At 43.0% G+C, this 102,474-nt stretch overlaps 4 protein-coding genes across 9 annotated transcripts; 2 read left to right on the top strand and 2 right to left on the bottom strand.

Moving 5' to 3' along the window:
* Positions 1 to 11,630: 11,630 nt before the first annotated feature.
* On the bottom strand, positions 11,631 to 27,180 carry LMOD2 (leiomodin 2). Its single transcript, XM_083699282.1, has 3 exons — positions 26,335 to 27,180; positions 15,484 to 16,926; positions 11,631 to 12,060 (listed from the first exon to the last, which is right to left on the bottom strand). Exons 1-3 carry the CDS (start codon positions 26,605 to 26,607, stop codon positions 12,034 to 12,036), a joined length of 1,743 nt encoding a protein of 580 aa, XP_083555408.1. The 5' UTR covers positions 26,608 to 27,180; the 3' UTR covers positions 11,631 to 12,033.
* Positions 27,181 to 29,083: 1,903 nt separating this feature from the next.
* ASB15 (ankyrin repeat and SOCS box containing 15) lies at positions 29,084 to 56,307 on the bottom strand. 6 transcript variants are annotated; one of them, XR_014555357.1, is made up of 11 exons: positions 55,821 to 55,961; positions 53,243 to 53,386; positions 52,638 to 52,690; positions 51,901 to 52,032; positions 50,820 to 50,978; positions 47,314 to 47,559; positions 44,622 to 44,793; positions 41,153 to 41,723; positions 39,365 to 39,518; positions 37,357 to 37,647; positions 29,084 to 31,304 (listed from the first exon to the last, which is right to left on the bottom strand). XR_014555357.1 is itself a non-coding variant. In XM_083699277.1 (10 exons), exons 2-10 carry the CDS (start codon positions 53,362 to 53,364, stop codon positions 37,475 to 37,477), a joined length of 1,782 nt encoding a protein of 593 aa, XP_083555403.1. In that variant the 5' UTR covers positions 53,365 to 53,386; positions 55,952 to 56,302; the 3' UTR covers positions 37,052 to 37,474. The 6 variants fall into 6 exon arrangements, 4 of the variants coding, with proteins under 4 accessions (XP_083555403.1, XP_083555402.1, XP_083555405.1 ...); XR_014555358.1 differs by lacking the exon at positions 39,365 to 39,518; XM_083699277.1 differs by lacking the exon at positions 29,084 to 31,304 and having other exon boundaries at positions 37,052 to 37,647; positions 55,952 to 56,302.
* Positions 56,308 to 60,050: 3,743 nt separating this feature from the next.
* NDUFA5 (NADH:ubiquinone oxidoreductase subunit A5) lies at positions 60,051 to 64,660 on the top strand. The gene is made up of 5 exons (XM_083699555.1): positions 60,051 to 60,394; positions 61,583 to 61,627; positions 62,058 to 62,174; positions 63,321 to 63,386; positions 64,470 to 64,660. Exons 1-5 carry the CDS (start codon positions 60,374 to 60,376, stop codon positions 64,569 to 64,571), a joined length of 351 nt encoding a protein of 116 aa, XP_083555681.1. The 5' UTR covers positions 60,051 to 60,373; the 3' UTR covers positions 64,572 to 64,660.
* A 1,989-nt stretch (positions 64,661 to 66,649) lies between these two features.
* Positions 66,650 to 99,347, top strand: IQUB (IQ motif and ubiquitin domain containing; the record flags this gene model as incomplete). Its single annotated transcript, XM_083699651.1, has 15 exons — positions 66,650 to 66,684; positions 67,613 to 67,646; positions 67,940 to 68,208; positions 69,187 to 69,992; positions 71,630 to 71,764; positions 72,172 to 72,339; positions 72,440 to 72,615; positions 72,836 to 72,991; positions 74,742 to 74,952; positions 79,988 to 80,163; positions 88,135 to 88,305; positions 89,527 to 89,703; positions 91,552 to 91,800; positions 97,026 to 97,211; positions 99,005 to 99,347. 15 exons carry the CDS (start codon positions 66,650 to 66,652, stop codon positions 99,170 to 99,172), a joined length of 3,117 nt encoding a protein of 1,038 aa, XP_083555777.1. The 3' UTR covers positions 99,173 to 99,347.
* Positions 99,348 to 102,474: the final 3,127 nt, after the last annotated feature.

The following is a 102,474-nucleotide window of genomic DNA, read 5'->3' as shown; positions in this document are numbered from 1 at the left end:
AACAACAACACCAATAATAAAATTTTATTTATATCCCGCCCTCCCCAGCCGAAGCTGGGCTCAGAGTGGCTAACAACAGTAAAATAATACAGCATTCTAAAAACAATTCATTATAAAATCAGTTCAAATCAAATTGATGGGAACCATTGCGCAACCATGTCTCACAACAGATGAAACTGATCTGTAGAAAATGCAACTTGAAAAAAGAGACAATGCAAGTACAGTGGTACCTCAGGTTAAGAACTTAATTCGTTCCGGAGGTCTGTTCCTAACCTGAAACTGTTCTTAACCTGAAGCACCACTTTAGTTAATGGGGCCTCCCACTGCCGCTGTGCTGCCGGAGCCCGATTTCTGTTCTTATCCTAATGCAAAGTTCTTAAGCCGAGGTACTCTTTCTGGACTAGCAGAATCTGTAACCTGAAGCGTATGTAACCTGAAGCGTATGTAACCCGACGTACCACTGTATTTTTGCAAACTAAGATATATATATATCCCCCCAATAGTCAGCACTTTGGTGGTTCTTGAGATGACATGGGGGGGATGAAATAAGATCCCCTCTGCCTCCCCCCACAATGTAATTTCTATTACATTATTGAACAAATTGAAAATTTTGCCGGCGTACTCTTGAAATACAGCCAGCTTGTCTTAGCAGCTGCTATTTGATCGATGCAGCGCCACTCGTTGTCATACTTGCAGCATAGTCTAAGAACTGGATCCAGAATTTAGTAATCTTTCTGCATAATTCTCTGTGAGCAGCTGTGCTGTCATTTTAAGAGACTAGGAGTTCTTCCAAGAGACACAAGGGCAAACAGCTCTTCATATGCGACCTTCTGCTTTTATTATTTCTACAGAGGTTGGGGAGTTCTAATTTTGTAGTATCGATTTCATGCTGCTGGAAGGGGAAGAGGAAAACAAACTTTGCTCACCATTGTGATCTCTGTCGACCTGGATCCTTATTCTTGTGTCTAATGTCTGAATGGAAAAGTGGAAAGGGTAGGGGACCTGGGCATTTTCAGTCACCTCTGAGACTTAACATGTTCAATGGTGAACAGTCTGTACAAATGAAAAACTAATTTTTGTGAAGCTGAGGCTCCAATACTTTGGACACCTCATGAGAAGAGAAGACTCCCTGGAAAAGACCCTGATGTTGGGAAAGATGGAGGGCACAAGGAGAAGGGGACGACAGAGGATGAGATAGTTGGGCAGTGTTCTTGAAGCGACAAACATGAGTTTGACCAAACTGCGGGAGGCAGTGGAAGACAGGGGTGCCTGGCGTGCTCTGGTCCATGGGGTCACGAAGAGTCGGACACGACTAAACAACTAAACAACAACAATTTGGAGGGGCTGTTGAAATGCCTGGACCCTGGGCAGGTCCTTGGTTGTGTGTCATACCGGTTGCAATATCAAAACATCAGTAGCAAAGCCATAAAATATGAATTGAGACCGTGGTAAACAATTTGTGCTGTGTTCCTACTAGTCATGGGCAATTTCCTCAACAAAGACTACCTGCTTTTAGATTTAATGCTGGAGTACTAATAGTGATAGTCCAAAAGTTGTTGTTCTCCTTTTTAAAAATAAATTTTATTTTTGCATTTTCAATTTTACATAAACAAATGAATTAAACAGATAAACATATAAACCCTTCTGACTTGCCTCACACACACCCCATTGTCGATCATAATGTAATGATTCCCCCCTCTACATCTCTATCATAACTCTATTTTTATAAACCTTTGTCGATCCATAGTTCAAATTTTTGCTACAAGTTTTCTGCCAATCCTACCAATGTATGTAATTGTTCACAATAGCTTTTCAAACAAATTATAAACTTCCCTCATTCTCCTCTTCCTGGTTTCTAATTCCTCCTGTAAGTTTTGCCATTTCGGCATTGTTCATCAATTTTGTCTGCCACTCTTTTTCGGTTGGAGTTGTACAATCTTTCAATTTCTGGGCTAAGGGACTCTGCGCAGCCATGGCAGCGTACATAAATGGTTTCGTCTGGTCGTTCGGGATCTCTGACCCTATAGTGCCTAAAAGAAAAGCTTCTGGTTTCTTAGGAAAAGTTACTTTCAACATTTTTTTCTGTTCATTATATATCATTTCCCAGAGTTGTTGTTCTCTTATTAGTTGTTATCATCCATCTTTCTTGGGAGACAATGGAAGAGTAAAGTCAAACCATTGGAGAGTTTGGGGGTAAAGTCAAACCATTGGAGAGTTACAGCACCTGTAGAGATTGCTGTAGAGAGCCAGTGTGGTGTAGTGGTTAAGAGCGGTAGTCTCATAATCTGGGGAACCGGGTTCGTGTCTCCGCTCCTCCACATGCAGCTGCTGGGTGACCTTGGGCCAGTCACATTTCTTTGAAGTCTCTCAGCCCCACTCACCTCACAGAGTGTTTGTTGTGGGGGAGGAAGGGAAAGGAGAATGTTAGCCGCTTTGAGACTCCTTAAAGGGAGTGAAAGGCGGGATATCAAATCCAAACTCTTCTCTTCTTCTTCTTCTTCTACAGGAAAGACATGTTTTGTTGCAGCTGGGGCAGAGGAAGGTGTCCTGTTGTTCTGCTGCAGATACACAATTTCTTTTCTCAGTGCTCCTCCCAGCTGTCATTCTCCCTCCAATCACTGCTGTGGAGACAAAACCTGACTATCTGGTCAGGGGTGCCAGGTCAGGGGTGCCAAGCCCTTTTGCCCCATCCTATATTTTTGGTGTAGAGACTGTGCCCCCCTTAATGTCCGCAAAATGCAGAGGTGAAGTGTGGGGCCCACCACGGCACAACTCCAGTGGCCGGCTCCTTCTCCTCCGCCTCCTGCCATGGAGGGGAAGGAGAGTCGAAACAGCCTCCCACCAGTGGCGGCACCTGAAAGAGCGTCTCCACCACCATTATTCAGCCCTGACACTGAGGTCCAGCTCTGAGGGCCTTCTGGCGGTTCCCTCCCTGCAATAAGTGAGGTTACAGGGAACCAGGCAGAGGGCCTTTTCGGTAGTGGTGCCCGCCCTGTGGCATGCCCTCCCATGAGATGTGAAGGAAATAAACAACTATCTGACTTTTAGAAGACATATCTGAAGGCAGCCCTGTTTCGGGAAGTTTTTAATGTTTGATGTTTTATTGTGTTTCTCATATTCTGTTGGGAGCCGCCCAGAGTGGCTGGGGAAACCCAACCAGATGGGTGGGGTATAAATTTATTTATGTATTTATTTATGAGGAGGAGGAGCTGCCAGCCATTGGAGCCACATGGCTGCCATGTTCGGTTCTGACCCCGCTACCTCCCAAAGTCCTGACATCACGCGCACAATGTGGGTTCCCTCAATTGCCCTCGCCACAGGTGCCTCACTGTGGTTGTCTGAAAGGGTTTCCCACATGGTGGGGTTAATATTGCCATCCTTCAGGTCACATTTGCAGACGCCGAGTTGGTCTGCCAATGAGCCCACTGCCTGATGCCAGCTTCCTGTAGAACACAACCTTAGGGATCCAGCCATCTTCCATTCTGTGGGCATGACTAATCCTGGCCTTCTCCATTTAAAAGAAAGGTAGTCAGAAAGTTGCTTTGGGTCTTCTAGTTGATTTTTGAGTGTATTGCAGTAAATCAAGCATAGGCAAACTCTGGCCCTCCAAATATTTGGAACTACAATTCCCATCAACCGCAGCTAAGAGGACCAGTGGTCAGGGTTGATGGGATTTGTAGTCTCAAAACATCTGGAGGGCTGGAGTTTGCCTATGCCTGCAGTAAATAATCAAAATCTCTATTATTTAACTGCAGCAAAGACGAAAAAGCTTTCCTCATTTAAATTAGGTAGCTGAAAAAGAATAGGGGGGGCAGTTCTGTATTTTGTTTGAAAGGATTTATGAACTTGATTTTGCTACTGCTCACAAATTCTTGAGCTCAAAAGCATCCAGTTCCTTAATCCTTAGAATACGTCCACCCAGCATAGCTGTCAACATTTTCCTTTTTTAAGGGAAATTCCCTTATTCCGAATAGGATTCCTCACAAGAAAAAGGAAAAGTTGACATCTATGCCACCCAGCCAAGCCAACTGTTTTGCACCTATGTTTGCTTGGTGGACCTCAGGGATCTAGAAAGAAAGAGAGAAAAATCAATAGTGCCAAAGTAGACCCTGTTATCCTCCTCACCCCTGGTGTAAAGACCACATAGCTAAAATAAAATGTCATGTATCGTTGGTAATCTTTGGCCCTCTCTAGTCCCTCCGCACTCTGAGGAATATTTCTCTACTCTCTTAAAAAACAACAACCCACACAGCCACTTCCAGAAACTGCACAGATTGTTCAAAGTGCAGAAGGCTTTCAATATGTCCTCCACCTACGTCCCAGCATGACATTCCACAAATGTCAGACTTGAGGAAATTCAGTGGATGTTGTTTTCCTTCACGCTTTGGAGTTTAGAGAATATTTTTTCTTCCCCTACAGTTCAGGCTTTGCAGTGTACCCTGAAAATGTTTTGGCCTTTTCCTTGGTAGTGCTCAGATGATGAATAAAAAGTTCAGGCCGGGGAGTGGGGGTGGGAGAAGGCTTTGTGAAATTCACAGCAAATGAATTTTGTGTGTTGCAATTTTATCTAATTTATTGTCCTTGAGCTCTTTTGCAGTCAGTAGCATCTCCTCAGATGTGGCCAGCCCAACCATTACACAGAGTGAGCCAGTACAGCCTTTCTAGTCTTCCCTAAGCATGTCTACTTTCCTCAGGTGTAGGCAGTGTTTTTTTCCTTAAAAAATGTTTAGGGGAACTCTCATTCTGTCTGAGACTCAGGAAACACCATGACAGGAAAAGAGGTCGCTATTGGGGGTAGCAACGGAACTGACGATTCACCGTGCTAGAGAAGAAACTAATTTTTTTTATTTTTTAAGTTTTTCCTCCGATCAGATTCACAAAATGCTTAGGGGTATGCATACCCCTGTGTCCCTGTCTCCCCCCCCCCCCCCCGAAAAAAACACTGGGTGTAAGTGAGATTCAACTGCCTGTCTGGTCAGCTTCTGCCCATAGAAAGGGGAGGGCCATGTTTGGTCCTTTGCCTCAGGCAGCAAAATGTTCTGGGCACCCTTTCCTAAGGGGTTATGGTGTACCAGTGTAGTGAGCAAAATGAGAGCTGGCAAGACTGGCTTGAATCTCACCAGAGTTACTGTCTTTCAGCTTTGGCATACCCTTTGATTGTCCCAATTAAATTGGGACATCCCATTTTGGGGTGCGGTGCTCTCAGCGCAGTGCCCCAAAATGTGTGAGAGTGTGGAACCCAAAATGGCATGTGTGTGGCATGTGATTTATGCAGAAGCATGAGCAGGAATATATGCATCCTGATTTTCAGCCTCAACATGTTGGAGGGTCTGCTTTGGCCCCAAACATTCACAATATGTGTGTCATGTTTATGGTCTGTCTCATTCGGAAACATGCCTGGCGTGTAAAATCAAAACTCCTCTCCTGGGGTGTAGCTTCCTCCATACTTAAATGGGAACTCATTGGAGACTTAGTCTGGCCTATGGAGCAAATACAGTCATACCTTATGATATGATTGCTTCTGATACGAGAGCCAGTGTGGTGTAGTGGTTAAGAGTGGTAGTCTCATAATCTGGTGAACCAGGTTCGCATCCCCGCTCCTCCACATGCAGCTGCTGGGTGACCTTGGGCTACTCACACTTCTCTGAAGTCTCTCAGCCCCACTCACCTCACAGAGTGTTTGTTGTGGGGGAGGAAGGGAAAGGAGAATGTTAGCCACTTTGAGACTCCTTAAAGGGAGTGAAAGGCGGGATATCAAATCCAAACTCTTCTTCTTCTTCTTCTGGTTACGTGTTTTCAGGTTGCACACCGTGGCAAACCCGGAAGTACCGGAACGGGTTATTTCCAGGTTTCGCCGCTCGCACATGCGCAGAAGAGCTAAATCGCTTCACGTGCTTGCGCAGACACAGCGCTTCAGGATGCGAACACTGTGGGTTGAGAACGTGCCCTTGTCATGGATTACGTCCACAACCCGAGGTTCCACTGTACTAGCTGCTGTGCTGAGTTGTTAATCTGTCATTTACCAAGAATGACTACTCCTGAAGCTTTTCTGACTCATTATTTATTACGTATTCATTGCATTTATATTTCACTTTTTTCTCCAAGAAGGTGGCATACGTGGTTCTTCTCCCTCTTCAGATAATCCCCAGAACAACCCTGTGACATAGATAAGGCTAAGAGAGGCAGTGACTGGCCCAAAGTCCTCTAGTAAGCTTCATAGCCAGGTGGAGATTTGAACCCAAGACTCAGGTCCTAGCACAGCACTAATCACCACACCATACTGGTTTTAGAGCAGACCCTTTCCAAGATTTCCTCACACAGCAATATTAAAATGTGGACACTGTTCCTCTAATCCACAAGATGCTACAAAGCAAATAAATGATATCATCCTCACTTCCAGACCCTCCAAGTGTCCCTGTTTTCCAGGGACTGTCCTGGATTTACAGAAGCTGTCCTTCCTTTCATTGGATTTTTTTTTTTTTTTTAGGGTATGGAGTTATGTGACCCCCAAGCTAAGGAGACTATACAACTTTCAGAAGACATCTGAAGACAGCCCAGTATAAAAAGTTTTTTTAATGTTTTGTGTTTTATTATGTTTTTTATATATTGGAAGCTGCCCAGAGTGGCTGGGACAACCCAGTCAGATGGGCAGAGTATAAATAATAAAATTATTATTATGGAATAGGACACCCCTATTTTCGTTGGAGAAACGATGGAGGGTATGCACTTCTCAAATGCTTGCAAGAATTACCTCTGTAGTGGGAAGTGCTTTTGACATTAGTCTAAACCACTGAGCCTAGGGCTTGTCGATTGGAAGGTTGGTGGTTTGAATCCCCATGACAGGGTGAGCTCCCATTGCTCTGTCCCAGCTCCTGCCAACCTAGCAGTCAAAGTTCAAGTAGATAAATAGGTACCACTCTGGCGGGAAGGTAAACAGCATTTCCGTGCGCTGCTCCGGTTTGCCAGAAGCGGCTTAGTCATGCTGGCCACATGACCTGGAAGCTGTAAGCTCCCTCGGCCAGTAAAGCGAGATGAGCGCCGCAACCCCAGAGTCGTCAGCAACTGGACTTAACTGTCAGGGGTCCTTTACCTTTACTATAGATTTACTGAGGGACATCGTTGCTTCATTTCCTCAAGGGCTCTCACTGCAAGTGGCAGAGCCATAGTTACAGTACAGCTGGGATGATGGTTGGATCACATTCTCTGTAAGTCAAACGGCAAGTCCTAGGAAACTATTTCCCCTGTCCTCATGATGACTCAAGGGAATAGAATAGAACATGAAGCCAAGCTGGCATGCAGGCCCCAGGGAAAGTTTGCATAGCTCGCATTCTCAGTTTCCTGTGCAGTTCCGAGAGAGATCTTGTTGACACAACCCTCACCCTTGCTCTCCTCTTCACACAGCTTCTCCCCCCTTTTGGAAAGTATCATAATGACTGCTGGGAAACGATCCCTAACCATGCTTTTCCTGACAGAAAATGAAGTGTTTTCCCTTCCCCATCTCATGCAATTCCATTGGCAGAGAAACATGGAAGGATAACAGTTTCTGGGTCACACTCTTATGTTTTCTTCTCAGAGTTGTGTGATGTAGTGGCGGATGCTGTTTGGTTGCCACTTTTGAAGTGAGGTCGAACTGTCTGCCTGGTCAGTCTTAGCCTTTGCCTCAGGTAGCAAAATGTTTTAGGGAGCCCTCCAACAGTGTACATGTCTTTCAGTCAGAACTTGGTGAAACTCAGTTCCAGCAACAATCAGGTGGGCGCCATTGCTATTTTTAAGAGAAGGAGGTTCATGGTGAGTTCCAACACCTTTTTTTCTAGAAAAAGAGCATACAGTGGTACCTCGGGTTAAGAACTTCATTCGTTCTGGAGGTCCGTTCTTAACCTGAAACTGTTCTTAACCTGAGGTACCACTTTAGCTAATGGGGCCTCCCGCTGCCACCGCACGATTTCTGTTCTCATCCTGAAGCAAAGTTATTAACCCAAGGTACTCTTTCTGGGTTAGCAAAGCCTGTAACCTGAAGCGTCTGTAACCTGAAGTGTCTTTAACCCGAGGTACCACTGCAGAGTACATCAAATCCTGAGCTTTGTGTTTTTCCTGGAATGACAGCATTCTATGTTGTAGGGGTGATCACCTACTTCGCTGAGCTTTGTTCACCTGCGTAACCATTTTGAAATGTCCCTTATTGCTGCTGTGAGCTCAATCTGTTTTCTCTGGGATGGTTTTTTATCAGGTACAGAATGAATATCATGGTGTGATGCTTGTCGTTGGCATGGCATGTGCTGTAGCAGCTTTGATTAGCCTGAATGGGCAGGATCTGATTCTTTTTCCTTCGGAATCTGGATCATCCCAAGCAGCACGTAATTTGTCAACATCAAAAGAGCATCACCAATTAACCTGTTGCCCTCCATCTGGACTCCAGTTCCCACCAGCAGCTCCCCAACCAGTGGCCAGTGGTAAGCAAAGGTGAGAGTTGTCATCCAGCAACACCTAGAAGCTTATGGGGTCCTTCATGCCTGAAGAAGAAAGCCTTGGTACCTTCCTGGCAACATGAGACTATTTGATGCACACTCTATTATGGCAGCCAGAGAAAAAGTGGAAGTCTGGACAATACTAACTCAATCATGCCAGTTTCCCTGAGGGTTTCTCATTTTCTCTGGTTATTTTCTCTTACTGCCACAGCACCATTTATTTATTTATTTTGTTTCAGCAAAGACATCAGGCCTATAAGGTGGCTGTGGCTACCACCCAGGAGGACTTAGCGCCTGAGGACCCCAATCCTGCCACTCACCACCTGGCCCAGGGCGGGGCCTGATGGGCTCTATAAAGGACTGCTGCCGCCGCGCAGAAAGGGCTCCATTTTGTTTTGTTTTTGTTTAAATTACTGTTATTTTTTACCCATGTCATTTTAAACTGTGATATTAATGCTGTATTCTTAGTTTTAGATTTTGATTTATGTGGAAACTGTTTCCCAGTTGGTTGTGTATTTTTTTGATGTGGTTTATTTATTGTTTATGACTTTTGTAATTATGTAGATCTTGTTATGCTGTAAGCCGCCTTGAGCATTGTTTTTTTAACTGTGGAAAGGCGGCATACAAATGAAAAATGATGATGATGATGATGATGTGGCTCTGCACCATTTCTGTCTTCTTTGAGCTTCTGCGACCCACATAAATATATGAATCTGGCAGGTTTGCTCCAAGGATATCTGAGATGAGGGGTACACTTTGAGCAAATCATAGAATTGTAGAATTGAAAGGGACTAGCGGGGTCACGAAGAGTCGGACACCACTAAACGACTAAACAACAACAGCTCAACCCCATGCAATGCAGAAATCTCAACTAAAGCATCCACGACAGATGCTAAAAAAACCAGGGAAAAGTGTACTTAATTTCAAAAGGAACAATGTACTGCATTAGTATCTTCTGCCCACACTGAACTCTTTCTTCATACAACATAGGAAGCTGCCTTAAAGGTAAAGGAACCACTGATTGTTAGGTACAGTTGAGGAGGACTCTGGGGTTGCAGCGTTCTTCTCACTTTACTGGCTGAGGGAGCTGGCGTACAGCTTCCAGGTCATGTGGCCAGCATGACTAAGCCACTTCTGGTGAACCAGAGCAGCCCACGGAAACGCCATTTACCTTCCCGCCAGAGTGGTACCTATTTATCTACTTGCATTTTGACGTGCTTTCGAACTGCTACATTGGCAGGAGCAGGGACCAAACAACAGGAGCTCGCCCCATCGTGGGGATTTGAACCACCAGCCTTCTGATTGGCAAGCCCTAGGCTCTGTGGTTTAACCCACAGCACCACCCACACCCTTAGGAAGCTCCTTCATGCAGAGTCAAAACATTGATTCATCCAGCTCAACACCGTCTGCATTGACTCCAGGATTTCTATCAGGGGACATTCCCAGTGTTACGCAGAAATGCAAGGGATTAAACCTGGAGACCAGGTACTCTACCACTGAACTACAGCCCTTCCCCACTCAGAAACCCCACTGGGATGATAGTGAATTCAGCATGCGGAAGCCTCAGATAAACAATGAATAAAGAAATTATACTTTTTTTGGTGTAGGCTTGTGCAGACTTTTATGTTGTGCAGAACAGTGTGATTGCATACAGCAGAGTCCCATGCAGGTACTCTCATGTATGGTCAACTCCTAGGTAGTCCTAATGTGCAGGAACTTTGCATCATGTTGATCCATAGCTTTGTGGCAGAGTACATGCTTTGCGAGCAAAGGGTCCCTGGTTCAATCGCTTGAATCTCCAGCCCGGTTGGGAGAGGCCCCTGTGTGAAATCTGTATGGTGTCAGCTGTGGGGTGGTAGACTGGCAGGCCAAATGGGGGAGGCATGGTAGGACATTTTTGCCTTGCAAGCTGGAGGTTCTCCATGTTAGAATTCCTGCTCCATGATTGCAGTCATGGGATTGTTGTCTTTCACATGACGGTATATGTTTTGACTCCACAGAGTGGGAAGTGACGGAGACAGGATGTTTGTGTTACTGTGTTCCGTGAAGTGGGACTATTGTTTCTTTTTCTCTTTGCTGTCTGATGCTAGAGAGAGAGGGAGCCATGTTGCAGTGCTCCGTGTGTGTTTATATGTAAATAAAGTAGATTAGCCAAAATGCTGAGTTGCTCAGGTCTGTCACACAAGTTGCAACGACTCTGCAGATCCCGACAGACTGTGCCGGTGTCTGTTGGCATCGGTCGCTGTGATGTTCGGGCAGAAGAAAGCTATTGAAGCTCCCGAACGATTGACCAGGGGGGAGAGAACATGCCAGTCGGGCATGTGTCTCTGCCAGGGTCCTACTTGAGTGTAGGCTGAGCTCCTGACACTCCGTCCCTGGTGTAGAGAATAGTCTACACCCTCCCAACAGTCTCAATACATCATAGTTCCCTATGTTTCTCCTGCTTACATAGCACTGTCGAGGGGACAAATCTGAAGTACTGTTTTGGGGGGACATGTGGGGTACTCCCTGGTCCTGAATGGGTTAACAGTGCCCCTGAAGGACCAAGTGTGCAGCCTTGGACTCACAGCTGTCCATGGAGGCACAGGTCAATTCTGTGTCCAGGGCAGCTGTCTACCAGCTCCATCTGGTATGCAGGCTGAGACATACCTGCCCATGGACTGTCTCACCAGAGTGGTGCATGCTCTAGTTATCTCCCACTTGGACTACTGCAATGCGGTCTACATGGGGCTACCTTTGAAGGTGACTTGGAAACCACAACTAATCCAGAATGAGGCAGCTAGACTGGTGACTAGGAGCGGCCACTGGGTCCATATAACACTTGTCCTAAGGATCTTCACTGGCTCACAGTACAATTCAAAGTGTTGGTGCTGACCTTTAAAGCGCTAAATGGCCTCAGCCTGAAGGAACGTCTCCACCCCCATCATTCAGCCCAGACATTGAGATCTAGCTCCATGGGGTAGGCAACTCTCTTCAGTTGTATACCTTCTGCCTATATCTGCCACCACAAGAAGAGAATTTCTAGCTTTTTTCACAGGGTGATCATATCAAATGAGTCAATCCAAAATCTCAAGTATATCGAGAACCATCTCCTGCTATTCCCAGATGCTCCATATCCCAACATAACTTAGGTGACAAACTCATGGCACTCTGGGACAAAGACTGTTTTGTCACTTGAAAACCCAAACCTCCTTTATTGTAAATTCACGAGGCAGACATCAGAATTAAAATGCACAGGTCACTGAACAATTCCTTCTCTGTATAAAGAACATGTTCTGTGAAGTGGTACTTGGTATCAACAAGAACATCTAAAGAAACTACTTCTTCTTAGAAATCTCATCAGATAAAAAAAAATGTACGTTCCAATATTTACAAATGAAAATGCTGGCGCATCCTTCGAAGCGTTGCTTGATGGTTTAATCGGTCTCTGTTCATATTCAAATATAAGAGTGCACTCTTGAAGCCTTTTACATTAGTCTATAGAACCGCTGCAGAACAATTTGGTACCTTTCTCTTAACCATCATTAAACTCTCATCTCGGTCATTTCCATTCCTGTTTCTTTGTTTTTCATCGCAGTGCTTCTGGGATTTCCACCTAAAAAAAAGAGGGGGGAAATTTTGTTTTTCTGATTTAGAAATATTAACTGGAAGGAAAAGAATCAGGTGGTCTAACTAGGAAAAGAGTCAATATCTAATATATTGAATGGTTATGAGGTAGTAAAAATATTATCCATGATACTGGAGCACTGCTATTGTTTTTAATGTTTAATATTATCCATGATACTGGAGAACTGGTTATTGTTTTTAACAATTGTTTGACATTTTATTATGTCTTTATATGTGTTGAAATCCACTCAGAGTGCCTGGGGCAATCCAGCCAGATGGGTGGGGTATAAAGAAAAAATATTATTATTATTGGAACACATAAGGAGAAAATGGCTAACATGTGGCCTACAAAGCTATGTTATCTGGTACCTACTAGACCTACCAGATATTAACCAGGATTTGGTTTTGAAAAATCATTCCAGACAGATTTGTAAGGAAATCTCAAAATATTTTGTAAATTTCATATGCATGTTGGATTTCTTTGCCACATGCATTCTTATGAGATACAAGCCTACCATACATCTTTCTACTGAGGGCAACTTTCTAGAAGCACATTCATTATTTCAAACAGGCTGACAATGGCCTATCTGAGTGCATGTACACTATGCTCTGAAGCTTAGGGCATGGTTGGGGAGCCTTTGGCCTTCCAGATGTTCTTGGACTCCAACCCCCATTATCCTAGACCAGTGTTTGCCAAACTTGGGTCTCCAGGTGTTTTTTGGACTACAACTTCCATAATCCCTAGCCAGAAAGAGCAGGGGTCAGGGATGATGGGAAGTGAAGTACAAAAATATCTGGAGATCGAAGTTTGGGAAACCTTGTCCTAGGTCATTTGCTGGGTGGAGCTGATGGGAGTTGGAATCCAACAACTATGGTTCTATGATTCTGACATCTGGAGGACAATAGTTTCCCATCCTTGCCCTACCAATAAGTGATGACCAACTTTATGGAACCTGAGCATCTATGAGAAGGGTTTGCTCTTGCTCTCAGGCCCGTGGGTGGAGCCTCTGGGTGCCACTTATACAGCAGGTGGCCACAGATGACATAACGGGCATATTCCCATGTCCACTTACAGGATTCTCCTAAAAACTCACTCGTTAGTCTAAAAGCCTATTGTGGAAACAAAGCACAAGATAGGCATGAACTGAGTAAACTCTTCCTACCATACAGCTTGAGATGTTATGTAGACCTCTGGGACTGAGGGCCACTAGCATTTTTGAAACTGCAACAGCAGCTCACACTACCAATGCACAGTTCTCAAGCTCTGAGTTGGGTGGCCTTGTTTCCTACTTTATGAGAAGCGGTTCTCTGTTTGAAGGAGACTTCTATTTGAAGGGCTGCCCAGTTCAAAGATTTAGAAAAACCCTAAGAAAGGAGAAGAGGAGCATTGAAATTGCCCACAAACAGCTCATGGAAAGCAGATTGGGTGGACCTGCAGATCAACTGGTCACAGTCTTACAGAAATTATTTCTAAATTTACCTCTCTGTGTTAAATGGAATGTAAATTGAGTCACCGTTGGCTCATAGTTCCCCTCTTGGGGATTACGCATAATGACTGGAGAATGTACAAAATTCAGCAGAGATATGCAGATTCCCCAAAGCATGTTAGGCATTATGTCTATTGACCAGGAAATGTGCACAATTCCCTCTTCGTGGAAGGATTATGAACACATTCTGCACAATGGCCAGCTGTTATGCACATTAGCTGCTCAGCTTACATTCCTCTTAAAATATACAAATAATATGTACATGTATTTTTACGCAAAGCCCTATCCGTCTTCATTCCCCTTTTGTGATGCACAAGTGGTCACCTTGTGAAGGAAGGAGATCCCCTCCCAAAACCCAACTGTAAGATTTCATCTCTCTACTGGTCCGAAACCAGCCTGCTTTCTTTTCTTCACTGCTGACCCTAGACACCTGATTTGCTTCCACTTTGTTTTGTATTTTGAAGGTTCAATTCCTGGCATCTCCAAATAGTAGGTAAGTAGAGAACCTTGTCTGAAATGCTGGAGTACCCACTGTCGGTCAGAGTCAATAATACAGATTTAGATGGCCTGACTTGCAACTTCCGGTGTTGTTCTTATGAGAAGACTGGTCTTCGCACAATTGTTTCCTGTGTTTGCTTTTCAGGGATCTGCTTATACCACTACCACTATACTACACTACACGTTTTCAACCAGATTAACTGCCATGAAGTTCCTTCTACTCCTCAGACTCACTTAGGAATGGAAATTGGTTAAAACAATGAAGCAGGCCATTTTTTCCCCTAGCCAAAGCTCGCCAGAGCTCAGTTCTGGCACCTCTCAGCTGGGCGCCATTACCATTATAAGAGAACAAGGGAGGTGTTCACGGTGAGTTGCAGCACCTCTTTTTCTAGAAAAATAGCACTGCAAAGAAGCAAACTTTTAAAAGTGCTGAAGAAAATGTTATTTATTTGCAGCAGCACTCCAGTTACGTGATGCCCAACAGGGCCAGTTCCAAGTTTCGGGGGACCCTCAGGCAAAAAGGATATTACTTAAAGGGATGGGTTTTTTTTTTTTTTTAAAGCTTGGTCAGGCATTACTTCAATAAAAATATCCATACCTCACATCTTAATTCTCATGTGCATGTTATTTGAATAGATAACTGGGAATGGTTTTAACTGAGACACCATATATATATATATATATATATATATATATATATATATATATATACAAATTGACACAAATTAATGTGTTTTATTTCTTTTAATGCCGTTAGAAATTTTTCTTGAATATTATGCGGTGATCCCCTTACTTTACAGTTTAACTATAAAGGTGGGGCAGGGGGAATAAAGAAAACCTCATGCTACTTTCTAAACAAAATCTATGGCTGGATCTACACTAATCTGAAAAACACTATTAAAAACCCTATAAAAATATAGCTCTCGACACAATTTCTCATTGGTGAAGATCGTTGCCCTACACTACAGCTCCCTCTGGGGTCACATTTTTATATAGAGCCAGGGCTTTTTCGGCTGCGGCTCCAACCTGGTGGAACGCTCTGTCACAAGAGACAAGGGCCCTGCAGGACTTGATATCTTTCCGCAGGGCCTGCAAGACAGAGCTGTTCCACCTGGCCTTTGGTCAGGGCGCAGCCAGACTCCCTCCTTTGGCAATCTTTACAAAACTTTAGTTTATGGTTGCCATCAATTTTGATTTTAATTCATTTTTATAATGTTTTATAATGTTGTACTGTTTTAGTGTTGTTAGCCGCCCTGAGCCCGGCTTCGGCTGGGGAGGGCGGGATATAAATAAAATTTATTATTATTATTATTATTATTATTATTATTATTATTATTATGCATTTTTAACGTTGTAACTCACCAGCGTAGATTAGTCCTATCTTGTACCTGTGAGATGTGTTTCTATTTCGGAATGAAGACACTTACCCGCCTCAGCTGTTTCATGCTACTTGCACGAATTGCATCCATTAGATCACTATGAATGGATCTCACTGGAGTAGAAGGTCGTGTGGAGGGACGTGAGCCTTCCTCTGCCTTCTTGTCTGGGACTGATTTTAATGAATTTTTGATTTCCTTCAAGATCTCGTTCTCGTATTTTTTGCTCTTCTTGCCTTTCTTCTTTTTCTGCTTATTTTGTGGGGCCTTCTTGGCACTTTCCTGTTGTTTGATAACCTCTGCAATATTCCTAGTTGGTGCCTTCTTTTCGGGAGTTATTTGAGGTGGGGGAGGTGGGGGAGGTGGAGGGGGTGGTGGGGGAGGAGGAGATGGAGGCTGGTTTTTAACAGGAGGAACCTTCTTAGGAACCTTCGGAGAGGAACATGGCGAATTTCTTGGAGAAGAAGGGTGGATTTGAATAGATGAGACTTTCCTAGCAACCTTCGGAGAGGACCAAGGTGAACTTCGGGGAGATGAATAAGGCGAAGAACCAGGAGTTACTTTTTGCAAAGCTTTGGTCTTTGGATTGATGGCTCCATCCCCGCTGGCCTCTAGCTGTCTTTGCTCCTGTATCCTTTTCTGCCTTTGCTTATCCATGTTTCTTGTCAGGATGCTGGTCATGCTTATTCTTGGTCCTGCAAGCTCAAAGTGATACCCCAGTTTCACAATAGTCGTATTGTCCTTCAGGAGTTTGACAATGTCCATTTCAACCTGGCTGCCCATGATATGCCTTTGGTTGTGGAACCGCAATTCCGTCAAAACCTTGTTGTTCTGCAAAGCCCTCATGATAGCGAGGATTCCTTTGCCCGTGATGAAATTGGAATCCAGATTCAGATTCGAGATGTGCTGGTTCACTTTTAACATGCCGGCAATAGCCATCGCGGCGTTGTCGTCCGCATGAGTGTTGGCCAAGCTAAAGGTCTTGACCACAGTGTTGTTCTTGAGGGCCTGTGCAAAATGTGTCAGCATCTGTGGTGTGATGTTTTCAATGTTGTTTAAGTTGACTTCTGTGGTGTCGGGATCATTGTTCCTGACTTTTTCCAGGGCATCTTCAATCACCGTTGGATTTCCACATGGGTGCATGGCGCCCACCCTGCAGCCCACATCTTCAGTATTCTTTTCACTATGGCCATTGGTAACAATTTCATTTGCATTCTTGCTACTTTTTTTTAGTTTAATGCTGAGCGAACTTCTTCTTTTTTCGGTATCTGCAGCATTTTTACACGCTTCAGCAGGTTTCTTTTCTTCATCGTCGTCTGCAGCACTTTCTTCTTCAGCGTCGTCATCTTCTTCCTCCTCCTCCTCTTCCTCCTTTTCCTCCTCTTCTTCATCTTCTTCTGTGAATGCCTCTTCGGAAACTTCGCTGTTACTTTCCGTGAAATATTCTTCATTAATTTCTTCCGATCCATCTTCATCATCCTCCTGTTTAGAATCCTAAAAAAGAACGTAGGTTCAATGACTGTCAAAATAAAAACATACCTTATCATAAGGGTTCTCAGAGTTTTCTAGGGATACAACCCTGAGGCTTTCCCAGATGCTAAGTTTGTCAAGTAAACATAATGCACCATTATTTTTCATTCATTTCATGCGACCGAGGCATCATTCCTCATAAAAGTGGTTTTTTCATCAAAAAACATCTCATGTAATATCTCAGTACATTGTGGACTGTCTTGATTTGGAAAGTTATGGCTATGGACACCCATTTGAGAATGTCCACAGCATCACAATGGGCAAGAAATGCATGATCTAATATTATTGTTCCCCTGTGTTCAAGTAGGGCAGGCATGGCCAAACTTGGCTCTCCAGCTCTTTTGGGACTGGAGTTCCCATCATCCCTGACCACTGGTCCTGTTAGCTAGGGATGATGGGAGTTGTAGTCCCAAAACAGCTGGAGGGCCAAGTTTGGCCATGCCTGAAGTAGGGGAACAGTAATGTTGGGGGAAATGGGCATACATGAAAAACTGACATACACCAGGAAGGCCGAACTGGTTTTGCTGGCCAAAAGAAAACTCAGGGCACTTTCCTGAGTAGAAATAACTGTTGGCGTTTTGCAACTTTGACCTGTTGCAGGACCTTAGCCAGACCTTAGCAGAGTTCTCAAAAGCAATCAGTTGCAGGCAGGATGGATGAAGCAGGAACCAGTAACTTGTTACTTATAGGTGTGTTTATTACTTACAGCAGACTCTACAAGTTACTATGTACAGAACAGATACGCGGATCTTAACTAACTCTCTCTCACAAAACCAAACGACTCTTCGACTCCACACTGACCAAACACATACCAGTCAGTAGGTCATAAATCATTATGCCTGTGTGAGACCTTGACCAATGGTAGAGCTGTTTCCAGGCCTCTGTATCTCCAGGCAGAAATTACTTCTTTCTGCTCAGTCATCTTTGGCTGTCGGCCAACTCTTAATTGATTCTGTGTGAAGCTGTACAGAATTGCACGTAGTCAAAAAGCCAACAATAACATGCAAGTTCTGGTCTTGGGGATGGAGGGACAGATACACAGACAACACCGGCCTAATGGGTGTATCGGCTGGTAAATTGCAGTGCATGCAAGACTCAGGAGAGGATAGAGGACTAACACAAAAGAGCTGGACCATAAAGAAGGCTGATTGCCGATTGATGCTTTTGAATTATGATGCTGGAGGAGACTCTTGAGAGTCCCATGGACTGCAAGAAGATCAAACCTCTCCATTCTGAAGGAAATCAGCCCTGAGTGCTCACTGGAAGGACAGATTCTGAAGCTGAGGCTCCAATACTTTGGCCATCTCATGAGAAGAGAAATCTCCCTGGAAAAGACCCTGATGTTGGGAAAGATGGAGGGCACAAGGAGAAGGGGATGACAGAGGATGAGATGGTTGCATAGTGTTCTCGAAGCTAGCAGCATGAGTTTGACCAAACTGTGGGAGGCAGTGGAAGACAGGAGTGCCTGCCGTGCTCTGGTCCATGGGGTCACAAAGAGTCAGACATGACTAAACGACTAAACAACAACAACAACAACAAAAGAAGGAAATAGAGGTGGTCCATGAAGGGAGGCACTGATCCTTCCCTTTGCAATGATTGTGTTCCCATGAGCAGGCATGTTCATCTGTGTATTGTACCCATGCAACATTATCTTTAGGTTACAATTAATATGAGATGAATAAAACCTAAACTTTGGCAAGAAGTGCTTGTGTTAACACAAAGAAAGGTGATTCACCAAAAGACAGCTATTGGCTTGCAGGGCTGTTTTAAATTCTGGTCACCCTACAGTATGATGGGCCACAAGCTAAGAACAAATATTTCTTGGCCTGTTAAAAAACCCCCTCAAATATTCACCCCACCCTGCAAAAAACCAAATGAAAGTATGACCATCTCAGGGTCACACTGGGCTAAGCAAACGTTTGTTGAACGTGTGCTTAAAACTGGACAGCTGCATGGGTCTGCAATCTTTCTTGAGACCGTAGCATGCAAGTAGAGGTTTTTAACCTCTTCAGCATCACACTATTTTCATGCTATTTGCCCCACAGAGCTGCTATTTACAGTAAACAGCACCGCTGGGAGAAACACCAGCTCAGGGAGATGATTGTTTGGTTAGGAAACATCACAAGGAGGAAAAATTACGAATACACCCTTTTTTCTCTCCTGTTCTGAACCACCACAAAGAAGTGGCCAGTGCTATGCTACTTAGCCTCATTCCGTATTTTCTAAACTTTGTGGCCCATGCTACAGTTGCCAGCAATAGCTGCATTGCAATCAGTGACTGGGACTGAAATCACACGCTAGAAAGAATTGTGGGACCCTTGCCCCATTTGGACTGCACACAGAGGACTCCATTGCCGTCTCTCCTGGTATGCCCCACGGAGGACCTTAAGGTCCACAAATAACAACACCTTGGAGGTCCCAAGTCGCAAGGTGGTTGGATTGGTCTCAACTACTAGGACCAGGGCCTTTTCAGTACTGGCCCCGACTTGGTGGGATGCTCTGTCACAAGAGACTAGGGCCCTGCGGGACTTGACATCTTTCCACAGGGCCTGCAAGACAGAGCTGTTCCGCCTGGCCTTTGGTTTGGACTCTCAGTCTGACCCTTATGTTTCCCTCCCCTTATGGTTTTGATCTATGGGCTACTATTAAAATGAGTCTGCATTTTAAATTATATTTTAACCTGTATTTTAAATTGGTTTATTTTATTTTTTGATCTATGGGCTACTATTAAAATGAGTCTGCATTTTAAATTATATTTTAACTTGTATTTTAAATTGGTTTATTTTATTTTTTATTGTAATTTTACTGGTGTTAGCCGCCCTGAGCCCAGCTCTGGCCGGGGAGGGCGGGGTATAAATAAATTTTTATCATCATCATCATTTCTGACCTGTTGGCGGTGCATTTTGGAGGAACAGGAGTCCTATGTCATCCCTCCCTCTTTGCTTGATGCGGGTTATGCCTGTTGCAAACATGACAACAGTCAGAAACAGAGAGAGGAAGGACTGGATGAGATATGGCAGTATCATACAGACCCCCTTCATCCCTCCTAGCATCCATTCCACTACAGTGGTACCTCAGGTTAAGTACTTAATTCGTTCCAGATGTCTGTTCTTAACCTGAAACTGTTCTTAACCTGAAGCACCACTTTAGCTAATGGGGCCTCCCACTGCCGCCGCGCCGCCAGAGCACGATTTCTGTTCTCATCCTGAAGCAAAGTTCTTAACCTGAAGCACTATTTCTGGGTTAGCAGAGTCTGTAACCTGAAGCATATGTAACCTGAGGTACCACTGTACTTCTTTTGGTGCTTGGCTGAGTTGGGGAGAAACCAGAGCTCTGCTCAGTCCTTCTGGAATCTTCTGCACGTGGGGCCATTGCCTACTCTGCAAGTGGATTGTGCCATAAACGTTTGCAGCTAAAATTACAATAAGATAATTGTGCTTGAAACAGAGAGCGGTTTCAGAGAGATGTGCCAATCAGCCTCAACAAGTGTAGGCTGAAATTAAGTATAGCATTAACTGTGCTTGTACCGTCCCAGATCTAAACATAATGATCGTTGCTATTTGGGTATAATATACTGCGCTACACAGCTCTGAATCCTTGTTGCATCCCTATCTTTACTCTAGGTTACATTATTATTCATTCGCTATTTGTTACCTTCGGAGAAGCTGCATGGCAAAACTATAGTAATCCCTTGACTGCATACCAGCACCCTGGGCTGCAGAGTTTGGATACATTCCTCTAGCTGGGTTCTGATAAGCGCCAATCAAGGAGTGAGATAATTCCATGGCAGCCAACCGAATGATGCTGCTTTGCACTGGTGGAGAATGCGGCTGTATCAGTTCAGTGGTAAATATAGCCCTATAATCTGTATACTGCTAGGAATTTTATTCCCCTCCTTGGTTTGTTTTTCACCACGCTGCTCTACCAAAACAAGTGATTATGTTTCAAAAGAAGCAGAGGCACGTATGAGAAAAATGACTACCTCAAAGGAACTGTGTAGCTCGGCAGTTGTTGAAACACTCTCATATATAATTTTGTGAAATACCTTTCATTTAGTCTGGTCTTTGTAAATTACTTTGCCTACCAGGAAGGAAGGAACTCTCAGGTGGGTTGCTGAGAGAAGAAATGGAAGTTCCCAGCTGAGAGATGGGAAGGTCCACTCTTTTTTGTGTGAAAAAAGGGTTAAGATATATCCTTCATAGAAGGCTCTGTTTTTTATTTCTCTCCCTCCCTCCTATTTTCCTTCCTTCCTTCCTTCCTTGGTTTTCTTTTCTTCTCTATTTTTATTTAGATTAGTTTGGTCTTTATTGTATTCTATGTTGAAAACTTTCAACAAAAACTCAGATAAAGAAATAATAAGTTACTTTGCCTACCCAAGAAGGACTTTCCCCCACATGACTATTCATAACAGCCAGAATGATTTGGTAGATAGAATATGGGCCCAATACACATCCTTTTCAATAAATTAAAAGCAAATATAGATCAAATAGTTACTTGCTGTTTGCTCTGTGATGTTTTGATTGTGAGACATTTGTGTGTGTTTGACAAAGTCTTTGTAAATGTTGTGACAATGATTTATTCTTTTATAAATAAGCTTTCACTATATGAGGAGGGTGGATTTAAAACTCTCCTCAGCCCTGAACAGACTGGCAATTAAACTAATTCTTAGCTTTAATTGTGTAAAATGAGACTGATAGCCCAAACTTGAATTTGTTTTTCAAGCAACGCAGGATATTTTTAATTTGGAAAATATATTTTCATTTTGTGACTAGGATAATCCTTTAAAGACCATTATTGCCTGCTAATGTATGGTGACTGGGATCCAGTAAATACATAATGCTTCGAATCATAAACTACAGTTAAAGGATTAAGGCTGTGATTCTATATTTAATTCCTGGGAGCAAGCCCCACTGAACTCAGTAGGACTTAGATTTTAGTGTACATGTATAGGATTGCCCTGCAAAAATGAACCATTGGATTATGTAGTCCTTTTCCCAATGCTTCATGCACAAATTACACTCTTATCCTGAACAGTTTTGGTTCTTTCTGCTTCTCAGTTTTCCAATCTTAAATTCAGTCCTTACCTGTTTGTAGAAGTTAATAAATTTTATTTTAAAAAATATTCTCATGAAAATTATTCAGCATTTTAATGCGAACTTCTCCTAATAAACACATTTTTGAATGCAGTTTTGATGAATGCACACATTCTCGCAAGTGATTTCTCCTGATATAATGAATGTCATTTTCACAAATATATTAACCCTTATGGACATTTTTTACCTAATATATACATTTTTTGTAAACCATGGTTGATTGGAGAACTACATTGCATAGTTTGAAGTACAAATTTGGAAGGATGGCTGTTTCAGTTCTCATGGTGTTTTAGAAAGGGCAGATTTGATAAAAGATAGCTTGAAATGTGAACTGAATCGAATTCACCACCATACCTCATCCTGAATAAGCTTAACCGTTATGTAACATGAGTCAGGTTAAGATAACTAGCCTGGATAAGACAGAAGCTGGTTGGCATTAACCATGGCAAAGATGACCATGGAGAGATGGACAGGACGACTTCACATGAAGGATGGGGCATCTATACCCTTCAATAATGAGTGGTTGCTGTAAAGACCAACACAATAAAGGCCAAAGAGCTCTGAGTGTCCTGAAATTCTCTGGAGTTTCGGAAGCACATTGGTGTTGTGGCTGCTTTCAGAGGGGAGCCCCAGAAATCTCACTATACCTGTATACCTGAAGGAGCATCTCCACCTCCATCGTTCAGCCTGGACACTGAGGTCCAGCGCCGAGGGCCTTCTGGCGGTTCCCTCGCTGCGAGAAGTGAGGTTACAGGCAACCAGGCAGAGGGCCTTCTCGGTAGTGGCGCCTGCCCTGTGGAATGCCCTCCCATCAGATGTCAAGGAAATAAACAACTATTTTACTTTTAAAAGACAACTGAAGGTGGCTCTGTTTAGGGAAGTTTTTAATGTCTGACGCTGTATTGTTTTTAATGTGCAGTTGAAAGCCGCCCAGAGTGGCTGGGGAAACCCAGCCAGATGAGCAGGGAATAAATAATAAATTATTGTTATTGTTATTATTACTATGCACACTGATCTTGGGATCCTGTCTATTGATAGCAATGCAAATTATCCGCTCTGGGGTTATGTACACATTAGCAGCTTAAAATATGGCAAGGTTACCTCCCCCTTTGCATTTCAAGTTACATCAGCAACTCCTATTCCTGAAGCTGTAATTTGCGTGTGCGCAATGGCTGTCGCAAATGAGCTAGGCTAGGCTGAGAGCTGGCTCAAGGTCACCTAGCAAGTTTCATGGTTGAAGAGGGATTTAAACCCTGGTTTCCCAGCTCCTATGGGAAACCACAGAGCCTAGGACTTGCCAATCAGAAGGTCAGCGGTTCGAATCCCCGCGACGGAGTGAGCTCCCGTTGCTCGGTCCCTGCTCCTGCCAACCTAGCAGTTCAAAAGCACGTCAAAGTGCAAGTAGATAAATAGGTACCACTGCGGTGGGAAGGTAAACGACATTTCTGTGCGCTGCTCTGGTTCGCCAGATGTGCCTTAGTCATGCTGGCCACATGACCTGGAAGCTGTATGCCGGCTCCCTCGGCCAGTAAAGCAAGATGGGCATCGCAACCCCAGAGTCTGCCACAAATGGACCTAATGGTCAGGGGTCCCTTTACCCTTTAACTTTACCTTCCCAGATCCTAGTCCAACACTCTGCATGACACACTGTCATGCTTGTCTCAGATACACATGCCTCAGTTTAACTGTGAAGTCAATGTGGCTCGCATTTTCAAATCGGATGGAAGTTGGTTTGCAGGAAAATGCATCAAACCACAGCATTTCTCAAGAAATTGCAGGACATGTAAGGATCGTGGCTAATGTCATGTATATACAGCTTCAAATGCCAGGAGTGGGAGTGCACTGGAGCCAGGGTAATTTGTAATGTGTATACAACAAAGGCTGCTGTGCATCCTTCAGAAATCTGTATCGGCACAATCCTGTCACCGTTAGGCACTTTCAAGTTTTCATGTGTCAGTGGAAGTGTTTTGCATTTGCTTATTCCCCTCCCCTACTGCAATCAAAGGAACATAAAAGTACTCAAGTCTGTCTCAATCATTCCCATTATTTTCTGCCCAACCACAGGCTCCACCCTTCGCTCTCTACAGCAAAATGTCCTTGAAAGTCCCTTGAGATTTTAAATCTGTTTGTGATGGACTTTCTGTTGAATAGAATGAAGGGAAGAGGCGCACTATAGGAATGGAACTAGGTGGGGAGTTCAAGACAATGGCCAATGACTATAAAGAATTTTGTACCTGAAATGTGCTATTGAAACCTACAGTTTGAGCTATACATTTAAGCCCAATGAAAGAGTCAATTCCTCCTGGGATTTTGCCATCCCTTCCTCATATATAGACTGGTCACATTTTAAAATGATCGCTCATTGTAAGTTAGGTCCTGTTGAATGTAAATACTAAAAAAAGTTACTGGTTTTAACAGGCTTCCTCAACCTCGGCCCTCTAGATGTTTTGAGACTACAATTCCCATCACCCCTGACCATTGGTCTGGCTAGCTAGGGATCATGGGAGTTGTAGGCCAAAGAATATCTGGAGGGCTGAGGTTGAGGAAGCCTAGGTTTTAAGATAATGTTTTTGAATCGACTGAAGTTTTTTTTTTAAAGTTATCTTTCCTCCAACTGAAGGCAATGCAGCTGAGAACAATGATGTACAAAAAACACACACCTTGCAAACAACAAAGTAGCATATCATGCCGTGTCTTTTTTTAGTTTAGCCCTCACTTTGTTCTGCTCATTTTCTACAAGTCTGTATTGTGAAAAGCTGGAAAACATTTTAAAAATCGTGTTCCTGTTTATGGTATTAAGATATAGCATCTCAGAAGCCCTCAACCATTGTTAATATGTACATCAATTGACTCTCCTTCAACAAAAGTGAATTTTCAGTGACATTCTACAGGGATGAGGAACTGACGACCTTCCAGGTATTGTTGGAACACAACTCCCATCATCTTGACTATGCTGGACAGACTCCAGGAGGCCCTCAGCACAGTTTGGCCACTATCAGTGCCTCCACCACCACCACCCTTCATGTTGCCGCTGGACCTCCCAATTCCTTTTGTGGGGGCAGCTTCACCCTCCTCCTCTGCTCTATCCTGTCACCTCCCCTTCCTCTTGTTCACCTGTGACAATGGTGGTGACACCGGCAGATTTTCTGCCACCTCCTCAGCACCTGGGTTATTATTATATTTATTTAATACACTTGTATACTGCCTTATACCACCCCAAAGGTCCTTCTCTGAGCCTGCAATTCAGGCTAGAAGAATGTCTACCACTATTACTTCTAAAAAAGAGATAAAATGCTAAGTCCAGAATGCGGCAGCTAGACTGGTGACTGGGAGTGGCCGCCGGGATCACATAACACCGGTCCTGAGAGATCTGCATTGGCCCCTAGTACATTTCCGAGCATAATTCAAAGTGTTGGTGCTGAACTTTAAAGCCCTAAACGGCCTCGGTCCTATATACCTGAAGGAGCGTCTTCACACCCATCATTCAGCCCAGACACTGAGATCCAGCGACGAGGGCCTTCTGGCGGTTCCCTCATTGCGAGAATTGAGGTTACAGGGAAACAGACAGAGAGCCTTCTCGGTAGTAGCGCCCAGCCTGTGGAACGCCCTCCCTCCAGATGTGAAGGAAATAAGCAGCTATCTTAATTTTAGAAGACATCTGAAGGCAGCCCTGTTTAGGGAAGTTTTTAATATTTGATGCTGTATTGTTTTTAACACTCGATTGGGAGCCACCCAGAGTGGCTGGGGAAACTCAGCCAGATGGGCGGGGTATAAATAATAATAATAATAATAATAATAATAATTTTAAAAAATAAAGTTCTTCTAACCACTGTGGCAAACTGGTGGTGGTGTATTCACACCCAGAATGTCTGGTTCTGAGAAGAAGGGCACTCTTAGCCTTTACTCAGGCACAACGTGGAGGTGGAGAGTGATGCTACACTTGATCTTAGCCAAAAGAGTGATGGTAGGTGGCTTTCCAGCCACTGTGGATGGGAGCTCATCTTAATTCCCAAGCGTTGCCCACAGCACCACCACCTGGGCCTAGCAGTGAGGCAGGTTGGATCAATGAGGGGCCTTTGGCCAGTGCCCAACCTGGCTGTCTCCTGCTACCTGCCCTGATGCTGGCTGGAGAAGATAGGAGTTCTACATTTCTCCAATAAATACTGCCCCCATTCATCAATGAGTTAAGCAAGCATTGTGGGAGAAATACAGTTTGAACAAGAATAGAAAATGAGAAGAAGTATTTCTGGGAGACAGTTCAAAGCATTTTTGAGCCTACCTTTTCACACGCCCCCATTCTCTCTCTTTCCAGTAGTTTCCTGGTCTCCCTTTCCCAATAGGCCATTAGTGCCTCCCGGCTGAAAGTTCCCGTTGGCGTTTTCTCCGTGAGACTTTTTTGCCTGTGTCCCACTGGAAGGTTCCGGTCAGGCTCAATGTCCTCCAGCTCTCTCTCCAACTCCTTCAGCTCCTCATCGGTCAGAGAAGCCAGCAGCTCATCTTCATCTAGCTCCTCGTATTTACTAAGCTCTCGCCTGTAGCCAAAGGTAGACATGGTCCCTTCTGTCGTTAGGCTGGTGCAAATCTGAAACTGCAATGCGGCATTCACGAAAAGCTTGAATCGAGGTGTCTGTATCTGATTTGGCCAGCAACTGTTTCCCCCGAGTGGCTGCAGCACCCTTTAAAAAGTGTTCCTAGGGGATTGCGACAATGTGCGGAAGGATGAAAGCATGTTCTGTTTTAAGCATCAGACGTCAGACAGCAAGAGAGTCGAACAGAAGGAATGTCCCAACACCAGTGTCTGGTCGTCTCTTAAACACAGGGATTATTGACATACTGACCATGACCATATTTAGCGTAGCATGATACAAGGAAAATGTATATTCATCGACATACTTTGTGGCCAGGAGGATGGTAGGGGAAAAAACAGGGACACTTGCATAGACCTTGTGTTGACTCCACAACAGAGAGTGGATGAATAAAGAACATTTGACTTCTGTAGGATTAGTGTCCTTCCAAATGGGCACAAAATATTTTCACAGCTGTTCAGAAAAGCACCCCTTATTTTCATGGTTTTTAGGAGGGAGGTGGGCAGGAGAAGGAGCTGTAACTTTGTCAGGCTGGAGATTTGTTATCTCCAGGAATGTAACAAAGCCAGGATACACATTCCCAAGATTGTGGACTGTGCCGTTCAGCTTATGTTCTTCATGTTTTAAATAATTAGATAAGGAGGACAAAAATGAAACCCTTGCAATTAAAAACAAAACAAAACCTTGAACCCAGCTATAATAGTAGCTTTATTATCCCAAGGATTTCTCAAGGTATGAGGGCGAAACCAAAAACCTATTAGTCTCAGATTTTGATATTAGCCCCCAATATCCCATAGAGCAAAAAGCGCCATAATCATATAGGCCATTTTGTGGGGATGTTTGAGGAACTTGGTCTTTGCGAATTCCTATTCAAAACAATCAGATCCGTTCCTCTTGATCTAACATCTACCTGTCCACATTGTCTTGATGTTCTGAGGTGGTTTTCAGCCATTTATGCATACCAAAGCATCATTAAATACATATTTTGAGAGGAAGAACACATTTAAATGAGTATTTAAATATGTATTTTGAGAGGACCAACAAATAAATTACATATTGGTAGAGGTAGGTGTCTGTGTGTTGGGTGAATGTGTCTCCACCAGCTAAGCCATTCTCCTGCAGGCCCACATTAATGAATTGTGGCTTCAATCCGCAGGTGCAGAACTTCCTATTCCACCTATTAAACATGTGGTCAGGTGGAAGTGCTGCCAGAGCAAAAGACCATGTTTCATGGTGGGCATGGGCTGAGTCAACCCGGGATCCATTTGATCCGTAACCAGCCCTACAGCAACATCAAGGCCAATCCAGACCAAATTGCTGTGTCATCTCCATGTATAGCAGGGCAGCAAAAATTGGCAGTAGCACCACTGCTTTGTAAAGCCCTGCTGATTGGAAGCTGGGGTTTGGTTACTCCCTAATGCAGAAATGGAACTGGACTGTGAATAGATGCATGTGAAAGTACAGTGGTACCTCGGGTTAAGTACTTAATTCGTTCCAGAGGTCCGTTCTTAACCTGAAATTATTCTTACCCTGAAGCACCACTTTAGCTAATGGGGCCTCCTGCTGCCACCGCGCCGCCAGAGCACAATTTCTGTTCTCATCCTGAAGCAAAGTTCTTAACCCGAGGTACTATTTCTGGGTTAGCGGAGTCTGTAACCTGAAGCATATGTAACCTGAAGCGTATGTAACCCGAGATACCACTGTAAATAGATTTGTCATGTCATCTACCGTTTTGCAACTTTCAGCTACTTTGTGTTAGCAACTGTTAAGTATTGACACCATGTTCTATTATCAAAATAATTCACCGTGTGTGTGTGTGTGTGTGTGTGAGAGAGAGAGAGAGAGAGAGAGAGAGAGACAGAGACCGACCAACCAGAAGTTGCTGGACTACAGTTCCTATCAGTCCTGCCAGCAGGGGTTGCTGGGAGTTGAGATTCAACATCTGAAGACAACCATGTTGGCTAAGCCAAAGGTTTAGGAAATGACACTCATTGACACTATGTCTTTCACAGATGGTGTTTTTGAAATGGCAGGTTTTAGGCTGGAAAAGCTAGTTAGCATGGATTCTCAATACAGTTCCTCAAGTAAAAACATTTCTCTTTGGTATGGTACCTGAGAAAAGCTATGCACTATAAATCAAGAAAATTACTTTGTACGCAGTATCTTTTCAAATGAATTCTGTTGAGCATCTCAAGAGATACTACAATCCTAGAGGTGAGTTGCCAGGGTAGCACACATATATTCTTAATATATTAAAATATATTGCATTCTGCCTTGAAGCTTCTGGATTGGGCAGACCTAATATAAACATAAGGAATCACTGTCTGCCTCTGGATGCGGAAAGGAGCAGGGCATTGTGCATTTCCTTACTCCAGGAACTCTGTAGAAGTCCCAGAACACAGCCCTAGCTTCGCGCAAACACAAAATTCCACTCTTGTAGGCGATCTCACACCTGCCATTTAATTTCACCGATTATATCAATGCAGCGGGATAGATTTCTGGAGCAGCTGCTTGTGTTTTCCACCTTCAGAATGCCTGGATTTAGTTGATCAGAGCGCTACTGTCAAGGATTGGACCCAAGAGCATGAGAAAGAGGAGGAGGAATGGTGAAGATGACCACCCCATCTCCTGACGCTGCAGGAGAAGAGGAACACAGTGTTGCTTTACAGCAGGGGTTTGAGGGAAGTCAAAGCTCATAAACAGGCGAACAGAAGAGTTGGGAAGTGTTAGAAGAGGAGGGGAACTATGGCGGTCCAGTCAGTTGATGTGTTGCCACTGGAGAGTCTTTCTGATCCCCCTTCTCCCAGAACTCGGCGTTCGTTAAGAGCGCAGGGACAACGGAATCAGACATTTGACCATGAGTAGTCACCGTAAGGGCAGATGCTCCTGCTAGGAAGGAAGGAGGAGGATCCCAGTTTGGAGCAACGCCATGATTAGGGTAGACAGTGTTCTTTTGTCTCTCTCTGTTATGAATGAATAAACTCATTAAAAAGGACTTATCTTGTTTCTCTGTTTCTTACTGCCAACGGGAAGGAGTCGAATTCCTGAAGCCCTGACAGCTACACACCCTTGTCTATGTTCTTTTCTTTTACCATTAAACTCAGACCCTGGACCCTAAGGAGTAAATAGGCTCTGGTTCTTATTCTCCGCGCCACCGTGGTCAGGGAACTGCAGATAATTCAACTCAGTCAGAAGCTGCCACTGCAGCTGCTGATAAAGGATGCCAAGCGATGAGTACGTTTCAAAAACTCTGCTCTCTGTTCACAACAGCCTAGCTTTCCAGTCCGAGGTGCAAAGGCATACCCACCAAGTGTCCTGATTTCCCAAGGACGGTCCCAGAATTAAAAAGCCATCCCAGTATCTGATTTGATCTCGGAATGTCCCTATTTCCCCCACTTGTGCTGAGCTCAGGGTGGAGGATGAGTCGGTACTCGTCCTGAGCAGAGGAAGCAGCAGTGAAGGCTGCAAGGGAGACCCTGTTGCCTCTCCATGGCCGCTGCTGCTGGCCTCTTCCCTTGGGCATCTCATAGCAGCTGCTGGAGAGTGGGTGAGGTGTCAGGGGTGGGTGCAGGAGCCAGGCCCTGTGACCAGTAGGGCTTTGCAGGACTGGGGCCTTCAGAAGTTTGTTCTGAAGAGGCAAGGCGTGGCTGCACAGGTGAGGCCATTTGGTAACTCAATGCACCTCGGGGCAAGAGCCGGGAAGGGATATAAGGTCAGCATTTCCCTTCGGCTCTTTGCCACAGCAACACATTTCCTGCCTTGCTGCGTTTGGCTTCTTGATCCTGATCCTTGAACCTCGGCTTCTTGACTCCTTGCTTCTCGACCCTCGGACCCTAGACTTCATGACTCCCTGCTTCCTGACCCTTGGACCCCTGGCTTCTGGACTCTCATTCCTGCTCCCACCCCGCCACCTTGCCCCTGGTCCCAACGTCCTCAGCCGGGACTTCGATCGCCCAAAGACTGGACTGTGACAGGGGGAGAGGCTGCTGCCACTGAGGCCCAGCCCTGTGTGAATTGCCAGGTCTGAGGGACAGGCAGAGGGCAGGGCTGCCCTAGGAGGGAAGGAAGGGGCAGCAGAGTGAAGCGCAAGGAGTCTTGATTTTTTTTTTAAAATTAAAAAAGCATGATTTGTGCATCTGCATCTAGTTTTGCTCCTTTCTAAAATTCAATGTGTGTACTTTTTGTAAATCTACCAAGGAATAAAATTAAATTGGGATTAAGGGGTTTTTCTCAGGACGGTAGAGGGTGTGTGTGTGCTGTGTTTCATTGGTAGGGACACGGGTGGCGTTGTGGTCTAAACCACCGAGCCCCTTGGGTTTGCCGAGCGGAAGGTCAGTGGTTCGAATCCCTGCGACGTTGTTTTGTCCCAGCTCCTGCCAACCTAGCAGTTCGAAAGCGCGCCAGTGCAAGTAGACAAATATGGCGGGCAGGTAAATGGCGTTTCCATGCGCTCTGGTTTCTGTCACAGTGTCCCGTTGCTCTAGAAGCAGTTTAGTCCTGCTGGCCACATGACCCGGAAAGCTGCCTGTGGACAAACGCCGGCTCCCTCGGCCTGAAAGCGAGATGAGCGCCGCAACCCCAGAGTTGCCTTTGACTGGACTTAACTGTCCTGTCTCATTGGTGAAGGGTAGTGACACTTGCACTTCTTCTGATAGGAAATGCTCTGCGGAGGAGAGGGGCAAAAACGGGGAGGGTCAAGGAAGGTCAGTTACGGGGGACTGAGAAATGTCCCTATTTTCATCTGAGGAATGTTAGAAAGTATGCAAAGGGACACAGCTTTCTGCCTCTCCCAGCACACCTTGCTCATCCTTCATGTTTTCCTGCAAATCCCCAAAACCGTATCTCACATCCCACAAATCCGCTCCACTTCCCAGTGGGGAGGAGTTGCGGTGGACTGCGTGGCCACCCACTCCCCACCAGGGGTGGGGGACTTTGTCCCCCGTTGTCCGGGGGATCCCGGCCACGTCAGAGCCTGGCCAGTCAACCCGCTGGCTGGGGGAGGGCGTGGCTGGGGCCGTTTAAACGGAGGAGCGAGCCAGAGGACTTCCTCTTGGCTCGCTTCCTCAATCACCCGCCCTCCCTCCCTATTTTGCAGGTTAGGCAATGGCCTTGCTATGGACTTCGGTTGGTCGCCTTGGTTGTCTGAGGGGCCTGGTAGGAATTTTTCCACTTGGCAAATTGGCACTGGCCACTTGGTTTTCGCCTTAGCAATCGTCACAACTTTGTTAGGGTTGCAGTTAGGCATTGTTTGACCTTGTGTGGAGGAGGGGAGGTGTGGCCATCACCTGCCCCTTCATGCCTAAGGGTATTCCGTTAAAGGAATCTGGGGGTGTTGATCTAATCCAAAGCCTGGCTGGGTGGCTAAGGCCTTGACACAACCCCGATGGGAAGACCAGGGGGAGCTTGAGTTGGTTCGCATCGACAGGGCTCCCCCTACTGGCGGCTTACCCTTACTGGACTTCCTGCACAATGGGCAGGAGTCAGATAAAGTCAGGTCGAATCAATGCCTAAGCCAATACTGCTCACATTCTGTAATTCAATAAAGTTGTGGCCAAAATTTGCCCAATAACATAAACCTAATATCTGTGTCCTTGTGTGAGTTATTTCCAACGAGGGGATGGCTGCGGGGTCTCGACACGCAATCCCTGAAGCCCTAACAGTTGTGTGCTGCCACCTGAGCCCCCAGATAACCCACTGCAGTGACAAATAGTGCCACAAGGGAAGGTGTGAAAGGTTCCACGTGCCTCTCACATTCAACTTGTGTCAGCTAGACTTGTGCAGCTATGCAAACACCTTGTGTGTTATCACGCAGGTACTACAGCGATACATTTTTGGGAAACGAAGCCTCCCTAACGTTGCTGCATGTAAATCTGTGTTACAAAGTTGTTTCTTTAATGGGGGGGGGGGAGGCTGAAAAGGGTGAGAGAGGTCGAGACTTTCATACATCTAAGCGGTGGCTGACGGACAGACAGATGAGACCATTTGAAAACTGGGCATACTGTATTGTCCTTGAGAACGATGAGTCATCCCCTACATTTAACAGTGGTATCAGGGCAGCAACGCCAGGCAAAACATATTGCTGAAGGCATGTGAAGGAATAACTTTTCAGCTGAGTGTTTTTGCCAAATGGCCCTGTTGTTCAGGTTATCTGCCCTGATGGTATTGTAAACATGAAGTCAAGGTGGAAATCGTGTTCTTTTTCATTCTATCAGGGAGTGATAGAGCAAGGCAGAAACTGTTTGACAGTGGAACAATCTCCCTCAATAGGTTGTGGGTTCTCCTTCCTTGGAGGTTTTTCAGGCAGAGATTGGATGGCCATCTGTCATGGATGCTATAGTTGAGATTCCTGTGTGTTGGACTAGATGATCCTCCCAACTCTACAATTCTGTGATTCTACAGTAAGACATGAGTGAAATATTTCCCGTGCGGACTTTGCCTCTTCAAAGTGTCTAGCACTAGATGCAAAGTTCAAGCTAGGGCAAGCCCACCATTTGACATGGGCTAATTCAAGCACCAGATGACAAAATACCATGACAGGACAGCAAATTGGTTTATTCAGTGTTATGTATACAGTGGTACCTTGGGTTAATAACTTAATTTGTTCTGGAGGTCTGTTCTTAACCTGAAATTTCTTAACCTGAGGTGCCGCTTTAGCTAATGGGGCCTCCCACTGCCGCCACACCACCACCGCATGATTTCTGTTCTCATCCTGAAGCAAAGTTCTTAACCCAAGGTACTATTTCTGGGTTAGCAGAGTCTGTAACCTGAGGCGTCTGTAACCCGAGGTACCACTGTATTTTCATGTACAGTGGTACCTTGGTACTCGAACGGCTTGGCTCCTGAACAAATCAGCTCCCGAATACCGCAAACCCGGAAGTTAGTGTTCTGGGTTTGCGAACGTTTTTCAGAAGCTGAACGTGTGACACAACTTCCGTGGCTTCAGGAAGCTTCCGCAGCCAATTGGAAGCTGCACCTTGGTTTCTGAACAGTTTCGGGAGTCGAACGGACTCTCGGAGCAGATTAAGTTTGAGAACCAAGGTACCCGCTGTATATATTTACCCTTGCGGAAGAGGGTCACAATTTGGATTCTCTGCCTCAGGTATCAAAATGCCTTGATCAAACACTCTCACTATATTGTCTTTCTCCCTAAACTCAGTTCACTTTGCTCACTCACTTTTTATAGGGCATCTACATGATGTTGTTTTCAAATCATTGCCCTCCTTTATTTTTTGTTGCTTTCAACTTATCTTGGATTGCATAAAAGTCAACGTTTTGAAAATAACAGAACAATAGCAATTATCTCTACAGCTGTAGATCACCTTAAAATACACTTTACTGTATTCTTTTTTTAAAAAAAGGCGTGGCTTTGTTGAGTGCAGTGATATTTTATGCCAGTGAACCTATCTTTACCAGCATAACTTTATTATTGCTTTTTTGGCCAGGCACTATTTTGTCACCATGCTTAATTTTGAATCCGCCTTGTAATTAGAACAAATTAAAATGTTAATTTTTAAAAGACAGTATTTAAATAGGCACACGATATAAAAACTTTATGCAAAGAAGTGTATAGTACAGTGGTACCTCAGGTTAAGTACTTAATTTGTTCCGGAGGTCCGTTCTTAACCTGAAACTGTTCTTAACCTGAAGCACCACTTTAGCTAATGGGGCCTCCTGTTGCCGCCGCGCCGCCAGAGCACGATTTCTGTTCTTATCCTGAAGCAAAGTTCTTAACCTGAAGCACTATTTCTAGGTTAACGGAGTCTGTAACCTGAAGTGTATGCAACCTGAGGTACCACTGTACTATCTGCAGATTGATTTAACATTTTTAAACTATCGCCTTTCTGGCCACTGAGATTTTATCCATCTATTTATTTTTGCCCTGGAACACTTTCTGATATTTTACATGGTTTTACGTATAATGCTCTAAAATGCACATGATGGGAGTAATCTATTAAAGCAGAGATGGGTCTTATGTTGTTGAATTCCCATACCCATCAGCCCCAACTAGTGTGGCCAATGGACAGCAGTGATGGGGGCAGGAGTCAAACAATATCTGATGGGCTACATCCTCTATCTCTGTATCACGACTCTCTTACTGTGAAATCACAGTGAAAGGCTCTTGCCTGATAATGCACAGCAGAAGAAGCCTAGTGGGTGGTACCCTGTATTACTGCTGAATACTTCTGCGTGCTACCAAAATTCCCACCCTAAGAACATGCTAGGGTGTTATTTAAAGAAGAAATACCCAAATAATTCTCACTTGACTTGAATGTGTATTATTGTTCACATTCACACAGCCCCCTCCTACTGACCTATTTTCCTGGCAAACACTAATTACTCGTTTCTGTAATGTAACTTTTGAGTGTGGAAGTAGGATGCTGTAATTATATACCTTTCCATGCCAAGGCACTTAGCGGTGCAATCTTTCGCTCACAACCCCAGAAACACAGTTGTGCACTAAGAGAAGCTAATCCTGAGAGTCTGTGGGGACTCCCTTCCTTTGCAGTTTTGGCAACTGAAGGAGATGGCCAAAAGCAGCATGGCAGATCCTTAGTTAGAAAGGAGGCTTTGCATAAAGTAAAAACAATCAGACCTTTTAAGTGTCCCTATAAAGCGAGATGAGCGCCGCAACCCCAGAGTCGGCCCCGACTGGACCTAATGGTCAGGAGTCCCTTTACCTTTACCTTTACCTTACTTTCCAGGGACAGTCCCGGATTTACAGAAGCTGCCCCGGTTTCTGATTTGATCCTAGAATGTCCCTGTTTTCCTTAAAGGTAAAGGTACCCCTGACCATTAGGTCCAGTCACGGATGACTCTGGGGTTGTGGCGCTCATCTCGCTTTTCTGGCCAAGGGAGCCAACGTTTGTCCGCAGACAGCTTCCGGGTCATGTGGCCAGCATGACTAAGCCACTTCTGGCGAACCACAGAAAAGCCGTTTACCTTCCCACCAGAGCGGTGCCTATTTATTTACTTGCCCTTTGAGGTGCTTTCGAACTGCTAGGTTGGCAGGAGCAGGGACCGAGCAATGGGAGCTCACCCCATCACAGGGTTTCGAACTGCCAACCTTCTGATCAGCAAGCCCTAGGCTCTGTGGTTTAGACCACAGTGCTACCCACCCCTGTTTTCCTGAGGACGTCCTTATTTTCACTGGAGAAATGTTGGGAGGATATGGAGTTATGTGACACCCTGAGCCAAGGATATAAGTAACTATACAACCTTTAGAAAACATCTGAAGGCAGCCCTGTATAACTTTATTATGTTTTTATGTATGCTGAAAGCCGCCCAGAGTGGCTGGGACAATCCAGTCAGATGCACAGTGCAGAAATAATAAAATTGTCGTTGTTGTTGTTGTTGTTGTTGTTGTTGTTGTTGTTGTTGAGTAGGATGTCCCTATTTTCAGTGGAGAAATGTTGGAGGGTATGCTTTCACTTATTCCAGCCATGGATCTATGTGGTATTGTATGCCTGTCCTTCATCTCTTCTAACTTCTCATTTGACACTCTCAGTTTCCCTTAAGTTTACCCCCACCCCACAACACACAAATAATTCAGTGTTTGCCTCCAACAACCTTGGGGCCTAGTACTGTGGTCTTGTACCATAGCCATACCGTGTCTCTCTTCCTCCAAAATAGGCACAAGTCAGCAAGAGATTATGGCCACATGCCTCATAGGCGTAGCATTCAGCTAGGTTGCTACTGGCGCTGTCAACAGGGATAATTTAAGCACATACAAATTGGAGGGGACTAAAATAAAACACATCAGGCATGCTTTGTATGCCCCAACACAGATACTCCAGATATATCCAACATCTAGATTGAAATGGGCTGCTTTATTAATTCCCAGTTGTTGGTTTTTGTACCGGGGCCAGTTCTGTCAATTTTTATGGGGTGATCAGCTTTTGTATTATATGGATAACTTGCTGTTTTTCTTGCATCGTATCCTGCATTTTGTATACCCTTTTTTTCTTATAAGCTGCCTTGGATCTTTTTTGATAAAGGACTCAAATGACATTTAACAGCAAATTATTTGCATCTCGCCCATCAATAGCGAATCATTGTGCATTCGCATAAAAATAGTGAACTGTTATTAGTCAAATAGCTTGATCGCTATTTAGTTTTCTACATTAAATGCCGTGTTGCTCCCTTTTTCCTTTGGATGCTGTAATTGCCTTGTTTAAGAATTGAACATTTTATAGTGAGGTGTTCACAGGCGGATAAAGAAGTGGCAAAGCTAGGTCCAAAGGGATTCCACGTGAAGATCGTAAGAAGGGAGACTTCCAGTATCCTCCTAGACCCAAGAATCTTTGGTACAGATCATGCCTGAATATTGGTGTTTTCTTTTGTGTTTTATTTCTGGTTTGGATACCAAGTGTTAGATGTATTAATGCTTAGAGCTGGAGTGGAGTCCAAAGATCAGGTTCAATTTTTATTTTTAAAAAAGGAAATAAAATATAACTGCGTTGTAGGATGGATATGTGAAAATATACAGAATTTAATTGCAATATGTATTGAGAGGCAGTTATTTGTATCACAGGAAGAGCACAAATTTATATGGCTTCGTGGGGGAGAGGAAGGGAAGGAATGTTGGTGCCAAGCAATCACAAGTGAAACTAAGTTTGTGGAGTTTGTGCAAGAGTTCACACAATGCTATAAGGGATTAACACGTGACAGCAGCTCTCATGTTTTTGAAGAACGTATCTGAATTTAGTTTCACTTGCCTCAGACAACATGCAAGAAAGCTTCTGGATCCAAAGCCACAGTTCACCGTTCTGGCATCCTTATGGTTACTCCAAATTTAACTTCCAAGTAAATGTGTTAATGTCTGGATTCTGCAAATCACGGCAAATGTAGGTCCCTCCCATAAAGATCATACTCTTTGTAGAGGATATAGGCTTTAAGAACTGGCGGAACGGGAAGCCTGTTCATGGACCGCGGCTTCTGTGTCCCCTCCAATCCCATACATTTACGTATTTTCAGGCGGCACAAATGCTTTAGCGGGCGAGGATTCTCTGGAAGACGGAAATGAAACAAAAGAGGGAAATGCAGTGGAAAATATGTCCCATTAACTTAGTGACTATCTAGGAGGCAAGGGGAGGGTGATCAGTTCACACTACAAACAACTAGCATAGCACATAGCAAATACAATGCCAGGACAACCTAAAAAATACGTCTATTTAACAATATGTTCAGTATGTTTTTCCTTTAAAGGTCCGTATAGTTAAAGCCATGGTTTTCCCAGTAGTGATGTATGGAAGTGAGAGCTGGACCATAAAGAAGGCTGATCGCCGAAGAATGGATGCTTTTGAATTATGGTGCTGGAGGAGACTCTTGAGAGACCCATGGACTGCAAGAAGATCAAACCTATCCATTCTGAAGGAAATCAGCCCTGAGTGCTCACTGGAAGGACAGATCGTGAAGGTGAGGCTCCAATACTTTGGCCACCTCATAAGAAGACTCCCTGGAAAAGACCCGGATGTTGGGAAAGATGGAGGGCACAAGGAAAAGGAGACAACAGAGGACGAGATGGTTGGACAGTGTTCTCGAAGCTACAAACATGAGTCTGACCAAACTGTGGGAGGCAGTGAAAGACAGGAGTGCCTGGCATACTCTGGTCCATGGGGTCATGAAGAGTCGGAAACGACTAAACGACTAAACAACAACAACAACATGTTTTTCCTCTGCCCTCCCTGTCCCTTTCCCCTTGTGTGTTGTTTTTCTTTAAGATGATGAGCAATGCAGGCAGGGACTGCCTTGTTTTAACTGATTGTAATGTAAGCCACTGTGGGAGCCCTTTTTTGGCTGAAGAGTGGGGTGCAAATTCTCTAAATAAATAAATGTAATAAATACTGCTGTTTTTGCCACTAATACCCATTTCTTAGAATACATTATGTGCTGCTGTGACATAATGGCTTAGGGCATATGGCTTAGCGACTCTTTAATACCTTGCCCATTCATGCATGATACTATAAAAACTCATGATTATGCAGGTCAGGTGAAGCATAGAGCCGGAAAGGGGGGTTTGTCACCTAGTTCAACCCTCTGCAATGCAGGTATATATCAACACGCAATCTCCCATCCGATCTGAAACCATACCAGACCCTGCTTAGCTTTGCAGACATGCCAGCAGCTTTATCGCTGCACCACTAGGAAGAAAGCAAGCTTTTCTCGCGGCTCACTGCCTTTACCAATAGAGTTTCTAAAGGGCCATATTCAAATTAAACCACATTCACATATGGATTACCACTAGTGCACTGGGATTCCCACCCCACTCATCCCCCTCATGCGCCCTGTCTCAAATCTGCTCAAGGTTTTAGGGAAACTTAGCACTATGCTGAATGCAACCCATAATATTTCTTTTCTTTTCCACATCAGGGGTTACAAAGCAAGCTCTCTCCCTTGCTACATCCACTCTGACAATCCCACACATCGCAAGACTCATCCCTCCATCTGAGTTCTTATCTTTTTTTGCTGGGCAGAGTATTACTAGACTTCCCTCCACTATTCTCCTGATTCTTAACACATTTATATGGAAGTAAATCCTCTTTATTCTAAGTAAAAATGCTTAAAATCAGGGGATATATAATCCCTCGGAAATAAATGGGGCTATTGACAGAACGTATTCAAGTGCCCGAGATGCACACTTTTGGATCTGCGAAAAATGTGCTCAAGCTATTATTTACAGAATTCAACAACATGCATATTTCCAAGTCAGGACTGCACATTTACCTAATATCTGCTGGATCTCTGCCCATTCTTTCTGGGTCTCCAGGACAAACTTAAGTTTTGTGCAAAGGGGAACATAATCCATGTAATCTATCAAAATACGAACGATGGGTCCTACTAAATGTTTCATCCAAGGAACGGTGATAAAGTCACAGAACTGAAACGAAATATATCCAGTGTTATTTTTTAAATCTCCCAAGGTATATGTCCTTGCAATAAAACTGTGCAGAATTCACAAATATATCATGATAAAATACAATGCAATAATCCAAGAACTATGGCACTTTGCTTTAAGAGACTGAAGAGAATTGTAGATTCAGGTAGGTAGCCGTGTTGGTCTGAAGCAGTCAAAATAAATAAATAAAATATCCAGTAGCACCTTAGATGCCAACTAAGTTTGTTCTGGGTATGAGCTTCTGTGTGCACGCACACTTCATCAGATACACAGAGCATTCTTAAAAGATAAAAATGCCATCTTTAACTTCTACTATTCTGCGTGTCTTTGAGAGATATTGGGATGCTACATGCTGAAATGAAAACAGATACATTATTTGACATCTGTTTGTGTTTGCCCTGTGAGCAACCCAATCCACAAAGCTGTTAAACTAGTATTGCGTTTCATACTGATTAACAAGATTAATAAGATTTTCTTTAGCTGCACAGCACTGTTGTAGTAATGTTGATTTCTTATGACAAGAAAAGATGGCAGAGGTAAACAGATCTATCACTTGTTCATATATATTTCCCTTAATCTAGGAACTAATATAAGGTCAGCCAAACACAGGACAGACCTCTTTGCACCTAGCTGGTCTCTTCCAGCTTCCACTGGTACCACCTTAATATTATTTTACATTTGAGCTATTTTCTGTCTGGGATAGCTTTGTTGCCCACATAGCATTGCACATAATATTGGTGATGTTCCAGCAAAAGTTCTTATTAGCACCATGCGCCTATTGAATGTATATCATTTGTTCATGGAGTATTCCTTTTACCAATGGGTGATAAGATCAGGTTCCTATGAAGTCAGCGTCACTAAATCAGCTGGCTTGAATTTACGTACTCTGGCCTAAGTGATTTTAAAAAGCTAGACCAATGGGCCCATGTTATGTACACATCCCTAAGCATCCTTATCAGCTGAGGAAAGAACACAAAACATGTGCCAACATTTTCTTCCTACAATAGCCCTTAGCTAGCAGCATCAGCCTCACTCTATACTTGGACTTTGTTATCATGGCTAAAAATAGAGGAAGGGGTGATTATTCATAAAAATCTATACCCTTTGCTCCATTTTCCGTTGGAAGCAGGCACTCTAGTAATAATGAAATGCTTACGATCTTAACTATAACAGTAGCCAATATAAAACCCTAGATTTAAAATGTTAATTAAGAGTAAGGTAAAAGTAAAGGGACCCCTGACTGTTAGGTCCAGTCGTGACTGACTCTGGGGTTGCAGCGCTCATCTCGCTTTATTGGCCGAGGGAGCCGGCGTACAGCTTCCGGGTCATGTGGCCAGCGTGACTAAGCCACTTCTGGCAAACCAGAGCAGTGCACGGAAATGCCATTTACCTTCCCGCTGGAGCAGTACCTGTTAATCTACTTGCACTTTGATGTGCTTTCGAACTGCTAGGTTGGCAGGAGCAGGGACCGAGCAATGGGAGCTCGCCCCATCGCGGGGATTCGAACCGCCGACCTTCTGATCGGCAACTGATCTGCAAGTCCTAGGCTCTGTGGTTACCCCACAGCACCACCAGAGTAGTACAGAGCAGAATGGAAAATCCTGGAAGGTGCTTACTGGATTATCTTTAATGACACAAGATGTCCATCCCGGTAACACCTCTTCCTCCGGAGTTGACCATACAAAAGAATTTCCAAAGATGTCCCCATGCATGCAGTCAAAACACAGATCCACAAGGTATCCGTGATTCAGCAGCAGCCTTAGCATTACTTCATCATTCAAGGCGTACTGAATAGCGCTGGGGAAATGGGTGTCATTCACAAGGTTAAAGTAGCAGTTGACGTTTGCTCCGTAAGAAAGAAGCAACCTGACGATTTCATGGTTGCCAGCTCTCACGGCCACGAGGAGGCAGTTGAGAGGGTCTTTATTTGGGTCTGCGCCAGCTTGCAGTAATACTTCGGTGGACAGAATGTCGTTGTTGGAAACGGCAAAGTAAAGCGCCGTTTTCCTTTCGTCGTCGTAACTTTTAGAAATGTGCTCTGCCAGGGTGGCGTTGACATCAAAACCATTTTCAATGAGGAGTTCCAGGCACTGTGGATTTTGGCCATCGGCTGCTGAGTGCATGGGACTCTGCCCGCTTTTCCGGATTGCAGTTTGGGATGTCACGGGGATGAGGAATTTCAGGGCCCTAAGGGGAGAAAATGAACTTAACAGGGAATCTGAAAAACACAACAGGCTGCCACACTTTTTCTGCCATCAGGAAAGCAACCCTTGTTTCACTGCTGGAACAAGGTGTTGTGTACACTATTATTTTGCTACTTTTTCAGTTGTGGGCTTTATAGTATGTTCTGAGAACTAAAGTCCACTGTGTTAAAGTTATAATTACAGTGGTGCCTCGCAAGACGAAAATAATCCGTTCCGCGAGTCTCTTCGGCTAGCGGTTTTTTCGTCTTGCGAAGCAACCCTATTAGCAGCTTAGCGGATTAGCGCTATTAGCGGCTATTAAAGGCTTAGCGGCTTAGCGGCTAAAAGGCTATCAGCGGCTTAGAAAAGGGGGGGGAGTGAAAAAAATAGCAAGACTCGCAAGATGTTTTCGTCTTGCGAAGCAAGCCCATAGGGAAATTCGTCTTGCGAAGCGCATCGAAAAACGGAAAACCCTTTCGTCTAGCGGGTTTTTCGTCTTGCGAGGCATTCGTCTTGCGGGGCACCACTGTATATGTACAGCTTATCACTTGACTCTTTATGGGAGGACCTGTAACTCACTGAGGTCGTAAAGTTCAGTTCTAGCATTTCCACTTGAAAAGGTCTCAAGGTAGGAAAACACATTTACCTGAGGTTTGGACTTCTGCTGCTACCTGGAGCAAACAGAACAAGACTGGATGGACCCAGTGGTCTACCACACACACACAAATTGTTGGTTTCCACTTAATCTATGACATGGGTAGGCAAACTAAGGCCCAGGGGCCAGATTTGGCTAAGTCGCCTTCTAAATCCGGCCAGCAGACAGTCCAGGAATCAGCATGATTTTACATGAGTAGAATGTGTCCTTTTATTTAAAATGCATCTCTGGGTTATTTGTGGAGCCTGCCTGGTGTTTTTATATGAATAGAATGTGTGCTTTTATTTAAAATGCATCTCTGAGTTATTTGTGGGGCATAGGAATTCATTCATTCCCCCCCTCCCCCAAATATAGTCCGGCCCACCACAAAGTCTGAGGAACAGTGGACCGGCACCCTGCTGAAGAAGTTTGCTGACCCCCTGATCTATGAAATGGGGGTCTAGCCTACATAATCTTCACTGTGGCAGAGGTTCACTGTTGTTGTACTGAAAAAGTGCTCTGGTCTGAAAAGGGACCTTTACTGCATTTGGAAACTCTGTGTAGATAACAATATCAATGCATGACTGATGTGGTAGTACTAGGCATCTGTGACTGGAAATAGTTGTGCCCACACCTTTCCAACAGCACTGTGGATTTCTACATGATTTATTAGTACAAGGTCAGACCCTGCCAGTGTCCCTATTTTCCAGGGACAGTCCTGGATTTACAGTAGCTGTCCCAATTTCTGATTTGATCCCAGAATGTCCAGCTTTTCCTTAAAGGTAAAGGGCCATTAGGTCCAGTCATGACCGACTCTGGGGTTGCAGTGCTCATCTCGCTTTACTGGCCGAAGTACAGCTTCCGGGTCATGTGTGCAGCATGACTAAGCCGCTTCTGGCAAACCAGAGCAGTGCACGGAAACGCCATTTACCTTCCCACCAGAGCGGTATCTATTTATCTATGTGCACTTTGACGTGCTTCCGAACGGCTAGGTTGGCAGGAGCAGGGACTGAACAACGGGAGCTCACCCCGTCGTGGGGATTCGAACCGCCGACCTTCTGATCGGCAAGTCCTAGGCTCTGTGGTTTAACCCACAGCGCCACCCGTGTCTCAACTTTTCCTTAGGATGTCCCTATTTTCATTGGAGAAATGTTGGAGGGTAAGCAAGGTTGGGCAGCTTGTGACCAAGGCTCCTCTAGCAAATTTGTTTTTTTAAGTGGGGAGGGGGGAGGTAAATTTATAAGGAGAGCACAATAATTCTCAAATGCGCTGAGGCACACCAAGTTCACATCTTGTTATGTACTGTATCTACTTGTAACTTGCGGCCCTTAGAAAGTTAGCACAGTGTCTCTCAGTCTAAGCCTATTTTGCAAAGCAGTGGGAATAAAGTACAATAGGAGTACACTGTAACCAACCTGAGATAGGCCAGGAAACACATCTTATTAAAGAAAAGCAAGTGATTTTCAGTGAGTTCTATGCAGGGCTATTTTTTTAAATAGAAAAGATGTGCAGGAACCCACCATGACTGCCTCCCTTCTTCTCTTAGAATGGCAATGGTGCCCACCTGGGAGGTGCCAGAACTGAGCTCCGGTGAGCTCCAGCAGAAGAAAGTCTTGTTTCTATGCATGTTTACTTAGAATAAGGTAAAGGGACCCCAGACCATTAGGTCCAGTCACAGACGACTCTGGGGTTGCGGTGCTCATCTCGCTTTATTGGCCGAGGGAGCCGGCGTACAGCTTCCGGGTCATGTGGCCAGCATGACTAAGCCGCTTCTGGCAAACCAGAGCAGCACATGGAAACGCCGTTTACCTTCCCACCAGAGTGGTACCTATTTATCTACTTGCACTTTTGACGTGTTTTCGAACTGCTAGGTTGGCAGGAACAGGGACCAAACAACGGGAGTGCACCCCGTCGTGGGGATCCGAACCGCTGACCTTCTGATCAGCAAGTCCTAGGCTCTGTGGTTTAACCCACAGCGCCACCCGCGTCCCTTTACTTAGAATAGGTTTCTTAAAATAGAAGTCCCTTGTTCACTTGGGCTTATTTCCTGGGTAAATGGGCATAGGGATGCAGCCACAGACTTTAAGCTCATTTGGGCAGGACCCTGGCACCTTCTTTGGCTTATATTATATTGCTATGGTCTCACGGACATTGGTAGTGGCACATACGTACCAAAGTACTGTACAACTAAAATCCAAAACGAAAACATTTCTATTCTTTTCCACACAAATATATGTGAGCCAGGAGAGCGAATGGAAGAATACTCACAAATAATGCCCCTCGTACGCTGCTCTGTGTATAGGGAGCTGCCCTGCCTTATTAGGCAAATTACCATCTCCCCCATATTCCAACAGCAAAGTTATGCAGTCAGGATTGCCACCTCCAGCTGCTTCAAACAATATCGATGAGCCATCATCAGCTGTAGCATAAACATCGCCACCTAGCGGAGAAAGACAAACCAACCATTTAATTCAAAACAATATTACGGTAAGTAAATACTCACATTAAAAAGGGCAGCAATTTCTTCTCCTGTTTATTATTTTCTGAATTCCAAAACGGCCTCAGAGTAGAACAGAACATTTGAAGAGCTTAAAGAGATATGTTCTTCTTTAAGTGACAAACACTTGTGTTTTAAGGGTGAGCACCTTTTTTGTGTGTGCAGGATTTGACCACCACTTCTATGCTGACCCACACATCTCAGAGACTGATTTATTTGCAATTGTTATCGGTATACTTGGAATGGAATGACTACAACTCTTCCAATTTTATATAAGCTAAAAACTTAAATGCCTCTGTGGTGTGCCAGGGAGATAAAAATATTGTCTCTGTTGCAGGGACAAAAATCAACCATAAACAAAAATCAATGTTCGTTATCAAGGTGCTCTGTGATAGAATTGTCACATCAAACTTGGCAATTGCTCATTTGTGTCTTCTAGTTTCCTATTTCACTACATGTGTCTAGATGATTTACAATTACAGCAATTATTAGGACAGAAATTGACTTTAAACTCAACAACAGTGGGAATCAAAAAGGAAAACATGCAAGCCAGCCCAGGTTAAAACCAGACAGTTGCAAAAAGAATAGTATGTCATATTTAATCAAGGGAGAAACTGTCATGCTACTAGGTTTTAGAGAATAGGAAATGGTTATTTCATTTTGGCCTAAGATCTGCATTAAAATTACATTTTTAAATTACATTTTTATTTACATACCACCTTTCCTACAGAGAGTTCATAGTAGCATGCAAGGTTCTCACCCTCCCCATATTATCCTTACAACAATGTTGAGAAGGAAGTAAGCTGAGACAGTCATATGGTCAAGGTCACCCAGGGAGCTTCACAGCTCTGAGAAGAATTGAATCCTAGTCTCCCAGGTCCTAGTCCATCATTCTAACCACTACAGCATACTGGTTCATGACAGGCATGATGAGCTTTTTATAGGTTTGGGGGTTGGCGGGACCAGTCCTAAAACTTTACCAGGAGCAATGTAATCAGCTTTAATTTGAGGTGTACTTTAGGGGCTGAGCTAAAGGTTGAGAGCAGAGGAAGACGATATATATTTTATATCTTTTAAAATACCCCAAGGAGTCTTTTCAGATGAGAAAGGCTACAAATCGAAATTAATTGAGGAACAGTGGGTTGGGGACAGTGCTTCAATACAAAATACTTGAAAGAGTCCACTGCTCCTGAGTATAATGAGGATTCGGGTATAGAGAGCAAAACCAAAGAAATGAGGTTTTGTGCCTATGTGACCTTGTACTTCCTTATACAGCACAATATTTAAACACCTGTGCAATGCCACATCTTAATCTCAGTGTTGCAAATTGTCAAAGCACTATTACTTTTCTCTCTCCTCGACATTTTATGAACAGTTAGCGTGGTACAAAGAGATTTCTACAGTTGGGTTTTTCCAATTCTTTTTGTATACTGCTCTTACTTGAAGAAAGTCAATGCATTATAGATAGATTATACCATTATAAATTCAGACACAACCCTGTGAGGGAAATTCAGTGACATGCCTAACGACAAAGATGTTCAAGGCTGAGCCAATAACTCAACCCAGGTCTTCCCAGTCTGTCCAACACTCTATATCATTACACCAAACTACTTTTTTTCTGGCTAAATAGAATGACAGTTTGACTCATCTAAGGCAGCTACCTATGTTCCTAAATGGAGTTTAGGCTGGGTAAGCACAGAAGTGGACTTGAATAGATTCAGGCTATGCCCTCAGAGATCCTGGCTAGGTTCTGCTTGTAGACTTCCCATGGGGATGTGGTTGGCCACTGTGAGAACAAGATGCTGAATTAGATGGACTGCTGGCCCGATCCAGCAGGAACCTTCTTCTATTAGGGTTCATTTGAGGTATAGTGATACCAGGGGCAGCCCAAGCCAGATCCATTGAAATCAATGAATGCAAGTTAATCATGACATAGATACCCATCCTAGGTTTCTGTTTCCTGGGCAGATGTGGCCTGAAAGGAGCCCCTAAAGGCATTGAAGGAGATGATGATGATGATAACAATAGTACCCCACCCATCTGACTCCATTGCCCCAGCCATTCTCGGTAGCTTCCAACATAAATAAACATAATATATAAACATAATGAAAACATAATAAAACATTACATCCCTATAAAGGGCTGCCTTCACATGTCTTCTAAAGGTTATAAAGTTACTAATCACCTTGACATCTGATGGGAGGGCGTTCCACAGGGCAGGCGCCACTGCCGAGAAGGCCCTCTGCCTGGTTCTCCGTAGCTTCAATTCTCGCAGTGAGAGAACCGCCAGAAGGCCCTGGGAGCTGGATCTCAGTGAACAATGGGGGTGGAGACACTCCTTCAGGTATACAGGGCCAAGGCCATTTAGGCTTTTAAAGGTCAGCACCTACATTTTGAGTTGCGCTCGGAAACACGAGGGCCTTGCTGCAGCATAAACTGCTACCTGTTGAAGTACAAACCCACCTTTATGAATGAGATGCTCCAGCACATCACAGTGGCCGTATTCAGCAGCTACACCTAAAGGAGTTACTCCAAATCCATCTCTTAGGTGCACGTTGCCACCGTTCTTCAGCAGCAGAGCAATGATGTCATTGCGACCCTGTTTCGCCGCTTCGTGCATTGCCGACCAACGTTTTACACATGGCTGATTGACGGTGCAATTGAATTCAATCAGAATGGAAGCCATTTCATACGAGCCCTGTTTTGTTGCTTACAAATTGAAACAGACAGAAAGAAGAGATGAAACAATTTAGATATTGTCCTTATTCTGCACTCCTCGCAACCCTACTAAGTTCAATGAGACTTATTCTAACGTAGGTGAGTATAGCAGAGGCAGGAAATCACTTTTGGTCAGAGGGCAAAATCTGATCCCAACCAACCTCTTGGGAGCAGTATTCCAATGATGGCTACAGCAGAGCAACAACAAAAAATAAACTTTATGGCCAACGATACATATGCACATGCAACAGTTCCAAAAAGCATGCACATCATTCATCCATATTTGCAAAAGTTCCCTCGTGATCCTCTAACCCTTCCCCCAATCCCTTCATAAAATATATTCAAAATTTATATTGGCAGAGTAGGGCTTCCTCTTTCTTTCTGTACCACTTCTGAGACAGGATATGGGATACGGGGCAGGAATGTATATCCTTAGAAACAGCAGCTTTCTGCTGCTTCTTACCTGGGTTTTTTGATGTTAATTTGAAGGGTTTAAAGTACTTGTGGCCTCTTCCAGAGGGGCAAGACCTGTCTTTTTTCTGTATAGATGGTTTGTTTGTTTTTTAGGTTTTTATTGGTAGTGTTTATTGTAATTGATTTTAGTGTTCATATTGTGTGGCATAAAATGTGTTCATTAACATAGAAGTCAACTTATAGATTTGAAAATAAGGGACCAGCAGCCTTGAAAATAAGGGGCCAGCAGTTCATCTGTCTCAGGCACTCCAGTCTTCCTGTCCTCCTGCAGTCTGGTCAAACGCATGCTGGGTAGCTTCGAGAACACTGTCCAACCAACTTTGTAACCAGAGATTCAACTGAATAGAATCTGAATCACATGCACCACAAGGCCTATGCAGCCTCAACTTAAGATGGCTCCCCGGCCTAGCAAAGTTTGCAGCAGCACGTGCAACAAAATGGCGTCCAGCATTCAAAAAACCCCTCAGCTTGCATTAACTAGCCACACACACAAGGCATGCAAGCTTAGATAGATAGATAGATAGATAGATTCTTTATTGTCATTACACAAGTGCAACATTGCACAAGTGCAACGAAATTGGATGCCATCCCTTAAAAACAACAAAAGCAACACAACAACAACAACCAAACAAACCACATTCCAGCCACACCCACACCCACACCCATCAAACTCCCAGGTCACACTATCGAGTTACTGCATTTAAGAAGGCCACAGCTCTTGGATAGAAACTATTTTTCAGTCTATTTGTCCTTGACTTGATGTTTCTGTATCTCCTGCCAGAAGGCAGTAGTACAAACAGACTGTGTCCCGGGTGAGATGCATCCTGCAGGATATTGTTTGCTTTCCTAAGACAACGGGAACCGTACAGTTCTTCCAAAGATGGGAGGGGATGACCAATAATCCTTTGGGCTGTGGTTATGACCTTCTGGAGCACCTTCCTCTTCCTAGCTGTACAGCTGGAGAACCAGGCACAAATACAGTATGTGAGAATGCTCTCTATGGAGCCTCGGTAGAAGGACACCAGCAGTCTCTCACTCAGATTGTTCTTCTTTAAAAGTCTGAGGAAATAAATTCTCTGCTGGGCCTTCTTCACCAGAGCAGTGGTATTTGCGCTCCAAGTCATGCCCTGATCGATAGTCACTCCCAAAAACCTGAATTCCGCCACCCTCTCCACCCGTTCCCCGTTGATATACAAGGGCTGAATGTCCGCCTTTTTTTTCCTGTAATCCACCACCAATTCCTTGGTCTTAGTCGTATTAAGAGCCAGATTGTTCTCTCCACACCAAGCACAAAGCCGCTCCACCTCGTCCCGATAGGCGGACTCATCCCCTCCTGAAATGAGCCCCACCACCGTAGTGTCATCAGCAAACTTGATGATTTTGTTGCTGGAATAAATGGCTGTACAATCATACGTATAGAGAGTATAGAGCAGGGGACTCAACACACAACCCTGTGGTGAGCCGGTGTTAAGGCTAAGGGCTGTGGACATATGTGACCCTACTCTAACCCTCTGAGAACGTTCTGACAAAAAGTCCAAAACCCAGAGACAGGTGGAGTTGGAGAGTCCAATCGCCTCTAGCTTGGACACCAGTCTATGGGGGTAAAAAGGTAAAGGTACCCCTGCCCGTACGGGCCAGTCTTGACAGACTCTGGGGGGAGGATAGTGTTAAAAGCAGAGCTAAAATCCACAAACAGCAGCCTCACATAACTCCCCGGCTGCTCCAGATGGAACAGAGCAGCATGGAGAGTAGTAGTGATAGCGTCTTCCGTGGATCTATTTGCCCTGTATGCAAACTGGTAGTTGTCAAAAGTTGATGGAAGACAGGAAATAATGTGACGGCGCACCAGTTTCTCAAAACACTTCATGATGATTGGAGTCAGTGCAACTGGTCTGTAGTCGTTCAGACTACTGATTGTGGATTTTTTAGGCAGAGGAACAATAGTTGACGACTTCAGGCAGGGTGGGACAATAGACTGGTGTAAGGACTTGTTGAAGATCTTAGTAAAGACCCTCGCCAGCTGATCCGCACAGCCCTTCAACACCTTTCCCGTGATGCCATCAGGTCCAGCAGCCTTCCTCGGATTCACCATCCTCAATACCTGTCTCACCTCATGCTCCTCTACAGTGAATGAGGGGCCCCTATGGGCTGGTGGCTGTAATACCGGCGTCTCAGGTGGCTCCTTCTCGAAGCGAGCAAAGAAGAAGTTAAGCTCCTCCGCCAGCAAAGGGTCACCGTCGACAGCACCAAGGTTAGGTTTGTAGTTGGTAATATGCTGAATCCCCTGCCACATCTGTCTTGTGTTGTTACTCCTTAAATTATCCTCAATCCTCTGCCTATAGACCAGTTTTGCCCGTCGAATACCCCTCTTCAAGTTTGCTCTTGCCACACTGTAAAGCTGCACCTCAGTCTTTCTAGACTAGTCCCCAGTCTTTCTTAGACTTCTTATTGGGTGAGCAACACAGCCAAGCAACACAGTTGCAGCCTCCCTCCTTCCTGGCCGGCAGGGAGGGAGGGAGAGGAGCTGCTTCTTTGAAATTTAAGGGACATCATTTAAGGGACATTTAAGAGACATCCATCAATAAGGGACAGCAGCGGGACATGGCGCTGGAATAAGGGACTGTCCCTTCAAATATGGGACACTTGACAGCTATGTCATTAAGCTGGGGGGGAGGGCATTCTCGAGCTGCATGTCCAGTTTCCAGGGTGACCAGCCTTTGATTCTACATGAACTAGCAGCAAGCCCAAACACTGCAAGCCATTAATGAAGCAATTACCAATCAGAAGAGGAGTCTCTCCTTTCCGGTTAGTGGTATTGGGCCAGACCCCCTTTTCCAACAGTGTCCTGACATTTCCTATATGGCGAGATTTGGCTGCCAACGTCAACGGTGTCTCTCCATCGCATGTTTTATATTCCCACATTGCTTTATAAGACGCTAGATTAATTTTTTTAAAAAAACAAGCAAACACCTGTATCAATGCCACATTTGTAAAAATGCACATGTAACCTGAAGCATATGTAACCCGAGGTACCACTGTAGCTTGCTTATTAATTTGTGTCTTATGAGAACATGCATGTATGTTCATCTTTCATCTTAATCCAAGCAGGCTCTTCTGTACAGCTTCTGGATAAGATCTTGCCTGAGTAGCAGAATGCTACATGAAGGGAAGGGAGCTAGAGAGCATAAATCCAGAACTGTGAATGAATACGCATTGGCTATCAATGGCTGCTAATCATGATGACTATATATGCTGACTCTAGAATTAAAGGCCACATTCTTTCAAATGCCAGTTGCTGGGGAAAAACATGGGGAGACAGCTTTTGCTCTCACATCCTGCTTGTGAGCTTCCCATAGGCACCTTTGCAAAATAGAGTAATAGAAAATTTGATTTGACTTATTTCTATTCATTCAAATGAATCCCAAAGTGGCTTACAAGCAATAACAACATGATAGAACATAATAGAACATCATAAATACAGCATCTACCTGTGTTCTCCCTGATGCTGCATGGAATAATGCATGAACCAGACCTTTGAATTTAGTAAGGAAAGCATCTTAAACTTATTTAAAAGTGTGTGGTCTGTTCATTGCTAGAGGCATAGAAAGAGGCGGCAAACATTTTAAGGCAGACGAAATGGGATATGCAAAAGGGTTTAACAACTTATATTCCACACTACGCTGCTGGTTAACTCTTAGAGTGTTTTAAACCCTGCTGGGAGCTCTCTCCCGCTCGAGAGTGTGCAAAACCCCATGTTTTGAATCTAGGCACACAGTCAATACTTTTTGTTAATTACACACACATCTATTTCACCTCCACAACAATATTTTCCATCTCTGCTAACCTGTGCCAACTTACCATCCAAGATTACTTCAAGTATCTGCTGAATCGGCTGAGCAGCAGCTTCATGTAAAGGAAACCAACCTCTCTCATCAGCCTCATCCAAAGCATATTTGTATTTCACATAGTCTTGAAGCTCAGATACTCGACCTCAAATGAAAAATAATAATCCAGTGTGAAATAAACCCAAAGAGCAACGGTCATCTTTCAAAACCAGAACATCTAAATAATTTGGTCAGGGTTAATTGGCAAAAAATACAGTGATGCTGTTTTGGGGTAGAAGTCTACAGCCCCACTCAGTAGAGTAGGAGGGTGTCTGTTAAGTTGTGGGTGAACATATCAGATGACACAGCAATTCTTCAAACAGTTCTTGTTTATTCACAGGCCAGAACAGAACTGAACTGAAGGGTTCAGCCAGCCTGCTTATATAGAGCTCCACTACAACGCAACTGTAACCACTTTCTGTAACTATCCAATCACTGAACGTCACTTTCAATCCCTTATTTGCAAATGTGGACCTGAACTATCTACAGTATAACCCCTGCTGGCCCAGGGTGAGAACTTCAGTACATAACAGTGCCCAGATGCAGCATAGCTTTACCACAGTTTGAAGTAATACATATAACCATTGAAGGAGCTCCCTTCCATTAGACTATTAAGTTCTGAGTCTACAATTACCCAACTGCACCACCATTCACAACAATAACTGATGGTAATACAACCATCTTAACAGTGATGTCGTTTAGTACTTGTACCTTCTCTTATAGCAGCTACAAGCTTTCTGTTTTGATCACTGACTGGTAGAAACCTAGTGGAAAAAATGATAGGAGAGACAAGGTATAAATAATATCTCAAGCTTTGGGAGTGTTTGCTCATTGCACATATCTGCTACTTCCCCAGCCTAAATCATTGTACCAGTGGTTCTGGTTAGAGGTACATCTATGTTGAGCAACACAAAAGGACAGAAGCATGCAAAGGACTTGCTAATTTCTCAGCTCTTGGGCTCAGCATGTTTCCTAGTCCTCCCATATTTCGAAAGTGTTGTAAGACCTGCCAGATGCAGTTGGTTTTGGTTGGGCCAAATAAGGATTGCCTTTGTAAGAACTGACCGAATGCTATCACTCTTCAATAGACTGCATATTCTTTTAGCTTTATTAGTATCCATGTCAAACCATCGAAAACAGGCCATAAATTTAAATTATAAACAACTCCATAGGATCCTACAGCTTACTCTTCCAGAATAACTAGAGATTGTAGCCCAACGGTCAGAGGTTCAAACCAATTAGGAGAGATATGGGGGTGAAATATTGACATTCAGGCGCCAGACATTCAGACCTGGGCTGAAAGATTGCTGACATACCTCGCTTCATGATCAGGGGAAGAAGTTTGCTGGCTCCTTGCACTTTCAAGGGACTCCTGGATGCTAAACTGAACAGCATAGCCAGTGAGATGATCTTCATCAGTGCCCTCATTTCCTTCCATCTTCTTGGCATGGGTTTATGAGCTGTTCTCAAGCCACAAAATAAACGAGAGGTCATATCTTGCATGACTTGTGCTGAAAAGCACTCTAATTGTTTAAGTACAGTGGGGTTAATGGTTAAGCAGAGGTATATAAGAAAATATAGTGTCATAACTCTACACAGTAGTAGGGGAAAAACAAAGTTAAAGAATGACTAGCTCCTATGCCAAAGTGCTCTTAGGCTTCACTTTCCAGTCATCACTAGAATGTACTTCCACATTTAACTACCGTATTTTTCGCCCTATAGGACGCACTTTTCCCCCTCAAAAAATGAAGGGGAAATCTAGGTGCGCCCTATGGGGCGAATGCAGGCTTTCGCTGAAGCTTGGAGAGCGAGAGGGGTTGGTGCGCACTGACCCCTCTCTCTCTACAGGCTTCAGGAAGAAATCCGCAGCCTAGGCAGCCCTGCGGGAGTTCCCCGCAGGGCTCCCCACGCTGCAGATAGCAGCCTGCCGCCCGGTGGGCAGGGCGCCCTGAAGCAGAGCGCCCCTCGCGCCGGGCAGACATCGGCCAGCCCCACAAGCTCGGGGGACAGCAGGGAGGCGCAGCGCCGCCATCCCGCTGTTCCTCGACCTGGTTCGGTTTCCCCGACCAGCTTTTTTGGGGAAAATAAAGGAATTTTTTCCCCCTTTATTTCCCCCCCCCAAAAAAAACTAGGTGCGTCCTATGGGATGGAGCGTCCTATGGGATGAAAAATACGGTAACACTCATATGGGCACCCAAATGAATTTTATGCAACCAAACTGATCAGCTGTGGCTCTTTAGCAAGACACAAAGCTTCCCTGTTCAGCATTCATGTTCAGGATTTGCACAAAATATGAATTGATAATTGTCTCGGTTCTTTATTCTAAAGTGATTACGTATGTGAGATTCTAAGCTAGCTCTTCTAACTCCATATGTGGAAAAACATCACAATTTATTGTAAAAGGACTTGATGGCTTTCTTATTGGTGGCTGTTTGCTAGGTGGTGGCCCCAAACTGAAAAACTGCTAATAACTTGACACCACACTTTTGGCTACAAAAGGCTAGCATGACAGATGTAAGCACAGAATAGACACACAGACTGATGATTTTGCTGAAATCTTGTATTGCTTTATTCAATATATAAAAGAGAGAGAAAACAATTGAGAGATCCTCCCTCCACCCACAGGCAATTATAGAATGGCCTGTTAAAATAAGCAATGAGAAAAGAGATCACATTCAAAAATCCCATGAATTAGACACATTAGGTTAAGCTCACCTGCGACAAAGTGCTAGACATTCAAGGAAACACAGCAGGGTGGAAGACGGTGTTATGTTAATGTTATATTCAATTTTATCTTTTTGGTGATATACTGGTAAAATGATCTGAATTGGTATCATAATGGATTGTGTTAACAGTTCATAAATTAAAGCATATTTTTAAAGTTCAGCCTTCTAAGAAATGAATTAAGTTCCAGTGGCAGAGCACTGGGAGTTTCCTTTGGAAGGAAGTCAATGGAAGCTTATTGGTGCTTTGTAACATTTGCATTTATTTACAAATATACAGGTTGAAAGCACAGCTGAAACATTCCAACAGACAGACAAAGCTCACTGATTACACACCAGATCTTCAGGGAGATAGCCAGCACCCTAAGATGCTTGCAGAGCCCAGATTCTGCTTTGTGTCTCCTTCCCTGTCACACTCAAACTGTGTATTTTTCCATACACAGATATGAATTTTCATACAGAGAATGGGGGAAGGAGAATATTCAGATGAATCATCTCTTCTGACCATCCCCTAGCTTCTTTGGCTGCCACTGAATCACGTCACCAGAATATAATTGGCTATCAACACTATGTCATGTCCATATTTTTATTTATTTATTTGAAGTATTTATATATTGCTTTCCATCAGAAAGTTTGCAAAGCAGTTTACAAAGTGGTACAAAGTGCCTTAGGGCAACCCACACCTATAGCCCTACTCACAGAAAACTGATAGGAAACCTGCTGTTTTGTTTCAAGCTTTTTAAATAAAGAAATAAGCAGCATAATTCCCTTGTGCATTCTCAAGTTATGATTCAGCTAAAAGCTAAGCACTTCAAAGTCAGTAGTTTTTAAGATATTTAAATATTTTTGTTCTCCAAGAGTAGTGTTTTTCCATAATGGTTTTTGATGCTCACAAACATCCCTAGCAACCATAGTTTTATTAATATTAAGCACACTGGACTGGTGTTTAATATTATGTGGATAAAAACTGTAAATTGGAGTTGATTAACACATAAACAATCTAAGTGCCATTACCTTTCCTCCCAAAAACTGAAGAAAAGGACAATAAGCATGCTGGCTCGGATTATTCAAAGCAAGATAATTAATCGCAATCTATATTTGGATTTATTCCTAGTTTTAAGATACCACTATAAGGTTAATTGACAATCTATAGACAAAGGGAGCTTCTCACCTTTTCAAAATCTTGCCATTGTTTCATTGGGCCCTGAATTTCAAGCATGCAAGTATAGGCCTTGCAAATGGCTAGGTCATGTGGCGTTTCTAAAATTAAGTACACAGTTGGTAGTTAAATTAAGATCTGACCTTATCCAGCTGAAACACAAGCGGTCTCCAGCCTGCAGGAAAGTATGACACATGATAGCTCCAAAAGCTCATCAAAAGTAATCCGAGGGCTGACTGGTATAATAAGATTATCTGCAACCTGATTGGCTCAGCCAGACCACTTTAAGAAAACAAATGAGCTGTCATGTTACATTAGCATTGTAATCCCAATGAAAGTGATCATTAACATTCCCATTAAGTGTAGTCAAGGGTCGCACCTAGATATCAGATTCTAAAAGCACTGCTATGGACAGGGGTCCAGTGAATTTGAGAGAACTGAACTATGATAGCCTCAACCATGAGCTGGTATACTTTTGATCTGAAAGCATCTTAACATATGCCTATGAGGCATACAGAAAATGCATCGATTCTATTGGCAGCACTGCTTGGCAAGATGCCCAAATGAAGCTCACCAGTTCATAATGGTGACAACTACTGTTATCTGTTTATTTCATTTCCCCTCTCAGCATCTGTTCTTTACTAGAAGTACTGCTTCCATTCTGAACAGGAAGGCAGTTTCTAAGCTAGCTTGACTTTCTGCCAAAAACATGGGTCAAGGTGATGTTGATTCTGGTAAGTTAGGGAGTGATATTTAATAGAACGTGATGCACCATGCTTCAAAATTTAAGGCCAATGAAGTTTAAATGATAGCTCAGTGCTTCTTTACAATCATCGACATATCTTTTCTGTGCACCTGAATGTAAATTTCCTTTGGCCTCTATGCTTGTTTTTCCTGTGATATTATAGCTATTCATATTGCTTCCTCCCCTTCTAATTAGTGGGATTTTCAAAATGTGGGAGGACTATACTGTTTTCAGTACAGTAGACCCTCAGGTTACATTACAGTGGTACCTCGGGTTACATACGCTTCAGGTTATAGACTCCACTAACCCAGAAATAGTACCTCAGGTTAAGAACTTTGCTTCAGGATGAGAACAGAAATCATGCTCTGGCGGCACGGTGGCAGCAGGAGGCCCCATTAGCTAAAGTGGTGCTTCAGGTTAAGAACAGTTTCAGGTTAAGAACGGACCTCCAGAACGAATTAAGTACTTAACCCGAGGTACCACTGTACTCTCAAGTAACGTAAACTTTGGGTTGTGAAAGCAGCAAACCTGGAAGTATTTTTCAGAGTTTCACCACTCGTCTATGCACAGAAGCGCTCTGCCGCATGCACAGAAGCGCTCTAATATGCTGCAAGTGTGTGCAGAAGCCTCTGGATACAATTTTTTTGGGGTGCACACGGACCCCTGGAATGAATTAAATTTGTAGCCAGAGGGTGCACTGCAATGCCAAACATGCTGGCAAGCCCATTGTGCAGCAATGCAAATACAATCCACTAACTGCTAGGCTAGGGATGCGGGTGGTGCTGTTGTCTAAACCACTGAGCCTTGGACTTGCCGATCGGAAGGTTGGCAGTTCGAATCCCCGCCACGGGGTGAGCTCCCGTTGCTCAGTCCCAGCTCCTGCCAACCTGGCAGTTCGAAAGCACATCAAAGTCCAAGTAGATAAATAGGTACCGCTCTGGCGGGACGGTAAACGGCGTTTCCGTGCACTGCTCTGGTTCGCCAGAAGCGGCTTAGTCATGTTGGCCACATGACCCAGAAAAACTGTCTGCGGATAAACGTCAGCTCCCTCAGCCAGTAAAGGGAGATGAGCACCGCAACCCCAGAGTCCTTCATGACTGGACTTAACTGTCAGGGGTTCTTTACCATTACTTTTAAACGGCTAGGCTAATTTTTAAAAAAATAGAGTGGAAAGCAGCTAGGGAAATACTTGTATGGTTGCTGGCTACAAAATAGTTGGGAAGATGTCCCTGTTTAGTTCAGTACAGGATGGTAATTATTAATTCATTTGGTAGGAAGGCAGGCTTCTACAAACAGGTAGCTCTCCTCTTACACAGGGGTTATGCTCCTGGCTATCACGTTTAAGCAAAATCCTGCAAAGGCAGAAGAACCCCTGCAACAGCTCCACCTGCTTGAAGCCAGTGCCCAAGGGTCCTTGCCATGCAATGTGGAAAGCTTTTAAATCCCTAAGGCTCTGAGAAGGTTGCAAGGGGGCTCCCACGAGATCTCAGACAGCCAATGTTAGAAACTGAGATATGGAAGCTAGCGGCTAAATGGCACCTTGAACCTAGGTTATGGGCGCAACAATGGAATGTCTAGGCACGCTTGTTTTTATAACAAGAATGCAAAGCTGAAAATGAATGAACTGCAGCTGAAATAATTGTGTTCATTTTTCACATGCTCTAGTCCTTCCCCTAATATTCTTAAGTTCTCTTCTCCAGTCCTCAGAGAATAGCTGGAAGTGGGGAGGCAGAAAAAGGTCCGCCTTTCCTTCCATTCTGCAGTTTTAATCTGAAATCTCAGGTGCAGTACTGCACACAGAGTTCAGAAACTGCTCATGCTAATGAAATTCCCTGTCGTAATATGCGCCTAGAACAATGGGAGTTTCGAACACTTCAGACAGCCCTAGGAGGGCAGAATTTCTCACCCTCCTACTTATTTATGCATGTTACGCATGTAAAGTTGGGATCACAGGATAGCTGGGATAACTCTGTTGGTAGAACATGAGAAACAATCTCAGAGCTGTGGGTTTGAGCCCCATGTTGCAGGGGGTTGGACTAGATTACTCTCGTGGTCCCTTCCAACTCTACAATGCTATCATTCTAAGTAAATAAGCGTAAGATGTGTGTTACTTGTACATGTGTGCACACAGAACACAGGAAATTAAACACAATCATCTGAAGTTTTTATTGGAAGCATCTTACTGAGTCCAGTGGGACTTATTTCCAAATAACTGTACCTTCGATTGCAATCTTAGGCCACATTCCAGTAAAAGCACTTGATTATTGAGCTGGCAACAACATGAATGGGGTACGGTGGAAACGCTAACCATTAAATGAAATTTAGTGTGAGCTCCTTATACTAAACTTGGATTTTAACAGGTATAGAACTCATAATTTCAGCCCTTTTCTTTAGCCACTTTATTATGTTGGATCAATATGCAGCGGGCCAACTGGCTATCAGGTGACCATAAACCGTGTTCACCTTATTGCCAACCCACGCGGCACCTTCATATGCAGAAAATTAAGTTTAATGCAAGCATACAACAGATGCAGTATGCTTTAAACCGGGGCAGTGATGGTAGTTTGTGTATGGAGGGGTCATTCTTCTTTCTGTCAAGGGCAACGTTTCCTTAGCAGCCAGCGATCCCTGTGGGAAGGAAGAAGACAGAGGAGTTAAAAGCAGCCTCTAGGTCTGCTCCAACTGGACCACTTGCACAAACAGCTTTTATTTCATTTTACTTGATTATTTCAATATTTTGCAATCGCAAACCGCCTCGGGCACCTTGGCAGAAAGGCAGCCTACAAAAGCAACGAGTTAAGTAATGCAATGGTCCTTCGAGGGGACTATGTTGGAGGCAAAAAAAGAGCGAAGAACCAAATATGTGTGAACAACCTGAGGAAGAGCAAGAGAAATTAGGAATTTGTGCAGCGCTTCAACATATTCAAAGGCACTTCTCAAAACTACCTCAGCCGTCTACCACCGCTATGAAAAGGTAGGGCAGTAGCGCCAGCTCCGTATTTTAGGTGGGATTTTTTGTTTTAAACCTACCTAAAATTTACCCTAGAAATCCCAAACAAATATAAAATATTTATAAATATATATATGTATATGTATAATTATAAAATATTTATAAATACATATATATGCATATGTATAAATATAAAATATGTATAAATATATAGAGTGCTATTTTCCTAGAAAAAGAGGTGCCAGATCTCAACATGAACGCCTCCCTCGTTCTTTTATAATGGCAATGGCGACCACTTGATGGGAGCCGGAACTGAGTTCCGCCTTGAAAATTACCCTGAATATATTGTTTAAACTGCGCGCGCGCGACCATTGACCCTCCTTCCGAGCACGAGCCACTCGGGTGCAAAACAACCTCTCCCGCAACACGCCCCGCCCTCTTGGAGAAATATGGAGATCAGCGGGAGGAAACCAACCAATAGCCGCTCGGAGCGACTAAGGCCAAGCGCTTCCCGTTTTAAAACCCTCGCTCTGCGCATGCGCATCCTGGCTTGGTCTTACGGGCATACAGAGATGTACATCTTAAGTCTCTGACACGGAAGCGACCTTGCGCGACGTCTCTGACGCAGAGCCCTTTTGCGCATGCTCACGCGGAGGTTGCCTGTACGCTTTGCCCGCCTTTGTCATGTGATCGAAGGGCTGGCGTGGGCTCCTCCGCCCTCGGAGGCATTGCCTTTCCCTACAGCCGGCGGCTTGCGCACGCGCGTCGCCTTCGCTGGCTCGCCGGCTTCCGTAGGTTCTAAGGATTGGTCTGTTGTTGTTTTTTGTTGCTCCAGAATCCCTTGCGCGCGGCAGCTGACATATAGTAGCTATGGCCGGAGTCCTGAAGAAGGTGAGAGGGTTGAGGTCGGTCGCTGGGGCGGGCGTCGTGCGGCAGCTGGCGGGTCCCTCGTACGGGTTGCTTAACCAAGGGCGAAAGCTCGCTTCATAGGACGAGGGGAGGCTGCTTGTGGCTCCCTCAGTGGGGACGCAGCCTGACCCCTTGGCTGCGAAGATACCAAGGATGAGGCGAACCGTATGGATGCTGCCTTGAGCGCGTTAATAATAATTTATTATTTATACCCCGCCTATCTGGCTGGGTTTCCCAATGTGAGGGACATAAATGTCACCAGAGACTCATCACTTGGTGTCTTGTGGCAGCTCCCCTGGCAAAAGGGCTGGGTTGTTGTAGTTATCCAGTGCTTTTTTTCTAAAAAAAATTTTTAGGGGTACTCTCATTTTGACTCCAGAAAATCACAATTTTATAGTTCAAATCGAGAAAAATAAATACAGTAAATGGACGAAAGGCTGCCATCGGGGGTAGCAATGGAACTGATGATTCACCGCCACAGAACTGATTCACCGTGCTAGAGAAGAAACATTTTTTATTTTTTTTTTAACATTTCTTCTCCCGTTAGATTCACAAAATGTTTAGGGGTATGTGCACCCCTGTGTCCCCAGAAAAAAGCACTGTAGTTATCCTTTTTTAAACTCTGGTCCATGCAAGTGAAGTTGCTCGTCTCAAGTTTCCAGTAGCTTTGGGGTAATGTCCTGGGTGTGTCAAGGATCAAGATGATCAAGGATCTGGAAACCCGTGCATTGCAATGGGTTTTGGATTAGATGACCCTCGTGGTCCCTTCCAGCTCTACAGTTCTGTGATCTTCCAGCTTGGGATTCCAGCCTCGTGAGGAATGGTTGAAGGAGGTGGGTATGTTTAGCGTGGGAAAGAGAACTTTCTGACAGTAAGAGCTTCTTTGACGGTGGAACAGACTCTGGGAGGTTGTGGACTTTTCTGTGTTAGAGAGTTTTAAGCAGGTGTCATGGATTGAGATTCCTGCATTGTAGTGGGTTGGACTAGATGACCCATAGAGTTCTGTGATTCTATGATGTAGTAGATGTGTTGCTTGGTGCAGCATCCAAACAACAAAAGCATCTTTTGAGCTTCAGAAACAATATACACACGCAAATGTAAAACTCATATCTTAAAACAATCCTTAATTAAGGATACTTATTAAACTTATCTATTTTTAAATCTCTGCAGACCACTGGACTAGTTGGGCTAGCTGTATGTGAGGCACCACATGAGGTAAGTATAAAGCATTTGCTTATTTGAAATTGAAGAAAACATGAGGAAAGTATTGCTTACCAGGAGCATATTTCATCTTAATAAGTTGAGATATGAAGAACTGTTTTGACTGTGCACACAGCCAAGAAGTAAATCAGCAGTCTTCCAATAACTAGAGTTTTCCATGCTTCTGAATGTTAAGTTGGCTCATTTTATATGTTGCATTAGATTTATTAAAGTAATTAATCTTAATGTTCTAACTACCTTAGCATGCAATTTCTCCAGTATCTTGAATTTAAGGTGGTTAAGATTCTAATAGTTTTGCAGAATTGTTCCCTTTGCTACTGAAGAAAGCTGTGAACTTTATAGTCATTTTTATTACAATTCTTAGTTCACTGTATAGACTTTTATGGTTCACCTTAAATTAATGTTTGCTATCTGATCTTTTCAGCGCCTCCGGGTACTCTACTCAAAAATCCTTGCTGCTCTGGATAGTATGCCCAAAGATGCATCATATAGGAAGTATACGGAGAACATTGTAAATGAGCGGTTTGATATAGTAAAAACAGTAAGTATGTCATACATTTTAAGCATCTCAAATTATATTGTTCAAGTGGCCTATTGCCCCTTGCTTCACTTACCAGATTTGCTTTTTTAATGCTGTCAAATAGAGATGCATCATAAACTGGCACTAGTTGCCATGGGACTGGAGAGCTGAACAGAAAGGCCACTCTGGCCTCTCCTATCAGCTGTAAAATCTAGGGCTGCTGGGAGGCTGCACACATACACCCCCCTTCCAATTAGGGTATTAAGGCAAGGTGATCATCCATTGACCTGAGAAGGAGCAGTAGCAAGTTTGCTTCTCTCAAGACTGCAGAGCTGAAGGAAAACACACTTTGGCATCATCATTATTAGATTTATATACCACCCTTCATCAAAATATCTTAGGGTGATTCACAAAATAAAAATGCAAGAGGAAAGCACAAATAAATAGTTATAACAGAAGCAACAAAACATTAACCCCTCCCCCAAACACTGGACCAGGAACTAAGGGCTACTGGATGTGTGGATTCTTTGAGGATCATTCATTCAAATGTTTCCAGTGAATTCAGTAGGGCTTACAGGATTGCAGCCTTGGTTTTAGTTTCATCTTGCACTCATCCCAGAAGAACTATTATAGGTTATACAGTGCATCTGTTTTGTATTGTATGGGTTTGTATTGTCTGTGTGTTTTCTGGAGACCAGAATAGGAATAGTCTACTTACCTAATGCCTTTTAGTAAGTTTGTCAATATCAGATCAAGATATACATTTTAGTCCTCCATGATAACTTAATTTCCGCCCCCTCTTGAATGGTTAAAATACCAACAACAATATTTATTATTTATTTATTTATACATACATACATACATACCCCGTCCATCTGGCTGGGTTTCCCCATCATACCCGATGTTTGAAAAGCCTTAACTTTTCCACAAGGGTAATCTGAACTACTTATTGCTTGTTGAATTGAAAGGTTGTGGACATAGGCAGCTGGCAATCTATGGCTTCATATTCCTTTTAACATTCTGAGAAAGAACTACTATTCTAGACTATATGCCACTTTTGGAAAAGACTCATTGGGTTATTTTTTACTCTGAGTTAGATATAGAAAGATACTGTTTGAACATACATCAGAGCACATCTGAGCCTTTCACTTGTTCTTGAACTTGCAGGAACCTGATGTGCAAAAACTGGAAAGTAAAATCAATGGAGGCCAGATAGAAGAAGTGATTTTGCAGGTAATATCTTCTTCACAAATATCTAATTATTTAGCAAATATAGTACTTGCCAAATATGCAACTGTTTCTTATAGGCTCTTCTGGGGGAAAAATGAAAGGAATCCAATTATCTGTTTAAAATGCTGAATTCTGAAAGTGAGACATTATTTTTTTTTGGGGGGGGGGGTTCTCTGTAGAAAAAATGTAGTCAGTTTGTTGTCAATATGGAGACCAGCCTTTACTGCAGCAAAATATGAAATGTTAACTGTCACTATAAAAAAAATCACAATGCAATCCTTTGATTACTTATAAGTAAGTCTCACTGAATCTCACCAAATATGGTGTTATTATACATGGGAAACTAAATTTTGCTGCTGAATAGAAAAAAGAATTTCCTAGCAGTGTAGCCAATCACTTAACCTCTTACGTCCGAATAAGGCAGACATAAAGACGAGTGTTACATCATTTTGCTACACTGATAGAATCTTTTCTAACATAACCTTGTCTATACTGCCCCTCAAAACTATGGTACTCTTTGAAATATTGGTAGCAAAAACCCTTATTACAAAAATGTTGAGGGCTGCATACAACTAACTAGGCATGCAATCAGGAGTCAGTGCAAGGACTCCTGCTAGCACAACTGGGAATGATTTCCCCACCCTGTATACCCCCCCCCCAATGGGCTTGGGGAGGGCTGTGCCTGGAAAACCCCCAAAACAGCATGTGGGGGGAGGAGAGACCATTCCATTGGGCTATCTGAAATATTTGGGAGGATGGGACTATTGAAAGAGCACAGTGCTGACTTCCCCCCTTTGTTTTCTCTGTTACCCCATTACGGAGCTCTAAGCAGGCTTTACCAGACTATCTACTGTGTGCATTGCTGTTTGATGCATTGACAGTCAAAAGACTTGGTCAGAAGATATACAGTGTTTATGTGTTCCAGTGCTGTACCAATTAAATTGTTTAATAAAAATCAGTGTCAACAAAAATCTGTATTTTAATATGTAATTAGTGGATCTAACGGATCTAGTGGATTATTGTCTAGCTTAGATGCAGCAACTTTGGGAAGGCTGGTTTTTAATTTCTTTTCTTTTCTTTTAACAGGCTGAAAGTGAGCTCAGCTTAGCCAGGAAAATGGTGCAGTGGCGACCCTGGGAGCCTTTGGTTGAAGAACCTCCATCTGATCAGTGGAAATGGCCAATATAGTTAATGTTATTTGTAGCTTTTGGAAGTGAAAAGGATGTAATCAAATGTATGCTGGACATGAATGAAAAATATCTTAATTCTACTTATAAGATTTGTTTGCTATAATTATTGGTTATATATCCAAGTAAGCTGTACTCAAAGCAGACCTGTTGAAATTAATGGCTTGTTAGTTCAGTGCATCTTCCCTGAATATGACTAGCATTGATTACAACCCATTAGTTGGAAGATCACTGTGAACTTACCACCAGGTGTGAATGGTTCTCAACAATTTAACTGTTATAATCTTAAATTCTATAGATACTTGCATGTATGGGAATCTGTATAGGGCATATAAGAACCTTCTTCCCCCACTCTGCCACCAACAACCCAGTGCATGGGTTCCAACCCAGTGCATTCTTGAACAAGCAGATGGGCTAGATGAGCATTTGGAAGGAATGAACAGGCTTCCTGTTCCTTGGACTGCTTTGGTGTAGTACCTGTTTGAGTCTCCATGCTTGTGGAATGAGAGGGAGTGCAAAAAACCCCCAGAACTCTGTTATTCCCTACTGGACTTCTTATGTACACAGGAGAAAGACTATTAGGTTCTAGAACAAACTGCTAATAACATAGGCTGTATTGGAGGAGGAGGTCATCCATGGATTACCTCCACTCTCAGAGGAAGAGGAGAAGGGCTTAGTGGCAAAGCATCTGCTGCCTGTTGGAGTAGACAACATTGAGCTAGATTACCAATGCCTTGACTCTATGAGGCAGCTTCCTATGTGCCAGAGCTATCTAAGTTTTGTATCCCTGTGGAGGAAGGAACAGTTCTCAGTTTCCATGCTGTTTCCATTGGCAGAGCAGAGCTGCCTGCTTTCTCTGGTTAATTAGCCTTTCCCCCCAAGTAATACAGTGGTATCTCGGGTTACAGACACTTCGGGTTACAGACGCTTCAGGTTACAGACTCCACTAACCCAGAAATAGTACCTCGGGTTAAGAACTTTGCTTCAGGATGAGAACAGAAATCTTGCGGCGGCAGCAGGAGGCCCCAATAGCTAAAATGGTACCTCAGGTTAAGAACAGTTTCAGTTTAAGTACAGACCTCCGGAACGAATTAAGTTCTTAATCCGAGGTACCACTGTAGTTGACCTTGTTCTCTTTTCTAGCTTGGGTAGGATGAGAAAGGGAAGCTTTCAGAAGTGACTTGGTGAGTTCATTTTGTGGCATGGGAACTGGCAGCTTCCCAAACAGCAAAGATTTGCTCCTTCCTATCTTACCAGCCAAAGTGATGCCACCAGGGCAAGAGGCTGCTACAGATGAGTCTGGGGATAGCAAAAACCTGTGCATGCAACAATAAAACTTTTACTCTGTATGACACTGGCAGGGAGCCTGTGCCCGTTAAATGTTCTTTAAGTCCCATCAGTTCTGACCATTGGCCATGCTGTCTGAGATTGAAAGAAACTGGAGTCCCAACAACATATGGAGGAGCCACCCCTCGTTTTATGCTTTACTGACATTTAAAGCTGATTGCTGCTAGCTTGGAAATATATTTTAAAGTATTGTAATTCTTCAAATCACTGTGACTGAAGAATGCTTGGTGTTAGATGGCACCTGTAAACACAGTTAGTTGCTATCTTGTAAAAAATACTGTGTTTTAGAAGGAAAGCCACTAGAGGGCATCAAGTGTAACAATGTGGTAAACGTTAAATACAGAAGGAAGGGTCACAACTGGATGAAGATGACTATGGTAAAAAGAAACATAAAATCAGTGCAACACAAATGCTCTTGCAAGTTTCACCAAGATGAAAAGCCTGTATCCTTGTGACTAAAACTTGAATTTTCTTATTGGCTTCAAGCTCCTTTCCTCACTTTTTGTGAAGGTGGCTAACTTTTTGTGTTAATTTCTGGTATGTTTGAACATTGTTTCGCTTTTCAAATATTATACAGTTACCATGTTCTCCATAGCAATCTAAACTGAATTCCATAGAATTCCAACTAATAAAAGAAAAGAAAGGCAATATAAGAAAGAAACAATGAAAATACAGTTAAATCTGGATCGTTAATATTCCATCACATGTCAATCACAAATTCACAGGCTCACCATGGCGTGGGACCACCTGAGTGATGCTACTGGACGGTTGGTGGTCCACGGGCCACAATTTGGCAAGCCCTGACATAGAGGGAATAAATGCCATGTAGCTTTCCCGGAAGTTGTATTGTGGTGAACTCATACTCTGCCATAGTGTGACACTGCACTTCTATGCCCCTTTTAAAACAAAATGAGCGTTTATAAAGGCAGCCAATCATTCAAACCTGTAAAGCTTTTACTTCCAATTTAGTGTGCTTTAAAGTTTAGAATGTAGCTTTATGCACCTAGTCCAAGGCACAAAGTACACAGGTGTCAAAGAGGACAGTGATGCCTTTAGTGTGGAGAGGGATCTTCAAGAGGCGCAGCTGCAAAAACAACTTTCTTATTGGGCTAGTGCTATCATTAGATCAGCTAGGCAACTGTCTGGGATGCAGATCTCAGAGGGCAGCTTTATACCCATTAGTTTTTGTTATATCTTAAAAAATTCTGATATTTTACTTTTATATGTTGAAGTATTTTATCATTTTAAAAGCAATTCATACATTAGAATTAGTTTTTCACAAAATGACGGTCATACAGTCCAACCCTCTGAAAGGCAGGGAGAGCTCAGCAGCAAGCAAAGCAAGATTTTTGTGTGCCTGAAACTTGACACTCTGAAGAGACTTAAATTTTTACATTGCAATTCAGAAGATGTTTTTGTGCTAAAACATTTTCTTTTGTACTTGAGGAAGATAATCCAAGGTTGTGGTATAACTTATCCCCCCCCCCAACATCTTTGTTGAAAGTTAAAAAGTACATAACCATATGTGCACTAAACATTGTGAGAGAATAAAAGAGAAACAGCACCTGTAGAAGGGAAAGTAAAGGGGGGGAACCCCAAAAACTGTATACTTTACAAAATCGCGATTGTACTTCACCAGATCTTAACCTATTACGATACAATACGATATATCTTTATTGTCATTGTCCCATGCAGGACAATGAAATTGAAAGACTACATAACAGTATTTGTAAGAATGGATTCCAAAAACCATTGAATTTGCCCATGGCAATTCTGCGTTTATATGCAACTTGTTCATATGTTGCGAGTTTGTGTAAGTCTTCAATCGTTGAAGGGAGCTGCATTTTTATTTTTCCAATTCATCAGTATTATTCTTGCACGTTAGAATAAATGGAACAGTTTCAGGTTTTGTGCTTTTTTTCTGCAAGGCATTTTTCTGCAAAAGCATTCTTTTTGGGGTTGTGTGCAAGTAGTGAGCCTTGCCTAGCGCGCAAAATAACAGCCTGGCGCTGGTACTGACAGCCCCGCTTGCACCGCACAGCAGTCAAGCGCCTGCACCCTCCACCTCGCCAGCCCCGCTGTAAGGAAAACTCCTGGCATGCAAGAGTGTGTCGCGCATGCGTCCCCTTCAGCTACACATTGATTGGCACGCTTTGTCCTTCCTCTCGCGAGAGTTGGCGGCGCCGCGGTTGCTATGGATACAGCGACTCTCCGTTCCCGCTTGGAGGCGGAGCGGGTCGGGCTGATCCAGCGGCCGCTTCGGGGAACTTACGCGAGGACCTAGCGCTACGGTAAGCTCCTCCGCCTTTATTAATGGCGTCATTAATATCATTATTATTATCATTATTAACCACCCGGCGTGAGAATAACGCAGAGAAGCTGGAAGGGAGCGGGAGCTGAGGCGGAGCCGCCATGACGTGAAGCTGAGCGCTGTACTACAGTTCCCGACATGCTGTGCGCGAGGGCTACGTTTAAATGGCGTCATGGCGGCGGCGCAAAGCACCTCGGGACAAGTAGTCGGTTTTGAGCGGGTTAATTGAGCAGCGGGTTTTCCTTGTCCCCTCCCTCCGTCTCACATAAATAATGATGGATAGCTCGTGTTGCATTCTGGGAGCTGTAGTTCCTGTGCGCGTCGGGCACTAAAGACGTCGTAAATGTGATACCACTTGATTTAATTGATGATGATAAAATAAAAAAATTAAAAATTATAATTAAAAAATAAAGGTACTGCTTGCTGATTGCTGCTGCTCCTTAAACAACATTTCTCTCCTTTATTCAGGCTTAACTTTCCAAATGCAATCATTTCTGTGTAGTCCAAATAGTTTGCATGTGCCCCCTCAGAATGTACCAATGTTGATAGATGGGAGATTAATTTTAATGAGTAGATTCACTAGTTAAGAAATCTAATTTCAATGACAAATTTTAAAATGTATATTTCTTACTTTTAAGTCTTTTAACATAGAAAAGTAGGAATTGAAAGTGGACAAAGAAGAAAAGCACGCTGTTCATTTAGTGTCCGTGGGATATGCCCTTAACTAGTCTCTAAAGTTGCATTCTGGAATGTAAAAGTAGTCGGCCCCACAACACAGCAAAATTTTATAGTTTGTGTATGCTTCGTAGGATGAGGTCCATCCACCCAGCAGTTGTGTTGTACAAAGGGCAACCAGTTATTCAAGACAAAGGACTAAATGTACTTTTTTGTTCACATTTCCCTGTAAATTATGCTTTCAGCTCATGTGACGGTTAAAAAGGTGTACTTCTCCTTTCAGGAAAATGGCTGATCCAGAAGAAAAGGAAGGTGGCCTGGCTGAAGCAGAGGCTGAAACTCAAGTTTTAGAGGACACTTCTGAAACAAACCAAGCAGAAGAAAGTGCCAAGACTATAGGAACTACGCAAGAGCAGACACGTGCAACACAGCAGAATGAAGCAAACCTGCCTACGGAGCAGGAACAAGGCCCAGAATTAGCAACACGTGAATTGGGTGATGCTGAGGAACCACTACAGGAGCTGACAGCTACTGAGGAACCAGCCGCTGCAGAAGAACCGGCTGCCATGGCGGAAGTAGCCACTGCTGAGGACCCAGCTGCCACTGAGGAACTAGCCGCTGCTACGGTACCAGCTGCCACTGAGGAACTAACTGCTGCGGAGGAATTAGTGGAGGGGCCAAGCATTGCTGGGGAACAGGACCAGAATCTTCCTGCAGCTGAGGAACCTGGCGCTGCTGCAGAAGGGGTTCAGGAGCCAGCTACTGCAGACGGACTGACAAAGGGTTTGGACGTGATAGAAAAAGAAGAGGAAGCTCATCCAAAATCCCAGGATGTGGTCCCAGGGTTTCAGGAAGCTATTCTAGAGGTCCAAGATCTTGGTGTCAAAATCGAAACACCTATAGTTGACACAGATGCATCTAATATCACAGTTGCTGCTGATGCTGCTTCTGTTGGTGTTGCTGAAAGTTTTTCTGAAAGGGCGGCTGATTTTGCTGCACATATGCATGCTGCAAGTGCTTTGTTAACAGAAGCGTTAGCATCTGAAAGAGAAGAGTTTGAAGCAAGTACCGAAGAAGCTACTGTAACAGGTGGGCAGTTGTCAGATACCATATATTGCTGCTGCCTTTACGACTAAGAACTGTTACTGATTAGATGATGTTAATAATGTTGATGACTGAAATGCGTCACTTTCTTAGGTCCACTAAAATCACTTCCAGCTAGTGGCTCCTTAGTACAGTGGTACCTCGCAAGACGAATGCCTCGTAAGACGAAAAACTCGCATGACGAAAGAGTTTTTCGTTTTTTGAGTTGCTTCGCAAGACGAATTTCCCTATGGGCTTGCTTCGCAGGACGAAAACGTCTTGCAAGTTTGTTTCCTTTTTCTTAAAACCATTAATACCCAGGGTGCTTTCAGGGGGTGCGGTTGCGACTTGACTTCGAGGAGCAACTCATAGCACACGGTGTGGTAGCCTTTTTTGAGGTTTTTGAAGACTTTGGTGATTTTTGAAGCTTTTCCAAAATCCGTGCTTCGCAAGACGAAACATTCGCAAGACGAAAAAACTCGCAGAACGAATTAATTTCGTCTTGCAAGGTACCACTGTAATAATAAAAATTATTTTTATTAATAATAATTTATTACTTATACCCCGCCCATCTGGCCAGGTCTCCCCAGCCACTCTGGGTGGCTTCCAACACCGTAAAACATCAAACATAAAAAACTTACCTAAACAGGGATGCCTTCAGATGTCTTCTAAAAGTCAGAGAGTTGTTTATTTCCTTGACATCTGGTGGGAGAGCATTCCACAGGGCAGGCGCCACAGCCTGGTTCCCTGTAACCTCACTTCTCGCAGTGAGGGAACTGCCAGAAGGCCCTTGGCACTGGACCTCAATTTATATGCTTCTTTCCCACAAATTGAGCCCAATGAAGTGTACAAGGAGGATAGTATAATAAGTCAGCAAATCTAAAAACAAAAACTAAACATTGTATAGCAACCACCAATTTACAGAAAAGTGACAAGAAAAAAAATGCCGAAAGCTGTGTCATGTCTTGCAAAATCACTGTGATGCAGTTTGCTGAAGCTATAGAGTAGGAGAATGAATGCTACCATTTGGGTCCCTCAACTGAAAAGGGTCAGTTTCAGGAGCTTGCCAAGCCTCCATGGGTTTGATGTGGCTTTTGATATTCAGTAAGCATGCCTAGAATTGCACTGTCAGATTTGTATGTGGGAGAAATAATTATTTTTTGTATACATGTACTCCAGCATTTGTACAAAAGCTGTCCATATGAGCAAAAGCTTCCCAATTGATTTCAGTGGTCTGGGTCCCGCACACCCCGTGCAAGTGAAATTAAGTTTTGTTCATATCTAGAGACATCACTCTGGGTACAAGGTATATATTGCTGGTGTGTGCATAGAGTAAATTGTTGCTGCTTCTGATCATTATAACAGCTAAAGGATTATACATCATTGTCTCTTTTCTGTATGTTTTTATTTTAAATGGTGTCATAGTTATTATTCTATAGTAGCAGATCTTGAAATAATTACATTTAAAAGAAGTAGATTATAACATGTCACATAATCTGTTACATTAAAAAAAAAAAATCTACCAAGGCCAGAAGAGAAGGAAAGGTAAATTCAGCAGTAACTTGACTTAAGTAAGTTGACAGTTTTTAGAATCTGTTGTTGATGAAATACAATAACAGATGTTTTGTTTTTGTTTTTTTCAGTTCGATTCATGCTACATCCTGCTATCCAGGTTTTCACTAAGTCTTTTAACATTAACCAAACCGTGGAGCAAATGAAGAAGTACTTTGTAGGACGCTTAAAAATACCACTGGATATTTTACAAATTATGTTGCTAGGTATGTATAAACCACTAGTGAGAATTAGAGTGAGTATTGATCAAGGTTTGCTTATGAACAACAGCAACAGAAAAGTTGCTCGTATTTTGTTCGTATTTTGCTGTTGTCTTATTTAGTTTTCAATTTTTGTTTGGTCTATGTCAATTTGTCTTGATGTTAATTTGAGTCATTATTATAAAGATAAGTAGTTCCTTTGTTAAACTCTTGCTTTATAATAGACGAACTAGATAGAAGATGGATGTGGAGAAAAAAGCTTTGACTGGGATATCAGTTGGGACAGCATTGCCACAGGCTTCCCCTAAGTTTGGTTGCATTTCCAAAACCATCCTTAATTTTCTTTTCTAAAAAAAGAAAATGTTGATCTTTTTATTTGATGTGAAATATTAATAATCACTGTTTACTTTTAGGGCGAATAACTGACAATAGTGAAACACTATGGAATCTTGATGCTAAACCTTATGGGACCATACAAGTTGATATGTTCTCCCTTGATGAAGAAAACTTTCCCCTTAAAGCATCTAAACTCCTAGAGGAATACTACATGCCTGATGTTATAACTTTTAAAGTGCAAACAGGTAGACAGCAATGTTGCAACATGCACTCTAGCTCATTCTGGTCAGGTATTAGTCTGTAACATCCTCTGTATAATTTAATAATACTGTTTAATCTGAACAGATGCAGAAACATTTAAGGAAGTAAACGTGTCAATTAAAAGGCCAAATTTTCAGAAACCGTTTTTGGGTGGATATAGACATAAAGAAACAGGCACAGAATATCATAATGCAGGATCACAGACAGACCCAAAAAAACGTCCAGACAAAGGCTATGAAGAGTTCTGTAGGTCAACACAGGTATGTTTGCCAGAGTACAAAATAAAGCACTAATATGAAAATAATCGTATAAAGTAATTGGAAAGCTAAGTAGCTTCTAACAAATTAGAATCCTATAATTATATGAGTTGTTTCTTCATCCATTTGTAAATGTGCTTTGTAGTCATTTTAATTTGTCCAATGTTTCTAGCACAGCCTCTCTTTATTATGTGATCATTAAAATGAATAATTTTTTTTCTAGACAGTTGTTGAGAGGAAAAAGCTGCAAAATACGAGAAATTCAACTTCCACTCAGATGACCAAAATTGGTGTCTATATTTCAAATGTCACTGACAGATTGATAGAACCAAAAGGGTATGTGACAGCTGATGAATACCATGCAAGAAGACTTCAGGCAGTAAGTACTCAATCCATTGAATTATCATCTTTAACCCAGCAGATTAAAAGACCCTGCAATCCTATACCTACTTACCTGAAGAGAAGTCCTATTGATTAGACACCTATAACATTAAACTGCAAATCGCAAATGTGATAAGTGAAATTTACATTTAAAGGGGACTCACATTCATCTTAATACATTACGAGTCACACACAGTGTTTCAAGTGGAGTTCCACTCACACAACAGGACTTTCTCTTCATCTCCTTCCTTGCACAAATCTTCTTTGGAGGGTCCCCCCGGCCTGTGGAGCAGATTTTCAGGGTGGAGAGGAGCTTGCACCAGTCAGGAGTGGAAGGCGAAATTGGTTATGCAAGTGGAAGTCTGCTCCGTGAACAGAAAAGCAGCACTGGATCCAAATTTATAATCTTTCTTCACAATATCCTGGTATGGAGAAGGCACATAACTGTTTGTTTCTTTTTTGAAATGCATATTCAGCATAAATAGTATTTGAAGCCATTCTTCAGTAGCTTTGGATTTGATAGTCAAACAGCAGAATAGTGTGTATCTCAGAAGTGAATTCTTATAAAGGCATGTCCGTAGCTGTCAACTTTCTCCTTTTCTGGTGAGGAATCCTATTTGGAATAAGGGAATTTCCCTTAAAAAAAGGGAAACGTTGACAGCTATGCAAGTATATGATAAAGGCTTGTTTAAGACAAGTGTTAATTCTGTAAATTGTCAAAAGTTTAAAAATGAAGAAAGCTTGCTCATTTCTCCCCACTTCAGTGATTCTTAAATTGTGGTCTGTAAATCACCAGTAGACCTTCCAGAAGACCACAGCAATCAGAATAAAACAATCTATGACTTTTCCCGGGCAAATAATGATGCATATGAAATGAAAACCCACCTTTTTCTTTTCATATTTATCATTTTTTGCGCTCTGATATGGTTGTGTTGAATATGTGGGATTTGTCCACGATCTGTGTCGCTGAGATTTGTCTGTCAAGTCGCTATCGCTCAGGGCCTCTTCTTACATTGCAGTCATTAGCCTCAGTAACAAGGAACAAACCCAAATCAACAATGCATATATGGACTTCCCAGCAAGTCCCCCATCCCTCCCTCTCACTCCGCACATTCATTATTTTAATTAGCGTTCACTGTATAGCTAAGGGATGAGGAATCTGTGACACTCCAGATGTTGCTGAACTACAGTTTCCATCATCCCAGACCACTAGGCCACTTTTGCTGGGCCTGATGGGAATTGGAGTCCAACAACTTCTAGAATGCCACAGGTTCCTCAGCTCTGCTAGAGCTGCATTAGATTGCAGAAACCATCTGTTCTAAATCTAGAAGCATTCTAAGTGGCCTCTATACTTGAATTGCTTCCACCTTAAATTGTGGAACAAACAAAACAAACTGTAAGAGCTGCTCAGCTGTTCTGAAAGGGATATCTGCTGAACACAGTGGAGCTTGTGTTTAAACATGTTTAGTTTCTAAGGGTATATCTGCTGTTGCATTTCAAAGCTTAATTTCTGCCCATGGTCACAATTTAAACAACCATGTATGCATTACACATTTTAAAGAACTCTTTATAATAAGGGTCAATTCATCTATTGCTTCATTTAAAGATGTGACATTCTGGTTTGTAAATTACTTACTAAGAAAGCTAGCAAATTTGAAACATATTTTTCTCGTAATTGCCAAAACATATAACAGATGCAGCAGAATATTGCTTTTTTCTTTCCTGCTATCTCCTATTCCTGTCTACAGGTAATTGTGATACAAACATATTTCCGGCGATGGCTAGCTAAGACTTTAGTAAATAAACTAAAAGAAGAATTGCGTTTGAGACTGGAATGGGAAGAACAAGAAGAACTAAGGAGGCAGAGAGAGAGGGAAGAAAAACTGCTAAGGGAGTATAATCGAAGGCTGAATCCTAGAACAAAGGATGATTTTGAATTACTCTATCATGCTTTAGAATGTAAGAGAATGGAGTGTTTTTTGTTTTTGCATTTAAGAGATGCATATTTTTGGAAATTCTGAAATTTGCTTGGTCGAAAACAGGATATAACCATTGGAATTTTTTCTGGGAGGTTTTACACCAAACCACACTGGCTGTCATGAAATCACTGTTGAAATGGGATAGCTCATGCAGTTTTTCAATAAAACCATTCCAAAAGTCCGTTCAACTTCCAAAATGTTTGGAAACTAAAATGCATCCCTGTCGGATGTTCGGCTTCCAAAAGAATGTTCGAAAACCAGAACACTCACTGCTGGGTTCGGGATCCACGGTACGACTGAACAATCAAACTTCAGCTCCCAAACGCCTCCGTTTTGGAATGTTTCGGCTCCCAAATACCAAAAACCCAGAAGGAAATGCTTCGGTTTTCAAACATTTCAGACGCCGAATGGGCTTCCGAAACGGATTACATTCGACAACCGAGGTTTGACTGTAAAGTGTTTTTTCTTTGCCAATGTAGCTGAGTCCAATGTTAACTAATGAAATGAACTCAAGACACTCATTGGCTGCATAGACATCAGGTTTCATGTAAATTGTGGGCTGGTTTCCAGGAGTCAGAGTTTGTTTGCTGCTGAAGATGCGGTGTGTCTTTAATTCCCGTGTGAACTGAGCTAGGCTGTCATGTTGCAGAAGCTCTTGGAATGCATGCTCACTTTGTTCTAGGAGAACACCTTGCCTGAAGAAGTTGAGCGTAAGCCTTGATTGACTCATATGCTGCTTCTGGCTTTAGATGGAACAGCTTCAGATTGTGTTGCTTCATATCGCTGCCTTATCTGCCAATAGTGTAGTCTCCTGCCCTGTTGTTTGCTTCTATTTCTGTTTGTTGTTGACTGGTTGCTTCCCTGCAGTGGCTGCTTTTCATTTTCGTATGGGAGCTTAGTGATTCTCGGAAGCGTTGTTTAACTTGCTAGTAGAACTGCTTTCACATTCTTTCACTGTTGCACTGAATTGCTGAGACAGCGATCCACTGAGTTTACTGTCCTTCGGAGGTTTGCGAAGGGCATGCCTATTGATTACAGTGAAGGGAGCTTTTTACTTAGGTGACACGGTGCAGCTTGCGAAATGTATGGTTTGATTTCATACCAAAAATGAGTCGTTCTATTAAAAACAAGAAAGGCATTAAATAATACTACAGTGGTACCTTGGGTTAAGTACTTAATTCATTCCGGAGGTCCGTTCTTAACCTGAAACTGTTCTTAACCTGAAGCACTACTTTAGCTAATGTGGCCTCCCGCTGCCACCGCGCCGCCAGAGCACGATTTCTGTTCTCATCCTGAAGCAAAGTTCTTAACCCGAGGTACTATTTCTGAGTTAGCGAAGTCTGTAACCTGAAACGTATGTAACCCGAGGTACCACTGTACATGGTTAACAAGGGGTTGTCCTACTCAGAGTAGACCCGTTAAAGGTAATGCACCTAAGTTAGTAATATTTATTAATTTGAATAGGTCTTCTCTTGAGTAGGACTAGTGTTGGCTGCAACCCAAGATGTCTTGCAGGTTCCTTATCCTTTCTGAAGCTGGGAGTTCAATAATTGGAGCTCTTCAAATATTTTTCAAAAAGCAAGCGCAGGTGAGATGTGAGATTTTTGTCTAGCCAATGGAGACGGGGGAATACAAATCACCCTCCTGAAGACCTTACTATCCCCTAAGGAGAAAACACTTGTAGATGCCTGTTTGATTTTTTTCCTCCATGCTTCAGCTGGACAGGGGATTTGCCTGGGAGAATAAGTGCTCCATGACCCCATCTAAATCACTTCCGTTCCTTCCAGTGAATCAGTCATTCTAATCACGACAATGGTCGTGAATAACTGGGCAGATGTAGTAACCCACATAGGTAAGCCGTAAGGATCCCTAGATAAAAATATAAATGACTTGATGGGGATGTTTATCCAATTTGCAGATGACTTTGTCTGCAAATTGACAGCGCTAGGCGAAAACTGACAAAATAAATTTCAACAGAGATAAGTATAAAGTTCTGCATTTAGGTGGGAAGGATCAGAAACACCTGGCTTGACATCCATTTGTACATGTGAAAAGGACCCTAGGGCCTTAGCAGATCACAAGCTAAACAAGAGTCAGTAGTTCAGTGCAGCAGCTAAAGAGGCCACTGGATTTCTAGGCTGTGTGGACAGAAGTATAAAGCTCAGATTGAGAAAAATAATGGTACCACTCTGTTCTGCTTTGGTCAGATATGACACAAAGTACTGTGTGCAGTTCTGGGAACAAGAGTTTGCAGAGGATATCAACAAACTAGAACACGTCCAGAGATGGGCAACAGAAAACCAGAAATGGTGATGGGCCTGAAGACCAAGTCCTATGATGAAAGATTAAATGTGTTGGGCATGTCTAGCCTGGAGAAGAGACAGCTATTAGGCAATCTAACCAGCTTCAAATATGAAAAGGGCTGTTGTATAGAAAATGGAGCAGATTTGTTTTCTTCTGCTACATGGGGATGGGCTCTGCTGGTTCAAATTACAAGAAAAAGCACAGGGGCTTAATGTAAGGAAGACGTTACTGACAACATGAGTGGAAAAGATGGATGGCCTTAGAAGGTGGACTCTCCTTCATTAGGGTTTTTTATGCAGAGCGTAGTAGATTTCCTGAATCAGCAGGAAGTTGGATTACATGACCTTTGAGATGCCTTCAAATTCTGTGATGCTATGATGTAAAGAAGTCACTGAACTAGATCCATAAGGCTTCTCAAGCATTTACAGAGCAAAGTAAAAGATCCTGTAATTTTAAAAAGAAAGGCTTGGGGGTTTTATACACCAATAACCACATTATATGTATTATGTGTGTTGTAACGTAATTACCATCAAGGCTACTTGGTTGTAAATGGTTCTGAAATAGGTCCATAGTAAATCAAGAGCCTTCTGCTCAAAGTGAAAATCAGAGGAACACTGTAAACCCAGTACACTTCAGCACCCCATTTAAAGACTTTCCCCCAGAGACAGAAATAAAAGATGCATGCTTAGTATTCCTATCAGATGGCAGGAGCTTTACATTTCTGGTCACATCCTGAAAGAGTAAGTTGAGGGTAATGAATACTGAACTTTTGGATAACCCACATGCCTCTAAGACTGATGGAGAGCTTTCTTCATTGCTTCAAGATGGAAGAAATATTATCTTCCCACTTGCCCTGCCTTATTGTTAGAATGCCTTCTTCGGGGATCAACTATAACTATTAGCCTGTGAAAATACAAAATGAAGGGAGAGAGGAAAGTTCATCTCCTTTGTTTTGTATTATAATAAAATAGCTATAGCTGATCTGAAGAAGAGCAATACTCGAGAAACATTGGGATCACCATACTTTATTCCATATTCTTTTAGGTGCGTGCATATATATATTTGTTATGCACCTATGTGAATTTCCATATTTTCTTCTTTTTATCTTGTTATGCTCATTGGGGAGGGGGAAAAGGGCTCCATTAAATCTCTCAAGCACTTGTAGCACCAGGAGGCTCACTGATTTCAGTTTGGATATCTATGCATATAGCTGTCTATATAGGTACCAAAATTAGTTCTTGTTGCTACAGCAGAACTGTACTGCCAGGAGTAAAATACAATCTAGTCTTCTGATCCAAAAAAAATTCTGTTTCACCTGAGTAGCTTGAATTTAGCTAGAGTTTATCATACAGATCACAGCATTGCAGAACTGAGACTATTACATTCTTGTTCCTACTTTAGGAGCTATTAAAAATATGCACATCCCATGTTTCTGTCTCCCACTGTTTCTTATGTAGAATAATAACATCTTCGGTTCCTAAGGAGATTATTAACCTTGGCACAGAAGCCTAATTGGATAATTTATGGTTTTGCTTGAAGTATTTGTCTCCTTTGCTAATACTCCCATAATAGAATGCTGTGTTCTCATTTTAATGCAGATTGAAAATACTATTATATAGTAATAGCAGGCATTGGAATGCTGTATAGGATGGCGTTCAACAGATGCAGGTTTTTAGTTACAACATTGTAACTGAATGCCCATATTATTTTAACAATACAGTTTTTATAAATTTCAGCTTACTCACTTGATGTATTTTAAATAGCTGTTTGTGTAATATATTCAGTGAATGGCAGTCAATATGCCAGTATGCAATGATACAAGATGTAATATGCTTAATTCTAATGTTGAGTAGGAACCTTGAGACCTTAAAAACTTTAGGGGGTTTTGTCTGTTTTTGTTGAATAAATGTGCGTACGTACATCAGACCTTTTCTTCTTGCATTTCAGTGCAAGAAATAAAATAAATTCTGAGATGGCAAAGGACAACTGCTCTCTAGATCTTAGCATGGGTATATCACACAACTTGTACTGGCAGTGACTGAGACATTGGACTTCACTTGTGGTGTATTTCCACTGCCATATCCTATACGGGGACATGAAACCCACAGGTGAAAGAACTGCAGGAATTAGTGTGCTTCATAAGCACACACAAACCCTGTAGCAAGCTTTGTGCAGATGCCCTTTTTTCCATAGTTTCTCCATTCTTGCTGATCTCTAGTACAGTGGTACCTTGGTTTTCGAACAGAATGTGTTCCAGGAGTCTGTTCGACTCCCGGAACCACTCAAAAACCAAAGTTCGGCTGTGGAAGCCGCGCTGGCTGTTTGGCTTCTGAAAATCGTTCGAAAACTGGAACACTCACTTCCGGGTTTCAATCGTTCGGGAGCCAATTTGTTCAGGAGGCAAGGCATTTGGCTTCCAAGGTACCACTGTACTGTATGTTAAAGACAGAAGCAAAGTGGGCACAAATGCATAGGTACAAAACACCAGCTGGTGTTGGAGAGTTGCAGGAAAACAGCACACAAAGGCATGCTACCTATGCTCCTGAAAACAGAGTACCAAAATAACAAAGCACAATCCCTTTCACCGCTGATTTAAGCACCTGATTTAAGCACCAGGCTGGCACATTTCCTATTCATAGCATGTGAAGGCTAAATCAAGAAAACAAGAGTTGAAAAAAAAAATCAATAATATTGTCTTTTTGTTGATGTAGTATGGAGGCAAGAGGAGCTTGAGAATATCAACAGCACTCTCACTGGAGCCGAACGGAAGGCAGCTCTCTGTGGACTGTTAGAAAAAGAGGCCCAGCTGATTGCTACCATCGGGAGACACAAAATAAACGCATATGAAGAGAACACACACCAAGCAATCCTGTCCTTCTTGGAAAAGGTCAGTGAGATAATTTCTGTCTGAACACTGAACGCAGCCAGAGTTCAAAAACCTGAATTAACATTTACAAAGTAGCAGCAGACTGAAGAAAAGCACAGTAATTAACTTGACCAGTTGAAGATATGATTTGTGGGTTTCATGCATGTCTGGCAGTAAAATTGGCTCATTAGGTACAGTTATTAAAAGCCTTTTTATATACGCCTATAAAACTTGATGAGTGCTTCTTTTCACCTAAGCACAGAAAAACCACCACTTACATCTTAATTTACTTAATTGTGCCGTCTCATTGGAGTTGATGAGTACCGTGCCCTGTGCAGCCCTCAATTAATGCTACATTAGAGGCACAAGGAACTCAGTGTATTATGGTAGTCTCATTCATACTTCCCTGAATGTACATTCTAAGAAGATTTGCATGGATGGGCCATTCTTAGAGGCTTGGAGGATCCAGCAGTTTGATGCCATCACAGGGAGATATGTGGTATTCCAGATTTTGTGAAGAGTAGCTGTTAAGAGTGGTTGTTTGGGGTTTTTTGAAAGACTTGAAATCTGTTGAGTGATGCCAGGTCCTCCCTCATTAATTATGGTCACAATCTTGCTCTCTCATATGGACGAAAGAGTAGAGTGGCACTTTATGCCAAGTCCCTCTGTCTTCTGATGATGCTCCCATGCAGGGTGTATGGCTGTGCTGGGCACAGCAACATGCCAGGCAATTGATGGCATAGCCTTCCTAGGCCTCACCTTTTAAGCATCCCGTAGTCCACTCTTTTCTCCATGCTTGCATGCCTTGGTGAGGAGAGACGCCTGCAAGCCTGAGTCTCAGGGAGAATACTTTGGATACTTCAGGGTGAGGCACTGGAAGGTTTTAACTTGCCATGAACAGCTTGTCAGTGGTATTGGCATGTCCAGAGTGATATTAGCAGTGCGTGGAATAGATAAGTTGTGCTGCAGTTCCTTGAGTGGATCTTGCTATCTGCACACTGAGAGAGAAGAATAGCACCCCGTCTTCCCCCTTGATCTGTTCTGCTGTATTTGGTATGCAAAAGCTTTTACCAGAATCCATCTGATTGTTTGGATGTGCGTCCAAGATCGCCATATGACTGCAGACTGCCTAAAGTGGCTTGAGCAGTGATATGATAAGCTGTGATATAAGTGCATGGAACAGCAGTTGGAGGGCCGCTTCGCTATGGGTACCTGATCACCAGAAGCAAACAACCCCCATCCTGCACCTTTCAAGGTGTTGTGCAAGTGGTCCTTGTAGTGGCTTAAGCTTAGAGCAGTGGCTTAGTAGACTGGTCAGTTTCTGTAAAAATTAGATGGCCATAGACCTCTTGCAATCAAACTGCTGACTTTATAGCTGGATTTCAAGTTTTACGTTGTTATCCTCCATAGTGCTCTACTGATGCAAGCCTTATCCAGCAGCTGTATCCTTCAAAGAGCAGCTGCATCACTAAAAATATGGCCTGAAAACAGGAGGGTTTAATTTCTACTCTGTTCTTATAATTCTGGTTTTGCAAACCAGAAGGGTGGTTTCACCATACTTCACCATACATTTTAGACATAATAAGAATAGGACTTCAAAGGTAGGCAATATCTAATTCATCTCTCCTTTTGAATAAAATAACCATGAGAATAGTGTAGTGGATAAGCAAAGTTGGCCAATTTATCGTATGTCAGAATGGTGTCCCCCCCCCCCCCCACAATAAATATGTTAAGTTTACTTACCCACCACCAGATGTCACTAGTGGCCACTATAGTAGAAATAAATGTGGAGGTTTTGAAAATTTCAGTATGTACAGCAACACTTCATTTCTCGCCTTTAATGTCAGGTATAGGTGAAGGTATAATGGCTTAGGAAATGCCTTTTGAAGGAAAATGGATATTAAAGAGCAATGTGAAGGAGTGGAGCACTAGAGTAAAGAATAATAACAATTCAGCCACCATTCAGCTGTTGTGTTGTTGTTGTTGTTCCAAACTCCACTGGAAGTGCATATGGTGAAAAGCAGATTTTCAATCTGGACGGATTATCATGGAGGCTCTGAACGAACTAGTGCCTCCATGTACTGAAATTTGTACAGTTTCTGCTGCTCAAAAAAGGGCTGCATGTACAGTCACACAAATCATGGTGGGCATATATACAGTCCCTACGTTTTAGTGGTGATTCATGATTCTGGCATTTCCAAATGTTCCTAGCTGATGGCCCAGCCTGCTTCTAGGAGATTAGGGATGAACCAACTACTTAACAAGACTTCAAGGCTGGCAACTGGACCTTGGTACACATTTAATATAGAAGTGAATTCAGCGAGATATTTCATAGAGATAAGAGAAGCAGAAAAAGGAAGTAGCTTTTGGAAATGAAGACTAGTAAGAAGGGGGAGGGATTGGCAGCTACTTGGTTTGGAAAAAAGAGCAAAATGACCCTAATTGTGCAAGCCCTAGACAAATAAGAGGTAAGTGGCTCTACTCTTTCTGCTTGGTGCTATAGTATTCTTGGCTTAAGCACGGGAATTAGTTCCCTGATACTGGTTTCGAATTTTTGTGGATCTTCTCCTTCTTGAAAAAAGCCACTTGATTTGGAATGATGCTTTTAGATAACCATTTTCAATTTCAATGCAGAAATAAAATTTGCTGAAAAGAATTCTGACCTCCCCACCTCCTTGAATCAAATGTCCCCTCTAACCATGACTTTGGCTTTAGGCACCAAAGAGACTTCATTGACAAATTGTTCCATTGTGGTCTTTAAGACCAACTGAAGTCACCAATTTGGATCAAATGTGAATGTGTTGAATAGATATGCTGCATGCATGATGTAGACATTAAGGCCAACATCACAATTTACAATTTTTTTTATTTTTTTTAAATCCACCCTACCTCCAAATAGTAGGAATGTAGCTACATGTGAAGGGATTTAAAATGAGTTCTTGGCTGTCATTGGATAGAGGAAAAAGGGGGTAGTAGGTTATCCACTTTCTGCCAATTTAATATACAGAAATCCCCTACCTCCACAAGCTATTCAATCTCCATGACAGTTGAGAGAATCCTGACAGCTGCTCTAGTAAATGTATGTACTCTGGAAATGAAATGCTTTGGGGCAGTAGTAGGAGAACTGATCTTCCTTCTTACACTAGCTATTCAATTGAGATCCTGTCCTAAATAGCATCCTCACTAGCCTGAACAAATGGTCAGCTTTGCTAATAGCACCAGATATTTACTCAAAATATTGGTTCATAGAAGTTTTGCTGTTCCTTCCCTGTTTGTCTTTATTCTCTGCAATTCTTCATTGCATCGCCTCCTGTCTCTCCCTGCGCAAGGTGTATTCCCCACCCCACCCCTCTGGCAACACTCTGTGCAGCTTTCATGTGGTGGCAACTGGAATGCAGTTTACAATAGACCTGCTCTCTGAAGCAATTTAGATAACAGGATTATTGTAATTTCCATGTTGCAGCCAGCCAACTAAAAAAAGCAGAAGACAGCTGGCAAGAGAAAACTGGAGATTCAGAATTTCTTGCACCAGTTTTGAGCATATATCTAAAAAAGCCCCAAAACAGAATTTGAGTATGGATAAAAGGCCTTGAGGGGACACATTCTTTGGCAAAGAATGAACACATTTTATTTAGAAAATTATATGTTCTTATCATAATTTATGAAAATGTGGAGTGAGACCCTTCGTTATACATTATACATTTAGTTTACTATATAAATTAAAATGGCTACACCTCCAGGTTTTTATCTAAATTTAACAGAAGCTAAAATGAACAGTAGCTTGTCTCCAAAGAACTCTGGGCAGAGTTCAGCTGCATGTTGGGGTTTTCCATCTATGCATCCCCATTCCGTTGTCTTCTGTTGAAAATCTGTCTCTGAAGGTCAAGAAAACATTTTCACACTGTTCAGTCCATATGGCTCCTCACCTCAGAGGAGCTAGTAGAAATTGGAGGTCTCTACTTAGCTTAAGGGACGCAGGTGGCACTGTGGGTTAAACCACAGAGCCTAGGACTTGCCGATCAGAAGGTCTGCGGTTCGAATCCCTGCAACAGGGTGAGCTCCCGTTGCTCGGTCCCAGCTCCTGCCAACCTAGCAGTTCGAAAGCACGTCAAAGTGCAAGTAGATAAATAGGTACCCCTCCGGCGGGAAGGTAAGCGGTGTTTCCGTGCGCTGCTTTGGTTCGCCAGAAGCGGCTTAGTCATGCTGGCCACATGACCCAGAAGCTGTACGCCGGCTCCCTCGGCCAATAAAGCGAGATGAGCGCCGCAACCCCAGAGTCGGCCATGACTGGACCTAATGGTCAGGGGTCCCTTTACCTTTACTTAGCTGAGAAGAAGCACCTACTGCTTACCCTAGGATCTCTTTTGAGCAAAACCATTATGTTCTTATTTGTGGGTTCTATCCAATGCTTGAATTACTGAGAGTTAGACCCATTGAGGTTAGTAGCCATAACTAACTTAAGTCCATTAAGCGAGTCTACTCGATGACGCAGGTGGTACTGTGGTCTAAACCACCGAACTTCTTGGGCTTGCCAATCGGAAGGGCAGCGGTTCAAATCCCTGAAATGGGGTGAGCTCCTGTTGGTCTGTCCCAGCTTCTGCCAACCTAGCAGTTCAAAAGCATGCCAGTGCAAGTAGATAAATAGGTACCGCTGTAGCAGGAAGGTAAATGGCATTTCTGTGTGCTCTAGCTTCCGTCACGGTGTTCTGTTGCGCCAGAAATGGTTTAGTCATGCTGGCCACATGACCTGGAAAGCTGTCTGTGGACAAACGCCAGCTCCCTTGGCCTGAAGCGAGATGAGCGCTGCAACCCCATAGTCGCCTTTGACTGGACTTAACCGTCCAGGGGTCTTTTACCTTTTTGCCTTTTACTCTGAGTAGAATGTAGTTGGATACAAGCCTATGGTTTGTTTAAAAATAAATAAATCTTAAGCTAGGAGAGCAAGAGGACACTTGCTTAGCTGAATAAGCTAAAACTAGTTGTGTATTCAAACAAAAAACTCATCTGTTAGCATTGGCTTTCAAAAAACCAAAACCCGACTTACTAAAATACAGGCTTAGAACTTAAGCTTTATGGTCCTATATGAAGGATTTGTTTTATCATGCATGCATGGGAAAACAAATTAATAAACCTTTAGTTATGCTAGAGCAACAATCCTCTGTTTCCGATTTTGCTGGAGTTTGCTAGCTCTAATTGAAAGATTTAGAACTTCATAATTTAGACAAGCCTGTTTCCTGTCGGATTTTTTAATCAGTTTTGGCTGCAACCCGTCAGTTCCAATTATCAGCCCCTCATTTAATTATAGAACTAAGCCTGCTAAGAATCTGTCAAATTCTCATTTATGAACTCTTATTTTCTTTTATTTCCCTCTTTTTGTGCTTACATAACTTGAAAAAATGGATGAATGCTAACACTCTACAGATTTGTGCTTCCAAGAGGAAACTGGCTGAGCATTTGAGTTTTGTACAGAGAAGAGCTTAACTGAGAATATTACTTCTTGGGTTCGGAATAGCACATAGCATTATCAGCTTTGGAGTGGTTTTTTTTAAGGTCCCTTTTTAAGGACCTGAATGGTCAGGGAAGAAGGGGTGGACTGCTGAAGCCAGGTGAGAGATTGTTTGGAGTATATGTAGTTTGTTGATAGAGCACCTGATTTCATGCAGAAAGTCTTTGGTCCAGTCCCTGGCATGTACAGGTAGAGCCAGGTAAGACCCTTGTCCCCAAACCCTGAAGACCCACTGCAAGTCAGTGTGGATAATATTCGGCTAGATAGACCCAACCATCTGACAGCTCTTTGTGTTGCTAAGAGTGTGAGAACAAGGAGCAAGCTCTTGAGCTAATCTGGATCATTTGAAGCTTTTTGAGTGGGCAGGGGAAAGGGAGAGAGAATATTGCCACAAGCTAGGATTGGAAATCTCCCCCTACCTACCCATCCTTGCTCAGTTATTCATGCCAGCCTTGGTCTTTGCTGGGAGGTAAAGGCTAGCCCTGGGCTGAGGATTTAGTCACACAGACAAGGGGCTCATTTCTAGGCATAGGTCCATGCTTTAAAGCTCTTTTATTGAAGAACAACAAGATATTTCAATGCCATCATCATCGCAGAGGTGTCTGTGGAGGGGATATATTGATTGAAAATGTCTAGCCAACCAGATCAGTAATTGGGTTCCTATTGAGGATATTTGATAAGCCAACATGACAGTGATGTGGGATTCAGGATTGGAGTGATCATTCTGTGATATCAGGGCAGTGGACAAAGCTGTATTGTGACTTGTGAATATATGTTTTAATATATCTCTTTTTAAGCTCTGTGTCCAAGCACTTCTTTTTCTTTTGCCACAGTGCTTTCCTCACGAAAACCTGCTCTTTGACACTGAACTGGAGCAAACAGCAATCCACAGAATTGCTGTTTGTTCCGATTCAGTGTTAAAGAGCAGGTTTTCTTGGGGAAAGTGGGGCCAGAGGGAATGCACCCTGGCATAGAGCTTGAAAGCATGGACCTGTAGCTAAAAAGCTCATAGCAAGAGGTAAGTGTGGATGGGCTCCTATGCATCTCATTGACTAGAAAAGGAGCATGAAAATTGGGCTATAGGTCTGAGGCTAATATTTGTGGCATTTTTGTCAAACTCTAGACAGCCAGATTCTGAAATCTGGAGGGAGCTGACTGTCAGTCCAAGGGGCGAGAAAAGGGCTTTTTATCCAAAGCCAGCAGGGCTCAAGAACGAACTTTTCCCGTGCATGACATCATCAAGCTTGCACAGCGACAGAAAAAGGACCCAACTTCTGGCTGAAAAGGAATCTATCCTCAAAAAGGATATTGCAGAGCTGAAAAAGGTTTAGAAAAATGGCAATATATTCAGGTGGATGGAGCAATTCACTCCCCTGTGATGGGGGGAAAGTTTATCTCCCTCGCTCATAGTACTAGGACACCCAATAAACTTGGGGGCATCCAATGAAGCTGTATATTTGGGACAGATAGAAAATTCTTTCTTCACACAGCACATGGCTAAACTGTGGAGTTGGCTCCCACAAAGAGGTGGCGATGGCCACCAACTTGAATGGCTTTAAAAGGGAATTATGGACAATAAGGCTATTAGTTGAAGGCAGCATCCCTCTGTATACCAGTCTCTGGGAATCACACTCAGGAGCATTATTGTCCTCAGGTTCTGCTTTCAGGCATCTGGTTGGTCACTGGGAGAACAGGATGCTGGACTTAGATGTGCCTTTGTCCTGAACCTGCAGGGATGCTCTGGTGTTCTTATGGTTATTTGCTCTCCGTTGACTTCCATTATCTTATGAAGGATCTTTCATCTAGCATCACAACCCCTTCTGCTAAAAGAAGGGCTGTGGCTTCAACAGCAGTAAGGCAGACAGAAATTCAGCAGGTACTGTATAAAGTTATCACCACACTCATAGAATTCCCAGACTCCCAGTGTGGCTTGAGAAACCCAGCCAGGTGGGCAGGGCATAAATAAAAAAGTTGTTGTTGTTGTTGTTGTTGTTATAAATAATAAAGTTGCTGTAATAAATAATAAAATTGCTGTTGTTGTTGTTGTTGTTACATTGTTCAAAGATGAACAAATTGTTTCCATATTTTGAGAATATTGGTGGCAGTCCTGATGTTCCTTCATCTCCATGCATTAGCAGAGTTTATTATGGCGTAATACTGGTTTTTAGTTGTACTCTGACAGCAACCAGTAAATTACCAAGGAAGCTATAGTGTATGGAATGAACAGTCTCTCCCCTCCCCCCACTTCTAATTATTGTTTATCTGGTTTTGTGTTCGTTAGGAAACGGCAATTTGGCAACAAATCTACTGAAATGGACAGGAAAATGTCTCGTTTCAGATAGTTGCACATTTCTTGGGACAGCGGCAGTTCTTATTAGCAGGGCGTCAGATTTGTAGACTCTATAAGCTTCCTTTGGTCACATTGTAAAGCATTGTCCTCGATTCCTTTCTCCATTCTAACTCGGCGATTCAAAATGTTTCTCAAGTGTGCAGCCCCCAAAAAGTGGAAAGCATTTGATGGCAAAGTTACCGAGATGGATACACAGTTCACGCTGCGGGCCAGGGAGCTGCTCGAAATCTACCGCAGCATTAGTATGAAAGACCTTCCGCAGGATGAACGGCTGGATGTGCTGCTAACGCTGAAGCACACGGTGAAGGTATCTCTCTCTCTCAAGCTTTTAAAGAAGCCCTACTGAGATCACACACAGCACACTGTCAATTACGGATGGTTTGCAAGGGCTTAAGGGGCCCCTGCTTTCATCTTTCGACACCAGGGTGCCCACTATATACCGATACTTTTACATTAGCTAAGAAGTGTAAAACCGAAGTCCTAAGCACACTTGAACGTAGCGGGACTTCTGAATCAACCTGTATAGGAGGATTTATTTGCTGCATTAATGTATCCCCTTTTTGCCAAGGCAGTTTACAGTTCAACATATGCCTGAGCTCAATTCCAAACAGCCAGGAAGGAAAATCTCTTTGATTTCAGGAAGCATCGGAGCCAAACTGTACCACACACTGTTCAGTTATTTACAAGTAAATATCACATGTCTGACCAATTTACTTTAAGAGCCTGGTGTGGTATAAGGACCTTTAACCCTCTTATTCATGCACACTCTCATAGAGTCATAGAACACAGGAGTGTTAAATAAGTCATATACTGTATTTTTCACTCTATAAGACACACCAGACCACAAGACGCACCTAGTTTTTGGAGGAGGAAAACAAGAAAAAAAATATTCTGAATCTCAGAAGCCAGAACAGCAAGAGGGATCGCTGCGCAGTGAAAGCAGCAATCCCTCTTGCTGTTCTGGTTTCTGGGACAGCTGCGCAGCCTGCATCCGCTCCATAAGACGCACACACATTTCCCCTTACTTTTTAGGAGGGAAAAAGTGAGTCTTACAGAGCAAAAAACATGGTAATTGTAGGGTTGGCAGGGACCACAAGTGCCATCTAGTCCAACCCTCTGCAATGCAGGAATCTTTCGCCCAACGTGGGGCTCGAACCCATAACCCTGAAATTAAGAGTCTCCTGCTCTACCAACTGAGCCATCCCAGAGCTAGCAAGCACACACATGCACTGTAGTACCAGTCTGTTCTGGGCAGGACTGTGCTTGATACTGCATTGGGGGAAAGAGCTCTTATTCACTCCAGTCAGTGAACACTTTCTGTATATAAACATAGCATAAAATTGATCTGGACAGACAGTTATTTAAAGACAGTGAGATAGGTGTGTGGATACACGATTCCCATTTCCCAAAAAGCTAAGCTTTAAGAAGCCTTGGAGCATTTGCTCTCTCATAATTGACAGGCAATCGGTGTAAGGAATTAAGAAATGATGTGCATGTGATTTGCTAAACATCTTGCTTGCCTTTGCAGGAACATGACTCTAAACTCACACATGAGATAGTGGAATTGATTGACAGAGAAGCAGACCTCATGATGAGGGGAGTGAAGGAATGTAACTTAGACGGGCTCAGACAAAGAATATGTACATTATTTCTTCAGTATATCAAAACACCACTTTTTAATCCAGAGGTTGCTCGACATCTCAAGGTATTTTTTTTCCTTTTCTTCTCTGTTACAATTGTTCCTTGGCATGCAACTAAGTGAAACTACTCGCTGAAGAGTCCATAGTCTACCCAGAGGCAGTTGAATTTCTGCATAATGGAGAGAGGAATGGTTTCTTTTTCCTTATTCAATTATTCAACTGAAGACATTTTGAGAAGGCTGTGCTGTGTATATGAATGAAACCCAGGTATCGCTTCTAAACAGCAGGACAAAGGATGCTAACTTGGAGATCAACATGGAAAGCGGTAAAACAAACTGATAACAGTGGCTAAGAGTATGAGCTGGGAAGTCAAGCTCAAGTTGTACTTTAGACACATAGTCATTAAATTGCCTTAGTCAAGTCATTTTCTCAGTCTCTGCCTTCCTTTTATCATATGAGGATAATAATACTGCCAAGGCTATATGGCTCAAGCATGTTGAGTGATAAATGTTAGTGTTGCCATTGTTACTGACCTTGAAATTAATTCGCTTGAGATCTCGGGTTCCATAAAAAGGTAAGATGAACATGTTTACAAAATTTAAGGTGCCTTGCTGAAATCATTCGGATGGCACTCATTTTTATATGTCATTTTGATGGAGATGTCACCATTCTCTGGTGATAATGACATCTGTCAGAAGAACAAGTAACTTTCTCCTGATACAGGCAGATTGGTTTTAGGCCAGAGGCATTTTTTCCCAGCCAGCATCATGAAACTAGAATGGAGAAATGTTGAACAGGGTTATTGGCTACAGCTTTATTTCTCCTCCAAAATTTGGGCTTCTGAGTCATTACATCTGGAGACCAAGGCTATAGGATAGCTATGTTTGGATTTAATACACCTTGGCAGGAATGCCAGGCTCAGAAATAACATTTAAAGCAGTTTTAAGAACATTAGTGGCAACCAGACAAACCAAACTAATTACTTACTTAGTATGTTGGAAGAGTTGCTCATTTGGCACTGAAAATGCCAGACAGGTTTGAGTGCATGAAACCACATTGGAAAGAAATGGGTGCTTCTCTTTCTTATTTAACTTTATTGCACAAAACACACATGAGAGTAGCGTTCTAACCATCTGATAATTTGTGTGTGTTTAAAACTGTTTTAAATAAAGTATTTTAAAGTGTTTCTGTCAAAGCAACTGAATGCTAGCTGGAGGGTGGGTTTTATCAGCTTTGCAGCTGATATTCTCTCTGTTTTGTAAAAGGTTGAAGGCACTGAAAGTGAAAGGGCACACATATAAAACTGAAAAATGAAAAATATTTCCTCAAAACAAACGCCTGTTGTTACTGGCAAATAAAGAGAAGGACCATAACTAAAATGTGCACTTACTGCTTCTTCAAAATCGTTATGGCAATTAAAAGGAGATCATTCTATATAATTTTTGTAGTAGGTTGCATTGGCAATAAAGGAATAAAGAGATAAAAATAAAATAAATGACTAAACAATGGTTTCTGAAGCCTTTAGTGTTTCCGCCTTCATCTCTTGCTCTGCATCATCTCAAAAACACAACCATAGTAGTCCATATGGACAATTTCATTCTTCTCAAAGTGTTTTTATATAATTTAGCAGAATATTTAGCCCTTTAAACCCATCCTCACATATCAAACTTCAAAAATATGTTCATAATCACTCGGTTTACTGTATATAATGGGGAAACAGATTGCATTTGACAGGCCGCATGCTGTGCTGCAGCATAATTGTTTTGCAGATATATATTTCTTCAATTTCAAAGGTTTCTATGCATACAGTTGTCAGCAACTACTGTACTTTGGGACGAGATCTGTGGGCTAGGCTAATGACTGAATGTGGAAAATACTGTTATCCTTCATTAGCTGATCTGTTTTCATTGCAGGTTCCACCTGATCCAATGAGGCTTTACCACAACATCCACTTTTGCCTTGGCTGCAAGAGGTACCTGCCCTCTACGGATTTTGCCATATCTGCTAGTTCCCACACTGTTGGCCGTTGTCGTCTGTGCTGCAAGCTGGATAATGAGGCTCGCCAGAGGGAAGCCTTCTTGAAATACAAACGTATGCTCCGAAATCTCCGAGAATCAGAATTGAATTATAAGGACGGTGCTAAGATTGCCTTCATATTACAGGTATGCAGAGGACAGAGAATAGTGATGTTAAAGATAATATTTTCAGACAGCACAAAATGGAACAGAGTTTTATATTGTGCTGGCTGTAAGTAGTGGCAGAGCACAGAGGCTTTTACATTACACGAAACTTTCCTTTTCGTTTTGTTTCTTGCCTTGATGATAAATCAATTCCTGCCAGTGGCCCGTTTGCAGTTCCCAACCCTTTTGTGACACCAGTCGTGCTATTTCTGCTTCACATATAGACTTGCTTCCACACGTGGGCGTGCTACCAAATCCAAGTCTAAACCCAATCAGAGTAGACAGAGATGAACATTTGTGGAAATCTTGAGTCATGGAGATTTTGTATGGTATGTGTGTGTATGTTTTGTTTCCAGAGGCATTTTGGAGAAAAATACTCATTAAATATGATCTTACTTTGCTACTTTAAGAACGTGAAAGACAACTTAGCAGCACATAAAATTGTATTGTTCTATGTAGTCCTAGAACAGGGATTTTTTGGGTGAGGACATGTCATGCTCCTTCTGGGGCAGTTTGCCCACCTTTGGTCCTCACCCTGCACTCAGCTCTCACCTGCGGCTCCTAGAAACATCAGCCACACCCCAGGAAGCAGCTTTGACTGGCCAGCTGAACCAGGTGAGGGTAGCCAGTGGGTCTCAAACTGTGAGTTAGTGACTTCCTCTACATGCAAAGACAGATTCTGGTGGATTGAGTGGACAAGACCAAGAGTGGGTCCAACGGTCAAGAAGACGGTTTCTGCACATGCTTTAGAGGGAAGTGGGGGGGCAGATGGGACTTGTCAACTTGGGAAGGTAGCCCATCTAGGAAAAGGAAAACGCTGGCCCTAAACCTCCGCTGCCTTGTGGGATATCTTCGGGAGAAATCTGGAGAAGAGTCCCGTAGATGATTGGATGGCACCTTGTACACTTCCTTCTGGCAACTCCTACAGCTAGGCTTGTGTCAAGCATATTGCTCTGCTTTCCTTTGGCTGAGAGGTGGGGGTGGGGGGTCTTGTCATCTAGGCAGCCCAGAACCTCCATATATGCTGCCCGGGCTTGTGTCCCAGGGAGGTCACTTTGATGGTGCCGACACAGCAGTTTGACTTCACCCTGGGGTCACACTCCCTTGTCTCTTGAGACAGACGGATGCCAGCAACAACAGTTCTGAAATAAAACAGCATAACTGCTGTTGTTTTATTAAAACAATAGCTACAAATATAGGGTTGTGTTCAGTTGTATCCCTTACCTTACAGAATGTTCTTTTTTTCCAGTGGAGGCTTCCATGCATGGAAGGGAGAGGTCAATTTTTATTTTTTACAAATTCCTCCTTTCTCTTGCAGCTCTCCATGCCATGTCCCATTCTGATCCAAAGGGTCCCTCGACCCTCTGGAGCAGATTTTGGATGGGTGGGGGCAGCAGGGGGATGGATAACTCCTCCCCCACTTCACAGAAGCAACAGCTGGACCAAAGAGCCTTCCATGAGCAGAGGGACACAATCAGATGCAATCTGGTGCCACTGTTGGAATCTGAGCTGCATCCTGCCTTACCTAATTATGATGTTCTACCTAATCCAATATGATACAGTCGTACCTTGGCTCCTGAACGCCTTGCAAGTCGAACATTTTGGCTCCCCAACGCTGCAAACCCAGAAGTTCTTTGGAACCTGAATGTCTCAAGCGGCTTCCACAGCTTCCGATTGGCTGCAGGAGCTTTCTGCAGCCAATCGGAAGCTGCGCCTTGGTTTCCGAACGTTTTGGAAGTTGAACGGACTTCCAGAATGGATTCCACTCTACTTCTGAGGTACCACTGTATTCTGTCTGCATCACCCACTCAGAAGAAAAGTGAACAGTAAGCAAGGAAAGGGGGTTTATAGAAGCGGATGAGACATTTTGCCTGTGTTACTTCTTACTCTGCCACTGCCAAACCTGCCTCTCATCTCTGACAAGTTGCTCAGTTCCTCTGCCACGCCACACTCAGCTGCTGTCTGAGAGTGAAACTTGTTTGCACAGGCACTGACAGAACTAGTTAAATTTCCTATCACCCCAAACCTTTATTGTGGTGGCACCTACATTTTGGAGCAGCCTCCCAGTACATTTAAGGCTCGTCTTTTAGGTTTCCTTTTACAACAAGCCTTTTCAGTGAAGATTTTTATCCCAGTCCTCATTTGTATTGGACTTGATTTTTGTTTTGATATATGTTTTTATGGTTAAATTGCTTGGGGACGTTTTACAGGAAGCAGATTCATAAATGAAATAAAAAATTTAAAAACATCTCAGCATAATCTGCAAAAGAGCATGTTTCTTAAGATGAATTTTTAATTTACTCCCAAGTTTTCAGTTTCTCCACTTCAGGCCTCAGGAGAAAAATGAGGGAAAAGGAAGGGATTCTGATACCCCCCCCCCCTTTGCCTTCACATCTCTAGGCGCTCTTTGCATTAGTACCATATTACCAGGCCAATATGAGGCTTTCCCTTCCTTTCTGCATTCCCCTTTCTTGTTCTCCTATTATCTCAGTTCTACTTGGCAATTCTGGATCCCAAAACCACTGAGGCCAGCTTTACACAATGCAGCAGACTTTACGGAACATTATAAGACTGAGTGTCAATGGCACTTTCTTTATGCTTTTACTGTACGGGACGCGGGTGGCGCTGTGGGTTAAACCACAGAGCCTAGGACTTGCTGATCAGAAGGTCGGCGGTTCAAACCCCCGCGGCGGGATAAGCTCCCGTTGCTCAGTCCTGCTCCTGCCAACCTAGCAGTTCGAAAGCACGTCAAAGTGCAAGTAGATAAATAGGTACCGCTCTGCCGGGAAGGTAAACAGCGTTTCCGTGCGCTGCTCTGGTTTGCCAGAAGTGGCTTAGTCATACTGGCCACATGACCCGGAAGCTGTACGCCGGCTCCCTCGGCCAGTAAAGCGAGATGAGTGCCACAGCCCCAGAGTTGGTCACGACTGGACCTTATGGTCAGGGGTCCCTTTACCTTTACCTTACTGTACGGGGGAGAGGGGGAACACCTTCCAGTAAGAAATCTGGTATGTCAGAGAGTTACATTGCAACCTAGGTTGCTCTCTTTGTGCTAGTTTTCTCCGTGCAGGAAGTTTCACATAGGGAAACATTCAAAAATACGATCTCCTACCTGGAGCGTTGAATTGGTTCAGTCCACTCTGCCGGCTCAGTTTTCTGCCACATGGGCAGGCTGGGCTTCATTCATTGGCTCTTCTCCACTACTCTGACCACCCCACTTGTTGCTGACAGCCAATAAACAAGCTATCATTATCGTTCGGCAAAGTCCCAGTGAGGTTATTCTTAAGCCATGATACGCAGAGGTCAGGCAGCTCAAGGAGAATGTAATAGAGATGAAAATATTAGCAACAGCTCACATTCTAGATTTTGTTTCAGTGAGAAGGATATGTCCCTTGGATTAGATTTCATCTTGCTCTTACCTAGTTGTCATTTTGTTTAGAACTCGGGAGTGATTTCTTTTAATTGGCACGGATTTAAAAATAGACTGCTATCCTAAGTTTATAAAGAATTATTCAGTCTCTGATCCGTGCCGTGTGTATAACGGATGGGATTTTATTCTATGGACTGTTATATACTGCCTTACAATGCTGGTGGCAAAAAATATTTATTATTATGATTATTAGATTTTCTAGCGATATTCTTTTATTTAGTCATGGATGTTTCCTCCCATCTTCCACGACAGTTATTAAATTCACTGCTAGAACTGCTGTGATGCTTGTCATACAGATACAGAACTATTCATGTTCATATTTAGGTTCTCATGGGAAAAATACCCCCCCCCCGCCGCCCCCCCCCGAAAACCCCCCAGATTGCCCAGTGAACGTGGAGGTTTTTGTTCTCTGCCTAGTCCACTTTCTTGAGTCATATAGACACATTTGTTGTATAAGTACCTTACTGCAGTGGACTTTTTGCAATCTTTCTAACATCACTCTCTAACCATTTACATCAGGTTTTTGCTTTCATCATTTTAGCTCATTTTAGCTTAAATAATTCAGCGTCACACTAACCATGATCGTTCATTCTGGGCAAGCGTTTTGATCACCCCTCCTTGCCCTGTGTTGGTGTTCTGAGGGTTCTCCTGACCCAATTCCCTGAGCCCATTTCAGAAGGGCATGGGCTGAGGAGACAGGGGAAACCCTATTACCCAAGCCACAGAACTTATTAGATAATAGAATCATAGATTCAGAGAATTGTAGAGTTGGAAGGCCATGACAGATGGCCATCGAACCTCTGCTTAAAAACCTCCAAGGAAGGAGAGCCCACAACCTCGCTAGGGAGACCATTCCACTATTGAACAACACACTGAGAGCCAGTGTGGTGTAGTGGTTAAGAGCGGTAGTCACGTAATCTGGGGAACCGGGTTTGCGTCTCCGCTCCTCCACATGCAGCTGCTGGGTGACCTTGGGCCAGTCACACTTCTGTGAAGTCTCTCAGCCCCACTCACCTCACAGAGTGTTTGTTGTGGGGGAGGAAGGGAAAGGAGAATGTTAGCTGCTTTGAGACTCCTTAAAGGGAGTGAAAGGCGGGATATCAAATCCAAACTCTTCTTTCTTCTTCTTCTTCTCTTACTGTAAGAAAGTTTTTTCTGATGTTTAGATGAATTGCCCTCTGTAATTTTAAACAAGTGTGCAAATGATTTTGGCGGACATTTCCTGATTGATCATGGTGGATTTCCAAACATTTATGGCAGAGCATCTGCCTTTCTAGAATCATCCATTATATAAACAACCTTTATTATTTTGTTGCACAAATATGCAATTTCACTTATTAAGTCAGCAGCCTTTGGCAAATCCAAGTTGAACATCCAGGCTTTCACATGTTTGAAGGACAGAGTACCTTTTATTTCATTCACCAACATATTGCTATAGCTTTGAATTTAATTATGTGCATATAGTTGAAGGCTTGACAATGTGGATTGTTTATTCTTTTTAAAAAGCACGGACTTGGTGTGGGGCAAGCTGCAAGAAAAAGTTCTAACAGCAAGTTAATAGTTAAACAAGCTGTCAAGAGAGGATACAGAATTTCCATCTGCAGAGGGATCCAAAAATAAGCTTTTAGAAACTTGCATTTTAGGCATGCATGTCTTAGAATAATAGAAACTGTGCCTTATTTATTCAAATAAGAGTCTGAATGCTATTTGAATGTGGCAGTTTTGTAGTGAGTTTTATTTCTTCTTTTTCCCCTCCTTGCTTGCTTTTCCATTGCAGCTGCAAGACCTGCGCTATATGGTTGAAAATTTCTGGGGTTCTCAGTCAGCTATCAGTGCCTGGGGTGATCTGCATGATCTTGTCATGGTCAGGTGGAATAAATACCAAGAATGGTCTCCCTGGAACACTCTCCTGATCAAAAAGAGCGAGGCAGAGGCTCACCTCAGACTGAAGGACCTCGAAAAGGTATGTTGTTGTTTAGTCGTTTAGTCGTGTCCGACTCTTCGTGACCCCATGGACCAGAGCACGCCAGGCACTTCTGTCTTCCACTCCATCCCGCAATTTGGTCAGACTCATGTTTGTAGCTTCGAGAACACTGTCCAACCATCTCATCCTCTATTGTCCCCTTGTGCCCTCAATCTTTCCCAACATCAGGGTCTTTTCCAGGGAGTCTTCTCTTCTCATGAGGTGGCCAAAGTATTGGAGCCTCAGCTTCAGGATCTGTCATTCCAGGGAGCACTCAGGGCTAATTTCCTTAAGAATGGATAGGTTTGATCTTCTTGCAGTCCATGGGACTCTCAAGAGTCTCCTCCAGCACCATAATTCAAAAGCATCAATTCTTCGGCGATCAGCCTTCCTTATGGTCCAGCTCTCACTTCCATACATCACTACTGGGAAAACCATGGCTTTAACTATACAGACCTTTGTTGGCAAGGTGATGTCTCTGCTTTTTAAGATGCTGCGAAAAGGTATAGTTAATGTTAAAATTCAAAATGTGCTCTGTGTTATAGTGACTAAATTCTGTACGCATTGCACCTCTGCAGACTAGTGAAATGGAAAGCTCTCTTTCATATACTTCATGAGGGTTCAGTATTCCTTAGTTTTTGGCTGGCTTTCCCATTCTTCTGATGTAGAGATGGAGAACGTCAGGCCTGGGGGCCAAATCCAGGCGCACTGTCTGGCTCTTGAGGCGCCCCAAGCCTCACACCCTGTGGTAAAATTTGTATTCATTGCTTTCACCCAAGCTGAAAAAGGTCCCCTCCGTTCTAAAGTCTTTGGGGCTGCTTTTAATTGCAAACACTGAATCATTTCATGTCGCATTAGGGAGTTTTAAAAGAGAATGTTCACCTCTAAATCTAATTTGTAAGATTTTCACATCTGGCCATGCCTTACTCATCTCTGTTTAAATCCTGCCATTCTTGCCCTAGTCATTTCTGATACATTCTTCACCAGGTGTTCTTGACTATATTCTTGTTCTGGGAAGTCGGTTTTTGAAAGGTTTTGTGGTTTTTACTTTACTTACAGTGGAACCCTGGTTCTCGAACTTAATCCGTTCCAGGAATCCATTCGATTCCTGAAACCGTTTGAAAACCAAGGCACGGCTTCCGATTGGCTGCAGGAGCTTCCTGCACTCAAGCGGAAGCCTCGTTGGATGTTCAGCTTCTGAAAAGTGTTCAAAAACCAGAACACTTACTTCCGGGTTTTCGGGAGCCAATTTGTTTGTCAACTAAGCTGTTCGAGAACCAAGGTTCCACTGTACTTAAAAGCCGGTTCCCCTAGTTCAGAGTCCCACAGCAATGTCCAGCACTCACATGCAGTTCTCAATAAGCATGGGCTTCCCATGTTGCTGCAGGAAATTTTATTTTTTTAACAAGTATTCACTGACAGTTCAATCCTTTGCATGCCTACTCAAAAACAAGTTCCGTTGTGTCGAGTCGGATGTACTTTCTTGTGTGGTGTTTTGAAATTGCAGCTTAAATTAATCATTTCTCAGTATTTTGTAAACACGCTGCACAAGTTGATTTGCAGTCGTTAGGAACTTCCATTGTAGGGCTATTCTGTTCAGAAACAAACGAAACCAAGATTATTATTGTGCTTTCTATTTTTTTAAAAAAATTATGACTTATTAAATTCTGGGCTTTGGGGCCTGCAATACAGACATGTGATCAAAATAATAAGGTTAATTAAAATAGATTTAATTAACGTTCTTATTTTATTTCAGCTCATTTAATAACCTTGGGTATTTTTCTTCCTTTCAGGCTTATGAGATGATGTTTATCCATAAGATAAGGCACAAGCATATCCTTGCAAGAAACTATTTCTCCCAGTTTCCAGAGCTGGCAGCAGCTTTGCATAGGGATGACAAGCAGACCAACACTGATGATCTTTTAGTAACAAGGTCTTTAACGGCTGGCCCATCCAAGTAACACTCCAAGGAACTACAAGCTTGCTTCTGCTTGGAGGATATACATACAAGTATTCACAGCACTGATTTGTTGTTTGAAGAACCAGTGCAATCTCAAGAGGCAGAAACACTTTTTCTGTCTTTTTCTTAATTGTGCCTTGGCAAGCCTGCAACTATGTTAACAAATGGATTCCAAATAATTAAAGTTGTGCTGCGTTTATCTCTTTGAAATTTAACTCCGCTTCATATGTAGCCCCATTGGTCTTTACAAAAACCAAGCAAACCCTTTTGTTAAACATTCTTGTTATTCAACAGAAAAGGGCTGCATTATCCTCCTTATGCAACCCCTAGGGGTAGGGAAATAATATCAGTTGGTTCCTTGATCAGCCTTTGCTTTACTTTACTACCAGTGTTTCAGCTGAAGGAAGCATCACTTTTAAAATCAAAACAGAATTGAGATAGCCGCAGTGGATGTTAAATCTGCCCTTCAGCGCAAGGCGCAGTGATCAATATTATTAGCAAGCGCACAAATTCTGTCCAAACCACTTCCCCAGCATTAAATACTGATACGAAACAGGTTACTTTTGGGAAAATACTTTTCAAAAACCTCCCTATAAAGAACTATTTCTACGCATTTGGTTAGAGTAAATGAACTACTTTAATCGCACACATAGACCTCCTTGCACCTAGTGGAATTTTGACTGGCTTTCAATGCTGTATTACGAACTGTCTTGAAAACTCTTCACATTTTCAGAAGGCAGCATGGAACTGCTGTTCAGGAAACACCAAGCCCAAAGGTACCCCCAGAACTGGCTAAGGAGTTTATTTGGAGTTAGGAAGAAGGGCCTTTGCTGTTGTGGCCTGTTTGGTAGCTAACTAATGCTACATCACCTTTACACATAACCAAGTACAAGTAGTTAGTTACATGCTAGTTATTTGGCATACTTTGAGCTGCTGAATCAAATAATCAGCATGCAGGTACAAACAGGGTATTAAGGAGCAAACTACAGCTAACGGAACTAAGCCACTTGCAAAGAGGAAACCTGATCGCTACTATCTGCTGCCTGTTGCAGATCTGTCAAGCAGTACTTTGTGATCTCATTAAACCTCAGTATTTATTATGTGAGCTGCGTTTGGGGGCAACTCAAGAGCAACGCCCTTTTCAAGTCCGCCTCCACACTAAGGAAGTCAATAGCATCATCTTCAGTTCTATTCATACAATTGGCACCTGCTCCTTAATAGCCCCCAGGGCTTGAAGTTTATTCTGGGAGTATTATTATTATTATTTATTGAGTTTACATACCGTCCTATACCCAGAGGTCTCAGGGCAGTTCACAGAAAAGATCACAACATATATAATCAGAATAAAAACAACAACCCAATAACACGCACACACCCGGATGAGTGCACAAATTCTTCTGAACATCAGAGGTGTTCTGTTGAGCTTAAAAGTTTTTTGACATCTACTTGGGAGTCATGAACCTTTCGGTCAGTCACAGAACAAGGACTTCAAAAATGCTGGCTGTCAGCTTTTGTATACTATTTATACTGAACTGCTAATTGGGGTGATTCCTGCCTGATGTATTCAGAGAAACATCTGGCTTGGCAATGCACAAGTGGAAAGCTGTGTTTGTTTATGCAAAATCAAACCAAAGTCAGTCTTCCGTTGGCGTTCAGACCCAATGAAGGCACAGGAGAATACAAAGAACCAAAGTTTCAATGTGACTTATATATTGCTTTTAAAAATTCAGCTCACTGAAATGAAATAATCTCTGAAAAGAGTGAAGTAAGCGCCAGTTCAGCACATTTACTATAGCAAATACTAGATAACTGCTACAGAAAACAATTAAGTTATATGCATAGTATCTTTTCCTATCTCATTGATAGGACAAAATTTATTCACACTATTCATTCATATTGCATAAAAAAGTGCAATTGAACCTATCTTTTCCCCTGAAAGATCTTGAGTTAGAAATTTTTGCAAAATAGTAGTTAACATTAGTTAAATTTGGCTAAATTAAATGTTTAAAAAAGTAAGGCCGTGCCTATTGCAAGATTCTGCAGTGGACCACGGTGCGTTGCTGTAGAAGTATCTATGTTGACTGTCAGCAAGCTACGGTTTTGAGGCACAACAACATGCACATAACATAAACACGAATGTTGTTGTCAAAACACACTTCACAAGAGTTGTTGGTTTCTGCTTGAGATTCTTCCATTTTTGTTCCAGACCAGTTCCCCTGCTTTGGCGTACAGCAGGGGTCAGCAGACTTTATCAGCAGGGGGCCGGTCCACTGTCCCACAGACCTTGTGGGGGGCCAGACTATACTTTTTCGGGGGAAATGAACGAATTCCTGTGCCCCACAAATAACCCAGAGATGCATTTTAAATAAAAGCACACATTCTACTTATGTAAAAACACACTGATTCCCGGACTGTCCACAGACCAGATTGAGAAGGTGAATGGGCCGGATCCGGCCCCGGGCCTTAGTTTGCCTACCCATGGTGTACAGCAATGTCACCCACTTCCAGTCAATCATTTGTCATAATCAAATCTTAAGTCTTGTTCAGAGAGGAAAAGGGGTAATATCCAGTTATCGTGGAAGGAAGTACTGTGCATTTGCAATGCTGAAAGAGTTGTTTTCAACAGCAAAGTGGACAAGGACACGATTTCACACTTTCATCAATTTTCCGCAAGCAAGATTTGTGTGTGCACCGTTAGCGTGGATTTGTGCGCATGTTTGAGCCCTTTTGAAATGCCTGAATGTGTCTTTTGATGTAAATGGGGATGTACAATTCCTATGAGCACCTGCTAAGGCGTAGCAATTGCTCACAGCAAAGGTCTATGGAGGTGCTTCACTTTACTGAAAGAGTTGGGAGTCGGACTGAAATACTCCCAGCTTCCAGTCTCATCAAATCTTAGGCTGAGTAAGGAAATAAAACCAGCTGTGAAGTAAATATATAGGACAGAATGTGGCTGCACTTTGATGATCAAATGTTCAACATAGAACTGAGCATTTGGCCCTAAGAGGAGCACTGAATGGGCCACAGTTCTAGTTACATGGTTTTACAATAGCCTTTTATCATAAAATACAGTTTAGGATATATCTTAGCCAGTGAGATTAATCTGAGGCATGCATGATTGCTGCTAATTGAAAACTTGGGAAGGCTTTTAATTGAAGATTTATAATTGAAGACTTATAATTAATGAACTTACCCCGACAAGTAAGAAGGAAGATACCTTTTTAAGTACAGGATTCCTATAGTGTTAATATTATGCTAATTGGGTCACACTGCAATCCTATTGAAAGTAGCTGGATACGTCAG

This window comes from Podarcis gaigeae (genome assembly GCF_964106915.1).
Source record: "Podarcis gaigeae genome assembly, chromosome: 10".
NCBI classification, from domain to species: Eukaryota; Metazoa; Chordata; class Lepidosauria; order Squamata; family Lacertidae; genus Podarcis; species Podarcis gaigeae.
This window is presented reverse-complemented; position numbering and strand designations above follow the sequence as displayed.

What these genes read in the sequence shown, in the direction of transcription:
- NDUFA5 (XM_083699555.1), top strand. Translation starts at nt 60,374, where the DNA reads ATGGCCGGAGTCCTGAAGAAG. An exon ending in GGTTTGATATAGTAAAAACA is followed by an intron (nt 62,175 to 63,320) that starts GTAAGTATGTCA and finishes TTGAACTTGCAG; the next exon opens with GAACCTGATGTGCAAAAACT. An exon ending in TAGAAGAAGTGATTTTGCAG is followed by an intron (nt 63,387 to 64,469) that starts GTAATATCTTCT and finishes TTCTTTTAACAG; the next exon opens with GCTGAAAGTGAGCTCAGCTT.
- LMOD2 (XM_083699282.1), bottom strand. Translation starts at nt 26,607, where the DNA reads ATGTCTACCTTTGGCTACAGGCGAGAGCTTAGTAAATACGAGGAGCTA. An exon ending in GAATGGGGGCGTGTGAAAAG is followed by an intron (nt 16,927 to 26,334) that starts GTAGGCTCAAAA and finishes GTTCTTTTTTAG; the next exon opens with GATTCTAAACAGGAGGATGA. An exon ending in GCATGAAACAGCTGAGGCGG is followed by an intron (nt 12,061 to 15,483) that starts GTAAGTGTCTTC and finishes TCTTTTTTTTAG; the next exon opens with GTGGAAATCCCAGAAGCACT.
- ASB15 (XM_083699277.1), bottom strand. Translation starts at nt 53,364, where the DNA reads ATGGAAGGAAATGAGGGCACTGATGAAGATCATCTCACTGGCTATGCT. An exon ending in ACTTGAAGTAATCTTGGATG is followed by an intron (nt 50,979 to 51,900) that starts GTAAGTTGGCAC and finishes AAATTAATCTAG; the next exon opens with CGTCTTATAAAGCAATGTGG. An exon ending in AGAGACTCCTCTTCTGATTG is followed by an intron (nt 47,560 to 50,819) that starts GTAATTGCTTCA and finishes TCAATTTGTAAG; the next exon opens with CAACAAAACAGGGCTCGTAT.